We start from the raw sequence: 144,179 nt of genomic DNA on the forward strand, positions 1-144,179 counted from the left end.
TTGTAAGTAATTCAGTTCTTCCTTCTGGCTGACTGCATATTCAGTAATCCCAACTGAACAATTTGCTCTGTACATCTGCTTGACTGGAAGGCAGAATGAAAGTATTTTTCCCGAAGCACTTCCAGTTTAGCTATAGTCAAACCCCATGAGAACTGTGACTCTTAAAAGCAACTCTGAATTGTTCCATTTTGGGTGGTTCTGGCTACTTCCATAACACAGAAGTGAATCTAAAAAAAAATTTGCACAGGTTAAATTTTCCTAAACATTACATTATGAAGTTTTTTAAAATCATGTAGTAGTTTTAAATACTGCACTTGAGTTTACTGGGGTGGTAATTACAATAGTAAATACTTTTATCGGTGACATCCCTCGAATGTAGTTTAACAGTGAATAAGAACCCAAATTTTCTCAAAGATGAGATTGTATCACATAGACTTTGATTTTCTATACGAGATCTTAAATCTACCTTTCCTTACAAGGTAAAAGAAAAAGCTAACATTATTTTCACTACTACCCAGCGGTGTATACACCACCACCTATGATATTGCCTGCTGCATAGCTCAGTGTTCAGGAACTAAGCTAGAATAAATTTACTTTCCATCTGCTATATGCATGAGTGTAGGAGCAGCAGAAGTATATTTAAAGAAAAAGAGAAAAAAAAAGTTTCGGAGCTTAAATAAACAGACTTTGTTCACTTGACTAACACTCAGTGACGACTTTGAGAAGTGGCTGACAATCTTCCAAAATGTCTTTTTGTGACTGCTGAAGCACTCAGTCTTTGGGGTCTTGATTTTGGGAATGAGGATGGGGTATAGATACTATTGCAGTGCAATGTTCATCAACGTGCCTATGTAAACATTTCTAACACCAAGAAATCCACTGGGGGAGGAAAGCCCAAAACCTTACTTCTAGTTTTCTGCTAGGGAGAACAAAGAAGCTGTACCAAGATCCAAGGAGATGCAAACATTTTTTGACAAAATTCTTTATTCATGCCTATAATACTGACAGAGTCAAATGCAGAGATTTTATAGCATGAAGTGGCTTCCTTCTTTCAAAGGACGAAATAAGAATACTAAATTTGAAGCATAATAAAGATTCCAAAAAGTCACAGTGCTGGTTGAAGAGACCAAATCTTGTATGCAATTCCATTCTCTAATAAGCACATACACAAAGCCATGAGTAAATACTAGTGAAACCTGGCAAAATATCACTAAAGATGTTTCCAAAAGCTATATGGATCAAGCCCTAAGAGAAGTCAATTCTTGACTTTGAATTCCAGTAGTGGCCTTTGCCCTTTTGCATCAAGCTTCTTCCAAAAATAACTTCCTGAATGCAAATGACCTGTTATAGCACTTATTACTTGGGGTATATGTTTGAAGCAGAAGTGAACCGTAAATTAGTTGAAGAACACATATGAAACTTGCAATTTCTAATAATAGTGAAGCAAGTCTTCCATATGTTGTTATAATTTTCAGTCCAAGATGATTAACGTGGCTCATAGGCTACTCTTGTAAGATGATAGAAGAGACATTTTTGCTGCCTCTCCTGAGAGGGCTAGCGTTTCAAAATTATTTCCAAACAAGCATCTTCTAAGCGAGAGATGTTTCTCATTTTTTCCTCACCTTAATAAAAAGGTGATGAACACTCTCTTCTTAACTGTGTCATCATATGAACATCAAACAAATATCATGACAGTATGATGTGATAACAGTATGTATGACAGCCATAAAATAATACATTATATTAACTAATACAAGTCATTAATTTATTGTCGCTGTCTTCATGTTTGAAATAGAGTGCTTGTATTGTAAGTGTGCAGGGAATCTCAGCAGTAAATTCAACGGATCCATCTTCATTCAAAGTTATTTGTACTTATAGTAGGTTTCTATCTAGCATATTTTAAATCAATTCTGTCAAAAGACTTTAGGAAAAAAAAAACCTTACAAATTCCTTTATTAATTAAAATCATGCCACTAGTAAATTGGGTAGCAAGTTGTTTACAGCCATAAACAAGTTTTAGTGGCCTGGGATCTTTCTTTTGGCATAGAAGAATGTGACTGGCAAAGCTCAAAGGATCAGTTTAGGCAATGAAGAAAGGTTATTTGGTTTCAAAAATCTTAAAACTTGGGTCTTGGGTCTTGGCTCTAGTGAAATAATTGATAATTCTGTCACTCGCTTATGCAAATATTAATTCATCTCTTCATCATGTGAAACCCTGCTCTAAGGAGTGACTATGACAAACTGAAGGGGCAATTTTCTGGTTCTATTCTCCAGGTTGTTTGGGTGACCTTGGACAAATCCATGTAGTATTTCCCATCTGATACCAATAGCTGTAAGAGGACTAATTGTTAAATAGACACCTTATTCTTTCTATCGATACAAGCAGCTACCTGCCTGCCCAGTTGCTGGGCATGCCTGCACCCCACAAAGCAATGCTGTGTTAACACACTGGAGCCAAATCCAAATGAGTGACACATCCCTACTGTCAATGCAACACAGAGCCACACAGCACAATATAATTACGTGTGCCCAGTGCTATACCCTGGCTTGTTCCGAGCCAGCTCAGATCTCTCTGCACAGCCCTTTACTGCGTGCACACGTTAAGCCTACGCATTTTCCAAATTTCCCCACCTGTTCCCCCTCATTGTCCCTTACTTCCTCACTGTTAAAAAGTAAATATAACTTTCCACTTGGAGGATAGTTGTAAGAACAAAACGTATGATGGTCTGATATACTGCCCTGATGAGACCTCTGTAAGCGTGCAGGCAGGTAGGTAAGGAGATGGCAAGTGGTACAGGTTGCAGACATTAAGCAGTTATTTAATTACTGATAGTATGTGATGCTGTTCAGAGATGAGCTAGATAAAAACACTGAATATTCTTGTTTGGCTGAAACTATTCATCCTGATTCATCCTCTCTGATTCAGAAGAACTGAGGCTTGAAATGCGTCTCTGTCTGTGTGTACTACTGATGCTTGCTGAAAAGAATTTGTCAGACCATGTGTGTGTGTGTGTATGTGTGTGTGTGAGCCCTTGGCCAAGCCACTGAACAACTCCTTTAGTTCACTAAATGCAGGCTTGTTTTGGAGCTAAGTGACACAAGTTTTGCTGTGGAAATTGCATCCAGTTGTTGGCCTCTCATCACAGAGCCTGTATTTGACTAAATTTTTCCAGCTCGTAAGATGTCATGTGGCGTACAAGTAGGATCTTGAACTTTGAACTACGCGAGATGAACAATATTTAATTCATACATCAAAAATCAGACTTCCAACTTGGGGGCGAGAGGAAGAAAGGAGAGCCAGAAAGAGAGTGAAAAGTTATTCAAGTTAATAGGAGTGAAGTTCCAATATTAAGCTGTAGGCTTGTTGGCAGACCACCTGGGGTGGCCTTCATGGATTTTTTGTGCTCCATTTGTCTCTCAGAGATTATATTACCTTTCCTATATTAACTACTTTATCAAAACTTAACCATATAACATTATGCTGAAACTCAGTTCAAGACCTCTCTTAGGTTTATGAGCTATTGGATCATAGCAGATAATTAGTGTACAAAACTATATATATAGATATATGTGTCTATCTGTGCATATGTTTGCTTGTTGAGTCTTGGGACTACATCCCAAACTGATATGGTACAGGATGTCTGATGCTTCTTGACAGATGTGCTCTACAACAGCCAAAGGCTGATCTAGGTAGGTTTAATTCTCATATACTACTTTATTGCATTTTTCTTATGTACGTTTCTGCTCGGAGAACAAAGACAGCACCAGTTAATACCAACCGAGGTGTGTTCTTTTGTAAACCAAAGCTTACTGGAAAATGGGCAGAGATGGGAGCTACCACCATTAAACTTCCAGTGATAAATTTTGTAGCTTTGGGGTTTTTTTGGCAGGCGCCTATAAACTTGATTTTGCCTTAGATCCTGTTTTTCTTCCAGTCTAAACCAAATTTGTAGGTCAATGTTTAGGCATCACCTCTCCGTGCATTTTGGCAGTGTACTTCTGGACATTTATTTTTGCTCTAGCATCTGACTTTCCCCTAGCTCAAGCCCTAGCTTAGCACAGCAGCCCCTGCCAGTCCCAAACCTACAAGTGTACCCACCACCTGTCAAAGCTGAATGCTACATCTCAATTAACACTGACCACTAAAACCTAGGTCTTAATCCTGGCTTTATCCTGTCTCAAAGCTTATTCCACAAACCCTTTACTAGTTCAAATCATATGCTAGTGGCATACCAGCTCAATTTTTAATTTTTTTAGCAGTAGCTGATCACAAGCTTCAGTGGGTTGTTTAGAATCATGCATATTGTCAGATCAAGTATTTTGAGTCTTTTCAGTCATAAAAACTTTTCTACGTGATCAAATTTAGCTTTTCTTCAAAGCCCGGCTTTAATGAAATAGATGTGCAGCAAGCTTACGCTGTCTAACTTGGTCTTCCAACTAAAATATTCTTTCCACTGCTATATTTAAGGTAGGAATGGATATCATAAAATTAACTAGAAATTGGGAAAGCTGAGACTTGAAAGCAGAATGCCAGTCCATACCCTAAAAGGGCCCCTGAAATGCGCGCTCGCGCTCTGTTGAATCTCTCAGTGTAGAGTAACTGTTACGCAGACCATCTATTACTAACATTTATTTCAACGGAATTGTTCTGCGATACTCATGATGTCTTCAAGACAATTTTTTTTTTCCCCAACATAAATTACTTGTACCATGTTAAAAGTTAATTTTTCCTCCTGAAATCAAATTGCAAAGTTAGGGGTATCGGGGTCTATGTATACCATGAATGAAATCCATTTTCTTACTTTCTTCTTTGCCATTATGTGGTTATGGATAATATTTCTATTTATGACCTCAAGAAAATTTTTATTGCATCTTGCTGTTTGATCTGTGTACTGTCATAAATATCACTGTGTACAAGAGTTCTGATTTTAAGATTCTGTGGCTGAAAACCTCTTGATACACTGGAAAGGATATCTAATATGGGATAGTAGCTCAGATGAGATAATTAGATTGTTTGGGTAATGTCTGTAGGTATCAAAATATTTACTATGTGAGGTAATTACAATGACAGTTCTTTGTCAGTAAATTAGACTCTTCTGAAAATTAATTTCAAATTTATCTTCTCATTTCAGTGACAGTTGAAGTCATTTTGTGACTTTATAAAGGAATTTTTTTGACATTTGTGCTGCAAAAGGTGATGTTGGTGTATGAGAGAAAGTCATAGGGTTTGATCTCAGCCAGCAAGGCAGCTTAGGGAAATGAAAGTCTTCAGCAGCAGTAGCTCTGATTTAGTCACCCATAAATCCCCCCGAGGGATGTGTATCCTCAGCATCCGCAGCCTTCAGTCCTCTGTCTTTGCCCTAACGTAGCCTCTGAGGGAGTGTCTACCCCAGCTTCTTTTTCAGGCATCTTCTGGCTCATTTCCTATTTGAAAATCCATTTGCTCTGTGCTCAAAAGGAGCCAGTTTTTCTGCCCACCTCATTAGCGCACTGACCGGTTCAGACTGCGGCCTCAGGGCGAGTCTTTGGTGGTCTCCCCATGGGCAGGCAGCTGAACAACAAATGAAATAAAAGATGTCCCTTAAAGGGAGGGCGGGATGCATGCCTGCCCTCAAGGAAAATTGAGAGAAGTGGGCCAGGCTCTTAAAATAGCAAGAGACGTTACAGCTGCTCTCGTGGCAGCAAGAGCACACTCTTTCACAAGTTTGTCTGTACAGCTTAATTTCTCAAGGTTGAGAAACCGATCTTCCAGGCGGAGGTGGTTTGGGGAGTTACTACAAGCACTAGGAACACCTCTCCGTTTCATACTCACGAAGCATCTTTAGCCTTGTCCGCATACGCCCACGAAGAGCGCATTTCAGGGAACATATTAGTCCTTAGGGGCAGGCTGATTCACTCTGAACAAAGCTAGGAAGAAATAATGTGGTGGGTTGGCCCCGGTCAACAGCTGAAGACCCACCTGGCTGCTCACGCCCTCCCCTCTCCTGCTGGATCTGGAGAAAGTAGAAGGAAGGTGAGAAGACTCGTGGATGGAGATAAAGGCAGTTTACCAGGAGAAGCCAAAGCTAGGTGTCGAAGCAAAGCAGAGGAGGGGTTTGTTCACTACTCCCTATCGGCGGGCAGACGTTTAGCTGCTTCCTGGGAAGCAGGCCTTCAGGATGCACGACCGATTACTTGGGAAGACGAGCACCGTAAGCACAGACGTCCCCCCTTCCTCCTCCTTTCCCTGAGCTTGTGTTGCTGAGCATAACGCCGGGGGTGTGGGGTATCCCTTTGGACAGCTCAGGTCAGCTCTCCTGGTCGCGTCCCTCCAAACCTACTCACTGCAGCGGGGGGGGGAGCAGAGAGGGAAAGAGAGAACGCCTCGATGCTGTGCGAGCACTGCTTGCCAAAGTATTGGTGAGTTATCAACACTGTCCCAGCCGCAAATCCAAACTGCAGCACCCTATGGGCTACTATGGAGGAAGTTAACTCCGTCCCCGCCAGACCCAGAGCAAATACAAAGCCTGTTACTCTTGTTTCATACTTGTTCACCTTCTTCAGTTGTTGCTCGTAATGATGTTGATCTCAGCGTGAAAATTTGAAGGTACAGATGTTGCTACAACATTCCTCTGAAACGCGTTACTTCTCCACATTAAATATGTTAAAATCTACAGACGTTACAAGACTGGGAGGAGCAGGGTCTCAGCGTGTCACTGCTCTGCTGATCCCGGCTTCGTCTGCAGCAACGCGTGTCTTTATCTCTGCTGAGAAGCAATTTCCGTTTTAATATTTTATTGTAGTATCTTTTTGGTTTGGGAACCCTGGGAGTGATTTTTATTTCAGGGAAGGAAATGTTATGGGAAGACTGGGTCCTTAAATTCCTCTTATTTCTCTGTATTATTTCCCTTTTTGTGGCAATTTTTGTACAACTACTGCTTTGTTGCTGTCCTCAGGGCTCTTAGTTTTTGGCATGCCGGTGACCATATTCAATGTGGTTTTTGCTTTTTTGCCAGATAATTGACTATCACAAAGCTATAATTTCCAGTGTGGAAAGAAGATGGCGTTGTTTGCAGCCTCATGTCGCAGGGAAGCCTGATGTGACGTATTGCAGTGCACATCCCAAAGTTTGAGTTTATTCTAGGAGAGATCTAAATGTGAAAGATTTACCTGTTTTCTCTCTGTCCAGCTTCTCAGCTGACTAATTCTGGTGGGTGGCTTTTCAGTCGCAAATCTCTCTTGATCCTCTTTGCAATATTCGAATGCCTCATGTTTGGTTAATCCCCTCGCTGTGCTGCTGCCTGATGTTTTCAGGGCTGCAGTTTGCCTGTCCTCCTGTGCTTCATGTTTTACTGCTGTTAGGCATTGATAAAAAAATAAAGAAAAGAGGACCTGCGTATAAATTAGTAATGTTTCTCTGGCTGGTATACTGCCTTATTAGCAAAAATGTAAATGATATTTGGTATTTACTGTTTTCCTTGGTTTTGTTTTGTAGTACTGCGCACGGGATAAGGATGGTCTCCGTTCACAAGGAGGTTAAGTGCCTGGCTGCACAGGCTGTATGCAAACCACACCTGAGCTGCTGCCGGGCAGTGGGATGGCCGAAGCCACGTGTCCGTGCTGCCTCTTGCGGACAGCTTATGTTCAGTCTCATTGCTTACCTTCTGCCAAACACAATCTCCAGTTTCATATGTAGGCAGAAGCAAAAGGTATAGCTGCCTCTTTCCCCAAAGCTCCTGGGGAGTGTTTATTGCTGCTGCTTTGGTTTTTCTTCATGATGAATGCGCAGTGCTGCTTTGGTGATTTAGTGCTCAGCTTCTGTGTATTCCACAGAGGAGCCATCATTTAGAAAGGTTTCTCAGAAACAAACAAACAAACAAACAAAAACCCCCAAACCCTAGTCATTGCTATGGCACCAAGATAAGCCACAGACTTGAGGCCAGTGTTTGTAATTCCCTGGGGAGCACAGTTTACTCCTGTTAGGGCAGAGCCCAGGTCAGGGCTCACTGCCAGCGAGTCTTTGTTAGCTGAAACGGTCAACCTCCTCCCGCTGGAAGAAATCCCACTATTCTGGAGTCTGTCTCTATCCAGGGAGTCAGCACCGCTCCCCGTTGGAGGACACAAAACCTGAAAAGCCCCAGGAGCATTAGGAAAGCATTAGGCTTTTATAATACAATAATCTTTGAGCTTTAGAGGAACCCGGGAGAATCCAGTATGGTGAAACTACTTCGTATCAGTCACCAGATGCTGACAGAAGTCTTGAATTTTTAGTAATTTGGTTTTTTAGCTTGAAAACAATTTTTTGTCAAGTCACACTTCTACAGCATATGGTGAGTATAAAATGAGGCTTTACATTACCAAAGTGTCTCCATTTTTGAAAGAAAGGAAGGAAAGATACACTTGTATCTGGTGTGACTAATAATCCAAATGTCGGTTAATCCCATTCTTTCTCTTACAGAATTAATGTTCTGTGAGGTGTCCTCCTTCAGTCCTAAAGTCTTTTTCCTCTATATCCTTAGGCCAGACTCTGGTCCTGCTTTTACCTCACTATATATAAGCTAGGATGCAAGTGTCTTTTTGTATTCTAACAGTGCTACAAAAGATGGAACCCATGTTAGATAGCTGTGTTTTTCAGTGTTTAACATTTACTCTGTCTTATTAATGTTTCTTGATAAATCTGCTAAACAAAGGTATAAGATGGGAGATGTACAAAACTGATGGAGAACGGACAAGAAGAGATTTATTACAAACGGGCGTCAGGTTTCTGACTAAAAAGCAGCAATAGGGAAAGCATTTTCAGGCCTTACCTTGCAGAAAACAGAGGACAAAAGCTTCCATGGGCTTTCTCTGACTTAATGTTTTCTTGTAAACTTTGTTTTCTCTGTTCTACAAAAAAATCCAACACATTTTCTTAATGTTATTCAATGTATTTCAATGAGATGCCGGATGATGTAAGTTCTCAAAAATATTACAGGTTTTATCAAACAACCAAGACCCATTTTGTGAATTAACTTTGTTTTAAAGATTCCTAAGGTTGCCCTAGACAGACTTCCGCTACAAACTTTCTATTAATTTCTGGATTAACAGCTACCGCACATTGAAACAATAACTTCTAACAACTTACACATTCAATTAGCTAAAAATTTGGGCTGTATAGAAACATGTAATTTTTTTCTAACCCCTCTTCTGGTTTCTTCTTTTTTATTACTGTTAAGTATAGTTGTTCTATGGGAAAAAAGAATTAATAGCAACACGTTACATCTCATTTTATTTGGGCAGAGTGCCTTTATAGTGTAACATATTGTCATAATTAACTTTTTAGCACATTTGTAAGTATCTAGACAAGTTCTAAGTAAATAATGTTGTTTCTTCAAGGAAAATTTTGCAAATATGGTGGCTTAAATAGTTCCAAATGTCTTTGCACAGGTGTTGGTGACAGGATGAAATGAATTACTGCAACTCAACCTCTATCTACTGAAATACTGCAGCGTACGCTGAAGTGTAAGTACGTGAGTAAAACTGAGGACATGCTTCAAGTTCTGCTGCTAAATGGGGTATTTCACCTATTTTTTGGAAAAAAAACAGGTCTCTCCCCAACTGTCTCATTGCAATCGTGATGAAGACTGACGATAACAGTCAGCTATCCTCGCAAAGTGCTGGGGATTCATTAATGTGTATGAAGTTAATGAATATACTGATGGTTCACGTTGTTTTTCTCCTTTGAGCTGTAGCAGGAGATGCACATTCAAGTAACGAAAAAAAGAATCAAATTAATAGCAATGGGTTAAGCAATATATTTTCAATATTCAGGATGTCTTCATACAAGAAAGTGGAACCAGGGTTTACATTTATATTCTAAACTTAAAAACTATCAACCCCTTTTTTGAGAGCGGGAGGATGGAATGTTCCAAAAATAATTGTGACGTAGAAATCAATGTTGTGCCCTAAGGTTAGAAGCAAACATGCCATGGCCACTGCAATGTGCTTTTGTAGTAACAGAGTTGAAAACTGGGCAGCACTGAATGATTTCCGTGGCCTACGTTTGGGCATACGCTAATCATACCTGTCCTTCCTTTTAATCAACACAGTTCGAAACACCAAGGAAATATTTTAAGAAAATATGAGCTCTGAGAAAAGGCTTTGGTAAATCTCAGTTGTGCACAGAATACGATAGCAATGCATAATAAAACAAGAATTAGGTAAAAAAAAAAAGAGAGGAAAAATCCATAGCTGAGGAAAGGAACATCTTTCCCATCAACAAAGTTTTTGAAAATAGAGCACTTATTTAAAAAGCAGTTACTTAGCCTATAAAGCTGGTTGTTTCAGTGAAGTCGACCTTTGCATCATGGTTTTGATTTTGAAACTCTACCAAAGTACATTACTGCAAGGTGGTCAGAGCACGTTGGGTAAAACTTTAAGGCTCTTGGATTACTAGGGAGATTTTAGTCAATGAGAAAACCTTGGGGTTTTTTAGCTCTTCAGACTCTATATTGATTCTTTTCAGACTGCATAACATTTTCCAGCCCATACAGTTAGCAGATTACTGCACGTATAAATAGATTTTGTGAAGTCACCACGTGACTGTGGGCATGATGGGGGGGAGCTACTGGGGCAGAGAATACTTGTCCTAGCCTCCCTTCTCTAACTCTTCGACTGAATGAGAAATACGTGCCTCAGTAAAGCCCTCCCTAATACAGGTGTGTGCATGTATGTTAAAAAAAAAAAAAAAAGAATTGAGAAACGGAGCAAGTATGAAGTGGTTCAGCCAGCAACAGATGACTAGGGACTGAGTTGGCGGTTGGAATTGGACAGATCCAGTACTCCTCCATGGACTTCTTTAGCCCTTTTTGAATGCCACATGTCATGTCAATGGGATCTTCAGTTAACTTGAGCACTGCTTGGGCAAAGGATTTCTTTTTTTTTTTTCCTCTGCTTTCTGAAAGAAAGGCAGGGACAATCTGACCCAGCGTTTGTCGGTGTGCAGGACTGACAGACTGGCCATCTGGGCAGCACCTAGTCAAAACCAGAGCACGTGCTATGTTTTGCCCACCTGGCCAACCACGCAGCACAGGTCAGAAGGTGTGGAAGAAAGCTGGGGTGGTCGTAAATTGGGCGTAGGTGAAATAGGAGGGAGCTGAGATATTGCCAAGCAGAAGAAGATATGAGTAGTACAGAAATGAGCATAGGATATTGTGGGTTTATGGGACATGGAGGAAGAGTTGAAGGCTTGGAGGGGGAAGGCTTTGCAGACGTGGAGAAGCCATGAAAGGTAGCAGGTGGAAGGATGAGGACAGGAACTGTGAAATTGTATCAGAGGGAAGGAGAAACCAGATTTCATTTATTCTGTTACCCTTGGACAACCTCATTAAAAGTTTGCCATCTGGTACAGAGCCTGGTAAGTGACAAATTTTGCACCAAAAGTAGTGGTTCAGCAATTTCTTACCTAAGTTCCTCTGAAACTTCAGCATAGCTATCATCTAGTCTGGCAGCCGTTTACTGTTCCAGTAATGCCAGTACTAGCACCATTCGGTAACTTCCATGGTTCAGTTTGCACCATTTTCCTCCCATTGCAAATGTATTTATGCCGCGTGCACCTTATTATCGGAAAGTGCTTGTATCACCGTGGGGACATCCAAGCAGTTGTCTCCTGCCGGGGCGAACACGCGCATGCAGAGCAGGGCATGCCAAGCGTTTAGAGGGTTCAGACTATGTTACAGGAAGATCTAGCAAACTCTAATAAGTAAATAACTAATAAAAATAGCTAATAAAATAAATATCGGATCTTACGACAACAAAAACGTCAAACTAGGTTCAAAACGATTTCTTCTGGAGGGCGAGTGCCTTCCTTACCTCTATAGGAAAGTGCTTTCAGCCACTCAGACTGGGGAGAGGGGTGTAAGAGGCAGCCTGATCTGGGAAACTGAGTCCCAGGAAAGGCTTTGGTGCCTGTGTCCTCCCACAGGCTCCTGTGCCCTGGCAGGGAGTAGGGTACCCTGGGGACCCCGCAGCCCTGCTCCCTGGGCAACTGCTGCACCTCCAAGGCCTCCATGCTGGGGCTGGGGTACCTCAGATTTGGGCATTGTGGTTTTCAACATCACAGTACCTGTGCCTGGCCCCAGCCTTTCATACCGAAATGCTTTACGAGCTAAATATTTCATCGACTGCCTGGTCTGTGCCTGGTGGTAGACGTTTCGAATAGATGCTCCGCATTTAAAAAGACTGACTGCTTTGCTTGAGCTAAACGTAATAAGCTGTCTTGCATATTCCACAGCTAATAAAATATTAAATATGTTTTGGCACCCAGAAATAAATACGGGCTCGAAATTCTCATCACACCTATCTCCCTCTCCTTAACTCCCTATCCCCCCCTGCTTTACACTGAAGTGCTGCTGCTCAGACTAAACGGCTTGTTGTTGGGTCATGACACGGGGAGGCGAGCGGTGCACGAGTGCCATATGCTTATTATCTGTCGGGATGTAACGGAGCGATCAAATCGGGTGCTAGTGATGTACTTACAGCCTGTGCCGTGCAGAGGAGCACAGCCTGTGAAATGTCTGCCCCACGCCTCAGAGTTGCTCGGTGGGAACGGCACTGGCTTAAAAGCTGAAGTTAAAAGTGGAGCCTTGTGTTAGAAACCAGGCTAGAATAAAAAAGAGCACAGTAGCCATAAACCGCTACAAAGATATTCATAATTTAGTTATGAAATACTTATTTAAAAACTGTTTGTATATAGTTTAAAAATCACTCTTGTAATAATATCACTCTGTTAATGCAAGGTAACCGTGCCTTTCCAGTACTCCATCTTGTTTTAATTGTCAGGGCTATGATTTTATTTGATTTGTTCCTCCACCCACCTGGAGGCGAACTAAAACAGTAATAAAAACATCTGACCGAAATGTACCCAGGTCAGAGGGTCCCGAGTCAAAGCTCCTTGAAATCAAAGGATATGGTGCTGCCGGCTTTAATAGGCTTTGGGTCAAGCTCCTAAAACCTGCTCCTGCAAACACTTGCGTACGCGTGCTTAACTCCCAAAGGGCTTGCTCCTGGCTGGGGTGCTCATCGCTTAAAAATTGCACGTGTGAGGAACCGGAGCCGACGTTGGTACCTGAGGCTGCCTGCCCTGGGAACCGCTGCTGCGGGTAGGCTGGCAGGGAGGGTCGAGCTTTGCCACCCTCCGTTTGCACCCCAGGCCCAGAAACTCTCCCTTCGGTCTCTTAGGGTGGCATGGTTCCCGTTAGGGCTGGGTGAAATGATGCAGCAATCGCAGCACGTACAAACGTCACGCACGGCACTTGTCAGCTGAATGCTTTCTCCGGGCCCCGAAGGCAGTAATTAGTGAAATACGTTTTTTTTTTATTAATATTTATTGATGGACTCTTGGCAAGTAATGAGCGTAATAGTGTGTGCTGTTGCCAAACGGTCACAACAGCTGAAAGCAACGATCCCTTTACAACTGGCATAACCACACCGCTGGATTTGGTTTGAGGAGGTGTTCGGGGGTGGCTGCCTGCTCCCTGTCCCCCAGCTCTCTGGGCGAGGGAGGAGGGCTTGGGGTTTGCCAGTCACAGAGCGGGCAGCGGAGACCGGAGGGATGTGGTGTGTATTTTTCTGTGCCTATCTAGCCCCTGGCTCTCCCGGCCCTGCGCAGCCCTGCCAGGGCTTGATAGCAGCAGGGCAATGGCAGCTACGTTTAGAATAGCATTTTTCTTTGCTAGTATTACTTTCTTTGGCTTTGATACCCTTGCAATAAATTCCTTGGCTGGCCGATGCCTAACTGGAAATAGGTGAGAAACCTCCTTGACAATAAAACTGTTGCCTAAATACATAGGAGGACCTTGCCGCCGGTCGGGAGTGGGGGGCCAAGCCCCACAGCACCCCTGGTTTTTGGCCTCTTGCTGTAGGAGAAACCGGTGCCTGGCGTGAGCCCCGCGTCCCGAAGCACGGAGCCGGTCACCGCCAGGACCAAGGGACCGCTGCGGGTCCTGGCGTGCTGTTTTCCAGCCCTGGCCAGGCACGGGCTCGGTGGCAGCCGCTCCGAGGCCGTGCCCAAGATTGTGCAGTAGCTTTGATGTCAAGACTCCCCAAAGGCAGGAGAGCTTTACCCGCGATGTCTGCTCACTGCCCTCTCTTCAGACATATTTTTCATTTTTAGCGTCGCTTTTATTTGGGAAGAATTAAAAGCGGTATTTTAGTTTGCTCGGCTCCCTCCTTCGGGAAGCTTTCTTTCGGGGCAGGGGCATTTTTTAAAAAGCTTTGGCACGATTAATATTTTTCTGTAGCAGCACGTGATGTGATGCTGCCTGACAGGATCAAATAGGAGAAGCGTCACCCAGGCCTCACCCCTGGCCTTTCCCACAGTTTTCTTCACTTTAATGTTCACCAGTACTTCCCCATTCCCCGGCACGTTGGTGGTTTATCACAGGGCCGCGTGGAACATGCGCTTTCGATAACCGTGAGCTTTTGTAGGGTGACTCTGCCCTTTGAAAACGCTTCCCCTCCGCTAAAAGCCGGCGAAGCCAATGACAGGCGCTTTTCCTGCGTAGGTGATTTCCATACCCCCCCCCTTATTATTTTGTCGTTGTTAATTTTAAATGGCAGACCCCATCCCGGCGCGGAGGCACGTCGCCCCCGCTGCCACCGGGGGGAAGGGGGGTAGCCCGGGGGGGGGGGTGGGGCGGCAGGTGCCTCTGCGGCGGGGCGGGGCGGGGCGGGGCGGCAGGTTGTGGCCGCGGCGCTGCTGAAGGGGACGGCGGGGCCTGCCCGCCCCCGCCCCCGCCCCGCCCGGGAGCCCGCGGCCGCCACGGCGGTGCCGCGGGGAGGGCGGAGAGCGCCCGGTGGAGCGGCGCGGAGCGGCACGGCGTGAGTGGCGGCTGGTCGGGGGGGGGGGGGCACTCCCCGGCCGCTACCTGTGCGAGCGCTGCCGGGCCGGGCCGGGCCGGGCCGGGCCGGGCCGGGCGGGGGGGTCCCGGGAGGTCCCCGCGGTGGGTGCTCGGGGGGGACGTGGGCGCCGCTGCTGCGGGGCGGCGGCAGGGCGTTGGCCGCCGGGAGCCCCGCCGCGCCGGCTGCTGCGGGCGCGCTGGCGGGCCGTTTGGCGAAAGTGATGTGGAGAGGGACTCGGGCGGTGGTTTCGCTTCTTTGTCGTTTTGGAACAGGAGGGCGGAGGACGCGGCGTTGGCGGGACGAGGGCCTGATCCCGCGGGCGCCTTCGGAGCGAAGCCAGGAGGGAGCAGCCCCGCTGCAGCCTGCCCGGCGGCGGGAGTTTCTCTGCCCGATGGACGGAGGCGTGCCGGTGGGATCGCGTTCGAGACGTGCCCCCCGCGCTTCGGCCGCCCCCGCCGCGCCGGTACGTCAGGCGGGTTTCTCGCTGGCGTCTCGTCTCGCACGGGACTCGCAAGGAGGAGCGGGGTGGCCCGTTGCGGGAGGGACGGGCCGCGGGTCCCCCCCGGCAGCCGTCGCCGGGCGCGGCCACCCGCGGGGCGAGCGGCGGCCGGGGGCAGGACCGGCCTTCGGCCTCGCAAGCGTGTGCTGCGGAGGGATGGAGGAGGAGCCGGGCTTTGAGGTGGGCTCTCCGGGGACGGGCGGCGGCGACGACGCCTCGCTCCTCCCGCCATCTCGCGGCCAGGTCGCTGGCAGCGAAGTCCTCGAAACTGAGGAGAACGGAGGTGCTGCTCCAGCCGGGCGCCGTCCCGCGGGATCACCGGAGGAGAGGCGGTGCGGCGGAAAGCGAGGTGAGCCGTGCCGAGCGGGAAGGCGAGCGGCGTGGCCGCTTCCCCGCCCGCGGGCTTCCTGCCGCGGGGGGGGACGCGAGTGCTGGCCCGGGTGGCGGGAGGGTTTCTCGTCCGCCCCTGCTCCGCCGCGAGTCCCCTTTCCCAGCTTCCCCGCAACGCCGTACGGGGCAGGCTACCTTCCCCTAGCGCGTCGTGAAGCACGGATTTAGTAGCGTAGGGTCAGCCGTGGCAAAAATCGTAAAACCTTTGGAGGGTCTTATGCTTTCTCGTAGTTCAGGAAGCAGGAGTCCAAATCGGGTGTCTAAATATAGTGATTTGGAAAAAAAAAAAAGGAAAAATACAGGAGCTCATGCTATAGTCTTAACAAAGTGGCACTTCCAACCTTCACGTACGTACAAATGAGTTTTCTTCCGAACGTCGTGTTCTGGGGAGAAAACCCGTTCTTTAAAACCGCTTTGGTTTGCGCCTGTCGCACGAGGGGCTGGGTAGAGCCTGGCGACGCTCGTGTCTCCAGGGCCAACGTGGTTCCGTGGGCAGGGTCCTGGGGGGAGAGCCGGCAGTGCCGCCAGGCTGCGCGGGGCACGACTGCTTCGCCTGGCTGCCGGCCGTCCTGCTGCTCGGGCCCGAAGGCGGCAACTCTCTTAGAAGTAGAAGCTGGCACGTTGGGAGCGATGAAATTCGAGAGAACAAATACTGGGGGAGAGCCGTGAGACGGCGTGATTTTTAAGGCTGACGTGGTTCTTTACTGTGGTTCTGGGCAGCTTTCGTACAGCTGGAGCATCTGGTCGTTAACTCCTCACTTTGTTCTCTTACTCCTCGGCTGATTTCTGCCAATCATTAGTAACATCGCTGTGATTTTAAAACACGGGGCTGTGTTTTCCTGCGCATTCCTGTGTGAGACGTGGAAAAATGGGTCTTCTGTTGCATTCCTATTTCCGATTCCCAGTTTTACAATTGGCTTCTGTATAGGGAGGTTAAAGAACAGAATGGGGTTGTGTGCTCCTTCTCTTGTACTCTTCTCTGGTTGATCTTGGGCAGATCCTGGCCATCTCCTTCCTTCTGACTTTCATTTGCATTAATCCAGTGGGGCCTTTGCCTTCGTAAGGGCATCACAAAGCAAACCAACGCACCTCATTCATACCTTATGATCTGCAGCTCCATATGTTCGTAGTTGAGTCTTGTGACAGATACTACAATAAAACGCGGCTGTCAGACTGAGATACTGATCCACTGTTTTACCTGCTGCTCCTCATCAGTTCTCACTGGCAGGAATCCCAGGCTGGGCAGCAGCCAGCGACAACGGCAGGAGGGGCTTTCTTGCTTGTAAAGATTTGTGCATCCCCGTTCGTCATCTGCAGCAGTCTGTCTTTGGCTGGCACCTGTGGAGGACAGTAATAACCCTTCGTAAACAAGGCTACATCCGAAGCTTTAGCGCAAGTATAAGTAGCTTGATGTTTTAACGTGTTCCTGAAGGTAGGCTGTTAAAAGGTAGGCTGTGACTCCACGATTGACTTGTTGGGATGGAAGTTTTGCAGTATATATAGGAAAATACCAGTTTCCGCTCTCGTTCGTTCAAAACAGAGTCACGGCATTGTAATAAACCAATAGGCTGCTTCGTTTGGACCCCGTGCCGTGCTTTGGAGCGATCTAACGTCGGTGGGGGACTTGGCCAGTGCCTCTGACACCCTTTGGTGGTACACCTTGCGTTTTCCCCTGCTATGGAGAAAATGTTTGTGGGGGTCGTCTTCAGGCTATAGATTTGCAGCTAATATGTATGGGGGGCGGGCTAATAATTGCAAGAACTGTGGGCTTTGCTGAAAGATGTGTTGAACCCATATCTTCCCACGTTACGCAGGGCAAGGACACAGCTGAACATCTATGTTAAAAACTTTATATCCATTTCTTATATTTTGTTTCTGTTCACTCCCCAGTTTTGAGCATTATTTTGTATTTGGGTTCTTAGAGAGTTTCAGGTCTCCTCTATGACCAGTAGCTTTTCCTTCCTCTGAACCAAGGCATTCCTCTAAGTTCTGTAGTTGGGTTCCTTAAATCTTGGCTAAACTTCCTGCGGATGGAGTTCCTGAGAAGCTCTGCATCTTCTTCATGCCCTTTCTTCTACAACCTTGCTCCGAAGCCTCACTTGCTAAGGAAATCTATTGGTCCGCTTTTCGTCATCTAGAAAACAGGCTTTCAACAACAGTAGGCATCCCACTCTTGTTTGGATGAGGGTAGGTTAAGTTAATGTTCTCCCTTGTCCGTGGTCTGGCAGAGACTCTGTACTGATAAATGTCTGCTTACTTGTATTCTGAGACATTGGGGGGAAAACCATCAGGCATTGAAAAATCAAGCAGAATTAATATGTTGTACATATTTCTGTCCAAATTGGGAGAAAACAGTATTATGTTGTAAGGTTGGATGGGGCTTTGAGCAACCTGGTCTAGTGGAAGGTGTCCCTGCCCATGGCAGCGGGGCTGGAACTAGGTGGTCTTTAAGGTCCCTTCCAACTTATACCGTTCTATGATTCTACGTACGGTTTCTTGGACAAGCAGCTAAGTTAAAACGAGAGCAGAGCCTGTAAGAAGTTTTCAGCATTCTCTTCCCCTCTTTCCTTCAGGCTGCTCTCCAAGCTGCATGCAATTCAGGTAAATAAATGCTGTACTGGAGGGAGGAGGGAGGATTTCAGGACAGGCTGACTGGGTACAGTTTTATTTTCATGAAATTAGACAGCTACCAAGCCCGTGGTGTTCTTTACTTTTAACAAGACTTTTTTTTCCTGGATGAAAACTAACCTTGTGGCTGCTGAGGACTGTACCTACTAGCATTGCTGTTTTCTGAACTATTGGTATGTTCACCTCAATGTTCCTTGCTGTACTTCACCTTTGTTTTCTACATCAGCTGACCTGTTACTGAAAAGCCTTTTGAAGTAAGCTAGAGGTTATGCCCATTTCTGAAAAGTGAGTGTGTTGTTTCCCCATTCAGTTACAAACTGGCTAAGCCTGCAAAAGTTTTATCAATTCTGGTCATGGGGGGGAACCCAAGCCTTTGAAATTCCAGCGTGTACCCTGAGACAGATAACCAGGAGACTTTCACTTAACATGCTAATCCTGCAGAGCAGTTGTTTGCCGTTCCTGCATCCAGCCCTTTCTAATCTGTAGCTCTTATCTTTCGTTGGCAGCAAGTGACACGAGAGGGAGAGGATGGCCCTGGGACGAATGAGGGCTCTATTTTTGCTCTTTGTCGCCCAAGTTGTTTGGGGGTATTTAGGTATTTCAGTGATTACCTGCGGTAGCTGGATCTTGGGAACTGTGCTCATCTTAAAATAACTCTAGCTTTTTAAAACTTCCTTTTCCTACGATTAGAAGGAGTCTTTATAATAAATGTTACTACAGTGCGTCTCCTCTGTAGGATTTGCAGAAAACTGGATGTTGAGGAGAGGCAGAAATGAAAACTGGTGGATTGGACTGCTTTGAGAGCCCCTGCCTGGGGCTGCTCTGCACAGGGAGCCTCTGAGTCCTGCAGCGATGGAGGCAATGCTGTGCACTAAGTGAATGATTCATCCCTCTACCATCTATGTGCCGCTGCTCCGTTCAAAACTGCAGAATATCCAAAGGCATAATATCATGTGTCCTCCTGAATAACATCCCACCTTGTTAGGGAGAGGAAGGGCAGACGTAGGATGTTCTGGGTTTGTGTTTCTCTCCATTATTACATGGAGGATATAAATATTTAATGTGATTCGGTGCAGTTCAGAGGTCTGGATGCCTAAATGCTGTTTGGTTTACCTCTGCTGGTATGTTGGCTGGGTCACCTGTCTCGAGTTTGAATATCTTTGTAGCAAAGAGTAATGTTTATTGTTTCCACGGTAATGACAGCACTGTGATTATCTGACTATTCTCCCTATGCACTCGGATGATAAAGGTCCAGGTCTCAGCAGAAGCTGGTGAGGGAGAAGGGAAAACAGGAGAGAACTTTCAAGCTTAGGCAAAAGATGGGGCGCTCCAGATGCTGGCATGTTACCCTTCCTATATCCATGCTGACATCGTCCTTAACTGGACTTGCTGTGGAAGGAGGTTGGCATCCTGCATGTAGTACAGGAGCCACTAGCCCAAGCAGTGGCCCCGCCGCATGCCTGGGGTTAGGTGCTGTGTATAAATTGTTGCAGACTGCCATTCAATCTAATTTCTGAAGTGCTGTATCATCCTTTTACCTTTGTCAAAGTCAAATACTGTGGGTGAACAGGCAGACAGTCTTCTGCAAGGCCAGCACTACAGATTCATCTAACTTTGTGATGATACGTTAACTTTGACATCTTCAAGAGTGCTAAGTTTTATTTATTGGCTCCCTTTGCAGAGACCCAGTCGTGAAGCTGTCTGTGCTGTACTGGGGACAACTTGTTAAAAGCAGCTGTGTTTTTGGTAAGTAGCATACTGAGCTTCTCTTGTGGATACAGAGGGGGAAAAACACCTAAAAGCCTCCCTGGCTGGAGGCGGGTTACAAGGAGTCATATTTGAACCTAAAGTTTGGGAAGGGAGGAGCCTGGCTCTGTCACAGCAGAAATTACTTGCCGTGTTCAATTGGGCAAAGCTGCACCAAGCTATTTTGAAAAGTACGACTTACTTTTAATCCGGTGACTGCCGTAACAGAAGGTGTTACAGAAAGCAGTTCCTTGCAGTATAGCATTGAACTTCAAGGAGATTTTTTCAAAGGTCTTATGGATGGAAACCGTTTAATTGGTAGCAGGAACTTGCTTGCCTGCGATAGCTAGGGATGTTGTGTAACAGCAAAACTCTTGTTCTTCTGCCTGTCTTCATCCTATGAAGATGTATTCCAGAGAGGCGGGTGAAATGTATTTTTGGATAGCTCACATTTACCCTTTTGTAATTATTTCTTCTTGATGATTTTAATAGCTTAAGAAGTCTTACTTATCTAAATGAAACTGCAGTTATGCTATTAATGCTTTTTTTCCTGTATTTTATATTGTATAATAGTGAATTGCAGGCATCCTTTTACCATTGTTTTGTTTCCTTCAGTGGTTAGAAATGAACTTACCTTGACAGGAAACACTTAAAAGCCAGGGTGGCAAAAAGACTGCTTAACCCTCTCATGCAAGGTGAGTTCAGCTACCTGGTATGACTCCCTCAGTATTTTCTCTCTCCTTGTATTACCACAGGGCACACATGTAGTAAGTAGCATAATAGGTGAAACAACACCTGAACTTGTCCTTGGGAAATTCCAATTCCAGGCATATGGAAGGGAATCGATTGTTTTCAGGACTCTTCTTAAAATAATACACAGTCTTTATAGTATTGAAGTTAAATGAGGTATTTAAAAGCACATTGACTATACATCCACTGAAAATGAGCACAACCAGGAACCTGTATTTTTTTCAGATGAATTAAATCAACATTTCACTTACTGTGAAATTGGTCTTTATAAAGAGAAGATATGTTAAGGTTTGTGATGGTGTTGCTTTAACTCCTGGTTGACAGTGTAACAGAGCAGATTGCAGCTCCCTAACCTCTGCCTCCAGCTAAGCGCAGCAGCTTGTCACGGGAGGAGCTGCATCTGCAGAGGTTTTGGCCTGAGCCTCGAACCGCCTATGCAGTGGTTTCTGAGCCACAACTGGCAACAGATTAGGGCTTGGACACCAAAAGAAACGGACTGCTATCAGACTATTTTGCCTTGTGCAGTTACGGAATGAAACATTGCGCTGGGAGTAAAATGAGCTGCTTTTTTTTTTTGCCTCCCCCCCCCCCCCCCCCCGAGGTTGTGAGCATTGTGAGGAAAGCTAGAGATGTTAAAATCCCTGTCACAACTCGACGCTCTGCAGATGAGTTAGGTAGAGGGGATTTAAACAGCGGTTCGCCAGGTATGCGCAAGCAATGGTTGTCAGAAAAAAAAGAAAGCAGGCAGAAGATTGGGGGCAGCTTCATTTGTGATCATTTATGTGCCAACAATTATTAACTCGAGCAGAGCGGGCAAACTATAAAACTTACTGCAGTGACTAGGAAAGTACTGCGCTCTATAAATAATGAAATGAGCAACAGTCAAGAGTTTAAACTAGGGTCAGTAACTTTGCTTTTAAGCTCAACTAGTAATCAATTTGGAACAATTTAGTTGTCTTGCATGCCTTGCTATCTAGAAGTTTTATAGCCCACCCCTTCCTCTAAGACAGCCACACAGACATTTCATTTAGCCCAAATGAAAAGGCAGAGGTAAGAAGGTGGGAACAGAGGTAAATCCTGCAGAGGAAGATGCTGACCTAGGGAACTTCTCCCTACCTACTTCAGGAGATGTTTGTCCTCCCTCTACTCACATTCCCTCCTTCTTTCTGCTAGACACTAACTCATCTGCTGGTGTCCCCTAACAGAAGAGGAAAGGAAGTCTCCAGCTGTAGGATGGAAACATCTTAAAACAATGATAAAATGCTAACTAAAGCTGGCTACCATTCAACGGACCTCCTTTAAAAAGTGCAAAAATAGGATAACGTATAAAATAATATGGCTTCAAACGTAGGTAAAAAAATCCAAATCTGAATAGTCACTCAACAAAGCATCAGGGGTGAAACTCTGGTAAAATACGTTGTTACATCAACTGTGGCATAGAGCATTTGTATGGCTGGGGAATCTGAGGTTTAAATCTACAATACTTACAGTTCTGGCTAAGCCTAAGGAGGACACAGTATCTAATCTAAAACTTCTAATTGTTACCAGTAGTGTAGTGGGAAGGGATTGGACAGCATACCTGGGCACCTCCCAGTGAAGCTTGTGTATTACCTTGGCTGGATAAAGACTGCAGCTTTCAGGTATCAGCAATGCTGGGTTATAGGTGCTATTAGTGATTCTTTGCCATATTAGATACTTCGAGCTCCAGAAGAGCAAGTGGAAATTATTTTTATTAATGTTTTATTAATGGTAAATATTGAAATTAGACCTGCACAAGATATTACTATTAGGCAGTTTTGAATTATTCAGATGTCTGAATTGCTTTCAGACATCTCCTTGGCCTCTGGTCTGTAAGCATGTTCTGTAAGCTTTTTAAGTTTCATCAATGTATGCAGTTGATAGACATGGGTATAAAGCTCATGGGTTTTTTATAAACCTCCATAGGGATAAATGTGGTTTCTTGTGCAGTGAAGAGAATCCTTCCTTCTACTCATTTAATAACAAGTTATTACAATAAAAATCTCACTGATAGCTTAGCTCTCCTCTGTGTTGGGTAAAACTACAAATGCTAGCAGCAGGGTTTATGTTACAGGCTTGTTAACTGTACTGCCTATTCTAAAATACACTGGCACATGCTACAGCGTGTTATTACTCACAAAAGAAACTTAACTGAATTTTATTAAAGTGATTTACAAACATTTCTGTAAAACGCTGAAATGTTCTGACACAAAGCTAGAGGTATGAAAACATTTGTACATACTTCATGGTTTCAGAAGCCCTTTAGGTCTGACTTCCTGCTAGGAACACCAACCACCACTTCTGAGTGCTGGTGCTTCAGCCCTACAAACTGTTTTCTAAACAGGTAGTGATGCTTCTATGAACTAGCAGAAAGAGGAGGGAAGCTTGTCACCATGAACCAGGTTCTCGTGAGTCAGCTGCTAGACTGGGGAAGTCCCGTCCTACCTGTGAAGCACCATTTGCCTGCAAATGGGATTTCCTCTGCAAATATTTGCCTGCGATCAGGTTACTGCATTGGAGCCCCTATCTACCCCAGTATATAAAGCAAATAAATAAGGCTTAACATCTTTGCCATGATTATGTTTTCAAAGGCTATTTACAGAAAACCCTTTAACTTTGGCTGACCTTAGTACAACGTCATCGGGTGAAGCTGTAGGGAACAGTTGGTTTCTGTGCAGCACAGTCTTTATTTTGGCTGGCAGTCTATTAACTCTGATAAGCGGGTAAGCTCATACCACGCGAAGTCAGGCATACCATGAGATTCTGCTTTGCCTTCATAGACAAAGTAGCCTGAGAAACAGCTTTGTAGGCTATTAAACAAAAAAACATATAGCAGAATTTGGGGCTGACCAATTCTGATTCTTGAGTTTGACAAAAGGATCCTGTCAGGTGTTTCGTTCCTCACTTTCCCTTCTCTAGATGTAGAGTTGTCCTGTTTTAGTAAGAATGGTGCTCCAGCTCTGTCAGAACTGCCTTGAACACAGCAGTCCGCTGCTGCTTTCCCAAACCTCTCAAGGGAAAAAACAAAAAGCAGCTCTTGTTTCTCGTGAATACCTTCCCGTGACTGCGTGCTCAAGCCTCCTTAAGCAACAGCAGAATGACACTGAGAATTAGTGTCACTCCGGCCTAAAGGGTGTACAACAGCTATGACACAAGGCTCTCGTTAGGTGGTGGTTGTATGGTGCTTCTGTGGGGTGTTTTGGGGGTGTGTTTTTATTTTCTTTAGCAGCAGCAGTCACTGGAGTTAAACAGTATTTGTTTACAGATTCAGGAAAAGTGCACTGCATTGTCAGTTTGGAGGAAACATAGATTTGTTTGTTTGTTTGTTTCCTGAGACCTTTACATTCCTAGATGGCTTACATCACGTACTAGGAATTGCATTCAAAGGCAGCTTGAATTCAGGTCAAGTAGTAGATGGATGTTCCTGATAAAACCATTTTACGCACACCATGAAGAGATTTATTAAAGTTGCTTCTACAAGCGTCTGTAGTGGATTTAGCTTTCCTTTGAGCTCACTCAGAATGGTAAACTATTTATTGTGTTTATATGAAACACTATTTTGACAGATTTCTTCAGAAGTAAAGAAGCACAAAAGGAGACGTTCTGTTCTTTGAAAATAACACAAACCACTGGCAAGAAGCAGCAACACTGTGCATCAAACAAGGAAACCATTTCCAGATTATCAAAACATGCTGTTGAGCTGAATTCTGCAGCTGCATTTTCAAATGTACCATGGGATGCATCAAATCCAAGGATGCCTTTCCAGGTTCAAATGCTATCCAGGATGAAAGGATCGGGGAAGGTAACGAAGGATGCACTGGGGAGAAATCATCACTGATAGCAGTGAAGGTGGATGAGAGAAGTCCATCAAGCACTATAGTGCTAGACTACGCACACCGTCTCTCCCGTGAGATTCTTGATCAGGCGGTGAAACAGTGGGCAGTGACTGAAAGCAAATACAGTGACATCCCTTTTATTGAAAGTGATGTGCCCTGAGCCCTGACTGGCAAGGACTGTCTTCACAGTGAGTGTCCTGTCTGTTAAGCAGTTTGTATTTGGTACTAGTGCAAATAAAGTAAAACCAGCTGTGATTTGAGCATAATGCCACTATATGAATGTTCGCAAGGAGAGGCTGAAAAAATTTGCCTTCTAATCTGTATTGCTAAGAAACTAATTGGATTACAGTAGAATCTATTAATCAAGTGTCATTTGTTATTGGCCGTATGTTGAGTATATTCTGTCTTTGTATGTGTTGAATGTGATCAGAAATTAGTGTTAAAAAAAGAGGATGAGAAGAATGTGGCTGCCCTGCAACTGTACAAGCACTGCCACAGAGGCCCCAAAGATGCTTAACAACAAAGCGTGGATTATTTTTATGTACTGCATAAAAAATCACTGGCCAGTTTGTAGGTGAAAAGAGAACTCTCTATGCTTGGCACATTTGTACGCGTTTGCTAAAGTGAAACCAAGGTCTGCATGCAGCAAAGAAAACTGCTGTCATAAATTTTACTTTGATTCTTTGACCTGACTAAATCTGTAAACCACAAAATAATGAAGGTGATGAGAAGCATTTTATAAAACCAAGTATGCAGGGAACCATATGGATTATGATACTATTCAACTTCCATTCTTAAGTGAACCAATGAAAAACATTACAATATTGATAAACAGTGCATTATAATTAACAGATGCTCTGGCTTCTGTAAATGCATGAAGGCTATTCTTAAAGATCCTGCACTAAGATAGTTTAATGACACCTGATCACTGTGTTCAGAACAAGGCCGTTCGGGTTTTTTTGGTTTGGGGTTTTGGGTTTGGGGTTTTTTTTCTGTTAGGGTGCTGGGTTTGGGGGGGTTCTTTTGTGGTGTTTTTTTTTTTGTCTGTTTGTTTTTTACTGTAACCCAGATAGGTGTGCAAAAACTACTGAGGCTAACTAGTGAAATGAACCTTCAAGGGCGTAACAATGTTTTAGGACTATTTGTTTCATGGGACCTATGGCTGCATTACACTAAAATTTCACTCTAAAGTAACACCCTTGGGACAGTACGCCTTCCTTCAGCTTCTGTAGGCTCATCGCTTACCTGCTGGTAAAACTGTGTATGGGGATGCAAATGTGAGCTACAGAAACCTAAAGCCTGAGCCATGCACTGAATTAGTGAATAAGCCTTAGGCCCAAAGCTAAAGGGCTACACTCTTTACCGGTTTGATCTAGCTTGCATCCACACACTGCACCCTGCCTCTCCAGGACTTGCAGCCTGACCTACTGCACTCATAACTAGCATTTGAGATACCAAGAAAGGCATAAATTAATCATAGCCATCTTAAAGCTGTAGTTTTGCTGACATTTTATACAAAGTGAATGCCTTGTAAAAGCTTGGGTTTTTAGCACCTGTTTGTTCCTTTTTCTGTTATAGCCAGTTTAAAAGACATAGGGTTTTTTTCCTAGATCAAAGTGCTTTTCCATTTTATGTCTTCATTTTATAGAAAAATGCTTTCCATACTGGCAAAAACTGTTACTATTTTTAAAAGGTACACGTAGTTCTAGTAAATGATATAAAGCATGATTTTTTCAAGCATTGGGAAACAAGCAGAAAGAGGATCATGTAAATAGTTATTTTTAGCTTATTCTCAGACATAAGATAGTCTGAATTGAGCTGTTCTGCAAACTTTCTGACACAAACTTAGTTATTTGAAGTTCACCTATATGGGGAAGTGGTTGTATGAAGAGCAAAGGGTGAAAAATGCTTCTTTGTAACACAGCACAAGACTGCCATTACTTCAGTCACCAGACTAGACCCTGCTATGAAGACTGTTCTCAGGCTTTTGCTGAAAAATGGAACAAAATCTGCTCATGATGTAATGCCTGGTCTATGAAGTAACACAGTCTTTGAAGCCACATGTAAAGTGGGACTAAGGTATTATGGCCCATTTAAATTCTACTGCTAACAGTGATGTTCCTTGAAGCTCTAAACTATGTAAAACATTAGATCATACCCTACATTTGCTCTATCTAAAAAAACCTCTGCTGTATACTTGGGTGAATTAAAAAGCAAAACCGAAACACTCATCAGGTCAGTACATATTAACTGGATATTGCTTAACCGTAGTATTAAAAAATATTCCTATTCTTATTATAGCTAAAATAAAGCTTTATTACAAAAAAAGGCCAACCTTTCTGTAACGTTAGTCTTGACTCAAGAATGTTAACATTGCCAAAGACAGTAATTAAAAAAAAAAAAAAAGAAAAGAAAAAAGAAAAAAAAAAAGCCCAAACTCCATACCATAGACATTAATTGCCAGATGGGTGAATAGCAGATAGAAAACAGCACTCAGTTTAGGAGTGCATTTAGGTATATCTGTCTTGACCCTTGTACAAATACCTTGGTGGCTGCCACAGGGAGTTAGGTGTTGCAGTGTCTCACATCCTTTCTTTGGATGTAGCCTTAGCATCTGACACTCTTCTGGAGTCAGAATAACAGATGCACTTTTGAAACCAGCTTCTCTATTGGCAGGCTGCCACTGCACGGTCCAACAGCAGGCAGAATTATAAAATAATATAAAATAGCCTAAAATTACATCATCGCATCTGTACTGATAAAGACTCAAAATTTCCTCAAAGGAGAAAGTTACCTAGGTATAATTAAACATGCATCGCAGTGAGCTTCCTTTTGGAGTACTTGCTGTGTGGGATGGCTGCGCTGCTTGCTCAGAGAGCCACCCATAACGCGATAGCGACTGAATCGCCTGCTGCTTGTTATGTCCACCCAGTCACTTACCTGCAACAACAAAGCTTGTCTTCCCTCATTAATGCTTGAAGATTACAGCAGCTTCAATATGGCCTGAAGTGCAATTCCAGCTGGTTTATGATGCTTTCTATGACATTGGCACTTCAGGGAAAGCATGCAGCAAATGGAAAGCAAATAAGCTTACAAACAACAGGGAGACAGCTTCTCACCAGGAAAACAATCTCTTTTACAGGACACTGTCCTTAAAAAATAATGCACTTACTCTTAATAAAAAAAAAAAAAATTATATCTGTTCAATACTACAATCTGGTAAGAGATCAAAGTAGATCTCTTGCCAGAGTTCTGCTGTATTTTTAATACATAATACTAACAAATATAAAAACTTCTTTACCTAAATAAAATTACATCTGTTTACTTATCATTAGATTACTCTAAGCTGTCCTATAGTCTTATAAATCCACTTATGGTGGCTTTCCAACTAAGTTGCCACTGATTCTTTGACTTGACTTTGTGTAATAAAGGCACTCCAGTATGGGACTGGCATACTTTGCAAAACCGTTTACTTCTATTTAGGAGTTAAAAATACATATGCTTTATATTTTCTCCAGGAAACATAAGTATAGTCTGAGTGGGTACGATGTGACTGACTTGATATTCTAATAATGGTTCAAAACACATTAACTGCAGCACAGCTTTGTAAAATTGACATTTCTGGAGTAAGACACATCAGTATTCCCAAATAAAACAAACTACAATATATTTTTACAATATTTTTTCTGGAAAATATTTTCTTGCGGACCAAATAAAATTAAACTTACCATCTGCTTGTATGACTTTTATTTGATAAAAATGCACAGATTGGACAGGATCTTGTTACCGTGAGTTTGGGTAATTCCTGTTCACATAAATTTTGGAAGCAACTGAACATGCGAGTCAAATTTTATTGATTCAGAAGTATACTCTTGCTAAAATGTTGTAAGTCCTTTTCAATCAGAGAAGGTATGATCCCTGCTTCCTGGGGATTACTGTGTTCTTCATTAAATATAGTCGCTGAAGATTGCTCCTTTTGTACAAAAATAATTGAATGAACTAATTTTTTAAAAATAAAAATACTAATTGTTTAAGAATCTAAAACATATAAAAATTTAAAAAAATAAGGGGGGTGGTTTACATTTCTTACAGAACCAGCACGAGGTAGAAATTCAAGTCAGATTTTCAGGATTACCCAAAAGGTATTAATGAAATCTCTCAACTGCTTTTGAAAATAAAATCAAGGACTGTCTCATAACAAAGTTGTACGTGGTAACATTAACTCACAGCTGAAATTTTAACAATTTTATCTTAAAGATTCTAGTGACAAAGCAAGGTGCCATTTTTTCTTGATTTTGCTCTCCATTTTGCTCACCTCTAATTCTTTGAAAGTCACTCTAGTAGTTCACCTTGATGCCTGAATTTCCTGGACTTTGTTTCCAGGCAACAGCTTCTAGGAAGGAAGGAGCCTTAAACCAGTGCAGACCATTACCTTTGGTAATAAAAACTGCCCAATGTTGAAAACTCCGTAACGGTTCTGCTGTAGCTCTGACTTTTTGATTCCCCAGTGCTGATTACTGGCTATGTAATTTGAACAAAAGTTTTCTTCTTTTAGTCTCAGTGGTTCATCAGAGAGTCCAAAATTTGTATTTGTGACCTGCCTATAACTGTAGCAACAAGTAGGAAGAGATACTGATACATGATTTGATTAACCATAAAAAAGCATGCAGTCTTACTGTTGAAGAAAGATTAGTAGCTATATGTTGCATGCACAACAGAAAAATTAATTTTACCCCCCCAAAAGATAATACTTTTATCAAGGGGCTCTGGTTATGTTGTAAAACTTCAAGTATTATTAGTATCAGAACCCAGCAACCTTTAATGCACATACAACAAGGGTTTTTTGATGTATATTTAAATTTTGATTCCAACAAATACATTTGTTAGGATATGTTGTGTTAAAAAACTATACGATCCATGTAGCAGCAGATATTTCACCTTTTCACCTATTCATTATCTTCAGTACATATTGCTGTGTTCCCCCTACTTTCACAAATTTTCCACCCAGCAGACAGGATGTTCATGGGCACAAGCAAATGGCAACTCAGACTAGTTGGTATAGATAAACTCCAGCCACTTGCAGTATTAGGGCCAGGCTGACCTCTACCACTAAAATCATTAGACAATCACTCACATCAACAGGAAATGTGCTGCTTAGTGTTCAGAGGAAGGTCTGAGACAGTTATTTCTTTACCACTGTAAGACCAGGAAAAACTAGCAATTTTTGAAATAATGAAAAACTAATTCTGCAGTTCAATCAAGCTTAATGGCATTTAAAAAATTTGGTTTTACAAGCAAGCAGAAGCGTGCTCCAGGCTCTGGCAATATTATGACATTTGAAACAATGTCTACATCACATAGCAAGACTGAATACTGACCAAATGTTAAATCAATAGAACAATTCCTTGCTCTCAGACTAACAATGTATTAGTCTGACCTTTTATTTAAAAGACTACTTAACACCATGCGTTTAGCACGCCTTGCATTTTCCTTTGTAGCTCTGTTTTAAAGCTTTAAATATATTTTATTTTCATTGTACAGAGAAGAATCTAAGGCACAATCCCAAGTTAACAGATCAGTGACAGAGACAAGAACACAAAGGTCTCTTGACTTCTTGCTTATTAGGTCATCCCTTAACTATGCTCTCTCCCCAAAGGTTCCTCCTAAACTAAGAGTTGATGCAAAAATTAAATGTTAATCATTGTGTAAAGCAGTAAAAATAACAATTTGCCTTGAAGTAATTTTTCCCCTTATTAACCAGAGATATGATTATTTTGCCATTATGGCAGCATAACAAAAGAGCATGTTCCTGAATGCAAAAAATTAGACTTACAAATCTCGGGCTAGCTAAAAGAGTCTTGTCAAGCTTTATCATACTGCTATTAATTTTTATATCATAGAATTAAGCAGATGTATAAGATATCAATAGGCTTGATCTTTACAACTTGAGATCGTTGTTTCCCAATGGCTTAAAACAATCGTCCAGAAATTCATCACTGACTTCTTCTAGAGCAGCTGGCTTCCATCTGGGGGATTGGTCTTTGTCAGTCAGCACTGTCAGGTGGAGTATAAAAACACAAAAGTTATTTGTAGACCTTCTCTAATTAATATGACTTCAGACTGCATCCAGACAGACAACTACAGTGGATGCATGGGGGAGAAAAATCAATATGCTCTGGAGAAGGCAGTGGTTTTGTAACATAAGTATTTCTACTCTAACAAAAATTCTTGAGTTGTGACCTGTCTAGAGACATATCTGAGAGTTGCCTGATGATACAAGGAACAGTGAATCACTTCAGAAGTGGCCCAAGCTTTGAAGGAATAGACCTGACATTAGTGCTTTCTGTTGGACCTACTACTCTTGCCTGACTTCTGCTTCTTCATGTGAAACTGGGAACAGTGCATGATGCTCCTTTTGGACAAGGACTTCCACACCTCTGTGCAAAATCTGACTCTGTAGAGTATAGGAGATGACTCAAAGTAGGTGTTAAATGCCTAATGCTAATTTAAACACATCATAAAAACTAATAATGAAATAACTGATGAGGAAAGAGTAAAGCAGAGTATCTTTGTGGGAGAATCAAGATTATCTATGTGTAAATACTGACAGATACTGCAGACATATGTAGATTTAACTGTGAAGATTTGTATAATCTTAGTACATATACTTTACACTGTATCCTGGAAAATATGCCACCGAAGATAAAATCATCAGTGAATGAATTGCAAGTAAAAGTATAACAAGAAAATATCAATTCTCAAAAAGCATTCCTTGTATCACAGGAATGTTGAAGGCATGTCAGCAAGAACAGCTGCACTAGCAAACAGTAATGAGACAAGAGTTTATTTGTGTGTAAGAATGACCAGTATGAATGGAATTCCAGAACGTCCTTCTGAGCACCTTTCTGGCTCCAAGAAAACCCATAAAGCTGCTATTCAAAAATGTGAAATTTTTATAATTAAAAAAGAACAGCTATAGTAACTGTGGCTCTCTAGGATGCACTGACTAGCCAACATCCCTCCTCAACACACATTCCCTTCAGATGTGTGATATCAGCAACTGATGTGGAGATGCACCTGTGTCCTGGGAGACCTCCTGACCAACACAGCCCACAGCATATAAGGGAGGATGGGCAGGAAGCATCTCTCAAGTGCTGCTGTTAGGAATGGAATTTGTTTGTTTGTTTGACAAAGAGTTCAGAGTAGGATGATTCTAAAGGTGTGTGGACAGAAGACACTCACAGAGACTAGATATTTTGAAGAATAACAGCTGATTTTTTGGTAAGTTTTCATGTCTTTCTAAACAGACTTCATTATTGGTGACTAAACTAGAACGACCCAGGATCAGAAATGTGCAAAGGAGTCGGATTTTAAGTTCAGTGGAAAGAATGCCTACCTAAAGACTGTGTCTTATCAAAAGACAGGTGTTATGGCAGCTTGTGGTAAAAAATGTGTCTTGAAAATTTCTTTTTAACTTCTACCTCTATAGCCAACACTTGGAAAATGCCTAGAAAATAAATACCATTCAAGTGACAACTGCACTAATTACTATTTCTGTAGCTGAAGACATACAGGCATCACAACTCTTTAGTTTGCATCTCCGAAGAGAAAGGAGAATCAGAGCCCTGCATCCACTTACCTGCAAATACAGGACTAAGGACTCCTTGGATACAAATAAACACTAATTTTGAAAAGAAACCCATTATACAGATAGAAGCTGCAATTCCACAGAGAGTAGAATCCATGCAGGCAATTCTTTAAAACAAATGTGCTGTAAAAGAGTGATTTTACCAAGTCATTCAACTGGGTAACTTACTGAAAAGTTATGATCCTAGAAGTTAATTTTAAACATTGTGATGTGAAGCCATTGATTGGTTTGGGTCAAAATATATAATTGTCCCAAATCAACTTTATTTATTCAATTGGAATAGTACTTACCTAATGATTTTCTTCAACATTAGTTGAAGTTCACAGTCTGGCCAAAATAGTCTTAACTGTTATCCACAAAAGCCAACACTGAATAGAGATGCTTTAAATTGGGGGAGGGGGAAAAGTCCATGTGTATACTACTACAGCTTCAACTCTGAAATACAGTAGTAATTGCTGATAATTCTCCACTCTACTGTGTAATCAAGTTAATCTTTCTGTTTGGATCTGTGGCCAGTTTTACTCTGGTGGATAAACTGAATGCTCATAATGGTCTCTCCAATGAAATCTTTAATCTTATATGAGTTAAAATAGTTGTTTTCTAATAGTGTTGTGAAAATATTCCCTTTCTGCATTAACTTCTGTATATTTTGTGTTTCTCCAGCTTGAGATATCGATCACTACACGAATGGAACAAAAATTCTGAAGACTTCTAAGGTAGGCTAAGGGAAGTTCATTAAGATAAAAGTAACTGAACATAGACATTGTATTAAGGGTTTGTTCTTGTGTTTTACCTTTTTAAAAAAAAAAATCCAACCCCCTTCTGTTTAGTAGCAGTGACTTTATTGGACTTCAGTTAGTGTTCTGTTGCTTAGCTTCATTCAGCACAGTCAAAACACTGATATTTCTAAGTACCTGAAATTCTGTTAGTTGCAATGAAATCTACCTACCTACCTGCTGACTGCAGGGGGTTTGTGTGCCCAGGGTAAGGCTCACATCTGCCAGCTGCTAGCACTGCAGGAGACAGGGCAGAAGCCATATGGAAATAAGATCTTTGCAGGATCAGCAATACGTAGAAGGCCTTTACAATTCCATTTGAAGTGTACCTTCCTGCACAAATAGTTAGGAAGCTAATTTAAGAGATTTTTGTCCCCTTAGGCTGCTGAGATTATTGTCTACCTGGATGTGTTTGAGCACTGACTCCAAAAATGACTGCTTTTCTTATGCAGTAAGAATTAAAAAACAAAATTCTTGGAAATTACTCGGAGCTACGCATTTCTTAGTTTATGTATTATTCTATAAATCAAGGTGAAAAATGGATACCTAAAGTGTTCAAAGACCACATTTACCATCATATGGGAAAATGTTGATGAAATGTGATCTGTGTATTTCATGCCTTGAGGGTTTTGGTTTTCCTTTAGTAGCTCCAATCACGAGACTCATAAATGGGGAAGACTGTTTGCCAGCAGATTTTCAGTCTGGTTGAAAGAAAACTGGCTAAAAGAAAAATGAAATTTTGACCTCGGGTCAAAGCAGGTTTAAAAAGCTTTTAAACAAACTACTTCCCTAGCATGCCTATTAAAATTATGGTTTGAAGCAGATAAAAGCTGTTATTAAAACCTGACCTATGGCCATTGCTGCTGAAAAACAATCTTCAAAAACTAAAATCTCATTATCATATCTTTACTTTGTGGTAGATACTCTTGTGGTAGACAGGGTCAACAGCTGGCTCTTAAATGCTTGGAATGTAATGTTTTAATAAAGAAAAAGCTAATACTTAAATCAACATTTTTATCATTTTCATTTTTATCCACTATGGTTGATCCTGTGAAATACTTAATAATCTTACTTCCTATTAAAAAGGATGCTCACTACATTGTTGGATAATGATTTTTGAGATTAGACCCAACTACAAAAATGATCTTCATCTTGAGTGAGAATCTGCACCACTCTTAAACAAGAGAAACAATTTTAATATGACAAATCTGAGGATAAGATACATGCAGCAAGCGGAGAGAAAAAGTACTTCAAGAACAAATTATTATTATTAGCAATCCCCTTAGTGCAGCTGGATCTCTGGTGGTGGGGTTTCTTTTTTCCCTTCCCCTGATAGAGTTAAGCCTTTGCTACATCATCCTATGTAAAAGAAAGCTTCCCAACTGCTGTTCTTGCAGCTTCTTTCTTTACAAGCAGTTTGTGTAATTTACTGGCCATACTGACGAGTGATTTGCTTTTGTCTTCTACTGCATCCCCACGTGGTTTAATGACCTTGTGTATTACAAGTGAGAATTTGGTTTGGTGTTCATCTGACTCTCAGACTTTGAGTTTCTCACTTCCTGAATAACTACATTTCAGCAGCTTATATGGTGATTTAGAATATATCTTAAAAAGAATATTCTTAGGATATCTTTGTCCCCATTACCAACATAATGAAAACCATGTACTTCTCAACATGTGTGGTAAATTCTTCAAAGGACTCTCTGTTAATAAGTGCTAAAGATTAATTAATTAAGATTGGAAACTTTTTTCATGCTGTACAAACAAACTTTGCATCTCACCCCAGGTTGTCTTTAATACAGTATTACTAATAGTGAACACTCAAACTAATATCCACTACTCAAGTGGATTTTAAACTACTTTAAAAAGACAGATATCTGTGTGAATTAAAAGCCAGGTTCCCTCAACCCCGAAGAGTTATTCATCCAAATGTCTTGTACTGTAAGCTCCTTGGAAAAGGAAATGCCTCTTGTGCTGAATAGTACATAAATAATTATTACAGTTTCTAACAGATGTGACATTGAGTTTGACAAACTGCATAGTGGATCAGCAGTAGAATCAAGGACAGAATCTAAGTCTGTCCCCTAGATGAACTTGCTGAGCTGCTGCTCTACTTTTACCACTACCTATCTTGAACAATGCCTTAAAATGCTGAATTATTTAACATTAAGCTTATATATATAGTTTTTTAATAGTAAGAAAGATACCTCTATACGGAGATATTTTGGACATGGGTGAAAGTAGTCTCTGTTCTAACAATTTTCTGCGCAAACAGTTGTTCTTGACTTTGAGTCTTAAACCATCTTACGGCTGGCTGAACCGGCTATGTGACAACACTAAATCTGGACACACAAATGATACAGGTAGCTACTCACTACTGTCAGTGTTAAATGCATTTTGAACTTTCCCAATGAACTTCTGAAACCTTTTCATGGTGCTGCATTACCAGGTGGATAAATAATGTTAGGAAACTGAGATTATGCATGGCTGTTACACTCTGGAACAAATAATAAATTTTGGCCATACAGCAGTCCAATAAGCAAAAACTGTAGTAAGCTGGGAAGTGTTCTCTGGGCTGTTGCTACATGCACTTTTCTTATCTCCAGAGAAGCAACACAACAGTGAGTTTGCATATTGAGGTTGAGAAACGTTTTTGGTGTGCATGCTTACCTGCTCGAACGCCTTCATAGAAGTCATGGCCTCTCTGAAAGATTTTAAAAAAAAAAAAAAAAAAAAAGCTGTAACGTGACAGACTCTATTTATCCCATCTCTCCCTATCCCACTTCTGCTTGAAATGCAAGTTTTCAAGATTCAGTTAAATCCCACTTGTACTGTTCTCATCTAGTCCTACTTTCTCTTTACTTATTAAAGAGCTCTATATCCTCTTGCTTAAATGCAGCCACAGCTCTTAAAAATCAGTCTGAACTGTAGTTAATCAGCCAACTTTTATGCAGTGTAAGTCCTCTCTCTGTGTTACATCTCATAGATTTTTCTAAAGAGTTTTGCATGATGGGGGCTAAGGTGTATAGGATCAGAAATTCTTCAGAGTAGCGCCATTCTTCAGGAATTGTGATGTATTCTGCAAACTTGAAACATTTTGCAGTTAAATGGAATCCTGGAAAGATCCAGTTATTTTTTTATGAAAGTAAACATAGCATTTCAATCCCTAAGGATGCTTCACTAGCAATGGAGACATAATACTAGTTTCAGGAAAGATACAGCAAGGATACTGTCAGGCACTACAACGTATCAGAATTAGATACATTTTAACATATTTTTTTAAAGCATTTACTTTAACCATCACAAATCATTTAATCAGACACACAAAAATCTTATTTTAAAATGTGACAAAGCTAATAATAATGATACCATGGGGAAGCTTTTTGAGGAATTCATTCAGATAATTCAGTTAGCAACTCTCTTCTACTGAAAAGATCACTTCCTCATATGTTATCCAAGTACTCGGACCTTACTACAAATAGTACTAAAACTTCTTGTTTTCTTTAATAGATTTATCACAGCACTCCTGAAAGGCAGTGATACACAAGTATTCCCATCCTGATGGGAACTGAGGCAATGAGAACTAAGTAATTTAAATAGGAAATCTGTTCAAGAACACCAGGTTTAAAATTATGGTCCAAATACAAAACTTTCTATATTGTAACATTATCATAGTTTTCTTAACAAAAGCCCTCTACCATTCCCATCTGACCATCATTAATGTAGTCTCCTTCAAGTTGCATATAAAGACATAGAACTGGAAGAAAGAAAGTGACAGCCTAACAAACACACAAAGAAGATACTGAAAATAAAACCCTTTAAATTGTGAGCCCTTGATGTAATCTATATAAAACTTAGTCTCTGAAAGACTTGTTACCCGTCTGTGGCTGGAACGAGACAAAGGGCTCAGCTGCTTGCTTACCATGCATGCTTGGCTCAGTCTGTATTCCATCATGAGTACATCTTGTAAGCTCATGGAAGCTCCTTCTCTGAGCTGTCTGAGAGTCATCTTTAAGGATGTAGGTGACATCTTATTAATAGTCTGAGGAAGACATTAACAATTATTTTTATTCTCTTCAATTTAGACACATTTGTAAGTCTGTCTTTTTTGAATTTTAAACTTTGTGAAGTAAATGATGGCACTCTTTCCCTGAGCTTACTTATGTGATACCTATTCCTCCTGCTCCCTCCCACCCTGCTGTCATACTAAATGAACTTACTTGCATAAACTTTTATCAGCAAGATCTCTGGGATGTATGCCATGACTTGTGGAAAGCCTAGAACTCCTAAAGTTGCATAATTTATGATCAAATTACTACTAGCTAGAGAATCTAATGCCGTGTGAAAGCCGTTTCCAAACAGATTCTTTTGAGAAGTGAAGGTAAGAGTTACAAGCAATTATACTCCATTTTTTAATATAATATATATAATCTGAATTGCTCTTAGATGTTACTGATATTGTAGCTGATATTAGTATTGTACAGCATTTAAGTTTTATTTGGTACAATAGTCAGAGTAGTAAGGTAATAGTGAAATTAGTCACAAACTTTAAGTAGTTGCTTTATGATCTTCTGCAAAGACTAGACAATATACTAAGAAGAAAATCGTGGAAGAAAAAAAATATTAAAAGAAATCAAATATAAATGCGTATTTGTCCAGGTTTCCTGTCTGGGATCAACAAATACTGCAGCAATTTAGTCCTACATTGCTCCACTGATAGGAAGCCTGGAGGTCTTGCCCTCCTCCTTTTGACAGAGCTACAGGCTATAAATGTTATGCAACAGACAGGATCTGTTCAAGGCACACAAACAAATGCTGTAAATCTGGCTCTCATGACTATCCTTCAATTAACAGCATGCCAGTAAACAGTAGGGGGAGGTGGGGAGAAAGACAAAAACCTAGTAAAGAAAACAGAACTGAGCTTTAAAGCTTTCAGGGTTGTGGGGGAAAGGAGCTAAATCTTATTGTTGCTGATCTTTGTTTTCTTGCTCTAAACCAGACTCTTCTTCCCCTGTAAACTCAACTGAAAACTCTGTATTATTCACAGTAAAACAGACGTTTCCTGTTAATTAGGACACTTTTACCACTACTGAAAAGCGGCAGATGGTAGGATTTGCCTCTTTACATTATTTTCATTGTATACATTAGACTCCTTACCCACAGACTGAAATGGCAGGTTTCCAGTCATGAACATTAACATTTTTTCTGCTCCCAATTACTCTTCATCCCTCTCCAGACACCAGCTGATACAGGAGTGACCCATTTTGCCTAGTTAAGCTGGAAAACATGCAATTGCTATACAAGCAGGAGGCTGTGCAATTGTACCTTAAAAGCTCTGGCTCTGTCATTCTGTTATTTGCATGTTGACCACTTTGCTTGAGAGAGAAGCTGGTTTAGAAAGAACTAATGCTGGCTCAAACTGTCAACATTTCCTGAGTTCTGGTAAAGTTCTCTAACAATGAGCTGCCTTTCAGCGGATAAAGAAACCAGCTATACCTCTATACATCACTATGTAGGTCTCAGATGGATAGCAACTCTTAACTGGACCCCTTATTTCCCATAATGTGCTGGCTTTACCTTTGAACTGGACCTTTTTTCCTTTGAGTTTCACATTTTGTCATCTAGATTAGAAAGTCTTTGCTCAGACCAGGTTAAACGGCATGCACAGTGCAACCAGATGGCTCCCTAGGTGAAACAGTAATGGCGAGTTCCTTCTGGTCAAAGCAAGCACTGAAATCGGGAATATCTGAAAACGGCACTTAACTAGTCTAGTGCATCCAGCAGCCGCCTTATCATGGCATATCAATGAGGTTGAAGGTGGAGGAGGCACTGCCATAAATCAAGCTCAAGGAAGAGGAATAAGGCAAGAAAATGGGTAGGTGTAATTGCAGAAAAATGAGTCACCAGTGTATCTATAAATAAATTATCCGTACAAAGAGGAGGAGGGGATCGGTGCTAGGGAACAAGCCTGAAAAGGAAATAGGATAGGCTGAAGTGGGGAGTATTAAAATGCAAAGAAGTCTTCATAGAAATATTTGACATCTATTCCAGTTTCTTTGAAACCATCTTGATTTCAACATGATCCTGAAAGCTACAAGCTGAATTTGCAATAGACCCAAATTCCAAAAAGATATTATCAGAAGGTGACTGAATTAAGTGGCACTGACTCAGTGGAGTCCCTTACAAGAAAAACAGCTGGAATAGTGGCTGCATCTTTTGTTTCCAAGGCCCATTAAAGCGTCTGACCTGAGCTGCTGAGGGTCCTTGAAGGAGGCTTTCTTTAACTTAAAAACAAACAAAAAAAACCTCCCAGAGGTCCAGTGTATCACTTCCCTTGCAATAGATGAAGACAGCCATCACTTACTTTCTGAGATACCAAAGCATTTTTTTCATCCATACCAAACAACGGTTCTGGATGAGCTTTGACAAAATATGAGTACCTAGCCAAAGCATCACAGGAAACCTGCTTAAGGACAGTTATATCACTCTTATTGGTCTGCTAACAGTTTCAGAATGCTTCTTTACTTGAATTCAACCCTACCGAGATACCATCCAGCTTCATTCCTGTAATCTCTCACACCCACTTGCTGCATATCCATTTAAAGTTTCAGGAGCTAGCATCTGCATCCCAGCCTGACCAGTGGATGTAGACAAGCTGTCTTGTAATTCTTAGTCTCTGCAGTGTCCTCCGCACCATACTACAAGTCATTCAGTAACAATGAAGGCTATTAAATCATGAAGTGTCAGTGCTCAGAAGGTGTGCTGTCCTGCCAAAAACAGCTATAAGAAAGCATCATGTGAAAACCAAGTCAAACATCTGATGCTTTTCAGATTTTGACCCCGCATGCTTACTTCATCCAATTAGAAGTGGTATTCTGTCACTCAGATTAAAGCTTTTTGGCTCATGTAAATCCTGAAAACAAAGTAATGCTATAAAAGGTTTTAAAAAATATTTTGAGTTCAAAAAGTGTGTTAGTAGTCTAGCTTTCTACCTATTTGTAACTGGGCTCAAAAATGTGATTTAAATCATGAAGCCATTCTCAAGTAGAATTTTAACAACTTTACGTTCTTCTTATTCATGCAAACCACTTTAGTATCAGATACATGAAAGCCTGCCAAGCAGGCATGTTCTGAAAGTAAAAAGCAGAAGTACTGTAGATTGAACAGAACCAGATACCTGGGATAGCACAGCTCACAGCATACTTGGATTATAGCAGAACTAGTAGTTCCATTTTATTAACACTAAAAGGTATCTGCACGTCCAAGGTGTGGATGTGCTAAGGTGTACCTCCAAATTAGGGTATTTGTATTAGACTTTCAGTTAAGGCTTATTCCACAGGCTTACTAATACATTTCATAATAAATACAGAGGGAAACAAAGAAAATAAGCATACATGTTGCTGCCACTGAATCCTTTACAGTCTCTATATTTATCATTTGAACATGCTGTTGTTCCTGTACCTGGACACTGAAGTAAAACCTTGGTTTCACAAAGTAACAGGAAACTATCATCTATGGATGTACTCTTGGTACTGTGATAATACCGATGAGGAAAATGACTTGCTTCACACAAGTCAGCAAACTGCTATCAATGATAATGTCTGATAATATCAGACTGTCGTGGTTTTGCTACATGTTCCCTGCTCTAACCAGTTCTTTGAACTCCACTCCTCTGAGCGATGTGACAGCAGGCCAGTGCTCTGTCTGTAGGTGGTATAAAATGCTCAACTGCCAGGGTGCAAGCTACCATTCTTCCTCCAGCTACAATTAAGTTTAATTACAATTCTACTTCCCTAGTAAAACAGCACCTCCAGTTCAACTGGCAAGCATTTCCTGGAGAAAGGCAGATTTATACCTGAATTCCTTTTTAAATTTTTTCCCCCACAAATGCATTTTCCTTCTTCGGTTTTGTGGATCTTTCACAGAAGAAATTAAGTATTTGATCCTACAAGCTTACTTAATCCTACTGCTTAGTACAGAATGTGTGCTGTTAGAAACTTGTCTGAAACTTAAGTACTTGTTCACATTAATAAGCCTTGCATCTGCTAAAAAATGTGTTTGGTTTTGTTTGGTTCCCCCCCCCCCCCCCCAAATTTCTGTATGGACAGAAGCAACTCATTAACATAGTCTCATCTCTTCAATAGAACAGGCAACAGACAATTGTTCGGGAACTTCTGTTGACTCCAAGGGCAGTCATTCATTTACGAATCATAAGAAAGAAAAAAGCTGTTATAAAGTCCTATTAAAGACATGAAATAAGAAAACTGAAGAAGCAACAAAAGAGCCATTTTTTTTTTTGTTTAGGAATTAAAAAAAAAAGAAATCAGTTACATGAAATCATAACTTTGAAGTAGATGACATAGTTTTAAGTTCTAAATTAAAAATATGAAACAAAGGTACACTCCTAAACAAGGAACAAGAACTTTGTTTTTTTAGTAGGGGAGATCTGAGTTATGAGGCTGCAGATGAAGGAAGCAAGTTCAGCAGGTTCGGGTAACTAGAGCAAATGTGGCAGAACAAACTGTCTAGTTAACATATTTCAGTAACAAAGTGTTTCCAGACTCCTTGCATATTTTGTAGTAGAAACTGTATTTTGAACAAAGCACCCTGTAAAGGCTATATGCTATTTTAAAATGTTCCACTATGTCTGATTATGTTTTAAAGTGCCATAAAACTGTATGAAATTAACTTAGGAAAAGGTATATGCAAGTAATTCTTGATTGTTTTCAACCTCCACTGCAACTAATCAATATAATACCCCTGCAGAATTATATTAAACTTTATAAAATCTACAAATAACATACTGCCTTGTAACTCATTACTGAGTCACCAATAATACCGAGTAACTCAATAAGAGCCACCAAAAGTGACTGCTATTAACATGCTATCGGTCTCAACAGACCTTAATACAAGTACTTTCCCTGCCACCTATAACATAGGGAAAAAGCGAAGAACTGAATCATACAGCCTATATAGTTGGGGAGAAAACCATGATCGTAGCCTATAGTAGAATTCAGGTCTACAAACACATAAAATGATTATTCTGGCACTACCTCATTTGACCAATTTATTCAATGAAATTTGAATACAAGCGGGCAAAAAAAATTAGCCTTCTCTTTCATTCAGTTCTGCTTTTGTAATACATACGCTAAACTTCCTGCAGTGTACTAGGCGTACTGATTGGCACAAAGATAATTTTAAAACTTTCTTTCTCAAAAACTGTTTGAGAGTTCCAGTGACAAAATGTTAAATCTTTAATTAAAAACTAAAACCAAAAATGTATCTCTATCTGGGACAAGATGCCTAATGTAAATGATACTACATTATAAAATTATATTCCTTCTGCTCAAATGAAAGTCCAAAGATGGTGGATGTTTTTATTTTATTACAAGAGCAGGATTTCTTCTGTGAGCTGTAACTAAAGTTAAAAGAAAGCTTTTGTTGGAGAAATGCTTGTGTTCTATCCAATTGTAAGTAATATTTTAATAGCTCCAAGACAAACTTTTACAAGGCACCTGAATACAGATACTTCAAAGGAAAAAGAGAAAATACACACATTACTTATAAATGAACATAAGTTGCTTCTTGCTTTTGAGGCTGAAGTGTGTATTATGTGGGTAGTATTACTGTACATTTTTTGAGTAGTGACTACATCCAACACTTAGAAATGCATTAAAAAGATAAAAAAATGCTTTGTGATGATAAATTGCTTGCTGTTTACCCAAATGAGATTATCTGGAATGGGAAAAAAAAAAAAGAACAATATTGTTCTGGCACTGTTTTATTCCAACCCTTGGCAATAAAATGAGAAGCTATAAAAGGAACCTTTGTCACCAACATACCCCTGATCGTGGGGAGGGGAAAAGGAAAAGGGAGTTTGTTTTTTTACTAGATTATAATTTTATGCAACATATGATGGTATTCACATTGTGTGGTTTTACAGAGGAATATTCTTGTCTGAGTAGAACTACTGACAATCCCACAGGACTATATGTGAGAACCTGAGGATCTCGGTCCAATATCCTACGGGTGTTATGTAGTATTAGTTATGTTAATAAGGTGACTAAAGTCTGCCCCATGATAAAGTAAAGAACCAGACTTAAAATATCTAACAAAAATAACATAGAAGACATTACCTCTAGCTGCTTAATGGCAAAAGGAGAACCATCTTGCTTTAATTTTCTAACAATTTCTTCCATACTATTTGCTGAAAAAAGACTAAAAGAAAAAGAAAAGTTAGTAAATGAATTAACTGCTCCAGCCTTCCTCTTCCATATGAAGTGCTAGCAACAAAGAAATTGGAAACAGAGTGTAACCAGCTGATTTGGCTTTTCTTAGCAATGTGTTCTCTGTTGTTCATGTTTAAGTAATTCAGTTGACAGGCATCTCCTCTTCCTTTACAAATCTCTAGCATTTCAATAAACCTCACTTACAAACTCTGATATTTATAGAGAAACTTTAATTACTATCATTGGTCTTATCTGTATTTTTATAACACTTCAAATCTTTAGCTATCAGCTCCATTCTACTGGTTTGGTGTCAACATCTGTCATCTCTGAACTTAGTTACTGCCATCGTTCTTCAGGAGTTTTAGCTGCTGCTTATCACTCTCACTTATTTATCCTTCCCTTTCTGAAATACAGAAGTTCCAAACAATCATACAAATGGCCTTATACCAATGAGTAAATGCACTATGCAACATTTCCTGTCCAACTGAACAATTACTCTCACAAATCCCCATCCAATTTCTATAGAAAATGTTCATTTTAATGTGCCATAGGGTAGTTGCTTAATATAATGATGTATGAATCAGGCAAATATGCTCAAGTATTTAAAATACTGATGAGTGAAATATTTAATGAGCTTCAAATAAAGCTCCCTAAAGACAAAAAAGTTTAAATGACTGACTTGAATGTCATTTCTATCACCTTATCTGTGGAACACTCAAACTGTTACAGGATTTAACTTCATATTCTCTATCCAAAAGAATAAAAAAGAGGAAAAATTGCTGAATACCTGTTAATCTTCTCCATATGTTCATCAAGTACAAACTCCTTTTCTTGATCAACTTTGCTCTATTTAAGAAGCAAATACATATTTTACTTGGTTATTTTAGACTGAAAAGCTTATTGCTGAAAAATTCCAATGACTTGTGTTACAGAAATATAATATTATAAATGAACATTTAATATTCATAAGACACTGAGATTTTTAATGAATTACAATTTTGCAGTGTGTATAAATGAACTTGTCACTTTATCTTGTGAATGTTAAAGATATCACGCATATTTGACTGGGTGGTTATCTTGTACACAAGTAATCATGATTATTCTATCAATAACTTTCTATCAAATATGTTAAGAAAGCCAGTGTAGATACATCAACTCAAAAACCTGAGAATGTTTAAAAAAAAAAAGTTTGATTATCTTAAAAAAAAAATACAGGCATGTATATATGTATTTAAAAAAAAAAAAAGACAAAAAAATGCATTTCTCTTCCTTATCTTTTCACTGTCACTTTACAAAATTTTACTTAGCTAAAGAGCATGAAAGATCTGTTGGCCTTATGTGGAGAGGCTGTCAACTGTTTCATATCTTCTGGCATTAAGGGGTTTAGGGCATAAGCAGATGTTTCAGTAACAGCACTGAAGCTGAGAGAGGTTCCCTGTCATTTCAGCTCTGGTAACTAAAAATACACAGCTTCCTTTTCCATTCGGTGTCATCTTGTAACGTGGTATACTGAAACACATAGTCACTCCTATTTCATAGCTTTCTATTTTGTCAAAATAATCAGCACTACTATGTAAATTAGCTTATCCCATTTATTTTTCTAATTAATCTTTATATATGAACTTAGTAATTCCAAAACAGAAGTAACAAGAGTAGGCACTGCTCATTTTAAAGCCAAACAACTGGGGAGTAAAACTTAGATTGACTGAATATATTGAATCATGATTTGACTCCAGAATTTTCCTTTCTTTTGAAATAAAATTACAATGCACATCAAAACAGCTAAAATAGCTACTGACTAACCTGATTGTAAAGCCAAAACCTTTTATTTTCACGCCCATTGTTACATAGGGCTAATGCAAATACTGATTATATATTAACAATACAGTTACATTCACCTCCAAAAATCACAACAGAGAACTATGGGTTTGCCCACTGGGAAAACAGCATCTTTCTCCCCCTGAAAATACTGCTTTAAGACCTCAGATGCTTTCTCTACAATGTATCTGCGCTTTGCTAATGCTTACCCTATTGATAACTGCAGTGCTTATTCACAGTCTTTCAATTATCTCAAGGTTACAAACATATAAAATATTTGGGAAATTAAAGGAACAACTTGAACCTTTAAATTCAGGCTTCAAATCTGGACTGCAGATGGTCTGCATCAAAATAATGCTAAAATTTACATCAAATGCATCAAGCTAGCAAAATATTTCTTCAGGTCGATAAAGAGAAAGTTTCTAGGATGGAAACATACCATCCACTTCAAGTGAGCAGCACAGCATTTAATAACGGGCACGATAACTCCTGCAGCCTCTGGACTAGGCCAATAGTTCTACCCCTGTCATTTGTGTTCGTCAGAATCCCTGAATTTCAGGCTAACTTCCCAGATTGCACTTGCCATCATGTACAACTCCCAGTCTGCTAGTGGCTATCTATTTTGCCTTCTGCAAAGCATGCTAGAAATCCAAGAGTAACAGGGGAAAAATTAAGCTGCAGTATTATTTTCTGCATCACCATGCTACTGGCTGGAAACTTACATACACACATAGAAAGAGAGCGAGCTGATCACAGTCGGAATTTGAGGGGTATCCAAAATGAAAAAAGAAGTGAAGAAAGACTTTTAAATTTAAATTTTGACGACTGTAGGCATTAGAGCTTCAAATTAGTATTTTATGGAGTGCAAAGAGTTTGGAAACCTATTATTTTTTTAACCATAGAACAAATGATCATTAGCATGGATAAAAAAGAATATGTATTTACATATATTTAACAATTCTGCTTGATTTCAGTAACTGATCAGATTACCTTCACATGGTAAGAGTTCAATAAGTCTGCAATATTTTCTGTTGAAGGAGATTTCAGTGCTATCAGGTCTTTCTCTAAGGCAGGTAGCTATTAAAAACAAGATTTAATTAAAAGCAAGTAAAACAAAATGTACTACTTTGATTATTACTGCTATGGTAACAGTACTATATAGTATATATGTATATAAACACCCCCCTATCCCCCCCAACTTTCAGACAGATCTTAGAGGTAGCAAGTAAACAATACAAGGAGCCAGAGTTCACTCTTCAGGATTGAACCATCTGGATTTAATTATGTCTGCAGTGATCAGCAAAGAACTCTGCTTCCCAAGCAGACACCGAATGCAGTGCTACAGCTGCAGCAGGTAAAGCCAGCCTACAACAGTCTGACAGGAAAGAGCAGGAGCCTGGCAACCATGCTATGCTCAAAATGGTATCTAACTAGCTCCACAATGACAGTCATGGGTCTTTACACAGAGAAAGCAAGCAAGTCATTGTGTCTCCTTCACTTATGTCCGTGCAAGTTACTGGAACATTATGACTCTGACTTTATCAAATATACTAATTTTTACACTTTCTTGCAGCCACTGTAAGAAACAAATAGGATATCTGTTAAGAAGACTGATAAAGAACACATTAATGGAGTGTTAACCTAGATTAAAAACTTTGCAGCTGTATAAATAATCTCTAATTTCAGATACTGTTGTCTAGATTGTACAATTTTTCAAGCAACTTCAATTATGCTCAGTAAATCATGCCCTTCAACAGTAGAATCATGAAGACAGCAACACTTGCTCCCTCTTCCAAGCAAAGCTGTCACTAGCTGGCAAGTGTTATAATGACAGCTTGAGAGTATCTTAACGATCCCTGTTCACAGTGCATGGCCAGCTAATATAATTGTGCCTCTGCATACACTCAAGTTGGTAAAAGTATATTGGTGTGCTACACAACTCAAACTTGTCATTATGGCTGTAGGCTGCACACTTGCTAGCACTGGTTAGCAGCTTACCTTTTCAGATTCTACAAAATGTGTAGCGATGCCAGCTTTTAGGACATCTCTTCCTTTCAGCCTAAATCCTGTTAGTGCAAGGTAATAGCCAATCTTTCCTGATAGTCTTGGCAAGAAATATCCTCCACCTACATCAGGAAAAAGGCCTGTAATAAACAAAACAAAACAAAAATGTGAAGGGAGAACTTGTCCTAATCATGCATGTAACTTAGTAGCTATTTCTTCTTGTCTCACTTTCATCTCCCTGACTTAGGCATGGCTCTCTTGCCCAAGTTTCTCCTTGACTTGGTTTGATTATTTCTCTGTCATCAAAACCCTTCCTAAAAGCAAACTCTTGAACACCTTCCAAAATATCCTTTCCACTGGCACATAATTTACAAACATATACCAGACAATAGTGTTCATTCTATTTGCCAACAACTTGAGACATTTTTAGATGCCTGAAGAATCAAGTGTGCTCTCAGCAAAAAACAGAAGTGAACAGAACAGAATTGTGAAATAATTTGTACAAACTCAAATTGGATGCTGTTTTTTCTCTGCAATCTTTTATTACAATAAAAATATCAAACAATGATGAAGTGCCTCTTGCACAGCCACGTTTGAACCAATTTGGGGGCTAAGAATTCATTAATAGATCAACAATATTGCCAGGGTGTTCCTGAAGGTGGAGGCATGAGATGCTGACCTAATACCTGGCTCTTTGACGGGACTATGACTAACCTGCAATTTAAAAAAAATTACAAAACTTCCCAGTTTAGTGACTGTCTTACATTTATTTTTTTTTTTTAAATCTACAGAGTAGGGTAATTTTTAAAAATTCAAAGCTCTGAATAAAATTTATAAGACTTTAAAGTTGTAATTGAAAAATATATAACTACTTTTATCAAAGTTTAAATATTTAAAATCATCACTTTGTCAGTATCTACCTTATTCAGTTATATACATTAATCACCTACAAAATAAATTCAAATGCTTATTGTAACTTTTAACATACTTAAACTTAAGAAAACTTAAGCTTAGCTGTGTCAGTCTCAGAAATCAAAATGGAAAGAAGCAGTGTCCAGTTACTACTTCAAAATAATCACCAATAGGGCATTCATGAAACTGAAAGTGTTTTGAAGAAATTAAAGGTGTGGTGTTGGGGTTTTTTTTTTTTCCACTTTGAGAGAATAAATGAAGCATGAAAATAAATAAAGAATACAAATGACCAATAAGAAACTCAGAAAACACTTGCCAAAGCAGAGATATTAACTGGGAAGATTAAGATGTACATAAGGAGTTTAAATGGGGTTCTGACAGAAGGTGGTAATTTTTCACTCACAAGTAAAAGCTTTCAGTCACAAAAGAGCCAATGTATGTATTAGAGAAAGACCCTATTACAAGTACTTTCAGATGTGGGAAATTAGTGGTCCCTGAATATTCCTCCCCCTTGGACGGAATCAAGGGGAGATTTCTTACAGATGGCTTCTCTTCAGTGTTTTCCCAATAATCTTTACAGTTCACACTGCCTTATGTTCTCTCTTGCCCATCTCTCAGCTTTTCTTGTGGTTGCTTCTTGGTCCTCTCTTAGTTCTGCTGACTCTAATACATCACAAAGTTGGTTTTAGGAACTACTTCCTATCAGTTATAGTTGTAGTATTCTGTTCCCATTCCCACTGATGTGTGTGTTGCCATTAACTGATTTATTCCTCATCCCACAGACATACAGCTCTTCTCCTAAAATGCTGAATGTCTTGTTGGCACCCTTTAAAAGCCCTAAGCTGTATTAACCCCAATTCATCACTTACCTTCTTTTTCATCTGTACTCCCATTCTGAATAGTCTACTCTGCATTTTACCTTCTCAGTTTGAGCCATCATATCTATAATGTCGATGCCAAGACTGTCATTTAGTTTTATGTTTCTGTTCATCTGTCTCCCCTTGGATATCCTATTACTGCAGAAAAATCCCTCATTTCAAAATGAAACTTCTCGTACAAATGCCCTCCAAAGCAAAAAGGCAATTACATTTTTCTCCTCATCCACCGGGATTGCAACAGCAACAACCTTTTCCTCTTTGCTGTAATTAACATAGTGATGCTGAAGTACTATTCTCCCCATGCTCCAGTAAGTTTCCAGAGGAAAAGCCATCTTCCTCTTGGGATCTATAGGGCCCTTCCACATGGCCATACACAGGGAAATTAGTTCTAAATAAACTATGATGTTGATTAGCTTAAGTTGCTTTAGAGGCAAATAAAACTAAATTGAATGGTTTCTTTAATTATTAAGGAATTTTCAAAAAGGATTAGTGAAGGTGTAACTAATCTACTTTAAACTTACTTGATTGCATAAACATAGTCTGCTGTAGCTTCTACTGTATCCTTTTCAAGGACCCTGTCTTCCTTATAATTTTACTCCTCTTGTCCCTGTTCTACATATTCCTCCGAATTCTCTCAGTAATGCTTCCCATATGTTTCTGCTTGCTGCTGGGTTTCTCTTAATGAATTCCATATATTTGATTTTTTTTTTCTTTTTGATAGCATTGACCAATTATTTCTCAAATCCCTACTTAAATAAAAGAACTGAATGTCTGCTGGGCTGACCAGGATAAAAGCCTATGCCTGTAATGCTGACTTGCAGTCTGTGCTCTGAGACAGATGCAAGACCCTTCACTGTAATCCCAATTGTGAAACTCTGCAGTTGCCAAGCATAAGATAAAGGTAGCGCTACTACATTGCTACCTAATCTTGCAGAGGTGGTTGGAGATTTATTAGTAAATGACTTACAGAAAACTAAAAACTTAGGTGGATATATAAGAAAGTGTCCACTATTATTACACCACCACCTTAAAGCCCACCTCTTAAAATATACTTTCATCTTTTGTTCTTCCCACCAGTGTTTTTTCCATACCCTCCTACATCTAAGCTGCTTTCCAGTGCTTTATCTTATCTATGTCAGCTTCAGACTCCTACAATCTAGAATTGCCTTTTATTTCTATTTGCACAGTGGCAAATCCATCTACATCCTTTTATTTATGGTTGTGTATAAATGCAGAATAATTGTGTGAAAATGTAGCAGCTGAATGAATGCTTTGTTTTCATTTCACAGAAAAGGTGTAATGCTTACTGAAATAAGTGAACATATGAAAAAATGAATTAATACAATATCTAGACAGCTAGACATTTTAAACGTACACCAGAGATCAAAACAGCTAAGCCCTCAAATCCAAACAGGTTTCAGTGGTTTTACTTCTAATAGATCCTAAAAGGGTTTTAATTACTTTCTTTCCTAAGCAAGTTCTAAGCTTTTCCTTTACATGTCTTCACAGTCTATTTTAGTTTAAATAAGTTCTTGTCAACACAAGAAATGTATGTAAAGTACGTAATTTTTGTTATTGTAAGACTACTCATATCTTTACCTTTGAAGAAGAAAGTGAAGAAGGTATCTTTATTATTAGAATAATTTTATATGCCAAAGAACCTCTCTGTTTAGTTTTAAAAAAAACGAAAAACAATTATTTCTTTCAAATGGGTATCTTGTACAACAACTGATTATGAACTTCAGGGGATTAGCAAATTCATGTTGTATTAATGCTCGAGCTATTTAGTTTACTAAGTTTTCCTTCAGCACAGAAAGATATTTGGAGGGCTGCAATAGTTTTTGCTTTTCTCATCCCAAACTTAATTGTTCAGAAAAATTACATGACATTTATCAACTAGCAGGAATTGCTCTAATATTTTTTTAGGAGTTAAAATGATAATGAGCTTGCTTATATCTGGGGGCTTGTTTATGTTTTCTTTGACTTGACACAGTTCATTTAATATTTTTGGAATTTTAGAATGAGTCTTGTGAAATGTTTCACACAGGCTGGATAGCAATAAACATTAGATAATATGTGCAAGACACCCTTTAAAAATATGAAAAATGCTAGACCTTTTAAGCATTACTAACAGGGGGCACTACAAAAATCCAATCATTGGCTAAGCGGGTGTTTTAACCTTAGTTGTAATGGCATTATTGTACTTGAAATATTCTCAACAAAAGCAGAATATTATAACTTTTATTCTCTCTTCAGAACCAAGTCCTGATTTTTTTAATGTTATTTCTTAGTTTTAATATTATGTTACTGTTTGGAAATCCTTGTAAGAAAATAGTGGTCACTACTCCTTACAACTAATTCTTTGAGGTGAAACTAAGATGAAACCTAATAGCACCAGACATGGTGCCATTTAAGCTGTTTAACCACCAGATAAGGTTCTCTATTCTGAATAAATGTGTTCAACAGGGCCACATATTACAGACTAGCCTCATGCTGCTGCTTGAGGACATAAAGATAAGAACAACTGCAATCATCCTTCAGCTGCCTTGCCTTGGAAAGATGTAGAAACTAGAAATTTTGCAGGAGAGAAACATAGGATAGGTTATAGGTTTTGAGCACTCTTCATAAACATTGTTGATAAGCAGGGAGAAAGGACTTGGACATTACTGAAAGCATTAATGGAGTATGTATGCCAGCCAATAACAGGTTCAACGTTGGTGCCAGGATTGTCTTGAAGAGAAATGTGAATGATTTCACAGGAGGGTTCACTTTAATCTGACTGACTTTTCTTGAGCCATACCACCATCTTCACATAGCTCTGAGACACAACATTTTCTTTTGTACATCTCAAGAGTTGACAAAGAAGCTGTAGGATCAAACATTAGAAAACACACAAGGTACATGTTGCTATTTAAAAAAAAAAAAAGACACTGTGATCTTGCCTGCACACAATCTGTACACAACTGTAATGGGTCTACATTAATAATCTACAAGAAAAACTGGAATTTCAAAATCTGTCTCATTAACATTGCAGATAAGCTTGTAGTACAGCCAGTTCAACTCATACTGAGTTGCAAACGTAAAGTTGACATACTTGCACTGGGATCTTCAGACTTTATCTGTCTACATCTGTAGCAAAGACTTAGTTCCTCAGATCTACTTCAATTTTTAAAAAATTGTATCCTGACAGTCTTTGTGTCAGTATAGACAGTAAACCCCAGGCTAAGAACATCAATGATCAACCTCCCAGAATACAGATACATTTCTATTAATATAGTAGAAAATACTTTCCATATATGGTCATCTCCAATTCCTTTTTAAAATTCTTTCATTACCACCACTGCTTTCAGTCAAAGGCATTTCATCATGATTACATAAGCAGTGAAATTTTAAACATGTTAACATGTGATAATCTGTTAAAATACTTACCTATTGCTGTTTCTGGCATTGCAAAAAGTGTCTTTTCTGTAGCAACTCGGAAATGTCCATGGACTGAGAGGCCAACTCCCTATGCATGGAGCACAAGCAAAGAACACAGTTATAAAACTACTGGTAAAAATAATCATAACCATAATCCTATGTAGCACACCTCTTGCTTTGCTCTACAATTAAATAATATTAGATTTACCATGCACATCTCAACAAAATATTAAAAGGCGTTTTACAGTTCAAACACTAATAAAGAATCATATTACCTTTATGATTTGGCTGAAATAGCTATTCTATGCTTTAAAAGACTGATGAGTCATACAGAGATTAACTTAACCCACGAGTGACAGCAACAGAAACGAGTGACCCCATTTTCTTTTTCTCAATTAGACTACTAAGGGAGTTGACATCCTTTTGATAATGTTACCCCATCTATAATTTTTGCACATACTTCAAACCACCAACAAAACCAACTTTGGAATATACATGAATTGCACAAAGTTATAATTATAACCCTTTTAAAAGAAATAATAATTAACTATTCTTATAATGTGATAATTACCTATTTTATCAATACAGAAGTACTTTAAGCAGGAAAAGCTTTCAGCATTATTGATTAAAATTCAAAGTATGTGGTTATAAACTCACTTATTTAACCTGGGGACTTTTGTTCTCCAAGTCAGACATAGAATTCACATTTCTAAGTACCTGGCCCTCTTCTCTAGCAGTCCTTCCTGATGTGTCACTTCCCTCAAGAGCAGAAGAGCTCCTGGTGTTGTCTATCATATTTTCTGATTTAGGCAGTAAGCAGCAGCAAGGCCCAATAAAAATATATTTTTTCAGTTCACACAAAATTAATTTAATTTAGATAAATGTTCAAGAGGCAAACTGACAATTTTAAAGAAAAATGGTTATCTGACAAAGTTACTATTAATTATTAATAATATTTGAAGTAATCCAAGAATATTTGGATTACTGGGCACAACCACAACATATGGGTAAAGAAGTCTCACTTGTCAAAGCTTATCTACATGATACGTGTCAATAGAAATGTGTGTTAGAACCTACCTGGAGACAAAACCCGCTACTAAGTATTTCAGAAGAAGCTTCTTCATATAAATATTTTTTCTCTCTTCCTTTCCACTGTTTCAGCTTACTTTCTTTCCTCACTGTTAAATTTCCCTTTGCTTAGTCATTCTATCCATCCAATTTTTCTGTTAGAACTAAGATATCTTAAATATCATTGGCCAAAAGAAGTCAGTGTCTGGTGAAGATGTAATAGATTTTTAAGTAACATTTATAATTGTTTAGATACTAGAAAAATGGCACTTTACCCAGCTAAGGCTACTAGTCTTCACAAACGTCTTCACAGTATTTCATACTTTCCATCAAAAACACTGGGATTAATTGGGTGATACTTGCTTGGACCTGCATTATATATCTGATAGGCTTTTAAGGGAAGAGTAGAATGTAGTAGAACATCTTTTTTATTTTGCTTATCTACAGAGATCTTTGGGTGCGTTTTACATTAAAATTTTAAAAAATTATCTCAATTTAATAAAAATTACATCCATTTCTTCACACCATTCTCACACATTCTTCCCTGGCCTCTCTTACAATTCTGCCCAGCAAGAAATTAATTGTGACTGCTTGTTCCATTAGGGCGATACATGACTAAATTTGAAAACACCTTCAAGGTTTTGCTGTAAAATTAATATCTGCCAGTGTTGGGTTTTAATATAGATGTATGAAGTTTTTAAGATTCCAGTCTAATTTCCTGAAAAATGGACACTTAAGGTAACTAGATATCATACTTCATTTTATATCCAGAGACTAAGCCAAATCTATACACATGAAGTACTGCTGTTTCAAGGAGGCAAATGGGATTTGAGCAAATACCCGAATCTTATTTGTATAGGGTCCAATCCTATGTCTCATCCCTTATCTGTCCTTCAGCCCTTTCATTTGAGGACTGGTCAGAGGCTGTAGATCTCATTTGAGCAGCAGTAAGGGCAATGGCCCTGTATTTAGTTCTCTTGCAAATGCAAAGCTACATGTAAAGCTACATTCACTCCTAAAACAGCTCTAAAACTCTTAAATGAAATGGAAATGTGACTTCATCACTTCCAACCTTTTTATATATCATAACAGCACATTTTCACTGCATTTGGTAAAGACTGCTGTTATTTTTATGCATGTTCAGCAACGACAACCTTTTTATAAAGATAATGAAATTAAAAGAAATCATGCCCATTTTGCTCTTTCTAATGCTTATTTTTTTCTAATCCTGCATCTAAGAATACAAATACTATCTGTCATAAAGCATTTTTCTGGTTTATTTTCTAGACAATCAGAAGTTTGTTTAAGGACTCAAATTTTCAGCTTGAATATTAAGTAACAAGGACTAGAGTGTGAACTCCATGAAGAAAGCTTCTCTTCTAAGCTTGTTTTGTTTATAGTGATAAAAGTAACTGTAGAGTTTTAATAATAAAAAGTTGAAAGAGGTAATTCTCTTTTGAAAGAAGTAATTAAATCAGATTTCACTTTCTCAAGTGCTTAAGCCATAATTGGATTAGTTTTCTAGATAGCTTGAAGTTTTATAGTATAGATAAAAGCTTAATTTCAGATATATATTTAAAAGACTAAAACTGTATTTTCTTCTTATCCATTATAACGAAAATGGTGCAAATATGTCCTTACTTCTTTGAAGATAATTTCTAAATAATCCAACATTAAGATAAAATTAGGAGAGAAAAATGAGTTAATGCTTTGAGGGTACAAACCCCAGTAATTTATTAAACTGGTGATCATATGCTTTCATATGTTTGTTTACAACTTCCTAAATGGTTATTTTAACACATTCCCTGTATGTGTTTAACCTTCTCCATCTAATACAGAGGACAGATGCTTATTAGTTTAATAGTATCCTGCGTAAAGAATGAACTTTTCCAGTCAGAAGTCTAAGTGCATTCCCCCTCTGTTTCTGGATTTTGTAATTTATTTTTTTTTAAACTTTACTGAAAACTTACACAGCTGGAGCCCCACCTAGGAGGTCATTCATACTATTAAAATACCTGCAGTTGGGCTGTGCTCACTTCACCAAATAGTCCCAGCATTTACACATGTAAGTCTTGATGCTATAATGTCTTTATTAAAATACACTGTATCCTGCACTGTTGGTCCTACCTTTCATCATCTTAAAATATATACTAAAGCTAATGCCTTCCTTCAGACTTTTCCAGGATAATAGATTCCTATGGTGAATCAGGCTTGTTTTCTAATCCAGATAGTTTATCTTAATACTGGCATGAAAGTTTTTTTTCCACTGACAGCTGAACGTTTGAATTTTGTAAAGGATACTTAAAGAATGAGACTAGAAGTTGAGGAGTTAAGAAATTAACAAGAATCAATTTAAACAACCTTTCTGTGGGGTTTATATATGAATTAATCAAAAACATAGAGCACAAATGGTGGTCTGACAATGTATTACTGGAGATAGATTGGCTATGAAGGTGTTTGGTTACAAATTACAGTTTTATTACTACATGGATATTAAGATATTAATCTTAAAAACAGTGTGTTACAACTCAACTATTAGACTCAGTGCACCTCAAGGAGGCACATAGTATTATAGACACTTTGGTCTGAATTCCGCAACAAGCTTCTGAAAAAGCCAGTAGAGTATCTGAATTTTACTTCCCATACACGTGATTTCCTACTCAATGCCATATTTCAAAAGTCATGCGACTGTGTATAGAAAATTTATCATTGATTTCCATTTTTTTCTCATGATGAATACAGAACCTTATTAAAAGTATTTTTCTAATGAAAAACAAAGTGCAAATTACTGATAGATGAAGAAATGGAATACAGCTACTATAAATCTTAGACGTTGTAGCCAGAGGGCTGTATTATCTTAAATTGAGAATGACCCATATTAGTAAATCAGAGAACTCATCACATTTAGGGAAGTTATTAAGAAATTGAGGGCCACCACAACAGAGAACCATACAAAGCAAAATAAATACGCCCTTCCTGAATGACACACATAAACATCTGTTCACATACAGAAAAGTAGATCTGTGTCACAGTAAAACCATAAATCATGCTTGTCTATTTACTAAATAACCGAACTCAGACTGTAAAGGAATCACTGCCTAGGAAAGCATAAGCGACAGAATAAAAGAAATACAAACAGAAGAGGTCTTCAGGAATGTTGCTTGTACCATCTTCACTAGGATGATAAAGAATTTTTAGCTGTTCAAGCAAACAATTTTATGATAATACCAATATTAATATTGTCTGCAGTGAAACTCCTGTTGTAACTGCACATCCAATGATTACACTCATTTTTAACTGCATGAGAATACAGTTCCTGGTAGGGCTAGAACCACAAAAGAAATGTGGCAATCAACAAACAAACTGAGCATAACACAACAAAGGGCAAATATATCTGAATACAGATGTGTAAAAATAGCCAAGGTGCAGGAAAAATGTTTTCAAAAGCATTAGCTGGGAAAGTAAGCGAGTGGAATTGATTCAGGAAGCAGCAGGAGCTTATAGCTATGTTAGATCAAAAATCACTGATGTAAGAGCATTACCCTGCATCCAGACACAGCAAATCTTAAACTGAATCAAAATTAATCTTTGTTCATCGTTAATGTTATGGACCACTCCAAACAGTATAATCCATTTTCATCTGTAGATACTAACAGACAAGATGACTTGGTGACCCAGAACAATGCAGCATAACAGATCAATTTGGACTAAGAATATCACTTTCTTTGGTTGATGACATATAAATCAACTCTATACAAGTATTTAAAAAAATATCATTAAAAAACAGTGCTTTTTGTGAACTTTTCAATCATTTAGTGTGTATTTTAAAACATGTAATGCTAATGTGATATAATTTAAATATAAAATATTAATTTCCACATACTGATTACATGTTAGGGAGTCTCAGTCCAAATTCCTACAGACATACAGAAGCACAATGAGCTGACTGGAGATAGATTATCTGTAAAAATATCTGATGTTTCAGTCTTGTTGTCCTGACCCCTAATTATTTAAACAAATTTGATCCAACTATATTAATAGTAATCATTTAGGTCAGGTTCTTCTTACAGTAAAACTTGGGAAAGAAAATACATAGGCCATTCTGTGCACCAGTACTGCTACAATGAGTGTCCTTTATCAAGAGAATTTATATTGAATTTTTAAAAGCCCTGTTTTGATTGTTCTGCTACCAGCCAAATCTTATCAATGATCTCAAACCATTTTTATTGGGGTAGTTATCTGCAACAGCCGTATTTTTGCCCTGTGTGATCTGCAGGGACTGATCCTGTCTTCTGCTGGTGAGCACCCATACTAGTGTTGTGATCCCACCTGACAGAGCATACAGAAGCCATGGTGGCAGTTAAACACATGCCTCCGCAGCAGGGATTGAGTGCCTGCAGTTTCACGTCCTCTCTTTCCATGTATGTTGGCTCCTCCAAGGCAAAAAGCAGCAGGCTGAACAGTTTGGTCTTATGGTCCAGTCTGGCCTACAGACACTGCGGCTCAACAACCATGACACAAACATAAAAACTTCTACCAAGAATTCCTTCTGATTACTCAGAATTTTCTGAAATAACTTATTTCCAGAATTAAAAATGCTTTCCTTGTTTCTTTTTCACTACTGTGTATTACTTTCTAAGACTTATATTTAGTAAGCCTACAAAACTCCCTGGCATCAACAGTCAGCTATGCGTGTTAAAAAATACTCTTTCATGTCAGAGGAAGCAGAACTTTTTATGGACACAAGACTTCTGCTGCAACAGAAAGAAAAAAGATGTAAGAAAACTTAGATCTGAAAACCCTATAGCAAAAGTAATTAATTACTAGCAAGTGAAACTTTTTCTAGTGTTGAATTTCAAAGCATTCTTTTCCCCCCCAATTGCTCCCCAGTGTTTCCGTGTACATAACTGGCCATGTATGTTCAGAAAAAGATAGTAAGTGTGGGGTTTTTATTATTTCTAAAATTCTGGAAGACAAGCTCTGTGCCTTTGTCCCTCTGTATCACCTAAGAATATAGCTGCTGCAAGAAATCTCTATGTCCAACTCACCATATATTAATGTCTGCAGGGAGAGCAAGCAAGTGGAAGGGAACCCATTTCAGCAACTTACACCAATGCATAACTAAGGTTTTAGGTTTTATCTTAAAACTGAAGAAACACTTCTTGTTCTTAAAGACAGGCACATGCAACAGAACTTTATTTAAAGAGGGGCACCATTATTTGGGATGACAGGAGTGAATTGAGGGGATTTTGTAATGATGTTCTATTTCTCAAGAAAAAGTGCTTAGAAAGTATAATACAGATTAAAACTAACTCAAGGAGAAAATGAGCATTCAAATTCTTCTGGAAATGAGAAAAATTAGCAGAAATATGAAAGGATGGAGAAGCAAGTGCAGATAATTCTCTTCAGAACTTTTTTTCCTTGATCTATAATAAAGGGAAGGAGAGGGAAATAATGAGAACTCTCAATATGAAAGTAGGCATCTACATGAAAGCCTAGAATTAGAGAAAAATAGTGGAACTTTTTGCAAGAAAGAGTCTGGTGTTAAATGGAAAGAACAAAGCTGTGCAAAAATCTCTGCAATGACAGTCAACAGTGCAGGGGTAGGAAAGCTCTCCCTGAAGCCACAAAGAAAACCTCCTTCAAACACACAGGTTTCAGGAAAAAAAAAATAATCTAGAAAGTACAGTTAAAACTTCAACTTTAGTCTCACAGTAGACAAATGATGTTTGCTCTGTGATGTGATCTATATGTCATTACATTGCACAGGAATGCAAACACTTATTCTGTAATTCTAAAATACTAAGTGCAGTATGACTGTATACTACCAATATCTGTACAAGTACATTCAGGAAGTCTGCCTTTTCTGGGTGTAAAATAGGGGCATCCATTCCTTTTCATAGTGTACATTAAACAACTTGGTCATTGTAGAATTGGGAGAGGGAGGGGAGAGGAGTTTTACTTACTGCACCAGTACTGACCCATAATTATAAATACTTGTTTTCAAGACAGTGCTTTATGATAAGCCCTGTGGGGAATAACATCACATGCAAATCATTGAACATTCAGTGGTTATTTTTTTGTTGATGTCAAGAGCTGCTGATAGTATAGTCCGATTAGCTACAAAACGAAGTGCACCATTTGTCCCTAGGATCATACGCAGGAGCTTAGCAAGCAGGCCAACGTGCCAGATGGTAAATATACTGTAATATCAGCAAAGAGCGAATCCTTTCTTAGCATTGCCTCAGCATAGTTTTCAACATCCTGTATTACAAAAGCTAAGTGGTACACAAGTCAATCTCACAAAGATTTGTTTCAGAGTACAAATAACAAACAACTACTTGCAAAAATCTGTATTCTATTTTACAGTAAAAGCTGTCTTCAGCTTTGAAGCACTGGGAACAAAACAGGCTACAAGCTTCTATGTGGTACGCATCCATGAGTTTCCAGAGGGAGGGCGAGAGGAAGAAAGAGAATTGGAAAGCAGCTTATCTGGGTTTAGTATGTGTTGTGGTTTAACCCCAGCCAGCAACTAAACACCACACAGCCGCTCACTCACTCCCCCCCACCCAGTGGGATGGGGGAGAAAATCGAGAAAAGCAGCAAAACCCGTGGGTTGAGATAAGAATGGTTTAATAGAACAGAAAAGAAGAAACTAATAATGATAATGATAACACTAATAAAATGACAACAGCAATAATGAAAGGATTGGAATGTACAAATGATGCGCAGTGCAATTGCTCACCACCTGCCGACCGACACCCAGCCAGTCCCTGAGCGGCGAATCCCTGCCCGCACTTCCCCGTTCCTATACTAGATGGGACGTCCCATGGTATGGAATACACCGTTGGCCAGTTTGGGTCAGGTGCCCTGGCTGTGTCCTGTGCCAACTTCTTGTGCCCCTCCAGCTTTCTCGCTGGCTGGGCATGAGAAGCTGAAAAATCCTTGACTTTAGTCTAAACGCTACTGAGCAACAACTGAAGACATCAGTGTTATCAACATTTTTCGCATACTGAACTCAAAACATAGCACTGTACCAGCTACTAGGAAGACAGTTAACTCTATCCCAGCTGAAACCAGGACAGTATGACAATTACTTTTACTTCAGGGCAGATTTTAGAGCATAAATTAAAACAATATCGAAGATGTTCAAGTTTCAGAGCATGATGACTGACAAGAGGCACGACATGTTTATAAAAAATGAAGAAAAAGAAAAATCAGAAGTCCCAAGAAGCACTGACATTTCTAAGTTCCAGTTTCCTAGCTGCAAAAAAGGGTTAAAGGGGTAATAAAGTCCATTTCAGTACAGAAGTGCTGTGCTATGTAAAAAAATTTTTCATGAACATTTATATGCTGCAGTTAGTCACCCAAAGCATGATATGTATATATGTATATTAATAACTAATAAGCAGAATTTCTAGTTTCCAATAAAATTTGCCCCACACATTAAACAAATTAATAGCTGTTTGTTCCGTGGGCAATATCCACCTGTGCACTTCATGAATGCACATTCGTTTAAAAATTGTATCATAAGTGGGCAAAAACTGTGAGATTTTTAAGATGTGATTAATTCTAATGTTTCCTAAGTTTTTGAACATTAGTCTTAAATGCTGCTATCTACACCTCTGTATAAAAGCTATATGCACACAACTTAATGAATACATCCTAAAAGCAAATAAATAAAAAAAAACAGATGGAAATACATATTACAATGTGGAAGAAAATGGGGAGCTTCCCCTCCCCATTTTATTTTATATGTATGAGGAATATCAGAAGACACCGAACTTAAACATTTATGCAGCCGCTGCAATTATTGCAGCCTATGATATTTGTCTGGCTTCTTTTTCTGTAGATTCTCTATTAACAGCTCGTAGTTCAAGTGAGATCATGATGAAGTAAAGCAGTTGGTTGTCTTTACACTTCCCACCTTCCTCTTTCAGTCTTCAGTCACTTCAGCTAAACATATTGAAATGCCAATATTCAGTGGTTTACAAGATTTTAACTTTGGCTGTAGATACAGGCTCACAACTTTTATTTAAATACCTTTTATGGAAAAGAACAGGCAAACATCAGGTGTTACATTCACAATCATTTTTTTTCACTAGTTTGCAAGAAAAGCTAGACAGCAATGCCAGGCAACTTGCTCAGAAGGAAAGACTCTGTAGATGTCCATACCCACAAATGGCACAGAGAGAGAGGGCAGACCCTTCTCTCCTACTTTTACATCACTGGGAACTGGTTTTGGTAGTGGGCAGATTCAGGCTGTGGACCACTGAATCTTTGAGATGTTCCCTCCCTTTCCTCCTCCCACCTATTGTAGCAGTCCAGCTAGTCCTAACTCAGAGGCTAACTCATGAAGCCTGGGAATAAAGAATTTTATTTGTGTTTTTTATCTGCAGCAGTAAGAAAGATGTGTTTTTCCTTATGCTGCTTTGGTCCTGACTATAGAACAACAGGCAATCAAAAAACCAAATAATTCCATTTTACAACTGTGTAATTTAAATTCAATATTGATGTTCACTTTTTTAAAATGTATTTTGGAAGGAACAAGTTAAAAAACGTTATTTGCAGACGTATGCCAGAAATTTACTGTATTGGGTTTGTGTGGCAAGGTTTTGGTAGCGGGGGGGTTACAGGGGTGGCTTCTGTAAGAAGCTGCTGGAAGCTTCCCCTGTGTCTGACAGAGCCAATACCAGCCGGCTCTAAGATGGACCCACTGCTGGCCAAGGCCAAGCCAATCGGCGATAGTGGTAGCACCTCTGTGATAACAGATTTAAGAAGGTAAAAGAGTTGCAGGGGACACAGAAAAGGCAGTTGGAGAGAGGAGTGAGAACATGTAAGAGAAACAACCCTGCAGACCCCCAGGTCAGTGAAGAAGGAGGGGGAGGAGGTGCTCCAGGTGCTGGAGCAGAGATTCCCCTGCAGCCCATGGGGAAGACCATGGTGAGGCAGGCTGTCCCCCTGCAGTCCATGGAGGTCCACGGTGGAGCAGATATCCACCTGCAGCCTGTGGAGGACCCCACACCGGAGCAGGTGGGTTCCCGAAGGAGGCTGTGACCCCGTGGGAAGCCCGTTCTGGAGAAGGCTCCTGCCAGGACCTGCGGATCTGTGGAGAGAGGAGCCCACGGAGCAGGTTTTCTGACAGGACTTGTGACCCCGTGGGGGACCCACGCTGGAGCAGTCTGTGCCTGAAGGACTGCAGCCCATGGAAGGGACCCATGCTGGAGCAGTTTGTGAAGAACTGCAGCCTGTGGGAAGGACCCACATTGGAGAATTTTGTGGAGGACTGTCTCCTGTGGGAGGGACCCCATGCTGGAGCAGGGGAAGCGTCTGAGGAGTCTTCCCCTGAAGAGAAAGGTGCAGCTGAGATGTGTGATGAACCGACCCCAACCCCCATTCCCCGTCCCCCTGCGCCGCTGGTGGGGGTTGGTAGAGAATCCAGGAGTGAAGTTGTGCCCGGGAAAAAGGGAGGGGTGGAGGGAAGGTGTTCTGAGATTTGGTTTTATTTCTCATTACCCTACTCTGGTTGACTGGCAATAAATTGAGTTAATTTTCCCCAAGCTGAGTCTGTTTTGCCCATGACGGTAATTGGTGAGTTGATCTCTCCTGTCCTTATCTCGACCCACAAGCCCTTTTTTATATTTTCTCTCCCCTGTCCAGCTGAGGTGGGGGGAGTGATAGAATGGCTTTGGTGGGCACCTGGTGTCTAGCCAGGGTCAACCCACCACATTTACATATATGTCGGTAGTAAAAGGAACATTCCTAAAGAGTTACAGCCACAGAATCTGGATAAAAATGGGACAGGATAAGGACAGCTATTGCCCAACTCCAGCTCCTATGTGTACTGGAATTCTGTTGACTAAAATGTATAACATACAAGCTGCTTATGACATCACTACCAATTTACTTGATAAGAAATATTAATATAATAAGAACTGTTGACTAAATCCTGCTAAAGTGTAAGTTTAGATGTTTGTAACTATATTGCTAGAATCCTCATGGTACCTGTAGCAAGCCTCTAAAAACATTGTTCAAGAAAACATCCTATTAATTTAGCTGTTGGAAAGTGTTCACTGTAAATTACATTTCTAGTCTCAGTAAACTCTCTTAAACTTGTCCTGTATATCTAAGTCCTCATTTTCTTTGATGAATGTGGTCCAAATCTGTCAAGAGCACTCATATATAGGCAATATGTTACATAAGGTAGCATACGGACATGCTAATAAATAACCAATATATTAAGAAAACAAAATACTGACTGAACATCTTCCCCTCAGTAACGTTTCATTTTAAGTGGTTTAGAAAAATGCAAGATGCAGCTCTTATTTTGAATATTGAATTGGAAAACTTCTTAGATGTTTCTTCTATTAAAATAAGTATCAGAAAAAAATGTTACAGCTTAAATTACATGCAAGCAGTGCAAAGTGTAAAAATACTCCTGAAAAATTGACTTTACCTCTCCTTGTAAGAAATTCCTTTATTTTAGGAACTGGCCTTCTTTTCACATAATTCTTCTTATTTCTGTGATTGAGAATGATTTCTGTTAGAAATACCAATTCCTGAAAAAAGATAACTTCATATGATACCTTTAGAGCAAACTCCTCCACAGTGTTCGGCTATTTATTCTATGCAAGAACCTCAAACAACTAAGAAATAAGCAAATATGTTTTTTTCCATACAGTGCAACCATGGGAAGTAGGCCAATTCCTATTGTGACATGCCAACATGCATTTTTTGGCAGCAAACATCCCTAAACACACACAAGAGCACAGGGGATTAATTTTTTTTTTAATTATTTTCAAAAACTGCTGATTGATTTCACTAGTACTTGCAGTTTATCTAATATTTTGCATGTCAGGCATTTACTTTCACCTACTGAAGAACTTTGCTACCAAGAAGAATTATATATCTGATGTAAATCTCTATCAAGTCTTCACCCATAGGTCTCAGAACATTATTATAAAGAGTCAACACTGGAAATACACAAAGCATTACTGAACAAACTTTTATAATTATAAAACCTTTTCAGAATGTTGTGAGGTAAAATTTCACAAATATGCCAGGCTAAAATTGAAATAAAACACTGCAAACTTCCTCCAGAAAAATATTAATTAAAATTTTGACAAGTCTTTATTGATTAAAGCAGAGTAAAAGCTTAAAACAGAGAAGTGTTCTACTTTTTCCTGAAGTGGGTTAAAATGTCATCCTTCCCCAAAAGTCACATTCTTCTTAAACCCTTACTAACACAAATGGACTTTACATGATGCAACAGAGAATAATTACAGACAAAAGATGCAAATTTCAACTAAGTAAATTTCTGCCTTAAAGACCTACATAACAGGTCCTGAGATCTGATTTACAAGAAAAGCCAGATTCCTCTAACAATGTCAGCCTCTGGAATCTTTTCTGAAAATGAAGTGGCACTAACACAAAAAAAGAAGTAAAGCTAAATATTAGGTACTCAGTTCACTCTTCTACTGCAACATAAAAAGATGCAGTAATTCTGAATCTGTAGTCCAGAAGGGAACATGGTTAGATGCACAATAGAAGGAATATTTCCAAACCATAGAGTAGGTTCAGGAATTTGGCTTCATCTGTTTCTCTGGAACCCCTACATAATCCCCTGAGTAAAATGACATTGTCACTCAGTAAGCAGTGTTCTGAAAAAGCTTCATGTTTTGAACTGCAATGTTTCTGACGCTTCCCCGTACACAGCATAGTCTCTTCTCATAAACAAACTAAGGAAACATAGCCTAGATATCACTACGAAACGGAGGGCACAATCATCTGAAAGTATATTAAGAGTTATCAGCAGTCTGCAATCAAACTGAGAGGGCACCCTAGCTGAGGGCATACAGAAGCCAATCATTAATGAAGTTTTATTTGATTATTTTCATTATCTGCTTGGATGATGAAATAAGGATTTCTATAATTTACAGATTATTTTGGGGGAAGGCAAACACTTTGAAGGGCAAGATCAGAATTCAAACCCATCTCACTTTGGAGATCAGATAGAAACTAACAAAATGAAGACTACACTTAAGAAAGCAAAAACAAATGCAGAGATGACAAGTATTTGTTCTATGGAACAAATGCCTAGACATTTTTCAGGGGTTTATAGCAACCATGAACTTAATACAAGTAATAATGCAATGCTGTTGCAAAAAGAACTACTTAAGGTATCACACTACAGCAGAGTCTCTACCAGCAGGCACCAAAGGGCTGAAGCATACCTGCTCAGCCTAGATTGAATACACCTGGGAAGCCTAATCAGATTGATGCAGTGGACCTATAAAAGGCAATGCCAGCTAATCTGGCACTCAGGTTTCTTGGGGGGAGAAAATGATTACTATTTTTTTTCCTCCTTTGTAGTCTTTGAGGAAAAGGGTAGCTCTACAAGACTGGCTCTTTGATAAATGAGTTCTGCTCAAGGAAGAGGATTTAAAAATTGGTAAAAGGTAAGCAATAAAGAAATGTACTGTGATGGAAGTTTATGTTATGCAAGGAGGGAGGAGGCAAGAGTAATAGCTTTAAGAATAACTAGAAGTGGTAGCCTCCTAGCACCTGATGCTTTGAGAAGCTGCTATTTACATGGGCTATTTGTGACAAAATGTCTCTGAAATATATGGAGGATAATTATTCTGCTCTACTTGGTGCTGATGAATCCTCCAGCTGAAATATTGTCTGGTCTCTGGTAATGAACTGTAAAGTACACAAATTGGAGAGATTCCAGAGGATTGCACAAAGACCAAGAGACTTAATCTATAGTAAAGGCAGAATAACTATCCTTATCCCTATTAAAGAGAGATGGCTAGAAGCAAGGAATGCAAGTATCTCAAAATGTTCTTAGACAGCTGTGACTAAGACAGGAATATATTGCTTACACATACTAAAGACTTAAATTAGACACTAGGGAATCTTAACTTGAAAGAATAACTAAGCACTTGGGTGGAATATCTAGAAAAAACAGAATTTGTGCTGTTGGAGAGTTCTGAACACATTAGGTGAAAATCTGCTAAGCAATCATATAGCTATATTTAACCCTACTTCAAGTGCAAAAGAATAATCCTGAGGCTCCTCTCAGCTCTATACTTCTGTATAGTCTAAAGCTTAACATATTTGACATTACCACCTGAGTGACTAACAGACTCAGTTCTTCAAAAAACTCTCCTCTCTCATAGTCACCTTACTTATATAGAGTATCTTTAACTTAGATGTAGACTCTCAGTTTAAGTAAAAGACCTTCCCTAAAAAAAATATGGTACTGTTAGGTGTGTTGACAAAACTAATGGAAAGTCACTCATGAACCCAAAGACCCAACTAACATGTTGTCTTCTCATACTCGCAGTCCGTATACCTGAGGTCCTTCTCTACTGATGAGAGCATAAAGCAGTCAGTACTCTGTACTGCTATTGCTCTCACAAACTGGACCCTAGAATCTTAGGGAAGACAGGCATAGAAATACAGTTGGGTGACCTTTATCTCTTAAAATTGCAAGCTCTATTAAAGTTCCAACTTCCTATTACTCTCCCTAAGCATGAAGATTAGAAAGTAAGATTCTCAGAATAACTCAAAACACAAGGCTTTGCAAAGGACTTAAGAGAGCTAACAGCTCTACCAAACTCCATTTCTGTACTGAAAGTTTTGCACGTTACCATATAAGTTAACATCTACTTGCCCCACAGGAAGATGTTTTCTTATCCTAAAACTCAAAGCATTAATTGTTAAAGCAAGAAGTGTAACATAATGGTATAATCTTTATAAATCTGTAACTTGCTAAAATAAACATAGCAAATATACTGTGTAAGAGGTCAGACTAAAGGATTAAATCCTGTATATAATTGTCCAAAGCCAAGAATTCCTATGTTTGAACAGTCATTACTCATCAGTAGAAAAATAAATATTTGGGGGCCTATTTTGGCCTTATTAATAAACACATAAGCATTCAATAATATTAGATGATAGGCCTGAAACAGAGCAAATTGCTTTTCACAAAGCACAAAATGCAAGTGAAACCGACTGCCACAGTCCTTTCTGAAGGCCAAGCCTACTCAATGTCAAAAATACCAGATAAATAGAGAGTTGAGTGTGATTACTGATGGTGATTTAGCACCATGGTTCTGAAATAGAGCCAAGCTCAGGTAGTTTCTAAATCATGCATGCTCTAGAATACAATACTAAGGAAGAGGGTACTTTGTACACGCTGTTGCAGATTCTTCCCTAAACTAAAAGCAATGGTCTTTGCTCCTGAAAATTATGTACTTCTGCTTTGGCAATATGCCACTAAAGTTTTAAGTATGCTTTACATAAAGTTAGGCCAGTGACCTGGACCACATCCATTAACTTTCAAACTCTATGCCCTGTATTTTTTTTTTTTGCTATCAAATATTCACCTTGAATTCTAAGCTAAATCATCTGAAAGCCACCACTCAAATCTGTCTAGTGTACTTTATTTGGCTCTGAAACAGGTTTAAAACACATTTTCATTAATCCTTTTAGTCTGTTGGGAGTATCTGACACAGTAATATATGTTGTGCCAAAGCCTTATTTAAAACCACAGATTTAGACTGAGCTTATAAAGCACACTTCTATTCATCTCCAAAGAACTAGGGAAAAGATTGGGACTTTTCTAGAACCAAGAAGCCCAAACTTAGGACCTCACTTACAGACAGTAATATTAAAAAAAAAAAAAAAAAGTTTAAATACTCTGCATTTATTGTCTACTGCTCAGGTACTTCATTTCAGAGAAATAAAAATCTATGGATAGAAGTCAACTAAAATAACCTGAATAGTAATTTTTAGCAAAATTTTAGCAAAATGAGCATACACGCCCAGTATATATTCAACAGTATATACCCTTTAGCAGTAAATGTGGTATTTATAACTTGTTTCACTATTTTTTTGTAAAATGCAGTCATCTTTGCTTCATCAAACATACTTGCCACTTGAACTTACTGCTCTGAATAAGTACAAAAAGAGGAAAAGATACATTTATATTGAATATCAATTTTTGATGAACTACAGGAGTACAGACAAGAAGGTGCAGAAAATAAGCTCCACAGCCCCATCTGTTGGCTAATTAAGCTCTCAAGAAAGCCATCTACCAGCCTCTAGCCAACAATGCTGAAGTGGAACCAGTTCAAGTCTTTGGTACAATTCCAAGTTTTACTGTCACAAATTTATGATATCTGTGCATCAGTAGCAACTTTTACTAGCTAAGCACATAACTGAGTTTCTAATACACTTGTGTGATTTTTAATTTATTTTAAGTTAGAACAACAGAGCACTCCACGTGCATAGCGCTGCTTTTTTGAGCAAGGTTGAGATTGACTTGCTTGCATTTTCATTCATAGATAACTGGTCTATAGTGAAATTGCAGTGTTTAAGAGGTGTCCCTTGATTTTTAAGCCCAAGCTAAAACCACTTGCTTCTGAACCCAAGGGCTTGAATGTAATTTTTTTCTTTTTTTTTTTAAAGCCATTTACTGTAGTTTGCAAGTGACAAATGTTTCTGGCTCCCATGGACTTGTAGAGACTAAGCCAGATCTTGAGCATATGAAATATGACCCAATTGTGCTAAAAACATAGAAGCTAGCATCTAAGTGATTTAAAACAAAGCATCAAATTATACCATGAATAGAATAACTCCTCCATATGAATGCAGTTCTAGTGAAAAATTACAGTAGGACAGAGTACTTCCATACAGCAAGCAGAATGAGATAACAGTATGACCATGACAAGCTCAAGGGCTGTTCTAAAGGTTTTAATCTATAAAATCCCACTGCAGTGAACCTATTTGTATCACAACAGAAAACAGGGCTGCAAGCCTTAAGTTTGGTTAAGGTCAGTAGCGATGGGGCTCCCAGTGCTGAAAATGGTGAGAGAAAAGGGTGAGGGAAAAATAGGAGCTAACGCACTTTTGCTATGTAATCATTGGTCCATTCAGAGGAACCAAACCAAATCTTACAGACAGGGGAGGCATTTGAAAGGAAAAGCATAGAAGACAATGAAAAACTAACATCAAACACATACACAAAAATTCATCAGTGTTGAGAAATACTACTGCTGACCTCCTTTGTTCAATTATCAGTAGATAATTCCATGTACTGCCTGGGGGGAAGTGTGTTGATGAAAATATGTACTCCTGTAGGAAGGACATTAACTCAGAGTAAACTGAAGCTGTATAACAAGTGCAAATTAAATAGCACTCAAGGTTTAAAAAAAAAAAAAAGTTTAAAAGTAGTCTCGAACTTGAGACCTTCCTGCTTGTTCCCCTATGTTAGGTTGCATACTTGCTCAATCAAAATCTAGTCCCCCGAATGAAGATAATTGCTACTAGTATCTGAAGATAAACAAGTAAGTTGTCATTCAAACTCTGATGGCAGTTAAACTCTGTCAAGGTCCCACTGAAATTTGGGTACCCATTACTAAAATTTGGATATCCAACTAAAGTTTCAGACTAACTGCTGTCTTTTAAAACCTCTTTAAAAGAAAGAAAACTAATAAAGAATCTTAGTAAAGCAGGATAATCTGACTCCATTATGCTCTTTTCAGTTCAAAAAAATACTTTCAAAGGACAAAATTCTATTCCTGCTTAGGCCACAATCATAATAAGCAATCTATAGGACCTCTGAAAAGGCATCGGCTGCTGGGCAATTTTGCTCTTTCATAACTATCTGTGCTATTACTCAAAACTCCATAAAATAAATGGACTCCCTATCTCTTACCCACAACTCTTCAGGTCTCCTATGTTCAATAAAAAACTTTTTCTGCAAGAAATGCTACAAGGCTAGTCCCCTTTATGCTGGAAACTATTTATGTATACTAGATTGGGGGGAAGAAAATGGTTATCTGGCTGAGATCTTTGGGGCTTGGTAGCAGAGAAGAGAAGCAAAGGGGAAGAGAGCTATCGCATGTTCAGATCACAAGCTGAAAAGACCACAACCAAAATAGACAAAATGATATGTGTACAAAAAGACGGAAAGGGAAGAGTCATGACAGGTGATGGATCATGTAGTGTTCCACTTCTTGCATCCTGTCTTTGACAAACTTAATTTAAACAGACTGTATACCCATATCATACTGACGTGCAAAAACCAATATAAATCTAAGTGATAATATGGCAGATGGACTTCACTGTCAAACTCATTGTTCAACATAACTTAAGATTATTGTATTCTACTCCCTGCTATGGTGCAAATATATCCAACAGATGCCAAACGGAAGAGAATAACATACTAGCATGTAGAAAAGCATGGTATTGCCCTTTTAACTACCTGCTCATGGTGTTTACAGCCAACAATTGCCGAAAAAATTACTAGCATTGAGTATAACTAGCAAAGTGATGGAGTCTTCTCCATGTTGCTTTAGTAATAAGATCCAGCCATGGGAGGATGGGGGGGAAATCAGGATCTTGTAGCTCATGTTTTAGGAGTACTGCAGAGGTGAGAAAGTAGACTTATTTCCAGATTATTTGTTGGAAAAATACAGAATTTGTGAATGCCTGTTAAAGTATAGCTTAGAATGATATTTTTCAAACAGTTGTCCTTTAATCGTATTTTTATATAGTTCTATTTTTTAATACACTTTGAGTGGAGAATTCTTCTCAGCTCTTCTATGATTTACAAACTTGCACTTCAGTATTCTGAAAACATTTGAGGGCTGTTTCTACAGTGACAGGATTTTCCTCTTTTTCTCAACACAGTCGCCAGATCCTCAGAGGAAGCATTTGCACTAGCTATCAAAGAACAGCAGAAGCACTAGAGGAGCAGCAATCTACGCTGACAAGCAGAGACAAAGGTTGAGATTACAATGAATTGAAATGTTTGAAACACCATGTGTGCACTTCATTCAACTCAAGTACAGAATATTACATTACTTTAAAACAAATTATATCAGATATCACACCAAGGTACTTAACTTACCCCTCCCATTGTAATGCCATCGATAAGTGCCACATATGGCTTCCTGCAAGTGCCTGTAAGAAATGTAAAAAAATATACATTTTTTTTTCAAAAGAGTGAACCTGTGACTGTGTACATGACACATTTCCCCATGTCTTACTTCAACAAGAGCAACAGAAAATAAATGGTAAATTAAACAGTAAAATATCAACTTACAATGCATGTAATTCTTAAGCAATGAAAAGAAACACCAGTTACTGATTTACTGCATTCTGAGCGTTGTAAAAGAACAGTATACAACCATCAAATGTCAGATTGTTTGCTGTGTGAGTACCTGACAATTTAGCCACATCTGGCTATTATAAATAGCTTTGTAGGATGCTGGGACACAACCATTTTCCCTTTCACCCCACCTCACAGCCTGGAGTAACAGCACAGTGTGTACCAGCACTCCAGTACTTCACTACAAAGCCAGATGCATTGGTAGGTTTCAGCCAAAATGTGACTGTAAACTACTGCAATGCAAACATGTTCTGTCTTGCCAACTCTGTTGCATGTTACAACCCTGAACGTGGCACAGGCAGGTAGAGATGATAATGTCCTAAAGTACCACAGTTTTATCTATCAACTTGATCTGTTGCGGCCTTTTGGAGGCATAAAACTAAAGACCTGATGCTTTCAATTACCATTCATGGAAAGATTCAGAAGTTCACTGTGAATGAAACTGCTGCCTCATATTCAGCGTTTTCAGGTCAGACTTAAAAGTTCAGTCATGTTGCTGATATGGGTATCCAGTGCAACCATGTTGCTAGCTTTTCTGCAGCAACTATAGATCCTTGTTTAAAAAAAGAACTATTTTAAAAGGCAGTTCAATCCTTTAAATTAGTAGTTAGAAAATATAACAGAATTGCATTTTTAACTTTGTTCTTACATGAACATATAAGCTAATGCATGGGCTCTAGATGCTAGTCTTTGAACTAAATCTCTGTAGAAGCATGCCTTCCCAATAGCAAATGCTGTGAAAGCAGCTCTCCTGTGTATTTTTAAGTTGTAAAATATAAGATATAATTAAATCTTTCTGGCAGAAATGTCAGTCTTAAAGGAATACAATCGTACCAAAGTTGTTAAAAATCTAGGTTTTGTAGTTACATGCATTATAGACAGAGAACACCCTAACCATTTAAAAAAAAACAAAATCAAGCTGCTAAATTATGTACCCTTGCAATAGTTGAATAGAGTAGAATAGGTAGTTGGAAGGGACCTACAACAGTCATCTAGTCCAACTGCCATGGCAATACTAGTTTTTCCCAAGTATATGAAACCTTAAACTATTTTTCTTGATGAAGGCAAGAAAGGTACATGAGAAACATGCTAAAACTAGAAACTCTGTCAAACAAAGTAAAAATAACTTCAGAAATTACTCTTACTCTAATAACTCTATGCTCTTCTGTCAACCTAAGCTGATCTGCAAGATGTTCACCTCTCCTCCTGTAGTGACTAACACTGGATACAATGTTTAAAAAACTCAAACTGCATTACATTAAAGTATGTTTGGAGAAGTTTCTTCTCACCAAAACACTCAACTATTGACTTTTACCCTAAAGGTTAATACCCTGTCTTAATATCCTTTACCCCACTAAACTGTACAGAGTGTCTTTGCTGTTAGTTATTTTAAGACCACATACTCCTCTGTTCTTTGTAATAAACTAAGGCAGTTAACTCCTAGCTTGCATATTCATTTATGCAGTTTATTTAAATGGAAAGCTTTAACATAATTTGATCTTCTGCTTTCTGCCTGAATACTAATGATTTTCTGTGCATCTATTTTTATCTCGGGTCTTCTTTGAAGTAGATCAATGATACTTAGTGCAGAATTGCACTGTCTGCATCCAAGACTTAATTAATCCATAATGGCAATACAACTACCCAGAACAATGGGATGGGATAAGGTAGCTATCGTAATAGCTTAAAAGAAACAAATTCTGCATGCAAGGTATAACAATGAGATACATTACACTACTGGTATTGAACTTGGTAAAAAAAAAAAAAAATTACTATTTATGTTATCAGAGTCTTTTATAGACTAGCGAAGAGAGAAAGTGAATTTACACTCAAAGCAACTAATACGAAAACTGTACTGCTTCAGAATTTGCTATTAAACATACCAATGGCATTGTTCAGGATATATTCTTCTCTGAAGAAATCATGTGCCAGTCTATCTCCAACTTTTCCTGCATCTGCAATGGCTTAAGAGAAATAAAAATTCTAAAGACAACTATAAGTTTAATAGAAAATAGAAGTAAAAAAATTAGTATCACTTGATAACAGTTTTTTTCCTACAGCAATCAAACAGCAACTTAATCCTACTTTGTTTTATTTGAGAAAATTTGCTCAAACTTAAATATGAATGCAAAGTATCAAATTTGAGTCAATTATATTATGCTGGAGACTTTGTTACATACTTGTGAGAGTGCAGTCCATTTTCTATGCTATGGAAGCCCTCCTAATGCCTGGTAGTCTTGTTTGTGATATTTTGCATCAATATATAGAACAGTCACTTAAAACTGGTTATATTGAAGACTCTGAATACTAAAAATGAGAAGCCAATTAGAGCAGGACATAATTTAACAATAACCTGTGCTGCTTGTTTACCTAAAATAAAAAACAACTGCTGATTTTCACAGTTTGGAGATTTCTTACAGTTCACAGTTACAAAATAATCACAGATACATTGATCACCATTGTCAGCTCTGTATCTAGCCATCTCAGACATCAGACAAATTATCCAATAGTAACAGAGCTACCTATTAGAACCCTTCAAATTTCTTGTAAAGAAGCTGTCAGTAATGAAAATCTGGGAAGAAAAAGATAGAGACAGGAACCCTCTCTTCCCAGGAATGACTGGCTGCTATTACCAGTTATTCACAAAAACCCAATTTTTACTCTTTTATACAGTGTTCCAACAGCTGTCTCCTGACAAATAACCTAAATAGCATCTGCACATCAAGGTGTCATAAGAAGTCAACACAACTAATCTCTCTTACTGTTGTATAGCAAGCCTCTGTTTACCTGAGTCACAGTAAATAAAGGAAATCAATGCAAAGTAGTAACTGGCAAAGATATGTCAAATGTTTAAGTGACTACAGTCCTTACCTCTGATGTCACCCCCAGCACAAAAAGCTTTTCCTCCAGTTCCCTTTATAATTATTAGAAAAGTTTCAGGATCTTGCTCCCAAGTCTAAAAAGAAGTGTTTCCATGTAAGATTAAAGTCCGTGCAAAAAATGCTTTCTCTGTATACTGTCTGTAATTCTTATTTTACATTTTCAAAAAGCAAATCAAACCATCTTAAAATTGTTTGTCTTAAACTGAAGTTTGAGAGCTAAAGGTCTTTCTGCCACCCCTGTGTCCTATTCAACCTTGACACTGGAGATCAGCAGAGCTGCCTCCCATATTTCAGAAAAACACCTGTGCAGAGCTCCCAATCTCTGAAGAAAGGTAGCACTCCCTAAAACAGGGTCCGACATAAATCTCAATGGGAACAGAATGCTGGGGCAGAAAGCTGACAGTATGGAAGATATAACAACAGTGTTTCAGGCCAAATCATGAAAGTTGTGTAAATCTAAGATGCATGGCAAGGAAAACAGCATTTAAATTGTTGATGGATTTTGTCAAAATGACTGCAATCAATGCTAATTGAGGCTTGGATCAAATCAATTTGTGCACAGATGTTTTGCTAGGTACAAAGACTATGGTGGTTTTTTTTTTTTCCTGAATTACATACACTGGTACAAGACTTCAGCAGTGGTGCAACCATATTGAAAAAAAGATGCCTTTTACAGGCTTTTTCCCCCTCCTCTAAACTATGCTTATGTATCCCTTATTCAAGTAAGCGTACACAGATAAAAGAGAGACAAGACATTTCTGTATACCAGCAACTGTACTTAAAATTACACCACCTTTTAAGGTTGTGCTTCAAATAAACCCCGGTACTCAGCACTACAGATTAAGTATTTCTTTCTTTAAGTGTTCTTCAAAGAATGCATAAATTTGCAACATGACCATTTACCAAAATACCAAAGGCAGGCAACTATCCAACAAATACTGGTATCTAATTAGTTTGTCTTTGTGCATATGATAAATATCATCATTAAATTAAAAAGGACTATTTGCATGCTTAAAATTTCACATTACTTCACTAGCTTATAGAAACAGTGCCTGCAAATCCATAAAGTTCTTCTTTAAGGAATGACACTGACAGCACCTTGCTTCCTAATGGCTTGTATCTTTTATTTCAGCCACACAGCCTTCGCACAAAATGTGCACCCAGTCGGGAGGCAACACCACTGTATAGCTTGGAATTTGTGCATGCCAACTGACCGGCTGGGTGTTGCCAAAAGGAACATATAAACACTGAGCGCTGCTTCCTTTTAATTCAGTTCTGGTTTTAATATGGGTGTCTCTTTATCTATCAAGATGCTAAATTTAACTTTGTCAGACAGCGTGTTTCTCCTACGTGCCTTCTCCTCTTTCTAACTTGCTTGAAACTGTCTGTTCTTTCCCATCCTATAAGTCTGAGCTCATTGGCCAATGCACTCACACAGACTTTCATTCTTTAAAGAAGTACACTAAGAAGTGTCAGACTGAATTTTAAAATTGGTTTGGGATAACGTATGTATAGTGGATGGGTAGAAGCAGAGCTACTAACCTTTATTTGTGGATAAATTTGTTGGATCATAGAAAGAGTTAGTGCGTTGAGAACCTTGGGTCTATTCAAAGTTATTATACCTGCACCTCCTCTCTTTTCCAACAACACTTCAGCTGTCGAATCTGTTTGCTTAGACATTTTCTGTACATGCAAAAACAAAAAAATAAAGCATATGTCATCAGTTAGATACCTTGAGTAACATACTTACAAGAGTGTTTATGGAAAAATATTCTCAAAATGCACTATTTAAGATCATAAAACATGTATTCTGGAAATGTATGCTAAGGCTTTCCCACTGTACTTCAAGTTTAATTTGCATTTCCTAAACAGTTCTTTTGAAACCACTTTGAGTCCTTTAAAGTAATAAACCTCAGACAAGTTTTTGAGCCACACACACTTTGACAATGATATTTGGGTTCATTTAAAAAAAACCCAAAACCCAGTAAAACACAAAACCATGATTCTTTAAGACTGACATTCTGAAAATACCTGCAACAATAACAATGACAGTTCCATGTGTCCCTACTGGCACTTTGACACTGGAAACCCAGATGTACACATTGCTTTGTCTTTAAGTAACTTTCAACAGTAGAGAACAAATCACTGAAGTATTTTCACAATTGATCTCAAACTCACAGTTGAATGATATTTAAGGAACATACAGAAGCTAACATAGAAATTAACTATAAAAGTAGATGAGGCCAAAATAATTAAGCTTTAATTTACACTATAATAGAAACTTGTAACAAAGTGCTCAAAGGCATGGGCGTTATGCCTGAGCAATGAACAATGGCATTCAGAACCCCTGCGAGCAGACACATCACAAGTTGCATGTGCTGTCTTCCTCAGGGGAGTTAAGAGTCCTAAAAGCTTCCAACTCAGTCAAACAAGATGCTGTTCTTACCAAATGTTGTAGTATGACTTGCAGTCTGTTGAATGGCTTCAGCCTGAAAAAGAAATATTAAAAAGACAGCTAAAACCATAAACCAGCTACACAATCCTCAAATATATGACTGCTGAGTTAAGCAAAGCTTTGTCAGAAAAATTTCTGAACACAACTGTTTTACATTCTCCTTTTAAAAATCAAGTAAATTAGAGCAAAATTTTGATATCAAAACACTTGGAAACTTCTTTGCTTACTAGTAAATAGGTAGCAGATACCAATGCCAACTACTAATGTTTTCAACATATTCAATTGCAAGTTAGGAGAACCTGGAAATAATAAGACAAAGAGTTTGGGGGACATGTTTCATACTTTGCAGCGTGTGTCTTAAAAGGTTTACAGCCCTTTTCTGAACGTTTAAATACTAACATTTTAAAAAAATGGTCTCGTCAAAAACTTGTGAATTTCCAAAGCTTCCATTACAACAAACCGGCCCTCACGTCCTGGTGTGTATATACATTTAGGTGGGGTTTATGTAACAGCTTGAATAAGGCTCATGCTTCTGTTGCTGACAGGAGATACCCACGCTGGGACATTCTGTGAACGCGTTACTTATTCACTGCCACCGTATCGAGGAAGACAGTTAACAACCGCATTTGCTGGACTTCAGACACCTGGCTTCCATCAACATTAACGAGCACCTTTACCTTTCAGCTACTTAAGAGCACACAACCCAGCCAATTAACATGTTCCATGCGAACGTCCCGGCGTCCTAAGCTAGTTTTTAAGTACATGCTCGTTTTAGAGTGGGAAAGTTAATCTTGGCCTAGCTAATCTAGGCCTAAATTGTATTTTACACTAGTTCAGGGGGTTGCAATCCCGGGCGTTAGAGCCCTTCCCAGACCATCGCTCCCTGCCGCAAAGCTCCGCCAAGCTGCGGGCGCGGCCGCCCCCGCCGCCATTTAAAAGCCCCTCGGCGGGGAGGGGGGGTGAGCGCGGGAGAAGCTCCGCCGCTCCTCAGAACGGCCACCGCCGCTTCCCCGTTACCTGGGCAGCGGCCTCAGTACCCGGGCCGCCATGGCGGCTAACCGGCGCGGTCGATCGCCGTCATCGGGTAACCGATGGGAGAGGGCGCATGCGCGGGGGAGCGGTCGGCGGGACGGGCTCCGTTCCCCTCAACCCCTCCTCACCGCTTCCCGGGTGAACCGGCGGCTCTGAGGGGCGGCCGCCCGCCGCCGGGTCGTCCCTCACGTACGTGAGGGCGGGAGGGCGAGCGGGGGGGGGGACGACCCGGAGGCGGGCGGCCGCCCCTCGAACAGCCCTTTATCCAGTCAACGTAGTGACTAACAAAGGCGTAAGGTCAGCAGGGCGACAGCATGGGGTTTGTAAGCAAGTCTACCCCTTGCTCGGTAGTTTTATGAAGGGTTTTCCTTACCTTGACAGGATCTGGGCTGAAGGAGTGCTGCTCCCCGTCCTGGATTAGGCCGGGAGGTGTGAGGACATGAGGTGAGGCTGTTCCTTCGTCGGTAAAGGCCATGGTGCCGTATGTAGCAATAACATAAACCGTGGTGGTTGGTGCCCAAGGTGGAGAAAGGCAGCATTGCCGGGTTACGTTCAGAGCCGAACTTCATGGACTGAAACTGCGTTTTGAGGATGTATTGTTTTCAGCGGCAAAACCGGTTTCTTAATTTCTGACCTCCAGGTTTCTCCTCATCCTTTACACCTGCAGCCACACCTCTGCTGTCCTCTTACCTACTGACACACAGATTGGTGAGCTGGGATTAAGGAGCTGCTCTAATGTAACATCCCACCAAAACCTGGTTATCCTAGAAGGTAAATACGGAGATTAAGCAGCTAGCATGGTTACTGCCCCGACAGTAGCTACAGACAGAATTGTGAGCTCTAACACAGCATGTGTTCAGCATAAATAGGCTCAGAAACAGCAACTGGGAAAACTGACTTAAAAAAAAGAAGATTAAGGCACTTGAGAATTTATGGCCATCACACTAGGAGTCCATAGTACTAAGTTCACTTTTATTTCAGTAACTAAATCAGACCATTCCATGGATATTTTTAGGCTGACACACTCCCATGAGACTGATACTGAAAAGTGAACCATGGAGTAAATGACAGTACAGTGCATTAGGTAGAAATGTAGCTTCATCACCTCTCAATGTAGCAAGTTCTTAGCACTGGCTGGCTTGATTCACATCCATATTTAAAAACAGTAAGGTTAAAACCTTGTAGCAAAATTTTTTGCTGCAACAAAAAAATCAGCTCTCCGAAGCACTTCTAGAGAAGTCCCCAGAGGGCAACCTTGCTCTTCATTTCAAGAAATTATTCAGCCCCTGCTTATAGCAGCATCATCTGTATTGACATTTCCGTTGCAGTAACTCTCAGGGTATATTAAATTTGGTTGTAAAAAATCAAACTAAATAGGCACAAAAAAAGGCACAGAATGTTTCTGTATTATGCAGTCTCAGTTTTCAGTCTTGTACACTGTGAACAAAAAACAACTGACAACGGGACGTAAGGTGCTTTTGCAGGCATTGGGAGACTGCCTACTGCAAACTAATTAATTGCAGAATTCATTAGGCAATCCAGACTATTCAAACTTTTACCTACAGATTATATGATCATTAAAGATGCAGCCTATTAGTGTCATCTTGAATGTATACAGCCCCGTATGCTGTTTTACAGCAAGTACCATGCAATTTAATCTAAACCAGTCTAAATGACACCAAATTATCACAGCTGCCAAGTCTGAACCCTTACTTAGGTTTATATTTTAAAAATTATTTTTGAGGATAACTCTGCATCTCTCATCCAGGCATAACCAAACTATGAGGAGTTTGATAAGCAGATAACATTTTTGTACTTCATATCCTATGTCTGAAAGTCTATACATTTCACAGACAAACACGAACAGAACATTTCTGTAGGATGAACTTTTTGTGGAAATTAAGAAATCAGAGTGTGGAAGCTAACCTTGGGTAAGAGCAGGTGGAGGCTGTTTGAAACCGCTGGAAATCTCTTAATAAATTCCACCTGCACATGGTGCACCTAGACAAGGCTGTGATCAGGACATGATTACATAGGATGTCTGTTTCTTGAGTCCAAAATAGAAGTCACTGGTCTGATTCATCTTTTACTTATGCTGATTTTAATCTATTTCCCCCCTGGCTTCAGTATAAATAATGGTGTAAGTCCTTTCTTTGTTGTCTTCCAGCTGTATGTCTGATTTAGAACAAGAGTGGGGCCTGCTCATTTGTAAACAATGAAGTAACAGCAAGCATTGTCTTGTGACAGCTACTGATTTCTTTCCACGGTGCTGACACTGAATTTATACTTAATGTTTTCTTTAACACCCCCCCCCTTTTTTAAAATTGGTTTCAGGAAGAAGGGGTGGTGACAGAAGAGCCATCTTCCTTGAGCCTAGTGTTCTTAATTTTAAAACATGCTGGTGATGGCTTGAATTTACCTATAGATTTTTGGGAGTAGGGGGGAAGTAGGCGTTAGAAAACTGCAATTTTCTCACAGACAGCCATTTAGTGCCTGCAAGCCAGTCCAAAAAGTAACTCAGATATCATCCTGGTTTTTCATAGTCCTCCTGCACACCCCATTTTTTGCAGTGGAATATCAAAGTGAAAATGTTTTCTAAAAAGTAAATAAAAGACTTCTATAAGTAGAAATAGGAAAAAGAGTGAAAATAATGGAGTTGCATGAGAATAAGTGGGATGAGATGACCTTTAACCTGCGAGTTTATGGGTGATATTACTATTAGCAAAGAGGGCTGCAGGAGACTGGATATACTAGGGCTGACCAGCACCCCTAGTAACCAAGCCAGGAACTCAGGGAGTATAAGTGCAATAGCCAGAAGGATAGGCAGGTTGTAATTCCTCCCCTTGAAGAAATTTCCTGGCAGTGTGTTCAGAAGGTTTGGAAAGAGAAATTGCAGACTGTAGGAGGACTTTAGAGTTGAGCAGATGTTTTCAGGTTTTGTTTCTGGGGTTTTTTGGTTTCTTTTCCAGAAAAACATGTAACTTCAGGATGTGGGAGCTCTTGCTCCCAAGAAGGATTCCAAGAGCAGCTCAGTTGTATTCTGTATGCCACCTATATACTCCTAATTAATCATTAATTTGTACCTCTCACTTGCATCTGAGAGCTCTCAATGTAGTTCACCAAGACCAGGTAATAAAATGGTACAAGTACTTCATCATGTCCCATGCTCCTGTGTCAGGCTTGCTGTAAATTTAATCTTTTCCTCTGCTGCTCTAAGAGCTAGCATCTAATTTCTCTCTGTGTGGGTAGTAAGTGCATCCTTGCAGTGTATGAAGGTAAGGGAAAATGAGTCTGTGAAGGCTTGAGGAATAGAATGGGAAAATTTCCAGTTCATCCCTGCTAACTGGTTATTACTGTACTGACAAGCAATCCTCAAATTGTTTTTTCTCAGTCCAGGCTCAGTTGACAGTACTGTAAAACACCTGCACAGATGACACATGTTCAAATTTCCTTGCACCAACATGGACACCTAGTACTAAAGGCTCAGGTCTGCAGTGGAGAGTCTTCTTCCATTGACATCAGTGAGAGTAGAAGTAGACTTAAAATAAGTGGAACACTAATCTGTTTCTCCACTCTTAAACAATAGGCCAGCCCACGAAGGACTGAAACACATACGTAATATGGAGAAGCAAATTTTTGCTTTTGTCTGTAACATAAGTAATCCCATGGGAACAGAGTACCTTCCCCAGGGCTTTTGGTCAGAGACTTTTCAGATAATGCATCCATAAAACATCTGAAGTCATAGATTTAGGAGGAGGGCACAGCTCATGGCATGCAGTAGTGAATTTCTCCTGTAACAAGAAAGTGTGTGAGAGGGAAAAAAAACCACCCTTTTTTTTCTTTTTTCCTTTTTTTTTAACCAGTTAATTTGCATCTTATCAGCGGGGAACTAGAAGTGTTTGGAAAAGGATGAAAGCAAATCCATAATGAAACTGTGTGAGTGGAGTAGCTTCCATTTGCTTTTGGCCTCAGAGGGCACCAGGGAAAGTGTGGGGGTGGCTGGGTACTGCTGCTGCAGACGCTGCTGTGTTGATGAGGCTGGGAGAGAGGCTCCAAGCAAGGTCCATCCACCATCCCCTCCCACTGCCCCAGCTTAGACATACCACTCACGCTGCATCCACCCTGCCAGTACCCCCTAGGTTAGATGGGACCCTGGGCAAACACCCTCCTACGTCTTTTTTCCCTGCTGCCACAAGCAATCTGTCACTCCTCCCCTCAAACCACCCTCCACCTACGTACAAAACCATAACTGTAAGGAACGCCCTCTTCCCTTCCCCCTTCCCTCCCCACGGGTCTGTTCTTCTTAGTGGGTGAAAAATGCTATCTCCCTAGAGATCAGATCACCCCTGAATTTGGCTTTGAGACTCAAGCTGTTTGGTATCTTTTAGGACCACAGCTGGGAAAGCTCTGATTGCAGATCTATTGTGCTAGTTTTTCATTTGCATGTAATTGCACGTGTGCAGGTGGGAAGGGGCTATTTGCTTCCCACTTGCTTTGATATGCCTCCCTTCCTAAGAGGACCGCTTCCTTCCCTTCCTGCTCTCGGCCTCCCACACATCCAGCAATGAGAAATGCTGCAGAAAACTGACCAGCTACCAACCCGCCCACCTGAGGAGGAGGAGGAGCACTAGCAGCAGCAGCAGCACTTTTCTCTCTCTCTCAGCTTTTTAAACACAGTTAAAAAGAGCTGAAGTGTGGGTGGAAATAGCTGTAGGGAGTGTGTGTGGGAATGGGGCCAGAGGAAAGTGAATTTTCTGTTGGTAGGACAGTTAACTTCCAGCGGACCAAAAAAATCCCCCAAGGATATCTTACTCCTGAGGGTGTCTTCGGGTGTATGATTAGTTCTTAAGGTTGAGTTTCCCAGGTCTGGAAAGAACGAAACTGAGTTTCTTTTTACCTGGTAGTGCAAGTGATGGTACAGTGGCAGACAGCACTCCTCACTCAGGGGAGCTTGCCTACAAGACTTCGGGAGTCTGCTTAGCAAATGATACTTGCATTGCTTCCCGTTGTGTCATCACATCTGTTGTTCTGCTCACGGTGTATCTGCTTGATTCTGTGAGAGTCAGAGCTGCCTGTATGTAGGAAGAGAAAAAGGCATGTGGTTTTCACACAGTGTGGGTCTGTATTTCAAAATACTATCCCTGTTCGACCTCTTGAAATAGCACTATCCCAGAATATCAGTTAATTCAAGATTTATTCTAAATTTGTTCTTCTATAAGAAATTAAATTCAAGCATATTTATGTTAACAGGATGTTATTTGAGGTGCTTTGCTTGTATTACATGAAAATAGCAGTGAAACTAGTATAGGAAAACAGAACTTGCAAGGCTAGTAGTATAGAGTGCAAAGTGGTACTGCTGTTTCTTAAGAAATCTCTCTGATAGACTCCAAGAACCAAGGGTACAGAACAGCTTTCAGGTTCTGACTTGGTTTGACTTAGCTATCTGGAATACAGGTTTTACAATATGTAATCCTAATCAAATTCGTCCTAACTTGAGTTAGTTACAGGCATTTTTCTCAATCCAAAACTCTACCCATAAATTTATTTTGACTAGATTTCTCACCAGCATTAGACTTATATATATAGACATATCCATTACTGTTGCAGTAATGTATGTAATGATGATCTTGTATCAGGATGTGGTCTGTAATGATTCAAAGAGATGCAATAAGATCCAATTAATGAAATGTGACTCTCAAAGTATAGGAGATTTTTTAAAAATATTGTATAGGGCATGTAATTTTTTCCTAGTGAGTAGTAACCTCAAACTTGGTATTTGAATGGATTTAGCCCTGTGAAGTAACTTTCTTCCTGGAAAAGGAGTGTGACATCATGTCATAAGGCAACTTACCTTCCAGTCAAGACATTGCGGTTTGCCAGACCTGTTTCATAGACCAGGACTGCACAGATACTATGCAGTAGGGAACTGGGCTCACTAACTTCAGTGCCTCCCCCCCTGCCAGCCTGTCTCTTGTAGCTCTGGAGATTTTACCCTAGAGTAGGAATGAAAAATGCAGGCATAATTCCTTACGCTGATCAGCTCAGAAACAAAGTTAGTTATGAATAAGCCTAATTAACACATTTGCATGTGACACAACATAACGATCAGCTGATGGACTTATGTTACCAAGAGCTAAAGCAGTATCAATGGAGATGTAACCTTAATGGAACTAATTATCCTGATGTTTTAAAAGTCTTATTTCTGAATGGTGATTAATATTTTAAATATATCTTTATAACCTTCTGCTGAATCTTATGTAACTCATAATTATAATCTACTGGAATTACATACCCACCCTGAGGAGGAACAATATTCCAAATAGTAAGTTCATGTCACTTGACTGATTTACTTTAAAACATTGCAGTAATTCCTTTGTCAGTAGCATTTTGAAGCACTATTGGCCTGCTTGTAATTCTGTCTCGCATTTAGCATTGGTTCAGTTAACTTTAAAGGTAGTGCTTTTCATACCTTTTATATCAATGAATGTACATCAGATTTTAAATGCAGATTATATGCTTATCTTGCCAACTACTGTTAGCCTGAAATTTTCCTCGTATGATCTATTGTGGTGGAATGATATTATTCAAGAAGCAGTAAAAAAATCCCAAACATTTAGAATCATTAAAAATCTATTTTAGGAGCTCAGTCCTGTATATAACATTCCTGTTGGCCTCCCTGTTTTATCTGTTGTTCAGCTGGAATGTCACACACTTTGGTCTTGAACCATCTGGTATCAAAACATTCCTTCTCAGGGATTGTAGTGAACACCTAGTTACCTCATTTTGTTTCAGTCAAAATCATAGTGAATGAAGTACAAAAGCATTTGATGCTAATTAGTAGCTTTCTGACAGTCCAGGGATATGATTAGTAGAGAGAGCACCTCAGATGTTTATTTTAAGAATTTGTTGCTCTAAATTAAAATGAGGCTCTTCAGCAGGGCAGTTTGCCTGACAGCATGACAGTCAGTATCTTATTAAATGGATGTGTGTGTATTCAAATCTTTTCATGTTACTCATCTGACACCTCGCGCAGGTATTAATTTTCACTTGAAAAGATCTACATTTGATTTTTAAAGTCAATATTAAGAATATTTTTCAAAATTTCTTTCTATTTTATTTAATTCTGGAGTACAACTAGAACTGTTCATAAAATAATGCCTTTGAAGAACATTGCCTAGGGAAAGACATCTCATTTAATGCCACAAATGATGCAAAGGACAGCAGAGCAGATTGGAGAACTTAAAAATGAGGAAAAAAATATGTCAGCAGAATAAATAGAGGCCTTTAAGCTATTAAAAAATAAGCATATATCATTCATTGCTGCAGATACATTCTGTTTGTGAGTATAAAGTACCAGCCTCCAATATGGGGTAATTGTGAGCAAATGCTAGCTTCAATGCAACTCAATTTACCAGCTCTGTGTATAATTACTAACCTGGTGGAAAGGATGTGTAGCAAGTCAGAAGGGAAAGTGTTTGTTTGGTTGGTTTTTTTAAAGAAATATAGTCATCCTGGATCATAAACAAACTTGGAGTGGAAGTGACAGGGATGGAGTACTTGGTTCCTGGAGCCCTCATTCAGTGGATATACTTCCCCAGTGATATCCTGCTCAGTGAAGAAAGGCAGTGGCAGCTGTGGCAGGGCACAATATAGATCTAAGTTGTTCACAGGAAATGCATGTCGCTAGTATGGTTAGTTCCTCTCTGTAATCTCAATCTTCTGTCTGCCCTGTGGATTTCATGATGCCACTGGTTCTCCTGTCCAGACCCAGACAGTCCCTCCTTCTCTCTTGCTCTGTCTCTGCCATAGCAGACTGGAATGGAGGTTCATGCTGCTAAGAGCAGTATATGGGAATATATAATTATTTCAGAAATAACATGCAACACAGTGTGATTTAGTCATACTTTGACACACCTCTGTCTGCCAAGAAAAATGCAGGCACTACCTTATAGAACTGTTGCTAAGAGCACTTCTTCAGGCTCTAGGAGTGAGAAGATGCTTTATTGTATGGTTAACTGCAGGAATTAACAGCAGGGTTTCAATCTGGGACCTGCCAAGATATTAAAGCACACAAATCTGTTGCTTGAATTAAAGGCTGTGCTTCTGCCTAGGAGATGTAGCACCATGTAGAATTAGCCTGGGACATTATTTCATAAATTGAAGACACCTTGAAAAGTGATTTTATTGACATTTGTAGCCTAAAAAACAATTCAAGAGGAGAAGGTTTTGGCCAGCACCAAGAAGAAATGTCTTTTGTTTGTTTTATGCTAAAGTTAAACAATTTTCTAAGAAAGCAGAAACTTTATGTTAAAAAAAATTAAAGAAAAATCCATTTTCAATCTGAAATGTTAATGGAAATCTTTTTTTTCCCCATGACTGAGCAGGAGAATCATGAAACACATTTGGACCGTGCATTCCTTTTCCTGTGCCACCACTAGCATCCCCGTAGCTTTTGTGAGCCTTTTGGAACGTTCACCATCAACTAGTCTCTTCCTAGTAAGAGACAGCTGAATTTTTGCAGGCACAGCTGTCTGCCATCTTAATTACAATAGCAACATACAATTTTCAACATTCTTTAAATAGTCAGAAGAAGCAGACATTGAGAAATAAGTTTGTAGCTTTTTCACTAATCTGCTTTAGTTTTCACTTCTGTGAAGTGAAGAAAGTAACATTTACCATCTCATTGTAATATCAACATTAACTTTATAGTCGAAACAGTAAGATGCTATACACTGGTGATAACAAATGGTATCTTGTCATTGCACAAAAGATAGCTCCTATTATTGAGCTAGAGAGTAAGTATACTTTATCTGTATGTTTGCAGTGCATATACCAGAAAATGCCACATAGCACAATGACCCAGGATTATGGGATCCAGAGGAAGAGGATTCAGATACCACATGCTTTGAATTTCTGTGTTGCTTTACAAATCAACACATGGAATATATTTTCCCCTTCTTTAAAAAAGAAAAGAAAAGCTGTTCTGTAAACTGTTATAAACAGGTATCCAACCAGGGTCTTGTATGTATGTTAGACGGGATGGGTGCATGTTTTTGCTTTCTGAACAAATAATCTGACCATTGCTTCACATGCAAGCCTGTAGTGCTGCCACCTATCAGCTGTTACCCAGCTCTACAGAAGAAAATGAGGATATTTTTTTTTTTAGCACAGGACAAAGAAAGCCATTCTAATGAATGTGCTCACTCAGCCACACTCCTTTCCTCAAGAGTATTTCAATTATCTTTTCTTCTGAGGAAATTTCCCACCTATCTGAGAATTTCCCACCTTCATTTTTTAAGTAAAAAAAGCCTAGTATTTACAGAAGTACAAAGCCCAAAATTCTGTCAGGTCCTCCAGTATGCAATTTCAGGAGGTTGTAGGTATTTGCACAAGCAGTCAGCTCTCTGTTTCCCAGTCATTTGTTTGCTTTTGTTAGTTATTCACAATAAGCAGTCATAATGCTTGTGGGTAACATAATTCTTCACTACAAAATGACTGCAACAACGGATTGTGACTTTGTCACTGCGTAATAACAACCAGAAGCAGATGTCTCAGGAATATATTGAATTATTTCTAGAAGGTGAAGGAAAACATTCTCCCTAGAAGATGTCACTTCATCTTAAATACCTGGAAACTTTTTGCCAAAGATTTCGGTGACCCATGCTGTGTAACCTTCACCTTTCTTGTCCAGGAAGGGGAACTGTTTGCAGATCTGTGTTAATCTTTCACACCTATCTAACATGTAGAATGTGGGCAGTGTTTACCTATCTCGTAAAAAAACTATAGCTCAGCCATGTTTTTAAAGTGCTTCAGCTCAGTAAATAGCTAAATGAAAGTTCAACTCCATAGAGTTGAAACTGTAGTTAAGTTCACTTTCTCTCTCCATTTCCCAGATGGGCCTGAGTTAATTAGTAGCCAACCTTCCAACACGTGTTTCCTCCTTTTGAGCCTTTTGTGTATATATATTTGTTCAGCCATTGTTGTTGCAAAGAGATCACCCCCACCCAGCTCAGAGTCCAAAGGTTTACCAGTTTTGTTTAGCTAATAAATCTAAAGGTAGGTAAGATAAGACAGGTTTTGTAAACCAGTTACTGCATTCCATTTTAATGATACTGCATTGACTTAAAATTCTGTGCTGTTGGGTCAAAATTTAAAATACATTGCAGTTTGAGGTCTTTAAAAGTTCTTCTCCACTATTACTATTTGGAATGGTAGTTGATGCTTAAATTATTGATTTAGAAAGTGAGAGAGACGTAAAAGGTAGACAGGCAACCTATGTGTCATGTGCATGTATGTCCATACGCATTTTCATTTTTGTCAATGGAAATTATAAATAATCCAGTTTACCAGAGAATTTTCAAGATTAGAAGTCTTACTTCTGAGAGTGTTGTTTGGAGGGTTTTTAGGCATCAGAAGGGCTGATTCGCAATTGTCCTCCATAGTGTTTAGGGTAATTGTTTAACTTTTTTATTCCACTACAACCTGAATAACAAAAAACCCTACAATTCACAGCTGATGGCATTTGCACACATGCTACAAAGAAAGAAGGAACCGAGATCTTAGGCTTTCCTTAACATTCCCTGCTGTTGCTGTTATCAATGGCCAAGGCTATGGAAGACACAAGGCACATTTGACAACTGCTTTTCTGACTTAGATATGACTGATGTCAGGAAGGAGCCAGTTGCTGATAGCTTGCTCTGGCTTCTCCTTCTGTCACTCATATACTGATGGACCTCCACTAGTAGGAAATGCTACTGTTTTAAGTACATTAGAATGGCTCTGCAGAATAGGAAAAATACCTTCCTAACTCAGTACATCTGTAAGCTATTGTTTAAGGCAAAGCATGAGGGTTAGTAGCACTTATTACATGGTGGCCTAGGCAACTCAAGGGTCCGTGAAACCATCAGTGATCCAAAGGTGATCTGCAAAAACGGATCTAGTGTTTACTTGAAACATTTAATTGTAAGAATGAACAATATTTTGAACAACTGAAGGGAAAATAAACTGTGGTACAAAATGTTTGAGAACTATTGATTTATTTTTATTCTAATGTATTTTAATTGTTCCCCAGAAGATTACAGCTCTTAGAAACAGAAAGACATAAAACCAACCATGCTGAGTCAGACTGAAGGACTGTCTAGCCCAGGACACCATCTCCCAAAACCAGCCCTAAGGGGCTGCATGGGGAAAAGAACAGGGCAAACATGTCTCACACTCTCTTTTCAGCTCAGGGGACTCCTGAGTTGGATGTTGTGGCATTTTTTATTTTATTTTTTGGTCTAGTAGCCTGGGGATTTCTCTTCCATGCATTTGTCCAGCCTCCCTTGGAACTTGACAGACTTCTAGCATCCACAATATCTTTGCAAGCTTTGGACATGTCTCCTACTAGCTTCATTTGATGTTCCCTAATCCGTGTATGAGAAGAAAGAGTGAATTAACCTGCTTTCTCCAATTCATGACTTTGTAAATCTGCTATATGCCGCTAAGTTGCCTCTTTTCCTGACTGGTGTATACTAGGCTACTCAGCTGTTCCAGGCAGAGAAGTCATTCCAAACTTTTAAGCATACTTCTCTGAACCTTTTCCAACTCTAATATATTATTTTTGAAATAAGGAGACCATACTGATTTTTTCCTATAATTCATATGGGATCCACATCTGAATTTCTCTCCATGTGAAAAAAAATCCATATATTATACTAAAATAGAATTCTTTCTTACTTTGCAATGGGTTTTGCACTTATAATCTTTTTTTATTTTTCCTCCCCTCGTAAGTACTTTGGCAGTTTTGAACCTCCTGGTACTAAACAGTTAACAGCACACTGTAGCAATATAAGAAATCCTCAGGGAGCTAGGTTGTTCATCCTAAAAGCAGGTAAAATTGTCCAACCCTGCAGGCAACAGACCTTTTCTCAACTATTAGTAGAACAAGGGGAAGAGAGGGGAAAAAAGAAAAGGAATATAGTAAATTACTTTAAAAAGCATAGGTACTTAGAATTCATAGTTGATGTGCTGATTTAGGAAGTCATGAGATATGGCATAGGAAAAAAGGTAAGAAATGTTAATACTGTTACATAGACAGAGACTATTTTTTCTGCTTTTGTCACCCTCCTGTGGTTTTTTCTTTTCCCACCCAACCATTTCAAAGGCATATCCTTACAATGACACATCAGTTTCTGTCTGCTTGAGGTTTAGAAATAGCTGAGCTGTTATAAATAGATCACAATCTGCAAGAGACAAAGAGAATGGAAATATTGTAAAAGATTAGCTGAAAAATTTGGATGTGGATTGAGATTTCGGATGTCTCCAAGAGTGGAAGTACTCAGTTTGAAATGCTTTATTAACCACAGCAGAGGAACCCGTGCTCCTTGTGCAGCAGTGAAAAATAGCCAGGTAGAATCAGGTGGCACTTTTGGTCACAGTGCCAAGCAGAGAATGACGTCCAGCTCCGTCTCCGGGAGCTCACAGTTCAATGACGTGAGAAGGCGGCACTTTGCCGTTCCTTACTGTGAAGCTAAAACACAAGAGGCAATTACTCCTTTATACACTGTAGAGCCACTAAATCAGAATGTATAACTTTTACACCGTAATTTCTGGCAGTGCTCATGCACTCTGAATTGGTAGCATTCATCAAGTTTGTTCCCTTTTTCCACTTGGCCTCCAAAATGCCTTGCCTTTAATGAAGTGTCTTAGCATTATGTTTGAAACCTTGTCCTTGTCCAGCAAGGCAGTGAAAAAATCAAAACTGGGAAACAGTCTAATATCCCTTTGTTTCTCTTTGAGTACTCCCTTTGAAAGGTCATTTAGATCCTGCTGACACTTCCAAACAGACTTTGGAAGAACAAGTAGTTGTCCTGCACTGAAAAGTGGTAACATGGGAGTGGTATTATTCCTCCAGCCACATACATATAGCTGAGGTCCATTTTCTTATCTTCCGACTGTTAGAGTGACTGTGAGAAAGATGATTTGGTGATTGTGGGTAAAATAAGACATTAAATGAAAGGAACAAACTTTCTCTGTGATGTGTTTCTGTTTTGAAGAGAAGCTACTTCCTGAAACCAGGCTGGGTTTCACAGTAGCTACATCATGGCAACTAGCTTGACGTAAGCTATACATTCTCAATCTTTGCCAAATACAATGTCATACCACTAATGTAGGACCTGGTCTTTGCCTGAAGTGTGTCTCCAGCTGTCGCTGGTTTTAATAGAAGTTTAGGCCAATACACACTGCAGAATCAGGTTCTTCAAACCTAAATTAACATTCTGTTGAAAACTAAACATATGTTGGTTTTTTTCACTGTCAACAATTTAGTTTCCAGGTTTGGAAAAGAAACATTGCTGGGGAGGAATCCAATGAATTTATTAATGAGCTCGGTAAGTATGAAGCTATTAATATCTTCTGAGATTTTGTTTGTCTTATTTTTATTTTCAACTTCAGACTCTGAAATAAACAGATGTTCTGAAGCTTTCCACTGAGAATACTACAGTATGTTAAGTCCTATCTTAAATACATTGTGATTATTGGGACATTGTAGGAAACAGGTGAACAATATTTCTGAAAGAATTTGTACCATTACATGAAGTCTGTATCTCACATTGCACTGATAGCCCTAAAAAGAAAACACCTAGAACATTTCTTATATGTTACCAATGATTTTTATTTCCAGACAGAAATCTGAATACAAAAATGGAAACGTTAGTTTATTATCTAATATTATCAGAGAACATTAAAGCTGCTATTACTATTCCATGGCATGACTGACAACATAGTTTATCTGTCCTAAACACATTTTAAATAGATGAGGGCTTCTATTTCTCTAAAAAGGTTCTTTTTATTTCAGGATCACTTTTGATCAGAGATACAGCTTTGAATCTCGGTGTAACTGAAGTCTAGGGCAATCCTCCTACTGACACTTAAGTACTAAGGTCCTTTGTTCTTTATAGTGAGGAATATCATCTTGAGAATTTGAGAATCTTGAGAATTTGGCATCAGTAAATTGCTCATTGTTTTCACACTTTGGGGAGGGGAGACTATTTGAAATTCACCTTGAAACTGAATTCAATTACCAGTATTGCTTGGATGTTCTCATATTAACCAAGAAGTTAAAACAGATTAACCCATCAGTTATGCTGGAGGTCCTGAGATGAAATACGAAATAAAAAAGATCAGTCTACTTTCTGGGGAAAGAGGTTAGATGGCTTGGCTAACACTGTGACTCCCTTCTGTATGAAAAGTGACATTTACTGCTCCTATTTATAATGAGGTAAATTCAGCCCTAGAGAGAATTAGAAGTGAGGCCTCTGAAGTCAGCAGCTAGACTTAGCCTGAATTTGATGCATTGTGTCCCTCAGTAGAAAAGATTATTTCACTGCTCGTGTCACTCAAGTAGTTTTCATCAAAAATCACATTTGCCTGTAGTAAATAAAAATGCCTGTCTTAGTCTTGGTTTAGGTTTACAAAGCTACATCTTAGAAGACCTGAATTTAATCAGGGAGATAAGATGATATGACTGTGCTTGTATCTGATTCAAAAAAACCTAGTTCAGTTAAAAACTGCTTTGAGCTATCATCATTTTTTTTAGCTATATAAATGGTGAGAGTTAGTCCTTGGATTAAAGGAGAAGAATATATAATGCTGTGTAAAATCAGAAGTAATTTTCTTGAACAATCTTTCAATATGTAGAATACTGAACCTCAATTAAAATTTGTTTTGGTCAGGGAATATTTTGCTGTGCAGTGGTATTGTATTTCCTTTAAAAGCTATTCTCAGAAACTTAATTTAGTCAAAAGCTGAGAACTCAAATTCCCATCGACCTCAAGTCATTGACTAGTAATTAGGAAAACGGGGATATCTGACCCTATATGTGATTTTTTGTGGACGTAAAGGACAATGATAGAAAAGAACTTCTTGCTTGAATGCCAGTATTTGCTCAACCCCTTGCTCTCAGTAGGGATAGAAGGAACTTCCTAGGAATCAGAGAGAACTGGTCAGTTTGCCATCCCTCAGTCATATACCTGCAGTTATTAAAAAACCTGTTAGGCTCAATAGTTATTTAGTACATTCAGAATACAGTGTAGAAGGCATACATTTGTATTATAGAAGCTAAGTGTGGAAGCAAGGACCCATCCTGCCAGAACATAGTGGGCAGAGGACGTGGGTGTATATGTCACATTTTTAACTATTCTCCCTGCCCTAGTCAATTTGCATTTTTATTTTAACATTCCTAGTTTTTATTTAGAATAAAATGTGTGTGCATGTGGGGGCTGTTTAAGTTTTAGAAGTTTGGTCTTTTCTGGGGACCCAGCTATAAGAGACGGTCTAAGCAGATCCATCTCAAAGCCCTGGCCAGTTAAGCTTCCCTCCCCCTGTGAAGACAGGCCAATGCAGAATTCATTGCAGGTTCAGGGGCTAAATTGCATAAACTGTCTCTAGTTCCTGCCTGGAGTTAGTCAGCGGGGCTTTGCACACTCTCCAGTCTGTAGCAGTGGAGCTTATGACAGGATCAAGGTCATCATGTTTTTGCACATACTCAGTGGCATCAATGTTAGCAGCAGCCCAATGTAAACAATTTGCTCTGTGGACAGCAAAACTAATGAAGCTTGATTTCCTATGGGCTTGTGTATTATGCTTTTAGAGTCTGCTCCCTTGTCTCCACCACTTTCAAAGCCTCAGCTGTCCCTTCTCCTTTCCCTCCAGTTCCCCCCTCTATTCCTTTACCTGATGCCCAGTTCTTCACAGGGTAACTTAACTGCTGCTTGGGCAGGAACAATGATTCACTGGACAAATGGGAGCCTGCTGTGGAGTTCATGCCGTGGGCTTTCCTCCCGCGGAGGGCACTGTTTTGCCTTTCTTTTCTTCACCAGCCACTGATGGTCACACAACCGTGTAGGAATTTAGTATTTGTGAGACTGTCACCGCACATCAAATTTGATATCTGCCAGTGGGTTCAAAGGTTCTTGGGGTGAGGAAAGGTTGACTACTGTATAAGCAGATACCATGCAAACACAAATCTAATTTTGAGGGGGAGAAAAAAAAACAAAAAGGCTTATCCAGTAGGAAAAAGTACATATATACACACAGAGTAAACACAGTTTCTATTACTAGTATTTGCTTTTGCGCATGCTTTGCCTTCTCTTTGCTAATGAATGTAATACTTCTAAAAGTATTAGATTAAAAATTGGAGGAAGAGAATCCTCTGCTTCCCTGCCAAACCAGACAGACCACTGCAATGGTAGGTCATTGTCTTACTGGCTGTATATATTTTGTCCTTGGTTACCATTAACATTTCTTGCAGCTGTGTATGATTTGCTGATTCACTGGATGACTATTTCTCAGTTCCTCTGTTGGGATTTTTCTCTTACTGGTAATATAATTGCTTTTAGCCTTTGAAACAGTAGGGAAAAGCCACTTTGTTCCTCATAATGACTTAACTTCTTCCCACATTTACGCTGGGATACGTAGGAACTGTTGTGTTATGAAGAACTTCCTAAAGAGGAAGAAATGAATGCCATAGTTGTCTTAATGCAGTGCCTCTCCTAGCAAAGGACTGACAAAAAAAGTAGTTTTGTTCATGTTATGCAAAATATATTAAAGGTCTGATGGAAATGAAAGCTTTTCTGTCATCTTCATTGTACTCTGGAGCAAGTCCTAGCAGCACAAATCTCACCTTCAACTTATCTTTCTAATCTGACTGATGCAAATGATTTTTCTTTCCTCCTTTTTTTTGGCTCAGAGTGAAAAGCTGCTAAAGGACAGCAGAATATTTTGTGTCAACCAGAAATTCTTGATTTCAAAGTACAGCTCTAGCTTGTGAATGAAACCGAGAAGTTTTTCTATACATTAAAATTTAAGCTCCTAGAAACTATTTCCATAAGGTGGGGCTCAGATACTTTACCTTTGCCATTACTGGAAAATATCAGAAGCACAAGATGCATATATCATACATATAACATACCAGATGTTTTTCCATGAAAGTTTTGTGTGTTCTGCTATATTTACTTTACTTTTCCTCTAACCTAAGGAACAAGTCACTGAGTCAGCTGACACCACTGAGTCCTTTTCAAGCAAAATCTACTATGGTTAGCAATGTGCAGTTCCAGCAGGTATTTGTATGTAATTTTGTTTATTTCACTTATAAAGGATAACTACTTTGCTTTAATTTTTCAGTTTATTTGGAGCTTTCTTTTAGACATTTGTCTGGTTTTTAAGCAGTGAGGCTTTTGTAACTATTTTTGGCAAGTTTTCTCACCGTGATATATATGGTAAAATGGTATAGGACACATAAATTGAAATTTTTACAAAGTAACATATGCATTGAACCAAAAGCCCACAGAAATCTACAGGTATTCTTTCTATTTCATGAATAAGTTTAACCCAGGTGTGGGTTTATAGTACAGAGTTTATTATGTGGCATGCATATGTATGAATTCTTTTTATTTTATAAAGAATTATTTCTGAATATTCTAATATCCAGTGGTCAGGTACATATTTATTAGTGTCACTCTCTCTATTAGCTAAGAGAAAAAGATTGTTGTTTCATATATCACGTTTATATATCACATGTGATTCAGAGCTTGATCCAGAAGTCTTTGAAAAAAGAGATCTTTCAATTAATTTAAATGGATTTTACACCTGACTCGGCTTTTTATTTTCTGTAATGTTTTATACTAGTAACTGTTGTAATAGAAAACTTTGTACTTTAAGTAGCTTACAACTATATTTCCTTTTCTCTGAACACTGCTTTGCCTAGAAATATATAGCCTTTTGTGATAAAAATACATTAGGACAGTTTGTGTACAGTGCAGCAGTTTCTCCATTTTTGCTAATCCTCATTTTCATAGCTGAAAGAACAGAGAAAGTACTCTCTGAGCAAGTGTAATAATTTCTAACAGGCTGTAATCCAGACCTTTACACAGAGCCTCACTGAAAGAAATAACCATGCAGAGCCCTATTATGTTCAGTTCTGCTCATGCTGGAGTAGCTCCTCAGGTTGGAATAATACTGTTCAGTGCTAAGGCTTTTCGCAATGCTTACCTTACGATGCTTACCGAATGGAGGCAGTGGACCCCAGTTTGAGCTACGTGGCCAAACTCAGTCGGTACTGGATTGGGTTTTTAAACTCAGTAAGAAACCATTTTTATATATGTAAAGATATATATACACACATTTTTAATATATATATATATATAAAGATATTTTATATAAGGAAAACATTGTAAATTATATTAGTCATATTCTATACTCTGGTCCTCAGCTGTATCTTCTTGTTCACATACCAGGTTATGCAACAGCCTGCAAAGAAATGTTACACATTTTGTCTTAATTCCTCCATTCAGAGAGCATTTTAAATTTTTTTTTTTTTTTTTTTAGGAAATATCCCTGGCACCTCTGAAACCAATTAGAAGGAAGGGGAATGATCAGGGTGTAACTCCTCAAACACAGCTCCAAGAAAAGGTAATACAAGCAAAGCTGCAGAAGATGGCCACATTCTTAGTGTGTGGTGGGCAATGTTGAGTTACCAGGGTTTAGGGAAAGACTGCTTTTATGGCTCCAGTAAATGCAGTCTGCGACTCCAAAGATCAGCTTTCCCTTTTCAGTTGCAAACAATGACTGGCAATGATTTGAAATACACGTTCTCCCTAAAAGCATTTGCAGTAATTTGCCAAAAAGTCTCCATCAAGATTAAATAATTTCAGTTGGAGCTGACATCTGGTTTATTACAGTAATACTTGGTAATAAAACCCTCACTGTATGAGCCGATAGTTGTCTGTGTCTGATTCTGCAAGATTACGGGAGGCCTGTGCTCCTGGTCTCCTCAGACGTGGTTTCTCTCTGTGGTTAATTAGCCGTGGGGGAGATTCTCAAAGATGAAGAGTTTTGAAAATCCTTCCAGAGAGAGATGATAAACAAGCCTTCTCCTGCCCCAGGTCATCTGCCCTATGAAATTCAGCTTTTGTCTCCTGCCTCCTTCAGGAGAGGCCTTTACCGCAGGGGCAGGCAAGCTCGTAATCGGATGGTGTCCTCAATGGCCTTCGTATCCACATGCAAAGATCACACCCCATGGGTACGTTAGCGTGGCAGGGGAACGACCTTGAGAGAGCATGGCTTTCCATGGGGACTGGTGTCCCTTTCACTTCGGTGAGGACTCGAATTAAATGGGTCGAACACCCATAGTGCCCCCGTTCCTCTCCATCTGCCTAAATTAGGCAAACTTGTAGTTTTCTCTCAATTTCTTCCCTTGGGCAAAATAATGCAAATTTTTTTTTCCCTGAGGAAAGGGAGATCCTCCCTCAGAAAAGGAAGGTACAAATTAGAAGATGCAAGTAGTAATGCATTTGTCCTGTGGTATCCCAGTTAACGCTGTCTGCTGTCTGGCCGCTGTCCTGGGCAGAAACCGCCTGTGCTGTGCCCCTGAGAGGGGTGGCCCGTGGAGTCTACTCGCTTTATTGACTCTGCTTGGACCGTGGCCCAGTCTGAGAGCCTGTGTACCGAACACCATCACTTCAGCTTAATCCTCAAACAACTTTGCTACCTCCTGTTCAGTTCAGGGCTGATAAACACCCCAAATCTCAGGCTGGCCTTTCACTTTCTGTCCTCATTATTCCCCTTCTTTAGCTTAACATTGCTGACCTTTTGATAGTGCAACACAGCTCAGCTGTTGCTCGGGAAATTATCCTCCCTGCCTGTGTTTTTCTGCCTCAATAATTACTGTTGGGGGGGGAAGTTCATGTTGTTGTTGTTTTAAGCATTTATGTAATTTTATTTGTATATAATTCTAGAAACAATGTTACTGAAGGGATGATGCCAGCGGCTGCGGAGGGCACTACAGGTAATAATTTGATTCTTTATGCTGTAATACGTGTTTGGAACTTCTGAGCAGCAGGAAGCACTATGCTTGTGGAGTTATTTGGTTGTTTAGGGTCCACGAGCGCTCCCCAAACACTATTTTTAAACCCAACGTCCGGCCCCTGGCCCAGCGCAGGTACGGCTCCGCCACCCGCAGCCTCAACACAGCACGTAAGTCAAACGACTCCTTCCCCGTCCTGCCCGGAGCCCCCGGCCGCCCTCCGCTCCCCGGCCGGGCCGGCGACCCGGGAGGGGCGCGGAGGCGGCGCCGGGCGGGCGGGTGCGCGGCCCCCCCGCGGCGGGGGGCGGCTCCGTCCCTCCCCGCAGCGCCCCTGCGCGGCGGCGGCGCAGCACGGCCCGGCACGGCGCGGCCCGGCCCGGGGGGCGGGCGAGGGTGCGCGGAGCCGCCGCCCGCAGCAGCCGCGGCGGCAGGAGGCGGCGGGAGGGGGCTGCGATGCTCCCGGCTGAGCGCCCCCCCGGAGCCGCCCCCGGGCGAGGTGAGTCAGCGCGGCCCCGCGGTGCGCGGGGGGCCGGGCCGGCAGCCAGGCCCGCGGCCGGGGCCGCCCGGCTGAGTGCCGGGGCCGCCGCCTCCCCTGCCCGCGCTCCGCCGGCAGCGGGCGGGCCGGGCCGCGGCCCGGCGGGTACTGACCCGGGGGTCGCTGCGGCCCCGCGGGCCGCGCCGCGGGGCTGCCGGCGGTGCGAGGCGGCCGGCGGGCCGGCCGTGGCGCACCTCGCTGCTGCGGGGGCGGGAGTCGTTCCCCCCCCCCGATCTCTGACCCGGCACCGGCTTCAGCTCCCTCCCCGCTGGGGGCGACGGGCCTCGTCCCCGCAGCCGCCCAGGATGCTGCCGTTGGGCCCTTGCCTCAGCCTTTTCCTTCCCTCCTTAACGGCCGCTCCGCTCGGCTTTTCCTCCTGCCTGCGCCGCGCCGGAGCCGATCAGCTGCTCCTCAGCTGAGCCGGGTGGTCGCGTGTGCGCTGGCTTCGCTCTTGTCGAGGTCCCCTGACGTTAACTGTGGCTAAGCGGTGACCTCATTAGGATGCCGGCCCTCGTCTCCCGAAGCTCAGCCTTGTGGTTGAAGCGTAACCGCCGTACGTGCGACCGAGCCATGCCCCGCGGCCACCGGCGACAGTGTCGGGGTCCCCGGAGGCGGCTGCTGGCTGGGCCCTGTCCCGCCGGAACTCCTGCGCAGGCATCCCCGTGCTTGTCCCTGCTGCCAGCACCCAGGTGTGGTGGTCTGTGTGGCCGTCGTTTGGTTTCTGAACCCTTAAATCCTTAAAATACGATGATTTTTAGTAAGCAGGTTGTCAGTTGCTCCTCTGTTCATTAAAATAAGCATAGGAATAGATGCTTGTTTAAGAAACCAGGGCTGGAGGTACCATGGGTGTTACGGATGCCTGTTATATCCTAAGTTAGATGGGGTTTAAAACCCATGTTTGGTCAACAGCTCTGAAGTTTTAACAGCAGGCTCTTTTTAAATGTTCTGTTAATGAAAAAGGCAGTGTGGAAGAGTGATAAACTTGGAGCTCAGGGGAGAGGAGAGTGGCTGTATGAACATAACACTGAAGTATTTCAGTAAAAGCTCACCCCAAACATTACTACGTTACTAAGATATATAGGGTCTAATTGTCTACTGTATTTAGTAATGTCCAAGGAAAAAGATTGTAAAATGCTTGTTTTCTAGCTTGGTTTTTTTTTTTTTATTTATTTCCCTGGATACAAATAGTGTACAAAGATGACATCTATTTTATTGTTTGTATTCTCCGAAGACCCACTGGGGAATAGGGGAAAGGAAAACAATCCTCTTTTTAAGGATGGTGTTTGTGATAGCAGTCATAAACCCAGTAAAAATCCTAAGCAGATTTAAAAAAAAAAAAAATTTAAAGAGGTGGAGCGAGAATATGAGAGCAAAAGCCAATGATGTGAGAAGCTAATGTGAGGAAGCTGTGCTTGGTTGATCGCTAATGTAGCTGGTGCTAGGGCACAACTTAAATGCAACCTAAAATTCATCTTCAGCTACAGCACAGGGGGCCTGAGTTTATACAGCAGCGCAGGAGAGTGTGAACTGGTGACATGATCTGGCCGCAGTAGCGGTGGCTGGTCCCCAAGGCTTGGTATTGCTTGGCAGGCCTCTCTGTTTTGAAACAGACCGCTGCTCCTGCCGCTGCCAGACTTGGTGGTGCAGCTGGGTGCCTGCGTCCCTCCCCAGCACTGGAAGCAGCTGTGCTCGTGGAGTACTGCGGCTCTGACCCTGGGTGCTTGCCTGGCCCGTAGTTGAAGGAACGCTTGTTATTTACCATCATTAATGAAGCGTAAACCTTGGCAGTGTGGATATGTAGTTGGTAAATTAAAAACTGGTTAAAAAATTGGAGTCTAATACTGACTAAAAATAAACTGATTAAAAAATAGAATCTGCTAGGACATACTAATTTGCACATATTAAACAGAAAATATGATTGGAAAGCAGGAGTCCTAAGATGTGAGTTTAATGATTTTTCTTTAACAGATGAGGATCTGATAGTGTTCTTGTCTTCTTTAATGTTAATACTAGCACTATTGCATCAACTTGGCAACTTCAGACCTATTATAAAGTGCATTAAACCTATTTATAAACCCGATCTTGACACACTTCAGACATGCTGTCGTCTCTCAATCTAATTGACTAAATGTGTCAAAGTATGTGGGGTTTTATATGCATATTGAATAAAGTAAAAAAACCTATAGACCAACACATTAAGTAAGCGCATGCCAAGCAACACAAAATAAAGCAGTTTTAAGAGTTAAGTGGTTTAGAACGAGGTGGTTTCACTTCATGGAAACCCTAATTATGGTGGTTAATGTTACAACACTAATGTCTTGATTCAGACTTGAAACAAATATATTTCCCAGCACTGAGTTAATGCACTAAATGTGATTTATTCCTGATTTTATAAATTCTTGGTCAGGTGTCCATACTGGGGCCTCACAGGAGTCTGCTTACCTTTAGAGAGCAGGGGATGGTGATGTGGGGCAGGTGGGTCAGCCTGTGTGAGTTGGTCTGTATGGCTTGGCAAGGGGACAGCCCCTTCAAGGGCTCCGCCTGGAGGCTGGCCTACCTGGGAGAGGTTTGTGAATGTGATGCAAGAGTAGATGAAGTCTGTGCACTCTTCTGTCATGATGTAAGTTGTTTGCATAACATTCTCCTTTTTGGCATTGATGCAGGCGAGAGCACCAGACTGTTCCTTAGGGGTGAAACTTGCTTGGAAATGGAAAACATGGTCTATTATTCATATTTATTACAGCGATGCCTTGTAGGCCTGCTGGATGCGGGGCTTAATTCTGAGAGACGCTGCACAGATACTGTAGCAGAAAGTCTTTGATCAAAAGGTTTTGTAGGTGAGATCAATGAGACAAGGGGGCCTGAGGAGGAGGTAGAGTGCATGAGCAATATGATGGATGCGTTCATTGTGGCGGTTTCACCAGCTGGGGGATGAGCGAGGTGAGCTTTCTTTGGAAGATGGATAGTTTTTAAGTCTACTTCTCTAGCACAGACCTGTTCTGAATCAAACAATAATTAGTGACTTTAAAATAAAGGGGTTATTTAAGAAACATGCTTTCTATTAGCAGATTTTAAAATGTTCGTATGAAAACTTCATGTGGCATTTCATGTGTTTGCTACAAAGTCAGTTTGCTAGTCAGTGAAGTCTGAAAGGGGTAAAACAAGATGTGATGCCATGTTGGCTGGCTTTGATTTATCCACACAAGGTAAACAGCAAGCTAGTCTGCTCTGTTCTTACAGCTGTGTGTAGCCTGAGAGATTACTTAATGATTCTTGTTTTGAAATTCTACTCTTAGAGTATGTTTTCTGAGACTGATTTTGCTAGGTATTTAACGGGTTAAGCTACTCTTGATCATTTGCACTGTCTTCTGATGAGCTGTCCTGGGGTTTGTTTTTCTACATTCAGTATACATCCAAACCCTGATTTTGAGGCTCTGCTTTGTGAGTCTTAATTATACTTTAATTCTCAAAGCCTAGCAAATGGAATATTTATGCTGAATTAAATTTTATTTAAAACCAGCAGTACTCCTTTACCCCAAATCTAACTTTCTGTTGGTCTGCAAGTGAAGTTTTAATGCCTTGTGCTTGAAGTGCCATGATACTTTCCCTGAGAGGTTTAGGGATTTGCTACCCCAGTCTGATCTGTTGATTGGCTTTTTTTTTTCCTGAGATATAGTACAAAGCAGGTGTTTTGAGGTGGGGTTCCCCCCCCCCCCCGCCTCCTCCAAGGTTTTGGGAAGAGTGACTCGAAGGGGAGAGCTGAGGTTTTAGTATATTATATTATTATTTTCCTTATTATGATTTTCCTTTGTTTTATAGGGAACTCCTTGTAATGGCAGGTTGTCTTGAATAGATTAGCTTTTTATCCTTTCTGATCTTGAAATCCTCTTAATTATTAGGAGAGCCAGAGTAAATGAGGATCGATTTAAGAGATAAAAAAGGCAAGAATGCCAAGAAGATACTTAACTAAATGTAGAATACCCATATTTGCCTCTTTCCACCTACCTGCCAAAGAGCCTCATTACAGTCATCAAAATGACCTTTGCATTGTCATCACCAAATTCCTTGGGATGAATGTTTTTTCCTGTGTTCCTCAGAGAGCTGCTCAAAGGTACAAGTCTGCAGGAAAGTTGCTGTAGCTGTTTGCGGAAGATGACTGGATGAAAGACGTGTCATAGATGTAAGGGTTTGAAAGTGGATTTTGACTTGCTGAAGGAATAGATATAAACCAGGCGGCAACAATCTGTATTGAAACTTAGAAAAAATAGTAGACTAGAACTTATGTAAAATATCCTATCTGTGCAAAGCTTGAAGGAAGAATAGTCTTGTGGTTAACACATATATTCTTTATGTCTGAAAAGAAGTGCATGCACTTGTGCATAAACAGGCTCAGAGCACGAGTGATCTTGCAGAATAATCCCCAGTCTGAGAAAGCTGGGTTGGCCACAAGCTTCCTGTGCAGCTGCGAGCAAGGGACTTACGCTCCTGGGCCGGTACGATAGGATCATGGGTTGGGGGGGAAGTGGGAAGTTCAGATTTTAATGAAGTCGTCTTCTGTTGTAGCCATGTCAGGGGTGATGGGATGATGAGGGAACAAAGACTTGGTTCCCTGTTCTGAGTTCTGTAGTGGTTTGGAAACATAAACCTGTGGGAAGACAAAAGCTTTTTTGTCTGCTAGAGGACCAAGGTACTTCATTGTGACGTACATCTGCTGTGCAGTCTGCTTGCTACGCCTCTTCCCTTTCCCTTTGCAGGGCTTTCTCCGGATCTCTGCAGAAGTTTCTTCCAATTTGCGTGTTAGGGCTTTGTTGTATGTTTGTGCACTTACCTAAGGTTAGGGAACATGGCTTCAAAACTGTTACTCCTGGTTTTCAGACAGGGATGTTGCCACTCTGCAACCCCTCTGGTCTCATTTGTCCTGGCTGAACTGATGTTATTCAACAGGCCTCTGCCAAAACTTCGTGCTCTGTTCAGCCTCAAATGAGTTAAGATTTGTATTCACACTGAAATCCATTCTGTTTACTCTCTGAACCTTTCCTCCTCACTCCTGTTCTCTGTTGTTCATTTTAAATTTGCTGGTAGTGCTGTCTTCTATCCTCCTACTGTCTTGTGGATCAGAAAAAAATTTTGCAAAGTGAAGATACAGTATTTGAAGGCTATGGCTAAAATAACCAGTAGATAACTAGTCTCTTCTCACTTAAGTACATTGTTTTTCCATCTGTTTGATTTGTGGCATTCAATGCCTGACTGGCACAGGGTTTTTGTCACTAGAAGGAAAGCTCCATAGACTATTAAGTTTTTTGTAGATTTTTCAGTAACAATACCACTTTGATGGTTTTCTCATTTTCAGTCATTTATTTTTAGAATTTAAAAAATTGCTAAATAAAATCACTTGAAAAACCTGACTCCTAAACTAACTAGTGATCAAAACATTGAAGAATGCCATATGGCTCCTACCAGTCTTGATGCAGTTATATTTCTGACGAGTATATTCTGTGTTATTAATAATATTCAATGAAACACTCTCAGGGTGGGAAAATATTTACTGAAATGATTATGAAATATACTTTTCATAGCATTCTAACCCACAATGTTCTAGTCAAAATACTAGGAGTGGAACTTTTGGATTAATTCTTCCACACAACGGGTTAGAAGAAGATGGATGCTGGGGCAGATAGAAGTTATGGAGGGAGAAAGAAGATGCAACAACTGAAGTGTTTGAAGACTAGCAGTGTAACAATTTTTAATATATCCACTATTCATACAATGTACAAAATTGGAAGTCCCATTCCAACAGAAAAGGGAAACTGAATTAAAACAGATTGAATACTGATTGCTCTGAAAGCCTTCAGTATAATTTACATGAGATCAGATGGTTCAAAGCTCATATGTAGGGATAAGGAGTATGGCTGTGTTGTTTAAGTCGGGGTAATTTCAATTCGTACTTGCAATGAAGTTGTCCTAATATCCAAGTGGTTAAAATGTGCTGTCTTGTCATGTCATGGGGACCGGGGAGGATATTGATTCTTCAGAATTAAATGCTGTAAAGCTCTGATATAGCTAGTAAGCAAGTTGCTGTAAATAGATGAGCATAAACTGGTTTTGGTAGGACACAGGAACAACGCTGAAACCTCAGTTAAGTCCCCTTGACATAAGTGGGGCCCTGTGCAAGTTCTGGAGTCTTTGTTGTCAAAGCAAGGCGAGGCATAAAGAAAATAAAAACCCAGATGATGACTGATCTAATTTACTCATTAGAAGGACTTGTTTTATGGATATAGAAGCCAATATATGAGCAAATATATGAGCAAAATACCCACAGTCCTTCCAACTGTCAGGTGGAAGTGGCTGACTGAACCAAAAATTGCAGGAGCTAACGAGACAGCTACTGGTTTTTGGTTCATGTGGCTTTTGATGGTAGCAGGTAAGAGCGAGAAAATGTGTTTTCACATTTGACTGTTCTAACAACTTAATTAGGACTTTTTCTAATCTTTTGACACTTGAAATACTTTTTTTTTTTAAATTTATTTATTGGATTGTCTCTGAAGAAAAAAGCAGTCTGTGCGTATATGCTGGTATCGTTTTGATTAACTTTTGTCCTTGAATGCATGAATATTTAAGGTTCCAAGATTTTTATGCAACCTTTTCTCCATAAGGAAAAGCAGAGATCTTCGTAAATAGTATCCCGTAGAAATGACATTTAAAAGTGAAAAACACACACAAACTCATATGAATGTTTGGGATTTTAATGACAGTATTTTTAGACTTGTCTATCACTGAACTGTGTAAGGTTTGGATTATTTTAATGGACTGTTGTTTTTAGAAGTGTCCATGGCTTGTTCTGTCAGCTGTTATGTGTATGTTGGATCAGTAAGAAACAATTAATTTAACGTACTTGTGAATGTTAGAGTCTCTTTTCTGTTATTAGCCTTGCATTGGTTTGCAAATCCGTTGTCAGTATTTAAATAAATTCTGAATTATAATTAAATAATTTAAAGTCACTGGATATATCAATGCATGACTAATTTTAAGGGGACAATACTGTGCTTTCAGTTGAGTTTTGAAAGACTGAAATTTCATTGGAACTCTTCTAGTGGGAATAAAGTGCAGAACTGCAAAAAAATACTTCAAATTCCTAGAGAAGATATTCCCAATGATAAATTGAGTGCTCTTAGAGAAATTTCAGGTTCTTTTGGAATAAAATGCTCTTTTCAAATATTGGTCCTTTAAAAGGTTCCTTTGTGATAGTAACACTAATCAAAACAGCAAAGGCATGACAAAACCAAAATACCTTAAATGTTCAACTTTCTTATAATGAACATGAGCTAATCTTCCTACATTAATTTTACAACTATTAATATAGCAAAAATAGTTGCCTAATATAGTGATTTTGAGCTGGTAGCCTGCTGGCAGAGCTTTTTTTTATTCCTTGAAAGGAAAGCTTCTGTTAGCTAGCCTAGGTTATTAGAATGGTTTGTTGTTTTTAAATGTGAAAGCTGTTGGTCAAATCAAACTCTAAGTAGTGGTGAATTTATTTTTAAGTGTTGCCTGTCAGTTTTGCAGTCTTTTACTTCTGCAAAGGATAAGTGTGGGCAGCTGCAGTACACTTATCTCCCAATCCACCTTTCTTCAATTTCAGAATTTGACTTGAAGAGATCGTTGTAGGGCCTGTACTTAATTTCTGTCCCTGTGTTTCTTTGCTCCCAGGTCTTTGCCTTCAAGGTTGTTATCCTAATTTTGAGGGTCCCTTGTTTTAATCTTAGAGCCCTATCCTAATTCCTACCTCTCTTCCCATTCAGCCTAGAAGCTCAAGCCTCCCACCAATTTCTGCTGTGGTTGTAGAGTGCTTGGAAAATCACTTTTCAAGAGGAGATTGATGAACCTTTTGAAGGCCATCATGAGGCTTTGGATAATAATTTGGTTTGATAATTAAAAAACCCTGGATATATATATATATGTGGCTGCATTATTTAATTACAAAATCATGGCTATCCTTTAGTATAGTAGGGTCTACTGGAAATAAAGCAGTTAGCCTTAGGGGAGAAAAGACAACTTGAAAGAAAAGACTTGCAAATGCTAGCACTTAATTGCCACAGTAACTTTGAATATATAAATTATTCTCTGTCCTAAACATGAAAGATGTTTTATTGAACAATATTAAAGCTGCTGTTGCGAGAACTTCACAAAAGTGGTCATAAAACACGTTTTTATTGATGCTACCATGTACCACTAGTCTAGACAAATGGCCTTCCCCACCCTGATACTGCATTTATTGCTTAGGAATGTCACTTACAAAAAGAAGCTTTGTCCTTGATGACTGGCGTTGCAGGTCTGTTCTCATGTGGTGCCTTAATCATGTTATGTTTTATTTGTTTGCAGGGTAGCCCTAGTTCCTTGAGAGTGCAGCAAATACTGGATGCTTGTGGTAAACCATGGCAGCTGATGATAAAGTTGCCATTTTAACCGATGATGAAGAAGAACAGAAGCGAAAGTATGTGCTTGCTGATCCTTTCAATGGCATTTCCAAGGATCAAGACTTGCCACCCCATAATGAATCCCCTTCAACGGAGACAACCACTGTCGCAGACGAAGAGCTAGATTGGTTGGAAAAGCACTGCGTCAAAATAAACAATGATCTTCTGATCTCAAAGGTCTTTTATTTTTTCTTCTATTCTGCATATGGCTCTCTCTACCCCTTGCTACCTGTGTATTACAAGCAGCTGGGTATGTCACCCAGTCAGAGTGGACTTCTGGTGGGCATCAGGTACTTTATTGAGTTTTGCAGTGCTCCCTTCTGGGGAGTGGTGGCAGATCGCTTCAAGAAAGGGAAGATTGTCCTCCTCTTTTCACTTTTATGCTGGGTTTTATTTAACCTGGGGATTGGATTTGTTAGACCAGCCACCTTAAGATGCGTACCAAAGGGCCTTCCGCCAGCCCATCCCACCAATGCAAGCAGCCTTTTAACAACAGTTTTGCAAAATGCCTCGATGTCTCCTCTGCTAACCACAGTGAGTACTGCATCCCCAAAAGTTCGTGGGAAGAGCGACCTGCTCACTTCCAGCCCGGTCACTTTGGAAACACCAGGGACAGCTAATCCTGAAATGACATTCCTGTTACCTACACAGAGCAATGATGTGGAGTTTGTCTTGGAAAACAGTACCTATTTTATTTTGAAAAACACCACCACTAGCCCAGTCTCACCAGGAAATGCGACTCCAAGTACCACTCCAGCTGCCATCACCACAAAGCCGATGCCTTCTGACCAAGCTGTGCTCGTTTATGATCAACAAGAAGTAGAAGCTATCTTTCTACTCATTCTGCTGGTTGTCATAATAGGAGAATTTTTCAGTGCTTCCTCTGTTACTATTGTGGACACTGTAACTCTGCAGTACCTTGGCAAACACAGGGACAGGTATGGATTGCAGCGTATGTGGGGGTCTCTGGGCTGGGGGCTGGCCATGCTCTCTGTGGGAATTGGCATTGACTATACCCATACAGAAGTTGGCATTGAAGGTCAAGGATGTAAAGCTCCTGAGTACAAGAACTACAGGATAGTATTCATCGTTTTTGGTGTTCTGATGACAATGGCATTAATTGTGGCCACCCAGTTTCGATTTCATTATGCGCACTTCAAGCAAGACGAAAATAAGAGAAAAGAGGTAGAAATCTCACAGGTGGACAGAAGTGCCTCCAACGAATCCTCTGATAACACTCCTACCAGTACGAGCCAGTTGCAGTCTTTCAGTTTTTGGGACCTTATAAAACTGCTGTGTAGTATCCAGTATGGCTCAGTCCTCTTTGTGGCGTGGTTCATGGGGTTTGGATATGGCTTTGTGTTCACCTTTCTTTACTGGCACTTGGAAGACCTGAATGGCACCACCACTCTCTTTGGCGTTTGTTCTGTGCTCAGTCACGTGTCTGAGCTGACTGCCTACTTCTTCAGCCACAAGTTGATAGAATTGGTTGGTCATATCAGGTAAGATGTTAGCAATCATTAAAGTGCTATACAAACCCCATTGAATTTCAGGCTTAGCCTTGTGTTAAAAAGTGAAAATCAAGCTGAATCCTTTTATTTTAAAATTCCAAGTCCTGCTCAGTTATGTAGCTTGCCTGATGGAGTCGTTTATTACTATTCTAGGAGCTGAAACTGCTCAGAAGTGCTTCCTTTGCATTTGAGTTGCATGTTAGTACATGCATTATGCCTGGCACCATATCCTTTTGCAGATGGTTCCAGAAGACATCCTGGTTCACTGATGCAAAGCTCTCTTAAGAGATCTTTACAAATGGCCACCCATTCAAGGATTGTCTGTTTTGTCATGTAAATATAATTAATTTTACAATTTTTTTTTCCTGTGAGTAGCAGCGTTCTGGAAACCTCTATCCTGCTTCTCCTTGTGGGGCAGTTCTTTGCCCCCACAGTAGCCTAGAAAGATGTCACTTGCACGCTGAGAGGGGAGGAGGATGAGACGAAGAAGTGAGGTGAGCACCTCCTGTGCACATGACCTCGTAATCGGATGCTGGGTGTTGGCAGAATGAGGTTGCAGCCTGGTAGTGTCGCTTACCAGTTCAGTTCCTTGCTCTCTTCCTTTAGTTGCAACTGTGCGTGTTAGCTACTGAAGTGAGATGGCTGTGCAGGGCTTCTCCCCTAGTTTTTGCCCTGTGCAAGTGAAACTGACTACTTCCAGCATGTTAGTGAACACTGTTTTCCACTAAATTCACAATTGACTTAATTTTCAGATATTCTAAATCCCTTCACTACTCTTTAGAAAAAGCTCAAGGGAGGAAAGATAAGGGGGAATCTGAGTTAATGAAGTCGTAAAGGGTTTTTTTTATATTTACTCAGGTACTCTGTGCAACTGAGCACAGAGCTCTGTGTGCTGTTAGCATCATGTCCTTTCCAAATGCCCTGTTTATAATCATACAGTCATTGAGATGTAAGTATTTTTAAGCTGTCTGCACTGTTCTTTTTGTGCATTCTGTTCTGTGGTTTTGCTCTTTGTTTTTTTGTTTTGCTTTTATTGGGATGAATATTTTGATTCATTTGACCTCTACTAAACATGTTTGAGATGCTTAGCACAGTACTTTGAGAGATTACTTAAAAGATGTTTTTTTTCTTCCTTTAAGCTGAGGAGGATCTCTTTACTTTGAGTCAGTCTTTTATTCTCTGAATTTGAGAATAATTACTACAAGAAAATATGACACCTTGCATGCAAAGACTGGAGGAAGCATGTGATGATGGAGGAGTGGTCAGAACAGATCATAATCTTGATAGCTAAAGATAGCTTGGGTATGCTCTTTCAATGTATATTGTTATAGTACAAAATTCAGGCTTAGATTTCAACTAGAGAAAGAAGGAAAACCAAAAGAATGCTAGGCTTGTGAATAAGATGAAATAGAAGGGGACAGAAGTACAGGATAAACTCCTCTTTTTTTTTTTTTTTTCTTTGCACTGTTAAGCCTGTGAAGCCAAGATTGGATCAAGATTAAGTTGTTTAAACCCTAGCTCCTTCCTATTTGCAATAAAACAACATTCTTTATACCTACACCTGGGAAATGCACATTAGTCACATTTTCTTGTTATCTAATGCTTACTTGTATTTAGTCATCACAGTTTGAGGTGTGTCCTTCTGATTGCCTTTCTTCTTGTACTTTTTGAACTTTGTATAATGCATGGTTTGTTCAAGAGGAGGCAAATTTATTATTTTTTTTAAAGAGGAATGTATAGGAGTCCATAGCTCATATTCTTTGATAGTTCTGCGTATGTCTGCTGCCTTATAGTACAGATATTCGTTCTCCCATGAATAAGATCCAAGAGCCTCCAACTATATATCCTTCTTGGAACCATCTTAGCCAGAAGCATTTGGGTTCAGTATTTTATATTTTTTTTTTTAATAGCTCAAAATTCCTTTCTTCTGGATTGTTAGACTCCTAGATGTAGACAGTCTTTCTGCAGTATTTATTTGGACATTATAATTCAGTCTTTCCTTCCTGTCCCAATTCTTTGAAGACAGGCATGAGTACCAGAACTGCATGTGATGTCACAGTAGCAGGAAAAAAAGTTATTGACTGTCCTTTGTAGAACTAAAAGAAAACAGGCTTTACACCCTTGTCAGATAGAAGCTCAGTTTTTCTTTTCTAGCCTTGTAAAGCTTTCTGTTTCTACCATGGTACGTGTTGGCATGTAAGACCCTTACAACATTTGAAACCTATTCTGTTTTCACAGGGTTTTTTTTAACTAATACTCAAATTATTGTCCAAGCATTTTAAGCATGACCATACTAAACATGTGCTGACTAAACCACCTGATTCCTGATTTCATTAGCTTTACTGTTCATACACATGTGCACTGCATGTGTGCATGTTATACATGCTGCCAGTGTTTCTAACATTGTATATTAGCAGGTACTAGATGAATCTGGAGTAATGACAGTCATTGGTTCAGCTAGAAAGCTGTTCTGTGATTGTACAGATTTACGAGGGGAGGGAATGTTGCAGATGTTAGGGTATTTTTTGCCTTGCCTCCTCCAGCTACCTTCTGACAGGTGACAGAGTAGATTTTCATTTAAAAGTAAACTAAAGAGTTAAAACGAAATAAGTCATCAGAAAGTATGGTGAAGACCACAAGTTCTTTAAGAGGATATTGTGATGGAAAAGCATACAAAACTGGCTATCAAATATTTAGACACCATTGTTGAATGGTATCCTGTGTAAAGCACTCATAACTGCCATTGAGTTTAGGAAGATGATGTTAATCTCTGAAAATAACCTCCTACTTGAGGTTAAGCTTGAATGTGTTTGACCACAATTCCAGCATGGGAGGTTTTTATAGGAAGCAGAGACTGGTAGTCATGGCTGTAAACAGCTTAGTCTCCTTAACATAAACAGAGATTCAGTGTTTTAAATGTTTAACCTGTAAGTTGAATATGGTGTCTCTGTGGATACTGCGTATAGGGTTCATAAGGAGCATCCATTTACATTTTCCATTTAGGTGTGATAAAGACCCTAAGTGAGTATTATAAATACATTTTTGAAAAGACTCTGTAAATACACAAAAGTTCTCGTGTGACGTACCCCCCCAAAAGCATAATTATAGAAATCTTCATAAACTGTAATTTACCTAAAACTCTGTACATATTCTAACAAATTAAAAGGTGGAACCTGACTTAAATTGCTGGTCTTCAAACTCTGAATCCAAATCTTTCTGCAAGTGTGTAACATGATGGAAAAGCACAGGTAGCAGAGTGTGTTAGTGATGATGGAAAAACTATGAAGCAGGAGACCTCTTCACATCTCTGGTCTGGCTATGATAGGGAACAGCTGAGATGATAAAGTTATTGGTGCACAGGCAAAGGTTTTGTGAGACAAAAGTGAAATTAAGCTGGCAAGAACTGGTCCTAAACAGAGCTGGGTGCATCTGTACTGCTGATGAGGAAAAACAGGTATATGGTGAGGTGATTCCTTTGTATCCCCAAGAGCGTGCATCACCTTGGGCCTTACTAGTAGGGGAATGAAGAGAGGAGCCTACAGACCTTGTATGTTTGCTTACTTTTCGTGGCAAATGTGTCCTAATACATTTCAGAAATGTGACTGTACATGAGAATTACATTAAGTTGTGGCTATGAAAGGAACTAAGTTATTTGTTTGGAACAGAAGGCATTAATTAAAGGTGGAGATGAAATTTATAATGCATGGCGCAAATAACAAGTTTGTTCTCTTTATTGTATAATAACGAACTTTTTCATGGCTTCCGATGTTTTCTTCAATGAATGCTTGGGCTTGCGTTGCCTAAAGGCAGCTTAAGCCAGCTATTCACGGACCTCACATGTATCTGGAAGCAACACAGTTTGGTCTGATGTGTGATTTGGAGGGGGGGCACTTCCTGCAAGCTTACCCAACTTGTTGAAAGTAAAATATATTGTCTTCTGTAAATCCATGTTGTTGTGAAATGCACAGACCTGTCTTTATAATTTTGAATGTTTTTTGATATCACTGACATGATGAAAACTATGGTACTGATTTTTTTAGCTGTCAACATCTGTATTTGGAGACCTCAAATGTTAACAAGATGCTGCATTTTTATGTTTGCATCTCACTCTAGATTTTTCAGTGGCTATGTACCATTTAATTAAACCTCGGTCCGCTTTTGTAGAATAACTAACTAAAAAAGCAGCACAAAGAATAATGAGCCCTTTCACAGTGTCTATGCTTCCACCTTAATTATCAATTGCATTTATTTCACTTGTGCCCAACCAGGGGTCAACCAAGAAGCCATGTTTGGACAATAAATTATCTTTGTCCCTGAAAAAAAATCTTTAAAGGTTGCAATACAGCATCTTTTCTCAAGCTAAAAACATGTTTTGAATTAAGTCTTTGTTTCCTAAGATCCTTCTAAGAAAAAGAGAAAGATAGCAGGATGAATAAGCACCCCAGAAGTAAGCTAAGCTAAATCTGAAAACTGGAAGGGAAAAGTCATCAGGTTAAACATGCAATGGGAAATGCACTGCACAAATAGTCTTTGTGCTTCATTGTCTGAAAGCTGTTATAAGACCTTTTTTCTCTTCATTCAGAGATGCAGCATCTGCTGCTTTTCAACAGGATGGTTAAGTTTTATCCTGAGGCATGTTGTTATGAACCATATTGCTTCTGTGGGATGTGTTTTTAGAGTAGTTCTGAGCAGTTTGCAGATACTGGGACTATAAACTTATATTAAGTGGGGTAAAATTAATTCATCTAATGCAAACCTGCACCAGGCTTACATTAAAATGGCAGAATGAATCTCTGAATGATTAGAAAAGATTGTTTGGAAGGGATGTTGAATGTGCTTAGAAATGGTCTCTCTGAAATATAATCCTGTGTAGAGTGTGGCATGGAACTACAGAGCTTATTTAAAAGCTCAGTGGATCTGTTGTCCCTTTTAATTTTTTTCCATTAGGATTTTGAAGAGAGTCTTAACTTTAGCGTCGGTTTGAATATGTGTTGGGAGTGGGCAAGAGGAGGGTTTATGTTTGGGTGTAGGACTTGAAGAATGTATTTTCTGTTGAGCAAATGCTTTAGACTGGCAAACTGTTTGTACACCTGCAAATTATTTCTGAAGTAGTAAGCTATATTATAACATATCAAAAAAGGAAAGTGCAAACTATCCTGACTTCTCTTTTCCTTACTTCCTTTAGAGTGCTTTATATTGGTCTTGCCTGTAATACCGCTCGATACATTTACATCTCGTATCTGGAAAACGCCTGGACTGTTCTTCCGATGGAAGTACTTCAAGGTAAGACAGTGCAGTAATGCCTTTCCAGTATAAGATCAAGTGCTTACATTTATCTTCTTTTCAAGTGAACTGTGATTAAGTAAAAATCTGGTATTTCTCTGGTTTTTTGACCACAAATATCCCAGAAGACGCAGGTCCATAAAACATTACTGTTTATCTTGGAAAATATTTGACGTCAAAAGGGTGGGTTTGCATTTGATTGTGCACAGTTCTCTGTTTATTCATACAGAACTGTGCGAGACCAACACACCCTTTAACTAAACAAGAGACAGAAGCACGAGGTTGGTACACACCTACTGCAAATCCTGTTTGGTGATAAATGTGAACTTCATTAAATGGAAAAGGTCGTGGTTCTTGAAAGGATGCTGTAAAAAAAAAAACAAAAAACAACCATAGTCTGGGTCATTCTGTCTCTTAAAATATTTTGTAGTTTTTCAGTGGTATTATTTGATCATACCTTTAGACTACAGGATTAATTTTTTTAATAGCTAGAGAGGAATTTCTTTCAATAGCTTTGTGCTAATAGAGCTTCTTTAAGATACTTGCCCTTTAACTAATTTAATTAGAAGGACAGAGGTGTTGTCTATGAAAAGTAATTTGAGCCCTGTTTTCAAGTTGTGTTGTCAAACAAGTCAGTAAGACCTTCATTGGAATGGTAAAGTATAAATTGTTCTAACTTAGATTTTACGACTTTTTTTGTCTTTGTAGTGGGTACCACTTCTCAAAACCAGGAAAAGTCTAAACTATTTTATTTTCTGTTTTCTTCAGTATTTGAAGAATACTGAAGTATTTGGGTTTGTAAGCTTGCAAGAGGATGGTTAATTTAAATGCAGGAAATGTTTTCCCTGTCTTTAAAAATAATTGTACCATCTTTGTTAAAGCCAGTGTTTTGGATTTATACAATACTACTTAGAAAATTTTCCACAGATTATACTTAGAAGTTTTATTCTTCTATGTGCAGAATAATTTGAATTTGTATTAACTTTTTCTACTATATTTACACAAATCTTTGTAAGGTAGATTTTTAACTTGAGTTATAAAATGCCATTGGAGAGCACTGTGTAGATCTCTGCATATACATAGAAAGAGATTTGTTTGTGTCCTGGCTCCTTACCTCCCTGCTAACAAAACCAGTTTATTGTATTAAAACTGCCCCGACAGCAAGTTTCTGAATTTTGTTATTAAAAAAACCCTAAACCACAACTATTGAATTGATACTTCATTGTGCATACCAAGTGTTAAAATATGAAAATGTTACAAAGAAGCTGAAGAATGCATATGTGTTGCCTGCTTAAACATCTGTGGGGAACAAATGATAAATACAAAGCTTTGAATATTACCTTCTAGGTAATCCTGTTTTAAGAGACACCTCAACTCAAAATACAGGAAAAAAAAAACCAAACAACTTGTGTCTCAACAATACAGCCATAAGTCTGTGCCCAGAAGCATCCTATAGTAATGGCTGAGAAAGAAGTTTATTTTACTTTTAATCTCGTTTTTATTCTGCTGAAATTTCAACATGGATTGCTTAATACGTAGGTTTGCTTTTACAGCAAGGCTGTGAGGGAGCTGTTTTCCTGGGTTTTTTTTGTGTGGTGTGATCTTGAGTAATCGATATTTAAAGAAAAACTAAGGACCTTCAAAATAATACTTTCTCATAAATTTATTTGCCAGACTTTCTCTATATCTAGCCACTGCTGAATCATGTACGCTTGGGTTAATCTTTCTGTTTGCAGTTACTTATAGTCAGCAAATGAGAAAGTTAAAAACAAAACAAACACACAGACACACAACCCCTCCCCGCCCTGAAAGCCTCTTCGTTTTCTATGTACACTTTTCAGCCTGCATCTAACATGCTTTATTAGTGTCCATGAAGTCCATAGGTACACTAGATGTGTATCTAATTACTGCCACTACATTTGCTACATTCCAGTAATCTCATTCAGTATTGCTGAATGGGAGATCAAGTTTATCTTTTTAGAAGTACTGTTGACTCCCCCCCTTTATTCTTTTCCCCTCCTCGCTCTTACCGGTTTTAATCCCTTCTTGATTCATTATTTCTTTTGCAGCAGTTACCAGATCCTGTTTCTTTGGGCTCTGCTTTCTTTCCTCCACATTCACTGAATCTGTCAGTAGGGTTAAGGGGTGACACCTTAATGAAATTTGGTGAGGTGGAAGCTCTTATTTTTGTTAAGTAAGTTTGTTGACAGAGGTAAGAGTTGTAGCTGCTTTGCGTGTGTACGGATTAGAAGTATTTAAAAACAAAAAAAAAAGAGTAGATTGTGCAGAAAACAGGTACCATGTGGGCCACATGACTGCATTAAGTTGATAGGTCTTTTAGATCCCTTGGTGAAGTACTACTTATAATTGTACATACCTCTTTTTGCAGGAAGCTGTCAAATTCTGTGTAAATTCCAGTTCTATCAGCTGGAGAGGTTTTAAGGTCAACAACAGTTTCAGCTGCCTTTTGTAAAGAATTTATTTTTCTTTTTAATAAGTTTCTGCAATACAAGAAGGATTATCCCCATGTGTTGTGCTGAGGGCCATGGAGAGATTTCTGGAAGATGACTCTGCAAACTGCATCCATTGATTGTAATTAGAGTCATGCTGTGTTTCAGTTGCTGTCTGTAACTGGGATAGGGAGAACTCTTTAAGTGCATTGCACTCTCAAAGGAGTGAATGAGGAGATTTAAACTCACTTCTTAATTTAGAGTTTTGAATCCGTATGCTGTATTGACTTGCCCATGCAATGTATGAAAATAAAGGCTTGGGCTGAATCTTTAATAACTGAAAATCTTTAATAACTGAAAATTTCAAGACATCCTCATAGGCAAATGTATATAACATGTATATACGTCATCAGTCTGTGAACACGCAAGCAGTCTTGTTCATTTCGCACTTAACAGATTAAGTTTTGATATGCTAGTTAGCTGCAACTTAACTGTTCCAAAGTGATGGTCCAAATTCTCTGGTGACAGCTATGCTAGCTCACCAATTTGCATAACAGGTATTTTCTGAATTACAAAACTATATTGATAACCTGAAAATAATCTATTTTCACTTGGCAGTTATCCAGCAAACTCCAAAACAAGTACTATTCTAAGAAGTGACTCCTACTGATGCTCCAGCAGTACAGTTATCTCTAGAGAGCAAAAAGCTTCGGTCTTTAACTGGCAATAATTAGGAAGTACCTCTCTTGAAATTAATCTGGCTCCCCGAATCTTCATTTCCTGGTTTATATGTAAATTATCCGAAGTTTGCTAAACATTATTATTCTAAGCATAACACTAGGGTTGTTACACTTGTTGAAATTACAGTCCAGATGGTGAAATGGTGGTTACTGGTTTTAGCAAATAATGTCACAACATATATATTGTGAACAACTTCTTTTTAAAAGAATTGTGGTTAGCAGTAATCCAGACTAGACTTCTTACATAAGTTGTTGTAAAAACTGTTCTAAATAGTCACTGTTCTATAAATAATTATAATAAAGATCACATTAGTAATGTACACATACTAAAAAAAAAAAAAAAAAAAAAAAGCCCATACCTTTAAAGGCAGGTGAAATAAGCTGGTTTAAAGGTATGGATTTGTTTTCAGAGGAACTCAGAACGTTGTGTTCTATCTGGATTGCCTAGTAAAGGTGAAAACATCCAAGAACCTGTTGGTTAAGTTACGGCCTTTTGTTTTCAAACAAATACAGTGATATTGTGCTTCATGGTTCAAATAATTTCTGCTGTGTTTTTGATTTGCCTGGCTTTAAAACTTGACTTACTCTTTAACAGCTGATAAAACTGAATGTTTTACATTAATTGATATCCTTTATAAAACAAAAACACATTATCTATATTAGATAAGCATTGCTTTGTTATTGGGACAGTTCTTGGTTGCTACTTTCAATGAATACATGGGTTTGCATTAAAAAGAAGTAGATATTCAGTGAGTTTTAAAACTCAGAGCTTTTTGCATGGAAAATCTGAGGGTTTTAAAGCTTTAAACTGTAGATGGTAAGGTAAAATGTACTCATCCTAATGTAAGCTTTTTATTTTTCAACAAGGTGATATACTATTACCAAAACCAGCTCTGCAATGTATAAAGGTGGCCTTTACAAACCCAAAGCTGGGATTAGATTTGGAATGAAATTGAACTGTACAGCCTTATGGACATCTAACATGGCTATACCAGAACTGCATGAATTCCATACAGTGCTACTTATCATTTTACAACTAAGCGAAATCCAAGTTATTTTGTGAGCATGTTACAAAATCGTGTGTTTTCTTGCTCTTATGAGTCTTCAGCCTAAGTAATTATTGAGTGTCCAACTGTTCATTAATAAGTCAAGTGTAGAGGACAGAAACATGTTGACTGAATCATCAGTTGTGCCAATATTTTTTTTAAAACCGAGGCAGTAGAGCTTACGCATTGATAAGCTGTGATGACTATTTTTAATACCACTCAAATAAGAAAAAAATATTCCCACTCAGTCTGAGGGTGGCAAAATAGTTCAGGCTTATTTAATGTGTGACAAGCTACAAAACTGTTTTGTTTTTCCAACTTCTCCCCAACCCTGCCTTTTCCTGTCCTGTTCTTCCCTACTCCACGAAAACCCCACCAAGCTCAAAGGCGAGGGCTCCACCTGCAGCCTGTTTCTGCATGCTGATGGTTATTCACTGTCTTTCCCCTTAGCTGTCCTTCTTCTGCAGTAGGAAAAAGTGTTCATAACCCTGCATCTACAAGGCACGTGCCAGAAAGAGACTTTCAAAATCTCTGCTGGAGAGCTGGGCCTGTCTGGGATACGTGGCCGTTGTTTACAGCAGTGAGAACCTCTGCTGTGCTCGGTCCCCGGAGCGGGAGTGGGTGAAATGCGAGGCAGCAGCAGCGCACAGCAGTGCCTACGCACGATGCAGTCATAGCGGGAGGAAGGGTGTGCTGACTCTGCCTCTAAACAGCAGGCGTGAAAATCGGCATCTTTGGCCTACCCTGAGGAGCTTGTGTGCTTTTCCCCTCCAGATCATTCAGTGCTAAATGCAGAGCGTGTTGGTGTTGCGTCCAGAAAGAGTTTGCTTGGAGGCGGTTAGTTCTTGGGGGGAGTGAGAAGTGCAGGAGGGGATTAATTCTTCCCTCTGAAATGACATGGCGCTCTCTGGTATTGTTTGGATTTTATGACCTTTGCACTGCCTTCATTGTGGCAGTAAGGAAACTGCTGAGAGGCATCAATGCTTTAATTGCCTGCAGCTTACAAAATCAAGAACGTATTTCAAAGGCCACAGGTCACTCTCAAAGGGACAAGGAATCTGGCAGAGAGACTGTTAAGGCACTTCATTTAGTCTTCCTAGGGACTATGTCTCAAGAAGAGAAGTGAGGTCATCTTAGAGGGAGAAAGAGCTATTGACAAACTCTGCAGAAGAAGGAGTCATCATGTCTCCCTGTGGCTTGGTTGCCAGTATCACATTACCAAAAGCTGATTTGTACTTCACAGACATTTGTCAGTGAAAGGGTTTTGTTGTTTTTCTCCAACGCATGCTCCAACTGATGAGTGCAGTCACTCTGATGTTGTATTAGTACGCCCTGGACCCTGTACTCTTCACAATGTTTCATCTCTCTAGGTGTCACGCACGCAGCTATATGGGCAGCTTGTATTTCGTACCTTAGCGCGGCAGTGCCTCCGGAGCTGAGAACGTCAGCCCAGGGAATCCTGCAAGGTCTCCACTTGGGTCTGGGCAGAGGATGCGGGGCTATGGTTGGCGGGGTTTTGGTCAATTACTTCGGTAAGCAAAAATTGTATTGAAGATTTTTGTTTTATTTATTGAAGTTCTGGTTTTACTGAACTACCAGCTTTAAACTTATTTATACTTAAGGTATTGTTATGTTTTAAAGCGTAATGCACTTTGTATAAAACGTGGACTCATAGAACTGCTCAGGCTGGGAGGCACCTCAGGAGATCTCCAGTCCAGGCCCATGATCAAAGCAAGGTTAGCACTGAATTCAGACAAGGTTGCTTATGGCTTTGTCCTGTCAGTGTTACAGGTTGAATAAATATGTTATGCCTAGATATTTTTAGTACTGTGTGAGCAAATCTCCAACCTGATCCTTAAGTAAGATGAATGAATCCTTTGTGAGAGAATAGGTTGATGCTATGCAACCTCTTGATGAACAAATGAGCATCTAATTACTTGGTTAAAAATCCTTTGCAAAGCCTGTTGAAGAAGTGATGGGGGAGGAAGATGTAATGAAAGAAGCTAGTAAGAGTCTACATGGGACAATACATACCCAAGGAGTGCATAATGCTGACTCATCTTGTATTACTTTATTAAGTAGATTCTCAGTTAAAAAAAAAAAAAAAAATCTCATTACAGGTCCTGCAGCCACATTCAGAGGAATAGGGATGGCTTGTTTAGTGATTCTTCTTCTATTTGCACTGATCCAGTGGCTGTTGGTTCCTGATGAAGAAGAAGGTAAATATTCATGTCACTGTGACACTACAGAATTAGAGCTAGTGAAAAAAGGTATCTTGGAAGCTGCTCCCTGCAGCTTTTATTTTGTATGTTTGGTGACTTTACTCAGATTTTTACAAAACTGTTTGTTTTCAAGTGAGAAGTTTTTTCCTGAGCAATGATAGAAATTGAGGTGATGTGTTCCTGTTGTAAGAAGGGCAGCATTGCATTCTTGGATACTGACAGGAGGAAAGCATAACATATTTTACTACCTGTATGTCCTCTCAGTTCTGGGAATACCTTCTGTTAGTCTTAACAGCTATAGTGAGTCACTTCAGTTGCATCAGTTCTTTAAGGTCACCTTGACCACTGCATGGTCTCATATTCTACTAGTCCAAGCTACCTCTGCCAGAAATTGTAGAGAGGGCTTCAGAGGACACAGACTTTTATAGCTGCCTCAGTTCTGTTCTGGTACCTGAGAAATCTCCCCTCAGGTGGAACTTGAACTTTTTCATCTCCACCTTTATTACTATAAAGGTTAACCAGAAATTAAATGCTTAGTGCAAAGGTAATGATTTAGCATAAATCTAATTCTTACAAAGACAATAAAACTGTGGCAAATTCTGAAAAGTCATGAATTTTTGAGCTGCTTTTTACCCAAATGTTACTTGCCAATATGAGCTTTGAGTATGAAATGAAAGTTAGTTTTCTTTAGCTGGGATATTAAATGAATTGTCCTTGACTAGTTATCAAGTCGCCAGTACTGAACTGTTCAAATATTTGTTTTATTAGAATTTTCTTCACCTCTGTTCAAAAGATAATGGCAAAAAATGGAAAGGTGAAAAGGATATTTGCTGCTTTAGTTTCCCATCAACTTTCAGTTAATTACACATGAACCTACAAAAGAATAGTTTGTTCTTAATGGCCTTATTCTGTTTAGTTTGTTTCAGTCTTTGGTTTTCATTTAATACACACTACCCACCTTAAGAGCTTGTATCTTAATTTTAAGCATGGCAGTAATTAGGTTGCTTTCAACAAGACCAGCTGGATGAGTAAATCTAAGCATGTGGTCAAGTGCGTGCAGGATTAGTCTCTTCATTTCCTCACTACTAGAGAACATTCAGCCATTGCTTAAAAAACCCAGTATAATCTAAGAGTCTGTAAATAAAATATGATTTTATAATTTTGAAAAAAGATCTTTTTAATCAGTAAAATATTTCTACTCAGAAAAAGTATTTTCTCAAAATTTACAGAATGCGTTATTTACAGACTCGTAAAACAGCTATTACTTAAAATATCCAACAGTTTCTAACAAGGTGTTTAATTACTTTTCGTATATAAATACTCTGGCTCTTCAAGATTGTAAGGCACATTGTGTTGGGTCATGACAGTCATTTAAGGGGTGACATTTCAAGACAGTTGTGAAAACTACTTCAGATTGTTGGAAGACCTTAGAGGTAAAGGTCTGTTGGGAGGATTTCTTCCTTTACCTGAAACTCTGTGACAGATATTTTGTCTCCTCCAGTGTGTCACTCTAACCTTGTTCTTTTCTCACTAACGGCATAACTTTGTAGTAACTATGGAAGGATGGTTTATTTCTTAAACAGAAAAAGGTGGTGAAGATGTGAAACAACTTCATAAGTTAAATCAGTAAGCTTAGAAATTTTAAGATCAGAAACGGCTGTTCTGATGACGTAGGCCATGCGACTTCACTGAATGGTTCCTGTGTTTAGTTATGAGTACAAGTGAGTTGTAAGATGCAGGCTTTATGCAGAGAAAGAAGTTTGCCACAAGTCTAGAAGACTTATTTTCAATTTGCATATAACAGGAAGATGGCTTCTTCCATGTAAAATGAAAATATGAATTTCTAGTAGCTGAGAAAAAATGGACTGCTTCATACTCATTAGCCCCTCCTGTTTATGCAGCCATCCAACATACCTCACTGCAGTTGCAGAACAGCCTTGCTTATAAGGCAACATCCACGTTGCGTTTCCCTAACTAGATTGTGGCATGTCTTGCTCCTGGCTGTTTGTGCCAGTGTTCTGCTTTCAGTACAGTGATAACCATATTATGAAAGCAAGAAATGCTTTGTGTTCATTGTCTGCTTTACACTTTTTTTTAAGCTCGTTGGCTTTGCCAGTGATTATTTTGTTTTAAAATTCAGAAAAGACAATGCTGGCGGAAAGGATCCCAGTGCCTTCCAGTCCTGTTCCCATAGCAACTATTGACCTTGTACAACAGCAATCGGAAGATACCATGCCTCGGACTGAGCCCAGGCTCCCTCTAAAGAAAACTAAACACCAAGAAGAGCAAGAGGATGTGAACAAGCCTGCCTGGGGCATCAGCTCTTCTCCTTGGGTCACCTTAGCTTATGCTGTCTACCAGATAAAAGAGATGGTTAAACTGTCCAAAACCAATCCAACTCCTGAGAATCAGCCTTTGCAGGTAATCTTCTAATGTGCAGGACGTTCTTAAGTATTTATTAGATGCTAGAAAACCTTTATAGTTATGTAAATCTGTTAGTACCTGGCAGGTATTCTCTGTCAGCCTGTAATGAATTTGGAGTTGTGACACAGTAGTTGAAATACTGCATTGAATAGAGTTGTTTCTATGTGTAATAGAGCAGGAATAACTATTTTTGCAAGTATTATCTTCCTGAGGATGGGAGGAGAGGGAGAGACATAGAAAGAGACTCTGTTTTACAGGCTTGGATATTCTTGTATTCCCTTTAAGTTTACATTTGTTTTCATGTTAGTTGGAATGTGCGGGTTATGCATTTTGCAAAATTTACAAGGTGATAATTGAAGATGCACAGCTGCTTAATAGTGTAAGATGATTTTTATTTAGTTTTGCTTCCTTGGGTGTCAAACATCTACATGGTTGCAGAAATAGGTGTTCCAGACAACTACTGATGGGATACAGAGCCCTCTGTTCAAATAAAGTTAGTATCTTTTTTTCCTAGAGTTACACCAGCTAAGAGCCATTCTGTGATGTAAAATGTCTGATTGCTGGTGCTTACTTTACACTATTTCCCTTCTGTCCAGTCTTCTCCCAAAATACCTTTTAATACCTTTAGGTTTATTAATGATTGGATGGGCTTGGATCTTGAACTACCTTTTAATGCTTTGGACGTGCGTTTCAGAATGGAGCTGAAGCATACTGCTTAAGCAAAGTGGGGAAAGGTGGTCAATGCAAGTTTTAGAACAGCATGGTTAATGTTAAAACCACTGTGTTTACCTGTCTGGAAGGAGCGGGTGACGTACCTTCTTACGCACCTGGTAGGCATAAACACAGAAGTGCTTTTTCCACAGCTATTGCCTTCAGAAATGGGTTATTTGGAATATGAGTGTGAATCAGCAGAGCAGAGTGTGTAGGAATTTCACCTAGTCAGCCATCTCCTGCCTTTCTTGTTTGTCTTTATTCTTGAAAATATATTTACAGGCATGTCTGCTTTAGGTTGGTTGGGTTTTTTGCTTGTTTGTTTTTGAACTTCCCTGAGTCAAAGAATGTGGGTTTTATAGTGACACTTAAGATATCACTGGGTCTCTGACATCAGAGTAATTTGTCCAGACAAACCGCTCTGTTTCCCATTGGTAAATGTCCTCAGGGTCTTGGTTACTGTAAGCTGTCCCCTTTTAAAAAGAGAAATTAGAGAAAAGCAGTCGCACAGAATTTGCGCAATGAACATGGCAAGAAAAGAATGTTTTGCAGTTGTGTGGTGTTTGAGAGAGACTTGTCCAACACTGCTGGACACCACCCAGCTGCTTCACTGAAAATTTTGAAGAGGCCAGAAAGGCTTTCGTGCCTGTTGGCATCTCTATGGCACATGATCTCTTCATTATTTTTTTCTTCCTGTAAAAATATAGTGCTGATATAAAAGTAGTTCTTGTTGATATGCCAAAAATCAATGCATCCCATTGTATTATTTTCTTCATCATCTGTGTTCTCCAAAATCTCTTATGCTTACTTCAGCACACCAAAAGGACAAACCTTCTCCAAAACATTTCAGGTTTTGTGCTCAGTCATTTATTTTAGGCTGGTGATATTAAAATACTGAAACTAGAAAAAGGCTGCCCAGCTCTCTTATTAAATTTGTTAAATAGCCTCCTTAAAATGGAAATAGATTATTTGGAAGGAGGGTCAGTGCACAGAAAATGGAATTAGTGACAAAAATCATTCCTTCTTATTAAGATTTTGGCTTGATTTTCTACTGCTTGCTTATACTTCTTCAAGCAAAGGGACATACTTGCTGTATTCTCTATTCTTCAGTGCAAAACAAATAATCATAGATAGTGTGTCATCTTCTAACGTGAAATGTATTAGTGTGAAGGCTTTCTGTTTCAACCCTGGGGAATGTAACCAGTGTTTAAATGTGCTCTTTTGTTCCTTAGTAAGGCCTGTTTGAGTAGACTGGCTGGAGTCGTGCATCAGTATGGCAAAAGTTCTGCCATTCAGAAAGTCTGAACAGTATCTTGGGGAGGGACGGAACTATTGCAGAAAGCTATATTTAAGGAGCATAAAAAAATTTTACAGAATTGTTTGGTCAAAATAATGATCTTGTCTGAACACTTTGAAGTCCAGTTAATTGTTTTTTTTTTTCCCTTGAAACACAAGTAGTTTGTTTTTTGCATGCTTCTTGGGAAAGTGCAGTTAGGAAAAGAGATGGAAGGTAAGCTACTGTCTGCTTGCTATTAGTGTCATCTGGATTTAAATGTACTACTTTTGCTTTGCTTCTTTAAGTTTGAATTGTTGTGTTGCGGGCATTCAAAGTAAGCACTTTGTGAATTTCCAGAAGTGCCTGAATGCATCTGGGGGCATACCACTGGGGACAGTGTCATAAGTGTTTATACTTACTTTTTGTATGCAATCCTTTCCCCTCTCTTTAGAAAATCAATGAGAATTGCAGTGCTTCATCAGCCAGCTCAGCAAGACAACCCCAAAATCCGACAGATTCTGGGCAGTCCAGAAATTCTTCAGCACCAACACCTACAGCAACATCAGATTCCCAAGTAGATGGCGACCGCGTTGTGTCGGATCATGATGCTCATCCTGCTGCTGCAGGGCCCTGAGATGCGCTCATCTTATCAAATCCAGTGCATGGAATTCTGCTTCTCACCTGGGAAACGCTGGAGTAGGAGCTCAAAAGTAGGACTTACTTCATCTTAACAATCATAATGTGATGCAGTGCAAGCTTTTAACTATATAAAGAATATTCATATGACTACACAGAGCAACATGAGCAGGAAAGCCAAAAGTTCGGAATTCTTGAGGGAAGTGATTTGGCCAGATCTAACGATAGGAAGAATTCTTGGCTGCTTTGCTAAAGCTGAGTCAAATGCTATGAGATTTCTTTGCAATCTGTAGAAAGAGGGAGTTCACTCCTCACTTGTTGAGGAACAGAGTGTCTGACTTGATTGGGTAATTTTCTTCTTTGAATTTGTTCCCAGGACAAAATGAAAAGGCTTTTTAGGAGAGAAACGGGGCTTCCCTGCATAGTCTATTAGAATATATCAGATCAAATAAATATAGGAACAGCATGAAACTGTCTCTGTAAAGATTTCTCAGAAACAGTGTAGCTTTAGGAAGCGTGTCTTCATATTATGGTGATGGATTAAGTAAAACTCACACATATTCAAAGAATATGTCTTTGAAGCTAATGTTATCTTGTTTGAGATAAAGGTTTAGTTCTGCAAAGCAAAGATTTTGAACTGGCATTTTAGTGAAACAAAAAAGCTGGAGGAAGGCTTCTGAAGAAGTTAACCTCTGCACTTGCAGCCCTTCACTTGGGCATAGGTTGTGTGCGTTTGGGTAATTTTAGGTTTAATGTTGTATTGAGACAAGAATCTTTGATCAAGATTGCACAACCTGGGATTGATCAAGGGTTTCAATGGACACACTGTCTTTTTGGTTTATTATTTCATCATCTATACAATGGTTTATTTAATGCAGTGTAGTTACTGTGGTTATTTATTAAGAAAACAGTAAGCTTTAAGTGCCTAGGGAAGGTGGGGGGTAGGGAGGAATCACCTAAAAATCTTAATGATTAGGATTTATAGGGGCAAAGCTGTTGACGCAGAAAATAAGCGGAGTGAGAGATTCTCAGGAGGAAGCAAACATAACTAAATTGCAGTATGTTTAGGAAATTACTTTGCCCAATGTCAAGACACTGGAAGACTTTGGATTATGTTTTGTTATGCTTTTCAATATTAACTGCAGCCAGCTCACTTGCTGGTGTCTAGTGAAAATTGCTGCTGGAGGGAAATCCTTGGGCTCAGGGAGGAGTCTGGGGGGTTTAGTCAGGATAGTGTTTTGGCCCATTTGCTTATATTAACAGCTTGTTCCTGGGAGATTCTGAGCACTCAGCTTCTACAGGACTGAGTGAGCGCTGCTCAGCCCTCCTTGAAATCAGATGTATGTGATGTGTCAGGCCTTCCATGGGGAAGGTGCGTGCTGTGGGACCGTACAGTGATCCAGAGGCAAGACTAACAGGAAGACAGGGTTAGGGGAGAGAAGATGGCAATAGCTAAGCAGGAAAGGGGGTGCACAGTTTTACCCACTTTGACATCCAATCAGCTTGACTGAAGGGGTGTCCCATAGCTGTGCTTTCAGAACAACCCGTGTTCTGGTGGTGCCTGGGACCAACACCGTAGACAACAGAAAGAAACATCGATGACTAGCCACTAGTTACTTTTTTTGCACTTGAACTTAAATGTACTGTACTCACGTAAATCCTCATGACTTGTCTAAGTGTCCTTTAAAATCAGAAATGTATTTATTGTATGTTTGTATAGCCTGGGAGAGAACTAAAGACTGAACTGGTGACAGGACAGAAGGATGCTAATAATCATCTTGAGACAAACCGACCACTTGTTGAGTTCATGCTGTATGGTGTTACCTCAGCTGCTACTGCATAGCACCTGGATTGTGAGGTGAAGAGCTTGTACACTGTGTTTACACTTCAGAATTGTGTATTTGAAATGCCTGCTCTTTTTGGAATTGTATAGTCATTCTATGTTGCAAAACGGACATGTACACCTGGGTTTTGATATTTGTGAAACTGTAAAAACTGTGGTAAGAAATACAAAATATCCATAATGTATTTAATAGTATCAATCTGAACTTTTATTACACTTGCTCATATTACCCTGCCAGCAGTGAACACAGTCACCTGAATTGAAAATAATTCAATGATAATGACCTTTTGCAAGGGTCACTGGAGGATAGTGTCTGGAGGATAGTGAACCTAGAGCCTAGGAACTACTCTTGCACAGTGTTAAAATCTGTTTCCTGATCAAATCTGACTGTAGGCACAAATTCCCTTCTGCGGGGTGAGGGGAATGTAAGGGATGCACACCAATGTGCTTCATAAACAGGTTGATATGGAAGTGTGCAGGACATCATGAGTGAAAGTCAAAACTGGATATTACGTTTGTCACCTAGCAGTTTTGAGATAGAGGCTGCTAAGTGCAGGTCATGTCAGCTTGTATGGAAATAATTCCGATTTCTATTTCTGATTAACAAAATATATTTGCACTATTGCACCTGCCCTATACAGCAGCACATTGGTCTGGAATTTATTTTTATTTTAGGTGTAGGACAGTTAGATTTTTACTATTTCAACTGCTTAACTTGTATGCATACAAAAGCAATGACAGGGAGAGATCAGTTTTGTTTTGTTGTTTGCATGTAACTGCCAGACCTCACTTGTCACCTTACGAATTTGGTTTTGTGGTGGTTTGGATCTGTCATGAGTGGAGAATGGGAATGGCAAGTTCCTTCAGGGAGATGCATTCAAGGTAGAGGGGACTCTCCGTTTTGGAGCAACCACAGCTAGTGCAGTTACCATTTCTTCAGCCTGCCACAAAGGAGGAAACCTCGGGATATAAACACATCCAATTTGCTTGGTGCCTCCTTGTCATATGTCCTGCTGTTCTGAAGAGAGTAAATGCATAAGGGAGGAGAACCACACGGTTGAAAAATACTTTTATTTAAAAAAATCTTGAAAGTACAAGACAGTATATCAAGTATGCTGTACCATGAATACCAAATAAATATGAAATTCTAACTTTTTTAAAGACCATGAAACAGAAAGTAAATGTAACTCATCCTTCGTTAAGGAAGAAAGGCTTTTATAACAGTTAAGGCAATGGATTAACATCTGGATTCTTCTGCCAGATTTTCTGGCTGAACACCATACAGTACTTAACAATTGTGTTTTAGTAAACCTATGTAATCTCCATATATCACAGGAGCACTGTGCAAGTAAACTCACTGTTGGCAAAGGGCTCAAATGACAGCAGTTGGTTTTGGTAGGTTTTGTTTATGAAATGCTTCCAATGTTGGAACAGGCTTGGGAGGATTTTTAAGGTCAGCATCGGCTATCCACTGAAGTAGTTGTCGCCTTTCTCATACGTTGCTGCACTTCTGTCTTGGATGTACTTAGTAGTTTCCTGTTCTCCTTTGGATAGTATTTACCCATCCCTGGTAAATGATGGACTTCAGAGCTACATAAAACGTGGGTTGATTTATTTTTCCCTTGTTGGAGTTGGCGTACCTGATACTGTTCTAAATAATTTAGAAAAAGGGACTGTCTGAAAAATGTAATTGCCTATTTTGGGGGGGCTTTTCCATTTAACATATTGCTTATGTAAAATATTATCTTAATGTATTATCTGGGCTATTGTATATAAATACATATTATGTACTTATGGAACCATGATCATCACTACCTCAGTAAAGAGAGGAAACCCACAAAAACTGGGTTTAAGCTAGGACAAATTTGATTCTCCCCCTTAGCCTCAAATCACACGGATGGGAGTTCTTGGCTAACTACAAAGTACACTGAAAAAAACTGTACTTTAAAACATGCAAAACACATTTAACATTAAGACATCTCTTTTCTTTTTTTGACTAATCTGTAATGATTTTAAGTACTTCGTTTTCACGATGGTGACACAGGCAAAGGTAAAATCCATCTTTAGTCTACTAAGATCATTGTTTGGGGGGAGTTTCCATCCTTCTCCCAAACCATCAAAGATAATGAAGCTTTCCTCTGCTTTCACAACAGCTAATGCTTCCAGCTTCTTGCTAGTGACAGAACCCCCCAAGCCAAGCCTGACTTCCAGAGTGTGGGTGGCAATTTAACTGTGAATTTGGTAGCAGCAGCCTCTCTCAGAGGCGAGTCTTACTGCTGGTGGCCTTCCTGAACAGAACTCTCTTGCTCTATTTTTGAATGTTGTGGACTTAACAGTGAGTGTATTTTGGATCACCTGCTTGACAGGGCTTCTCTCTGCTAAACATGCTGTAGATTCTGTGTATGTATTTATAAATTTACAGCTCAAAAGAGTGTTAAGTGTCTCTTTACTGTAAAATCGAAGAGTTTCTTTTAAAATGAAGCAAAGTTGAAGCAATATAAAGGAGGAAGGACCATGTAAGTAAGGCTTTCAAGCACCAACTCTGAGTGATGTTGAATACAGAGGAGCTCTTGGAATGTGGTATGGCAGCACTTCTTAGCACTGTCAGAGGTAACAGATTTTCTCCCTTGTCCAGCGATGGATGATGAGAAACCACGATAGAGCATGCACCGCTGAAGTCATGCTGCATCACTAGGCATGTTACAAAGAAAAGATAATCCCTTTTAAAGCAAATACATCCTGGTCTGACATGCCCATCTGGAGACCTAACTGCTTCCCACCACTGGGAATTCCTGGTGGGTTTGTAAAATCAGACAGTGCCAGAATTAATAGTCTTTTGTTTTCTGCAGTTCGGAAGACAGTAAAGGAAAACAGTGAGGTGAGGACAGAAGAATATAGGCATAGTCTAAAGAACAAAAGAAGGAAATGACCTCTGCAGGTGGATAAACTGAGGGGACATGATCTACTACCTAGCCTAGGATCGTGTAATACGTAAGCTGAAAGACATTTGACTGTCTAAATTTCTCTCTCTGTTCTTTTCTTTTCCTCCCCACATACCTCCTGTGATAAGTCCCAAAGAGGGTCGAAGATGGGGAGGTAGGAGCCAGGTGTCCCTCCCTCCTTGTTTTGCCAGGAATTACTTTCCGCTTGTTATTGAATGAGCAAACTACTGAGAGCTCTGAGGACAGTGGAGCTATATGTGGGTTATCTGTATTCCCAGTTACATGGTTACAGCACCACTCTAGCTCTGCTGACAGCAGTTCCTCCAAGCAGCTGAAACAGCCTCAGCCTTTGTTCTCTTTCCTGGGCCGCTGAGAGGCCTGGAATGGACAGCAGCACCCGTCTGAGGTAAGGTGACAGTGAAATTGAAAACAATAGTAAAAATACATTTGGGGATCGAAATCCTCTCCTCTGCAGTTGTTGGAGATGGAGAAGCAGAGGACTGAAGACAGGTTCAGCAGAGGGACCTGTAGAAGAGGGAAGAAGAGTATGTGAGGAAACAAAGACATGGAAAGAACAAAGTGCAGTGTAACTAGGGCGGGGGCCAAGAACAGAACAATATAAGGAGAGGGTGAAAAGTCAGGCAGGGTTCTGAAGAGTAAGAGGAGCTTAAAACAAATGTGGAGAGGCAAAATGAAGCTAACAGACAGCAAGCCTAGCCAGAGGAGCAAACAAACTTTGTTCAACTGTGTTAACTCTACTGATGTTTAGCACTGGAAAGTCCCACAAACAATAAAAATAGTTTATCAGCACATTAAAAGCATTATTAAAATTGTTGACACATAGGGTACTTAGTAGAGTACTAATAATGGCTTCTCCTCCCTCTAATGCTCAGCACAGAGGACTTGACAATGAAAAGGGCCAAAACAGATTCTCTATTCTCTAGAGGTAGTATCCTTCGAAAAACAAGGCATCCTGGTGGGACAGGCTGCTGCCAGTACTTGCTTTGGAAATAAGCAACATTTACTTCCCCAGTTAAAAGTACCAATAGCATGAGAATTCTCTTCACTTGAACAGCCCCTGTGGTTTCCTTCTGTTGCTCTAATGAGGCAACATCAGTGATACAGGAAACAGTTTTTTCAGAAATCCTTGTTTGTCCACCAGCAACCACAAGAAATCACCAAGCGCGAGTTCTCAGTCTGTATCCTTCCTAGGATGTGTTTTCCCTGTCCTTTTTTTGGTTATTTCCCAAAACTCAGAGCAACTCAGTAGCATATGGAAATGATATTTGTTTATGCATTTCATCTTCATCCTCCTCATCTCCTTCATGGATGGAATTGGCTGGATCATCTTGCTCAGATTCTGCCCTTGTCTCAAAGAGCTGCTCTTCCAGGAAGAAGCTCCCAATGCCATATTCCTCATCATGCGCCTTTGTTTCTGCAGGTGAGACGTGGGGAGATCCCAGAATAAAACCTGCAAACCTGCCAGATTTTTAAAGAGAGAATTCATCAGCTGAGAAATGAAAAAAACCACTGTAAATGCAGGGGATACTGCCAGTTAAGCAGGGATGTTGTAAGGACATGCCCACAGGCAGTGCAGATGAGGGGAAGTTGCAACATGAGTTAGGGAGACCTGAACAACAGAGAGTAAATTGCAATGGATGGCAGAAACCCTGAAGATTTGTTTTCCTGCCTCATCTTTTCAGTCTTTATTCTTTTCTATATAAGTAACTTCTGCTCTTCTGGAGGCCATCTGCAAGGTCTTGTGACTAAGCAAGAAGATCTAACTTCATTTTCTCATCTTGTCAGTACTGCTGGGGTAATCCAGAGTAAGCGTTTGTACGGTTGGATAGATGATACTTTAGCGTCTAAAAATAAATTAAAGCTGTAGCATATTTGAGACAAAGGCTGTAAGAATTCAAGTAAGTTGACATTGCTAATGAAAAGAAAAGAAGGTGAGAACTTCACATTCCTACATTGCTGTGCCATCACCTTGCTTCTGGTGCTGCATGCACACTCTGGGCAGGCTGAGCTAAAGTCTTGCCAAAGAATTCCTGATTTTGGTGAACGTGGAGCTGCAGACTGGGAATTCTGCAGCTGCTCCAAGTAAATGCCAAACTGGAGGTCTGGCAGAACAAAGCATGAACTTAGCACTGACCCTACATTTCAATTTGTCACAAATCTTACTTTAAGTGGACAAGTACATTGAAGAGATAGAATGGAGCTGGAGGTTTCTGGCAAGCGTGTGGAAACAGACGGCAGTTCTGACACGTAGGTAAGTGTCGACAGCATCAGAGAAACTTAAGAAAAAGGAAATGCAGCTACATTCTGGAGTTCTGATATATCTGGTAAACTGATCAATAATTTACATTTTAGACTTAACATTTCTGTGAGATGAATGTTGTCACCTCACTCTTGGAAGCGCTGTTAGTCTAAATGGGGAATAGAGTTGGACTGGCTGTGTTTTACAGGTTTGCCTTGTGTTGAACTATCTTCTGATGCTTAATGGAAGCTTGAAGGGGTACTCAACTTTACATCAGACTTCTGTTGGTTCTCCTTTTTATTTTTGTATTTTTATAGTGAACAGTTTATATGAGCTATATTAACTAAGTGATGGCTAGAAAATACGTGCGTCTCAACTGTTTTGTGCACTTGGCAGTATTTTGCTTTGCAATACTGCAGCGAGTTTTCACTTTTTGTATCTTTCAATCGTGCTATAGAATGCAAGTATCTTCGAAAATAAGATAGTTTCACAGTAAGTTTATAAAGCCTGGCACAGAGGCTGTCTGTGTGACCATCCAAGAAGATGAAGGTTCTGAAACTAGTTTTAACTTTCTATTGATTAAATTCCAAGCTGACTGGGGCTTCTTTGAAATTGTGACACTTGGTTCTGTGGCAAGGGCCAAGTCTTTGTGGCTGGGTAATATGCAGAACTTTGCTCAATATCTCAAAGTTCAGTTTTGACAGAAATACACTGCTATTATGATTAATTTTATATTCTGCAATATTTTCTGGCTGCATTTATCTGCCCCTTCCCTTCCTAACCTGTATTTGTCTTACGTTTGTCTCTTAAGCTATACCTGGAGCAGCTCTTCTACCTGTTATACTTCACAGGTGCAGGCACTGATTTTTCTTCCTCTGTATTCTTAGTCTTAGGTATTGGTTGATACTACAAGTAATAGGATTTCTTGGCTGTGCAGGCTTGCAGTTAGAGAACTTAATACAAGTAATATTTGAGCATGTATCTTCAGCCTGCCCCAATACTACACAATGCAAAAGTGTACTGCTCTCAAAACTGAAGAAAGCGGCATTTCACTCGTTAGACAGCCACTTGGGTCACTGTGTAGGAACTTACAGAGGCACCGTAGGAAGTGTGTACGTTTTAGGGAAAGCTGCCATTACCATGAATTAGCTGTGAACATCTGCAAACTCTCAGAGTAATTTATGGTTGGAGAGGAACAAACGGGGTTTAATACTACCAGCAAGTAAAATCCTTGAGAGGTGTGACTGTGATCTTTAGTGGGATTACTCAAGTAGATAAAGCTACCCGCACATCTGACTGCATGCAAGATAAACACACCTGGAACAGTGCCTGAAGTAGCATTTGAGTCTGCTGTGTAACAGTGTCTGTACAATGTGTTTCCTGTTTTAGAGAAGCCCAATTTTCTTACCTGTGTGGGGACTGGAGTTTGGATATAGCTAACCATGATGGGAATTCAGGGTTCCTGCACAATGAGCGTAGCTCCTCCAGAGCTCTGATAGTTTCTGTTTCACCTTGTTCTCGATACTCCTCTTCAGTAAGGCATTTAAACACTAACTTTTGTGATTTAAAGTGGTTCTTCATTTTTCTAGAATGAAATTAAAACAATCAGTATTCCTAAAGTCTTCTGGCACATAATTATTGTCATCCTTTTTCTCTACTACCTGTTATTAACATGCATTAATCGCTTTTATCCTTTTAAGAGGACAAGCTACGTTCTTGCATTAAAATTTTAGGACAAGGTGGCTAATGTTTGCTAGCCTATTTACCCTAGGTCTTAATCAAAGTTGTAGAATTCCACAGAATGTTATCTAATGAGCTTCAAATGAGCTTTGGATCAGGTCCTTATTGGGTATGCATGGACTAAAATCTCATAGAATTAAATAGATGGCTGCTTGCTCAGCCGTTTTTAGGTGCAATATGCAAAATGTGTCTGCAGAGACATGGGCTGAATCAAAACCCAGTCTGCATATGTAACTTCAAAGATAAGCAGTGCTCTAAGTCTGTTATGAGTTGTTCATGTTGTTTACTAGATCGCTTCTCTTAAATCTTGCTTTAAATTACAAAACTGAGTAGTGTGAGGCCAAAATGTTTACAATCTGATGTTTTTTTAGCTGCTGCGTAGCAATGTATAATATAATTAGATATCAATTAGAAAGTGTGCCATGTTCTGTTCCCTTCTGTCGACTGCTTTCAATTTAAATGTTGTGATGAGTTAAGATAAGCAAGGGCTGGATGCCCATAAAACTTTCAGCTCTGTATAAAAACACCTGCTCCAACCAGCAGCATTCACTTTCTGCCTTATTTCCCCTGTAAAGCAAGAATGAACTGTAGCCCTGGTTCAGGTCAAATGGTCAAGGTCTTGCTGGCTCAGTGGGATCAGTACTGATCTTAACAACAAATAACACAAGATTCTTAGTTATTTTGATGTATCTGCTGCTCTGAACTGTGTATCTGGCATCACAGCACCACAGTTTGGTGCTACTGCTTAGTGTTTTGAAACAGATTCCCCCCCCCCCCCCTTATTGTCCTAAGATAAATTTGTAGAGCTCTATTTCAGTGCTTTTTTTGGCTTTATAGAAGCATCAGATCATGAAAACCAAAAAGAGGTCCACATGGAAAACTACAGTGTTTCAGGGTAAAACAGGTATGTTCTGACTTCTGTGAGCTTATAGCCAAATCTTACTGATTTCAGAGTGAGCTGAACCTGCTTACATCAGGTTAAGTATTGATCCTGTATGTTGCTTTTGAAACAGTTTGTGCTTTTCAGCTGCAGGCAAAAAATCAGTCTTCAACAAATGACAAATTCTACCTAAAATAAAAAAGTTTCAACCCAGTCCACCCTTCAACATCTAAAAAGAGCACAAGAGCAAAGCAATATGTTCTTCAAAACTAAACAAGGTGTAAAAGACTAAAAAAAGAAATTATTTGGTTTTTATTCTTTTGGTTATGTCAGTTCTAGCCTTTGCCTCTTCCTGGTTCTCTGCTGTTCAGCAGAAGTCCACAGCTACAGACCAGTCTGCACTAAAGTCTCTCAATCTGGATGCCATCACTGAAGGTAAAAAACAGATGTAAATTGGCAGAACTTCTTAGATTCTTCATTGTGTTGTATTTGTGATAAAACATTCTTCAAATTCAAGGATGAGCAAACATGTTGTTCCCATATTGCTAATGAAAATGCTTAGCAAACTTAAGGTCTACATATTGCAAGCAGTTCCCATTCCAAATGCCACAATATAAATGGGGCTCTGGGAATACAGGGGAATGGCTCCACAGTGATGACAGATTGTTTCCATGAATTAAACGTAGACATGTACACCTAGGATAACAACCTTGGAAAACTAAAATGAATGGAAACGATTACTTTTGTGGACACGGGTTTTTAGTCTCTGAACTCTACACTATCTAATCTACAAGGACTGTCACTTTTTAACATCATCTTCCTCGGTGATAGTACACTTTTATCCCATAAGATTCAGTATGAGTTACCTGCAGATTCTCTCACTACACACGAAACTGAGGCAGTATTTCTGCAGTCTAATCAACCAACCAAACAGAAATGTTTTGGTTACCATATGCTGCAGACTAGAAGGTGCTACATTTGTACTTAAGAGCACAGTCATGTTTCTCCATTCTCCATAGAACAAAACTCATGCTTAAAACTGCCAAATGGAAAATAATTGAATTCCTGTGTCTCAGGGCTTTAAAGCTTTTCTCACTATTCAAGTGTAAGGGTTTTTTCATTATCAGCTTCCAGTATTTCCTGGTGATACAGGGACTTGCACATTCACAAATAGATACAAACCTGCCTATGTGACAAGCAGCACCAAGGGGGTAACACAGGCCTTTTGAACAGAGGCTGACTGCAATTAGCGCATATGCAACTTGAGGTATGGTCACACCACAATAAATCAAGACAAAGGCTGTTAATTGTAGCGTCCACGTGAACAAGGTTATGCTCAGTTCACTGGTAAGCGGTCCATGCTGATAGCAAATGGCAAAGCTGGTAATTCCAACAGCCAGAAAATACCCTGTAGAAACAAAAGGAGGACATGGAGAAAAAGATGCAAACTACCCATATAAACTTCATTAGTTTCATTCACAAAGCTTGCAACTGCTGTGAAGTATAGCCTGCTGTTTCTTGTCTTATAGATACCTGCACTATGTTGTATGTGCTTTATATTTCAAAAGTGTGCCAAGAGTTCATGAGGTGATCTGTGAACAGCCTTTAGCTAATGCTACAAGCTGCACGTGAATTCTCCCTGTGCGTGAATGTCGAGGCAGGTGCCAGATCAATATATTTGTCAGCCCCTGCAGCCGCATCCAGTTAGCAATTTATGCATCCAGTTCCCAAATGCAGCAAAATACAAACCAGCATAGCAGCCCTTTTGCTGTTACACGGAACGTATGTAGTGGCAAATCAATGAACAAGTAATACAGGCAAAAATCTGCTCTTAAAGCTGCCCACTATATCAAACTCATTATTTAATGACACAATGTGAGTAGACACTCATTTGAATGAATTAGGAACCTTTGGAATATTCCAACGTCTACAGTTTAGGAGAAAAAAGTGCTCCATAAATGAGTCACTTGATTTTGTTTTTTATGGGCCGGTATTCATCTAACCACTAAATTAATCCAAACTCTGAGCACGTTTTTTGATAATTTTCTTACCTAACAAATAGTTTCTGTGTTCAGACCACAACCACTGCATATTCTCTTTGAAGCAGTAAATAAAATATAGAGAGGACATCCAGCAGCCACTCATTAAGATCCAGAAGGTACTGTGCTGGAAATAAAATTTTAAAAAACTTTAAAAAAAATTCAAGTCAGAATCAGGACCATTGTGCGCAAGGGAACTCACAGCCAAAACCAGATGTGATATTCGGTAGAGCTACACGGCTTATGATCTGTGTTAGACTTCCACTGTACAGTGCTCTGCATGCTACAACTAAACAATATCAATTTTAAGTGGAGCAGCTGCATCTCTGTATTTGTGTATCGTGTCCCCATGTCATGGTATAAGCCTGTTGCAGTGTATTTCCAATTAACGTATCTCAGCAATATTGTGGGAACGCACGGACTTTGTAAAAGTAAAGGAAAAATTCACATCTGCCTTGCAATGAATTGTCTCTGGCGAATGGAACGGAATCTGTCCCAGTTGCCACTCAAACTATATTTGGATTTAGATTGATTCATAGATTGAAAAGTAAGCTTAGCTCCAGTCCAATAAAAGAATTTACGTTTCAGAATAAACTCTTCTTGTAAATCAACAATGTCCTGTTACTTTAAACTCAGGAGCAAGCTAACTAGAACTTGATTCTGACCTAATTCTATTTACTTGACGCAAGAAATCCTGCAGTCATTTCAATGGAGTTACCTGGCCACAAAACCAGAGCAAGATCAGAAAGAATCTGGCTCCGTACTCCTCACTTCTATATTATGATGTTGATGATTATTATTATTTTGTTTTATAAATGTAGATTTACCCTTGGAATAAACCTTTTAAGTGTCAACAGGACAAAGACTAGCAGAGCAAGAACACCCAGTATTATTCCAGAAAGGTAGAAGAACTTGGTACTCCTGTAAGAGAACAAGAGAGAAGATGGTGAGAAGTATAATTTGTAATTGGTTAAGTTGCCCACATCTGTAAAAACAGCAGTGATCTTCAATAAGAACTTAACACAGCTGTAAGTTAGAGTTGTAGTTACATGGTTAACAGGCCCAGTTTAGATACTAAATCTGTGTAAGGAAAAATTCCCAACAGATACTTCAGGTCACTGGAGTTGTTACAGACTAGGAGATTGTGTTGGGTTTTTTTTTAAAGCTCACACTATTTCTGATTTCGTTGACCTTCTAGTTTCTAATAATTTCATTTTCTTCTATGTACTGACATGCTTCTGTACTGCAAGAAAAGTTGGGGGGGTAATCTAAAATGTAAAAAAACCTCCACAAACCCAAAGCTTTTTTTTCTAAGCTTATGCATTTATGAAGTCTGACTTTGAATTCAGAGTTAACTCTATAAAACCTATTGCTGCTCTGCTTGTTTTAGAGGTGCCTCCTGACAATTAGTTTGTGACTCATTTTGCTTTGAAGTCATGAGACACATGTTTTGCTGTAACAGTAAGTACCCTCCCTTACATGCTATGCAAAACGTGCATCAAAAGAACAATAGGGAAAGGTTGGCACAAAGGAGGAGGCAGAGGAGGGCCCAGATGACCTCATCCTAAGCATTTCTTGCTGCAGGAAGGCATCATTTATAATACATGCAGCAGCATTTAGCATTCAGCTAACCTCACTGGTCTACAAAAGGGAGAAAGAATTCTCCTGAATCCACACACTTGCTCGCTGAGGATTGTCTTGGTGTTGCCCAGTGCAGGAAGCTTGGATACAAGAACCCTAACACAGCTACGTGATTAATAAGAGTGCAGCACTCCAAGATACGTCACAATGTGTCCAAACACACACGGTATGAAGGAGTTTTAAATGTATGTTCAGTTTTCTTATTTCACTTTCCCAAAGAACCACCTCTTTAGCTTAGAAAACAGATCAAAGACGCACAGGCTTTGGGAAAGAAGGTCAAAAACCAGCACCTAGTACTCACCTGCTCAGGCTGTTTGCAAAATGGAACAGAAAAATTCCAGCTACAAACAAAAACAAGAGCTTTCCATCTAGCACTAAAAAAAGGGGGAAAAAAATAGAAATGGACTTTAGACTAATTCAATCTGAAATGCTGATTATATAAAATATCAACAGAAAAGTCCCGAGCTTCTTACAGAAGAGATGGTACATTCAGTAGCACTGGCAATACCAATCTATCTGTAATCTAAACCAAAAGCTTTTTTACTTACTTTCTCGTTTCACACTCACAGTGTATGGCTCACTTTTGAAGGGCTGTATTTTGAAACAAATATCCTCTCCATATTGTTTTATGCTCATGAAAGTTTCCATAGATGCCTCTGGTTTCCAGAAGATTTGAACAGCACATGCAGCAAACTCAAAAACAGTTTCTGAATTACGACAGTTGCTTTTTTCTGAAATAGGCTCAAACCTGAACATTTCTCTGCTATTAACTTTTACCTAAAAACAAACAACAGAATACACAAAGTAGTAGCTCAGAATCACCGGGGTTTTTGTGTTTTTCTGAACCATATAGCATATAAGCCATACATGTGATAATGAACATCAGTATAGAGAGCTCAAGAATAAAATGCTAGTGCAATTCTTAGTTGTTTAATATTGGTTATTCATATTATGCAAAGGTTAATTGTTTAGGCCTTACAAGGTGATTCAGAGAACTCAATGTCAGCGAAGTTCTACAGAGGGGCCTCAATCCATCCAAAAGCTCAGTGGGGTTGGTTTTACCACGACACTTAGCCACACACAAATTTCTAACAAAACCAGTAATATTTGACTTGACCACAGTTTCTTTTCTGGATGTTCATATGCTTCCCCATTCCCCTCCTGAACCATAAGAAACTGGACTTGCTTTTCTTGTAGTTAATAATGCAATCTTCATGTTAAGGACAGAAGAGGGATAAGGAAAATGAAAGATATCATAGCCAGAAATTTAAATATAAGCACATTCCTGCTGGGTATTTTGGGGTTTCTTGCTAGCTCCTACCATCCTCCCCAACCAAACTGGTAAAAAATCTTGTCAATCTTCTGAGATGGGATGATCTTCCTGAAGATTGTGATTCATTGTGAGCTCTTGATCAGGGCCTATTAGACAACAAAGACCCATCTACAAAAAAAGTGATGCAACAGGTAATAAAACAGGCTTCTAATGGGAGAAGAGACTACATGTCAGCAAGCAATTTGTTGTGGGAAAAATCTGAGCTTCCTGCTTTTGAACATTTACTCCAGGAAAAGCTTGTGTGACTGCTGGAGGGTTTCACCACCTGAAGTCTGCTACCGTTCATAAAAACACCTGCAGCATGTTCCTGAGGAAGACAGTCCTGGGAACAGACAAAGGGATGTTCTACTTCCTTATATCTGAGAGCAAATTCCTCCAACAGAGATGAAGTGAAACTGTTTCCTTCCCTTGTCCAGAGACGTACTTCTCGGGACACAAAGGAACCACACAGATAGTCAACTTATTCCTTTTGCTATTATTGCTTCCACTGTTGAGAGATTTTTACATTGTTTTGAGCTAATCTCTAAAGGTATTTCTTGTAAGATGACCCTCTGTTACTCAGAAAAACAAAAACGCACTGCTACTGCTGTTTTTACATTAGTCACGATCTAATATGCCTTTGGTTCCTATACTGTGGCCTGGTATGCTACAGCAAGTGAGTTGCAGAACTGCATTTTATCCTCAAAAGTTTTATAAAGGCGTCTGGTGATAAGCAAAAACATTTGTTGCAGAGGTTAACAGTGGTCTATCAGCAGAAAAGGTGTGCAACAAAATAAAGCACAACACTAAGTTAATGTTTGTGTGGCATCACACTATAAGCCTGGTTGACATCCTTCGAATAAAGAGAGACAAACCTCACTACATCCGAAGTGGAGGATCACAATGCTGCATTTTTATCATGGTCCTACCTATACACCATTCAAACTACCAGTTACACAGAGAACCTGCTTTGGTCTTGATAACTGATCATACGTTCACTGGCAAAAGTTCACGAGAAATGTATTGCGTATCTGAATGATCCGCCAAACGGCCTCTTACCTGAAGAGTCGACCAAACGTACTGTAAGTGAATGGTTCTGTTCTGCACATAGCAGTAACAGTTTTCATCCTGTTTCTGGATGACATCCATTTCCTGCAAAAAGCTACAGTTTCTACCTGGGGGGGGGCAGAAAAGTTAATTTTAAGCATGTATCAAATACAAATGTATAATTTTCCTCCATTTCATTGTTGTATATGCCAAGGGAATCACAAGCAATTTGCAGATAATCAAACGTGAAAACTATGCTGCAGGGTAGCACGTTCAATACCATTTAGTTGAAAATTCAAATCAGACTTCTAATCAAGTCATTTAGGCTCCAGAGTAAACTGCAACACCTTTGGGGAAAAAAAAAAAAATTAATCTAGGGTGTTATTTTTAAAAAATGTAATCCGTAAAAGCTTGGCTTCGGTATCAGTGTTTTGATGGCACTGGAATAGGGCCCCTGGGCCAAATTCACTGCTTGCACGAGTGGGTGTAACTCCACCGGAGTCGATGCTTATACCAATGGTGAATGCAACTGTGGGAGTCTGAGCAGGTAAACAGGCTTACATATTAAAATAGTCATTTCGCACATGACACGGCTGCTGATCGCAGAAATCATACTCCTCTCCCTCGGAAATGTTTCTAATGTTAAATAACACAACTCTTCTTTTCAAAACAAATTTTCCTGACATGGTCCAGCCATGACATGGAATAAGGCAACTGCACTGATAGCTTGCCATAAGTCATTTAATTAGGGATGCTAATTGGTTTAACTCTCCTGAAATGTTAATGAGCCCCTACGATCTTCAGAATTAGATTGCACTTTTGAGCAGAAATGCACCTGAAAGATTTATGGAGCAAACTTTGAAGAATAACATACATTCCGATCTATATACATGTGTAAAATATACCCTACAGTGCATTACCACAGTGTTCCAGGAACATAATTAAAGAGAAGAATAAAGGAAATAATTACAGATCTGAACAGAGGGAATCATCTGGCTCACTGAATAGAAAATGTAGGTCTAAGCCAAGCTCAGTAATAACTGCTAAAACACCGTCATACACTTAGAACACCAAAATGAGTATGTGCAAAACAGTCTCAATCTGGACGAGGAGATACTGTTTGCAGGTAAAAACCTGCCCTGTCTCTGTAAGGAAGCTGAACTTAGGCTAAATTATTTTTTAACCAATGTAATTAAGCCAATGAAAAATACCTGTGTGGATGTTCTTACATAAGTTTATTAAGTCATTCCAGAATTAAAGTGTCCACAGGTCATCCTGCTAAAGTAAATTGGTTTAAACTTAAAAATTGGGCATTTTTTTATTGTGAAAAATTAACCATCTGATTAATTTTCGTCCATGGCAAATTCAGTGGGAGGGAGCACAAGCCTTCAGACAAGGGCTGGCTGTACCTCTTGACAGGCACTTCCATAAAAGTCATCAGATGAAGTTGCAAAAGGATGCATTCGTCTCTGAAGTGCTGCCGACTGACGCGGCAAGCGGGCGAGGCTGGGCACTACCCAGGGCTAAAACCAAGATGATCCAGTGATAGGAAACGGCAATACCCTAGCAGGACCAAAACCCAGCAGAGAGTGCCCACACCTTCCCTGCAGGGCATATTAGGATTTTCTGCCACTACGGATAAACTGTCCATCCACATTAGAAGTAATGTCCTCCATATACAACGCTAGCAAGTATTTTCTTACCTGCCTTAATTTTAAGGCATTTTCTTGAGAAAAATAATTTGCTTCAAACATGACATCAGCTCCACAGAGCGAAACAATCACCTTCCGAAAGGAAAGATACCCCTGAACAGGTAACCGTGAGATGGACGAGGATTTTAGCTACCATGAGGACACACAGAGAGGGCAACTCTCAACTTTTGAGATTACGAGCAGTGGAGAGAATCGGCATCTGCTGCAGAGTCCGGAGGATGCCCGAGACTTGGGCATGTCAAGGCGAGGGGGGAAGCAGCTGCTTGAGTTACGTATTACTGCTACAGCTGGGAACAACCGTTCGGGTTTTCGCTGCCCTCGTTCTGTTCTGCAGCCAACTCTCTCCGAATCAAGTTAAGGGGAAAGCCAGAGGGAGTAAGGCAGACTACAACCGAGTTTCCCGTGCCAGCGGTACCCAGCCTTCCCCCCTCTGCCACCGACACGCAGGAGCGGGGCACTTGCTCCCCGAGCGCTCGGTGCCGCGCTGCCCACGCAGCTTCTCCCGGTCCGCGGCGCCCGCGTCTGCCTGTCCCACGAGGCACCACACGCACAACATTCTTGTGGAAACCGAACCCAGGCGGGACAAGCGGGAGAAAACAGCGGAGCGCCTCAGGGACGCCTCCGGCCCCGGAAACTTTAGCTCTCGGCCCAAGCGGGCGGGGAGGGAGGCGGCGGCCCCCGCCTTTCCGTAGGGCAGCGCCATTTTGGGCACAAGCAGCAGGCAAGCGGGTCGCGCCGTACTGGCGGCGATGGAGACCCAGAGAAACCGGGGGGAGGAGAACGTGTCCCCCCGCTCCCTCTTCTCAAGGGGATGGGACGGGGGGGGTGGGTGAGACACTCCTCTCCCCCCCCGGCCTGCGACCGCAAGGGCAAGGGCACCCCACCACCCCCCAGGACCACCGCCACCCCGCCCGCGGCCTGCTCTGCCCCGCCGCCGGCGGAGCTCTCCCGGCCCCGCGCAGGCCCCTGGGGGGCAGGAGGGGAAGGCTAGTACCTGCTGACGGCGCCTGCCCGCTGCCCCCGGCCGCCCCGGCCAGCGCCAGGAGGAGCAGCCCCAGCCCCGGCCCCGGCCCCGGCCCCGGCGGGGCCCGGGGGCGCTGCCAGCGGCGGAGCGGCCGCGCCGGACTCATGTGGCGGCCGCCGGCTCCGGGCTCGCCCCTCACGGTGGCGGCGAGGGCGAGCCCCGGCGCGGGGAAGGGGCGGTGCGGCCCTGCGCTCCCCCGCCGGAGGGCTGCGCTCGGCTGGCGGCGGGCAGGGCCGGGGCGGCTCGGGGTGGCCGGCCCTGGGCAGGGGCTTCACCCCGCTTCATCCCGAATACTCGTGCGGGGAGCAGGCGGGAGGCCCGGCCTGGGCAGCGGCGGGGAGGCGCCTCAGGCACCTCTCGTGGTGCGTCGCGTCCTACCCCTTCTTTCTCTCACTTGGGTTTTAGGGCTTCCGTGGAGTTAAGAGTGTGCGCTTGGAAAGAAAAAGGAAAATCGCGTGAATGTAAGAGCTCAGCAGAAGCGTTGCCTTGCATTGCGGTCCCATCGCTGCCTGGCTGACCGAAAACGTTGACTGCCCATATCGGTCAAGGTGTAGATTGG

At 39.8% G+C, this 144,179-nt stretch overlaps 4 protein-coding genes across 17 annotated transcripts; 2 read left to right on the forward strand and 2 right to left on the reverse strand.

The window, feature by feature from the left end:
• The first annotated feature begins 14,712 nt into the window (after positions 1-14,712).
• C7H2orf88 (chromosome 7 C2orf88 homolog) lies at positions 14,713-73,106 on the forward strand. 6 transcript variants are annotated; one of them, XR_008235910.1, is made up of 6 exons: positions 15,598-15,707; positions 20,058-20,122; positions 20,738-20,817; positions 24,457-24,914; positions 33,038-33,090; positions 71,183-73,106. XR_008235910.1 is itself a non-coding variant. In XM_052791736.1 (5 exons), the coding sequence occupies exon 4, from the start codon at positions 24,623-24,625 to the stop codon at positions 24,884-24,886; it is 264 nt and encodes an 87-aa protein (XP_052647696.1). In that variant the 5' UTR covers positions 15,598-15,707; positions 20,058-20,122; positions 20,738-20,817; positions 24,457-24,622; the 3' UTR covers positions 24,887-24,914; positions 33,038-34,155. The 6 variants fall into 6 exon arrangements, 5 of the variants coding, with proteins under 5 accessions (XP_052647697.1, XP_052647693.1, XP_052647696.1 ...); XM_052791736.1 differs by lacking the exon at positions 71,183-73,106 and having other exon boundaries at positions 33,038-34,155; XM_052791733.1 differs by lacking the exons at positions 15,598-15,707; positions 33,038-33,090; positions 71,183-73,106 and adding an exon at positions 14,714-14,838 and having other exon boundaries at positions 24,457-28,456.
• Positions 28,457-78,204, reverse strand: HIBCH (3-hydroxyisobutyryl-CoA hydrolase). Of its 3 annotated transcripts, XR_008235909.1 has the most exons (15): positions 78,018-78,204; positions 76,992-77,034; positions 76,088-76,228; positions 74,535-74,619; positions 73,547-73,627; positions 71,403-71,455; positions 52,421-52,499; positions 47,196-47,341; positions 46,188-46,274; positions 44,167-44,225; positions 43,287-43,368; positions 37,073-37,192; positions 35,821-35,854; positions 32,366-32,497; positions 30,695-30,780 (listed from the first exon to the last, which is right to left on the reverse strand). XR_008235909.1 is itself a non-coding variant. In XM_052791731.1 (14 exons), exons 1-14 carry the CDS (start codon positions 78,047-78,049, stop codon positions 28,674-28,676), a joined length of 1,068 nt encoding a protein of 355 aa, XP_052647691.1. In that variant the 5' UTR covers positions 78,050-78,204; the 3' UTR covers positions 28,457-28,673. The 3 variants fall into 3 exon arrangements, 2 of the variants coding, with proteins under 2 accessions (XP_052647691.1, XP_052647689.1); XM_052791731.1 differs by lacking the exons at positions 30,695-30,780; positions 32,366-32,497 and adding an exon at positions 28,457-28,699; XM_052791729.1 differs by lacking the exon at positions 32,366-32,497 and having other exon boundaries at positions 28,457-30,780.
• Positions 78,205-96,396: 18,192 nt separating this feature from the next.
• MFSD6 (major facilitator superfamily domain containing 6) lies at positions 96,397-127,208 on the forward strand. Of its 6 annotated transcripts, none has more exons than XM_052791721.1 (8): positions 96,432-96,482; positions 97,808-97,857; positions 106,787-108,383; positions 113,578-113,675; positions 119,282-119,443; positions 120,032-120,130; positions 122,274-122,554; positions 124,996-127,208. In XM_052791721.1, exons 3-8 carry the CDS (start codon positions 106,840-106,842, stop codon positions 125,176-125,178), a joined length of 2,367 nt encoding a protein of 788 aa, XP_052647681.1. In that variant the 5' UTR covers positions 96,432-96,482; positions 97,808-97,857; positions 106,787-106,839; the 3' UTR covers positions 125,179-127,208. The 6 variants fall into 6 exon arrangements, with proteins under 6 accessions (XP_052647682.1, XP_052647681.1, XP_052647683.1 ...); XM_052791724.1 differs by lacking the exons at positions 96,432-96,482; positions 97,808-97,857 and adding exons at positions 98,224-98,371; positions 124,727-124,778; XM_052791726.1 differs by lacking the exons at positions 96,432-96,482; positions 97,808-97,857 and adding exons at positions 98,224-98,371; positions 124,760-124,778.
• An 867-nt stretch (positions 127,209-128,075) lies between these two features.
• NEMP2 (nuclear envelope integral membrane protein 2) lies at positions 128,076-143,882 on the reverse strand. 2 transcript variants are annotated; one of them, XM_052791727.1, is made up of 9 exons: positions 143,591-143,882; positions 140,897-141,012; positions 139,074-139,302; positions 138,827-138,899; positions 137,712-137,805; positions 136,897-137,011; positions 136,028-136,253; positions 133,634-133,810; positions 128,076-131,444 (listed from the first exon to the last, which is right to left on the reverse strand). In XM_052791727.1, exons 1-9 carry the CDS (start codon positions 143,724-143,726, stop codon positions 131,219-131,221), a joined length of 1,392 nt encoding a protein of 463 aa, XP_052647687.1. In that variant the 5' UTR covers positions 143,727-143,882; the 3' UTR covers positions 128,076-131,218. The 2 variants fall into 2 exon arrangements, with proteins under 2 accessions (XP_052647687.1, XP_052647688.1); XM_052791728.1 differs by lacking the exon at positions 143,591-143,882 and adding an exon at positions 142,294-143,356.
• Positions 143,883-144,179: the final 297 nt, after the last annotated feature.

Source organism: Harpia harpyja, chromosome 7 (assembly GCF_026419915.1).
Source record: "Harpia harpyja isolate bHarHar1 chromosome 7, bHarHar1 primary haplotype, whole genome shotgun sequence".
In the NCBI taxonomy this organism is placed as follows: domain Eukaryota; kingdom Metazoa; phylum Chordata; class Aves; order Accipitriformes; family Accipitridae; genus Harpia; species Harpia harpyja.

Excerpts from the sequence above, each read along its gene's own strand:
- C7H2orf88 (XM_052791737.1), top strand. The coding sequence starts at position 24,623 with ATGGGATGCATCAAATCCAAGGATGCCTTTCCAGGTTCAAATGCTATC.
- HIBCH (XM_052791729.1), bottom strand. The coding sequence starts at position 78,049 with ATGGCGGCCCGGGTACTGAGGCCGCTGCCCAG. Across the intron at positions 76,229-76,991 it reads AAGTCATACTACAACATTTG|AAAATGTCTAAGCAAACAGA; the intron begins GTAAGAACAGCA and ends TTGCATGTACAG. Across the intron at positions 30,781-35,820 it reads CTATGAAGGCGTTCGAGCAG|TGCTGACTGACAAAGACCAA; the intron begins GTAAGCATGCAC and ends TCCACCTGACAG.
- MFSD6 (XM_052791722.1), top strand. The coding sequence starts at position 106,840 with ATGGCAGCTGATGATAAAGTTGCCATTTTAACCGATGATGAAGAAGAA. Across the intron at positions 113,676-119,281 it reads TCCGATGGAAGTACTTCAAG|GTGTCACGCACGCAGCTATA; the intron begins GTAAGACAGTGC and ends TCATCTCTCTAG. Across the intron at positions 120,131-122,273 it reads GGTTCCTGATGAAGAAGAAG|AAAAGACAATGCTGGCGGAA; the intron begins GTAAATATTCAT and ends TTTAAAATTCAG.
- NEMP2 (XM_052791727.1), bottom strand. The coding sequence starts at position 143,726 with ATGAGTCCGGCGCGGCCGCTCCGCCGCTGGCAGCGCCCCCGGGCCCCG. Across the intron at positions 136,254-136,896 it reads ACACAGAAACTATTTGTTAG|GGTATTTTCTGGCTGTTGGA; the intron begins GTAAGAAAATTA and ends TTGTTTCTACAG. Across the intron at positions 133,811-136,027 it reads GCTGCTTGTCACATAGGCAG|AAAAATGAAGAACCACTTTA; the intron begins GTTTGTATCTAT and ends ATTTCATTCTAG.